This window comes from Mchenga conophoros, linkage group LG9 (genome assembly GCF_057382185.1).
Source record: "Mchenga conophoros isolate Kocher_MC1m ecotype Shallow Benthic linkage group LG9, M_conophoros_male_GT1.1, whole genome shotgun sequence".
In the NCBI taxonomy this organism is placed as follows: domain Eukaryota; kingdom Metazoa; phylum Chordata; class Actinopteri; order Cichliformes; family Cichlidae; genus Mchenga; species Mchenga conophoros.
The window spans coordinates 13,547,593-13,660,248 of NC_140534.1; the positions used below are offsets into that span (position 1 = coordinate 13,547,593).

General features: G+C 40.9%; 3 protein-coding genes and 1 pseudogene across 7 annotated transcripts; 3 read left to right on the forward strand and 1 right to left on the reverse strand.

Annotated features, from left to right (window-relative positions):
• The first annotated feature begins 7,728 nt into the window (after positions 1-7,728).
• LOC146566974 (uncharacterized) lies at positions 7,729-45,783 on the forward strand. Of its 2 annotated transcripts, XM_085286662.1 has the most exons (6): positions 7,729-8,008; positions 9,454-9,559; positions 12,238-12,834; positions 26,990-27,586; positions 41,576-42,172; positions 43,027-45,783. In XM_085286662.1, the coding sequence occupies exons 2-6, from the start codon at positions 9,542-9,544 to the stop codon at positions 43,603-43,605; spliced, it is 2,388 nt and encodes a 795-aa protein (XP_085142788.1). In that variant the 5' UTR covers positions 7,729-8,008; positions 9,454-9,541; the 3' UTR covers positions 43,606-45,783. The 2 variants fall into 2 exon arrangements, with proteins under 2 accessions (XP_085142788.1, XP_085142789.1); XM_085286663.1 differs by lacking the exons at positions 7,729-8,008; positions 9,454-9,559; positions 12,238-12,834 and adding an exon at positions 25,216-25,317 and having other exon boundaries at positions 43,027-45,780.
• Positions 45,784-53,916: 8,133 nt separating this feature from the next.
• LOC146566975 (uncharacterized) lies at positions 53,917-83,654 on the forward strand. 2 transcript variants are annotated; one of them, XM_085286622.1, is made up of 4 exons: positions 53,917-54,177; positions 59,179-59,284; positions 64,003-64,599; positions 81,294-83,654. In XM_085286622.1, exons 2-4 carry the CDS (start codon positions 59,267-59,269, stop codon positions 81,867-81,869), a joined length of 1,191 nt encoding a protein of 396 aa, XP_085142748.1. In that variant the 5' UTR covers positions 53,917-54,177; positions 59,179-59,266; the 3' UTR covers positions 81,870-83,654. The 2 variants fall into 2 exon arrangements, with proteins under 2 accessions (XP_085142748.1, XP_085142747.1); XM_085286621.1 differs by having other exon boundaries at positions 81,291-83,653.
• Positions 60,344-62,563, reverse strand: LOC146566976 (E3 SUMO-protein ligase ZBED1-like; annotated as a pseudogene).
• Positions 83,655-85,102: 1,448 nt separating the features above from the next.
• Positions 85,103-108,395, forward strand: LOC146566977 (uncharacterized). Of its 3 annotated transcripts, none has more exons than XM_085286623.1 (4): positions 85,103-85,368; positions 87,551-87,656; positions 96,849-97,445; positions 106,252-108,395. In XM_085286623.1, exons 2-4 carry the CDS (start codon positions 87,639-87,641, stop codon positions 106,828-106,830), a joined length of 1,194 nt encoding a protein of 397 aa, XP_085142749.1. In that variant the 5' UTR covers positions 85,103-85,368; positions 87,551-87,638; the 3' UTR covers positions 106,831-108,395. The 3 variants fall into 3 exon arrangements, with proteins under 3 accessions (XP_085142749.1, XP_085142751.1, XP_085142750.1); XM_085286625.1 differs by having other exon boundaries at positions 106,255-108,395; XM_085286624.1 differs by lacking the exon at positions 85,103-85,368 and adding an exon at positions 86,562-86,904.
• The last annotated feature ends 4,261 nt before the right edge of the window (positions 108,396-112,656 follow it).

Here is a 112,656-nt window from a genome sequence, read left to right on the forward strand (position 1 = left end):
GGAAAGTAACTGATCAAGCCAAAGAATAAAGTGATTGAAAGATCTTGCTTTTTTCACAAACACCAATAGTTTTTATAGCTTTTGGGTTAGTGGAGTTCTTAATTGAGTTAAGATTCTGTACAAGTTCAAAGGAGAATACATAAAAAGAGGGATGTCTTCCTAAACATTTGGACTTGTGAATATGAAATTTAGCCATTAAAAGTAACAAGTTAATCATATATCTGTTATCAAAGTGTAATTGTCTTTGGTTTTTGTGTAGACCAAACAAAACATATTTCCAAAACAGTACAAATCCTTTAAATATATTTTCTGAAATAAAAACACATAAACTCTGCTAAAAATCTTGTACAAGGTTACAAAACCAAAAAAGATGTATAGTAGATTCCTTGGAAGTTTTACAAAAGCTACAGCTTGTATCAATGTCTAATTTGAATTTGCTTTGAAGATAATCTTTAGAAGGATAAATTCTGTGTATTAATTTATAAGAAATATCTTTAATTTTGTTGGTAATTAAAAACTGATTAGGGAGTTTCCAAACTTCGTTCCACATAATACCATCTGACAGCTGGTTCAAGAAAAAAATGACATATGGTAGCGTGGTTATGGTACTCTGAAATAAAGCTCTAATCGATTTATTGCTGTTTTTAGATTGCTTAGAAAAGCAAATCTTGCCAACAAAAGTTTGTATGGGAGATGCCAACGGCCTGTGGAATGAAGTGATATTAGGTTGATTCTTAAACAGCATACAAACCCCTGATGGTATTGAGCCAAATACTTTGGTATAATCGTGACAATTTATAGCTAAATTGAAATGTAAACAAAATTCTTCATAGGAGAAAATCGTACCATTTGAATCAAATAATTGGTTGACTAAAATAATGTTATTCCTAAACCAACTATCTAAGAAGAGAGATTTTCTTTTAAATAAAACATCCTTGTTATTCCAGATATAATGACTGTGTGGACTAAAGTTATGCTTGTAAATAAGAGTCCATGCTAAAAAAGCTTGACGATGAAAAGCAGAGATTTTTAAAGGGATTTTATCAATATCAAAATTACAAGTAAGGAAAAATTCAGTGCCACCTAACTTAGAAAACATGAACACAGGTATAGTATTCCAAATGGAAGTAGGATTAGTAATTAGATTCTTCAACCAATTTATTTTGAATGTGCTATTTAAAGTGTTAAAATCTAACACATTAAGTCCTCCATTGACATAGGAGTTCATAAGAACTGTTTTTCTAATGTAGTGTGTCCTATTTTTCCAGATAAAGTTGAAAAGTAACTTATCAACCTCTTTTATAAGTTTTTTTATCAAGGTGCAATGCCAATGCAGCGTATGTAAGACGAGAGATGCCTTCTGCTTTAGTTATTAATATTCTGCCTTTTAACGACAAATCTCTTAAGAGCCACTGATTAAATCTGTGTTTGAGTTTCTCTAGAATAGGATAAAAATTTTGAGTGATTCTACTTTCCTGATTTTGGTTATTATGATACCTAAATAATCCTTTCTGTCATCGTTGTATTTTTACTCAGTTGTATATAGTATTTGTATTTGTATTCTATTTTTATCTTATTGTATATTTATTTTATTTTATTCTACTGTATATAGTATTTTATTCTATTCTGTACAGTTGTGTACTGTATTTATTCTTATTGTATTCTAATTTTTGCCTCATAACTTTTGCACTGTCCACTTCCTGCTGTGACAAAACAAATTTCCCACGTGTGGGACTAATAAAGGTTATCTTATCTTATCTTATCTTATCTTATCTTATCTTATCTTATCTTATCTTAAAGCCCCTACAACCCACTTCTATGGGCTCATAGAAAGTCTTCCAGCCCCTTCCCCTGCACTCCTGCACTAGTTCCTGGTACTTTCCTCGTTTCCTTTCATTGGCCTCCTCAATCCGCTCTTCCCAGGGCACTGTGAGTTCCAGCATGATCAGCTGTTTTGAGGCCTCAGAAATAATTATCATGTCTGGCCGGAGTGATGTTTTTGCAATGTTCTGAGGGAACTTTAGTTGTTTACCCAGGTCAGCCTGTAGCTGCCAATCAGAGGCTGTGTTGAGGAGGCCAGTTGTCAAATGTGGGCGCACCAGCCTTAATAAAAGAGATTGCCTTCCTCGGAGCATGATGATGCTTGCTGGTGCTGATTGCTGAGGCAATCTTTTCAGCAACTACTCTGAGCACCTGGTCGTGCCGCCAACGATACCGACCATCGGCCAGGGCCCTTGGGCAGCTGCTAAGGAGGTGTTCTAGGGTCCCTCTTCCAAAGCACAGGGGACAGGCAGGTGTCTCGCTCTTTCCCCACAGATGGAGGTCTGCCTTCTCAGTTATTGCAGCCCAGTAAACTGAGTGTGTTAACTGAAACAGTAAAATGTAATTGGACGTCTGCAGAGATGCTCTTTATTTCAGGCGACGTTCAGGATAAAAATGTTGAAGGACTGACTTACACTGTCTTTGTGTCTTTGTTTAGAAGCAGAGCGACACAGATGGATCCAGTTCTCAACCCTGTCCTCACTGTGGTGGTGGGAAAGACTTTCGTTGTGACCTTTGTGGGAAAGCTTTCAGTCACCAATACACCTTAAAAGTACATCGACGTAGACACACTGGAGACAAACTGAAATACTGTAAAGAATGTGGGAAAAGTTTCACCACATCAAGTAGATTAAAACGCCATGAACTGATTCACAGTGGGGTTAAAAAGCACCTCTGTGATCAGTGTGGGTCATCCTTCATTACTGCAGGTCAGCTTAAAACACACAAACAAGTCCACACAGGAGAGAAACCATACAAGTGCAGACACTGTGACAAAAGCTTCTCACAATCAGGTAATCGTATTTTTCATGAATGGGCACACATGGAAGGAAACTACAGCTGTGACCAGTGTGACAAGAGCTTCAGGAATTTCAGTTCATACTCCGAACACAAACGATCCCACGTTACTAATAAACTGTTTCACTGTTACCAATGTGCCCAAACATTCACCTCATTGTCTGCTCTGTGCAAACATCAGCGTGATCACTCAGGGCTGAAATCACTCCCATCACTGGATCACAGTGAATCTGAAGAGAAGGAAAGATTCTCTTGAGGTTTGAGGGTTAAACTTAATGTCAATGCTGACATCACGATTACGTGATTAAAAATTTTACACAGTTAATCCGTTCTGGAGCGCAGAAATCAGAAATCCCTGAAATGTCTCTGTCAATGTATTTCGGACAGTTTGTCCAAAGTTCGTGCATTCTGCGCTCCAGATGGGTTAAAAATTGTAATTGTGTCAATTGTGTCAATCTTGATGACAGCGTTAACGTGTGTCAGGGCCCTCGGTGCGCCTGCTTGATGCTGTGCTGAAGTCTCACACACAACCTGTCGAAAGGGGAGGGGGCGGGCTGCTTGATTATGATTCATATCTTCACTCCAAGCCTATTATGTATTAATTATTTTTCCTGGGTTGTGTAAAATCCCACAAAAGTAAACGACACATCTGCTTACCTGGTATTGTCCTGAAACGATAACACTCAGTAGGAATTGAGAAAACTGCTGTTTACCTTTTTTAGCTTCTTGGCTATTATAGTAAACAGTAGACAGACAGTAGAGACTGATGTGACTTGTTGAATCTTTTGGACTGTGTTCAGCATAATATTAACGAGCAGCTAATTGGAAGAGCTGTATTGTTGATTTGTCTGATATTTCAATGTGTGATTAATTATAACGACTGTTTGTTATCCCTTTGCAAATTTGTTATGTTTGTGCTTAAAGGCTCTTCACCATGGGGTTCGCTTCACTTTGCTTTCTGCTAACTGTCTCGCTATATTCTGTGTGTAATTTCTTACTGTCCTTATAATTCTGTGTGTTAAACTCTGTTTCAAGAATATTACTCTTTTCCAGAGGATCTTTTCGAGTGCCTTGATTTTAACTGAATCTAAAAAAAGCCAGATCTCCACAGACATCCATGATGGCTTTGCGACCAAAGCAGACAGCGGTATAAACGCTCAGGCGGACGCACCTGAGCGGAGAGGTTCTGCTCCTGAACCTCTGCGCACAGCATCTGGAAATCGGGGCTGTACCAAGTCCCTTTCATCTTTACACAGGACTGTAAGCTGTCATCTGTGAGGCGTGAACGGTGTTTGTTTTTAACGTAGTTCACAGTTGAGAACAGCTGCTGACATAATGTTGATCCGAAGATCCATAATTGGCCTACCTGGGGTTGAGTCTTGATAAATTGCACACCGTTTCAACTGGTTTACCGGCCTCCTGTGAGTGTGACGCTTATTTTGAGCAATGAAAAAGCTGTTGAGAAATGCTAGGAGCTAACTGGGCGCTAACCGTATCATTCAAATATATCTATATATATCTATATCTATATATATCTATATATATCTATATCTATATCTATAGATATAGATATAGATATATTTGAATGATACGGTTAGCGCCCAGTTAGCTCCTAGCATTTCTCAACAGCTTGATATAGATATCTATATAGATATCTATATCTATATAGATATATATAGATATCTATAGATCTATATATCTATATCTATCTAGATCTATATATCTCATCTTACCGTTCAGAGCTGAATGGTAAGAACAAGATCCGGGCCATCAACACGTACGCCCTGCCCGTGATCAGGTACCCTGCTGGGGTAATAGGCTGGCCAAAGGAGGAGATAGAAGCCACTGACATAAAGACAGGCCCCTGCACGGTATGTACCACCGGCAGATAGAGGAGGTGGCTGATATCCAGAAATCCTACCAGTGGCTGGACTGAAAGACAGCACAGAGGCACTAATCATGGCAGCACAAAAACAAGCTCTGAGCACAAGATCCATAGAGGCTGGGGTCTATCACACCAGGCAAGACCTCAGGTGCAGGCTGTGTAAAGATGCCCCAGAGACAATCCAGCACATAACAGCAGGGTGCAAGATGCTAGCAGGCAAGGCATACATGGAACGCCATAACCAAGTGGCCGGCATAGTGTACAGGAACATCTGTGCCGAGTATAACCTGGAAGTCCCGAGGTCAAAATGGGAGATGCCCCCAAGGGTGGTGGAGAATGACCGAGCTAAGATCCTGTGGGACTTCCAGATACAGACGGACAAAATGGTGGTGGCTAACCAACCGGACATAGTGGTGGTAGACAAACAGAAGAAGGCGGCCGCAGTGATCGATGTAGCGGTTCCGAATGACAGCAATATCAGGAAGAAGGAACACGAGAAGCTGGAGAAATACCAAGGGCTCAGAGAAGAGCTCGAGAGGATGTGGAGGGTGAAGGTAACGGTGGTCCCCGTGGTAATCGGAACACTAGGTGCGGTGACTCCCAAGCTAGGCGAGTGGCTCCAGCAGATCCCGGGAAAAACATCGGAGATCTCTGTCCAGAAGAGCGCAGTCCTGGGAACAGCTAAGATACTGCACAGGACCCTCAAGCTCCCAGGCCTCTGGTAGAGGACCCGAGCTTGAAGGATAAACCGCCCGCAGGGGCGTGCTGGGTGTTTTTTTTTTTTTTATATATATATATTTTTTTTTTTTCTCAAACCTTTATTTAAACATCAGTACAATACAAAACGGAATTAAACAGTACTACAATAATGGTGTTGTACTTACAAAAGAATTGTATGCATAGATAAACAAATACACGAACAGTATTCAGAAACAACAATATAAATATGCTAGGGGGAAAGTAACTGATCAAGCCAAAGAATAAAGTGATTGAAAGATCTTGCTTTTTTCACAAACACCAATAGTTTTTATAGCTTTTGGGTTAGTGGAGTTCTTAATTGAGTTAAGATTCTGTACAAGTTCAAAGGAGAATACATAAAAAGAGGGATGTCTTCCTAAACATTTGGACTTGTGAATATGAAATTTAGCCATTAAAAGTAACAAGTTAATCATATATCTGTTATCAAAGTGTAATTGTCTTTGGTTTTTGTGTAGACCAAACAAAACATATTTCCAAAACAGTACAAATCCTTTAAATATATTTTCTGAAATAAAAACACATAAACTCTGCTAAAAATCTTGTACAAGGTTACAAAACCAAAAAAGATGTATAGTAGATTCCTTGGAAGTTTTACAAAAGCTACAGCTTGTATCAATGTCTAATTTGAATTTGCTTTGAAGATAATCTTTAGAAGGATAAATTCTGTGTATTAATTTATAAGAAATATCTTTAATTTTGTTGGTAATTAAAAACTGATTAGGGAGTTTCCAAACTTCGTTCCACATAATACCATCTGACAGCTGGTTCAAGAAAAAAATGACATATGGTAGCGTGGTTATGGTACTCTGAAATAAAGCTCTAATCGATTTATTGCTGTTTTTAGATTGCTTAGAAAAGCAAATCTTGCCAACAAAAGTTTGTATGGGAGATGCCAACGGCCTGTGGAATGAAGTGATATTAGGTTGATTCTTAAACAGCATACAAACCCCTGATGGTATTGAGCCAAATACTTTGGTATAATCGTGACAATTTATAGCTAAATTGAAATGTAAACAAAATTCTTCATAGGAGAAAATCGTACCATTTGAATCAAATAATTGGTTGACTAAAATAATGTTATTCCTAAACCAACTATCTAAGAAGAGAGATTTTCTTTTAAATAAAACATCCTTGTTATTCCAGATATAATGACTGTGTGGACTAAAGTTATGCTTGTAAATAAGAGTCCATGCTAAAAAAGCTTGACGATGAAAAGCAGAGATTTTTAAAGGGATTTTATCAATATCAAAATTACAAGTAAGGAAAAATTCAGTGCCACCTAACTTAGAAAACATGAACACAGGTATAGTATTCCAAATGGAAGTAGGATTAGTAATTAGATTCTTCAACCAATTTATTTTGAATGTGCTATTTAAAGTGTTAAAATCTAACACATTAAGTCCTCCATTGACATAGGAGTTCATAAGAACTGTTTTTCTAATGTAGTGTGTCCTATTTTTCCAGATAAAGTTGAAAAGTAACTTATCAACCTCTTTTATAAGTTTTTTTATCAAGGTGCAATGCCAATGCAGCGTATGTAAGACGAGAGATGCCTTCTGCTTTAGTTATTAATATTCTGCCTTTTAACGACAAATCTCTTAAGAGCCACTGATTAAATCTGTGTTTGAGTTTCTCTAGAATAGGATAAAAATTTTGAGTGATTCTACTTTCCTGATTTTGGTTATTATGATACCTAAATAATCCTTTCTGTCATCGTTGTATTTTTACTCAGTTGTATATAGTATTTGTATTTGTATTCTATTTTTATCTTATTGTATATTTATTTTATTTTATTCTACTGTATATAGTATTTTATTCTATTCTGTACAGTTGTGTACTGTATTTATTCTTATTGTATTCTAATTTTTGCCTCATAACTTTTGCACTGTCCACTTCCTGCTGTGACAAAACAAATTTCCCACGTGTGGGACTAATAAAGGTTATCTTATCTTATCTTATCTTATCTTATCTTATCTTATCTTATCTTATCTTAAATAACAAACTTCTTGTTTTGTTGGAATGTTACACAAAGCTGTTTTCGAACATTCTTTTATCGCCATAAGTTCACATTTAGGAATATTCAAGTACAATCCAGAAACTTTGGAAAATGTGGAGATTGTTTCAATAGCAATAGAGATTTGATTTTCATCTTTTAGGAATAATGTAGTGTCATCCGATCATTCAAATATATTGAATGTTGGCAAAGAGAGGAAGTGACGTAAGACTTGCGCATGCGGGGTACCGATCGGGTTTCCGGTACGGATCGGGTAGTGACAAGCGGGACAAAGTAAGGACGCTCCACGAGAAGAGGTGTTTGCAGAGAGAGCTGCTTTTTCATTCAAAGAGACTAAAGTAGTACCACCGTTTGGATCGATATCTGCATCGATCTGCCCACCCTTGTCTCCTGGATCGTAGCTGAGATCAGCGTGAACCACGTGGGTCTCTGCTCCCTGATCTGTTTCCTGTGTTTGGAAAGAGTTGCAGCTTCATCGCGGAGTTTCTCTCGGTTTGTGGGCTCATCTAAAGGTAAGCACCGAGCTAACTTTACTGTGAGTTCAGTTCATGTTGAGTTTAGCTCCTGAATGAGGTCTTCTGCTGCTCTCCTCTGTGTCTGTTCACAGTTTATTGTGAACACGTTGAGAGAAGAGTGAGAGAGTGTTTGGAGAAAAACACCAACTAATCATTAGCTCAGCATGCTGGGAGAAGTTGGAGCAGAAAAGTCTTTTCATTGTCCCTGCAGCTGTTTTTCTGCCTGCACCAAACCTCTACAGCCTCATTTCTATTTGAAGTGATAACAGGAAATGGATGAGAGCGATCTGCTGCAGTATCAGGGTCACAATAAACGTTATTGTCCAGCTGCTGTGGATGAACACATGAGAGGAAGTGAACTCCTACAAAGTCTCATTTTAATGAGTGTGGCTGCTGTAAAGTGATGCACAGGAAGATGTTAACAAAAACTAATGAAACAGAGATGAAAGTAAACAGTGTTCATATTTGAAAGCACAGAGAATAAAATATATTGTGCTGGTTAATGTGCAGCTCCTGGTGATTTGGAGAAATCATGTTTTTAATCACGTTGTGGATTGAATTTTTTTTTTTTTTTTTTTTTTTTTTTTATCTACAGAAGTTTTTCCCACCTGTGATCGTTCAGATTGATTTGTTGGGTTGACTTGAATCATATGAAGGTTTAAAGCTGCACTTCCCCCAAAAAGAATAAAGTATAATCGTGACAAATGTAATAATGTCTTCCTGTGTCAAACACAGCTGCAGTCAAAGCAGGAAGGAAAGCACTGAAACCACTGATCAAAGCTCATTAATCAAAGGCCGCTGATCAATGGCAATGAGTACCATTCAGAGAGAGTTGGGGAGTCGCTGCAATCACAGCATTTGATCAATGAGCTTTGATCAGTGGTCGTTGGGGAATGGTGGAGGTGGTGGGACTGGGGGGCTGAAGGAGTTGAAAGTGTGGGGTGGGGGAGTAACAGGTCTGTCCCTGTTTGTGGAAACCACAGGAGGAGCTGTTCAGGCTGTTGCTGGGTGTGAATTGTTGATGGAGTCTTTAAACTTGTAGTTGCTGTTTTCCAGACTGAAGCAGAGTCGTTAGCTGAAAACTGGTTTTAGAGGTTTATTCAGGACACCTTCTCAGGCTCTTACAGCCTTACCTGTATCATAACAAAGTGTATAAACCCCAATCCACCTTTAACATGGTCCTTCTCCCAAACCTTCAAATAGGACTTTCTGGCCCTGTCATAGTAAAGGGCTGCTTAGAATATTAGAGCCAATGTCACAAAGTTCCTCCTGAAGTATAAGTGAGTGAGAGAGTTTCCTCACTTTGCAGCACAACACGTCTCACAAGATTTCTACAAGCAATCAGAGTGAAATTTGTACTTTGTGTTGTCAGATGAACATATGAGACACTTTGACTCTTCAGTGCAGTGTGGAGCCTAACAAAGATCTGTTTTGTGTCCCAGCTGATCAGCAGGAGGAGAAGAGTCTGACGGAGCAGCAGAGGAACATTTTCAGCCATCTGGACTCAGCTGAGTCACTACAGAGGAAACAATGAGCTCAACACAGGAGGTGAGGAAAATATCACAGTTTCACCAAATAATCAGTCACGTCTAAAACTCTCATCCTCCCAACCTGTTATATCACTGTGTTGTATATTATTATATATACAATCACTTCACTAAATATTCTGCGTCAGATTGTTTTGCAGCATCTTTCAGTTTACGAAAAAACATAATGTCACATGTACAGACCCAATATCTGATTTCAAGACATGAAGACTTACATGTAAGCTTTACATTTCCAGTTTATTAACCCTTTAAAGCCGGTCAGAGCGGGCACGCTCCGTTTTGTGTAACTGTTTTTAAATCCCGGTAGCACTGCAACCACGTAAGCTAGCGCACTACTTTTTGAAAACCGGAGGAGTTGTACTTACATCTTATGCCATCAGCTTGTCCTAACTCCCAGTTTCCTTCCACATAAAGCTTTGCAAAAACTGCATAGAAAGCACTTGCAGCAACAAAGACATAATATTCCAGAAACACGCTTTGCCGATCCGATCAGCTGTTCGTAACACTTCATACTCCATCAGCGCGAACTATCGCATGTCCTCCATGTCCTGCCCGAAACCGGAAGTGATGTCGTTTTGCGGAAATGTAGCCTTTTACCATCAGGGCCTTGTGAGCCTATACTGCTGTTTTTAAAAGTTATATTTGACTTCATGACTTTCTGTGTCGTTTCTGGGATGCTTCGGACTCATATTGCACTGCTGGAAATAGTTTGTTTTAATTTTTGCAATTTGCATTATAATATTTATTTATTTTTTCCTGCAGTATATAAAAATTGGTGTATTTCAAAAATAAAACTATGAAGACACTTTTCTGGCACTGGGCTGTAATTCGTGGCTGTGGCATGCTGGCTAACGTGGTTTTAACTTGGCTGTGTGAACAAATGGAGAAACTATGATTCCCCTTTTAACCATACGATTCAGCATCTGGAATTTGTACCATCTGGTGCTGTCACACATTCATTCTCAGATTCTTCACCACTTAAATTGGCATTAGTCAATGCAAGGTCCGTGGTGAACAAGACTTTCATATACCGTGACTTGGTTGTTTCTCATGGCTTGGACTTTCTCTTTATTACTCGAACTTGGCTACCTACTGATGATCTAGCTGCTTTTGTGGAACTGACTCCTGAAAACTGTAACTTCCTCAACACACCTAGGACCTGCTGGTCGTGGAGGCAGCCTGGCAACAGTTTTCAGAGATCACTTTAAATGTAGAATGCTACCCAGAAGTGTCTACACCAGTTTTGAACTGCAACTGCTGGATCTGTCCTCTCCTGTACTCTGTGCTCTAGCTTATAGGCCTCCTCACCTTAACAAAGACTTCATTAAGGAATTTTCGGATTTTCTATCCAACCACTGATAGGCTTCTAATCCTTGGCGACTTCAATATCCATATGTGTTGCCCCTCTAAACCTTTGGTTAGGGAGTTTTTACAACTCTTGGACTCATTTAACCTGACCCAGTCTGTCAACGGCCCTACACACAAGCAGGGCCACACTCTTGACCTCATCTTGTCATCTGGGCTCTCAGTGATTGGCGTTGAAGTGATTGATGTGTGTCCGTCTGACCATAATTTCATTTTGTTTAATATTCCAATTCCTCACTCATCCCCCAAACAAACTCAGGCCCCCTCTCTTATACTCCCTATAACACCTGAAACTGCTCCCCAATTCTCAGCTGCCTTCGCTGCATCTCCTTTAGCCACCTTTGATGAAAGTTCTCCTCATAGCAATAATCCTGATGAGCTTCTTGCATGTTTTAATTGTGCTTGTACCAACATAATGGACTCAATTGCTCCTTTAAAAAGTAGACGGCAAAAATTTTAAACTCAGCCTTGGCTAAATAAGGTCACTCGTGCCGTCAGGCAGGAATGCAGGAAAGCAGAACGAAAATGGAAGAAAGATAAGCTCCACGTTTCTTATCAAGTGTTTAGAGATTGCTTAAATAACTATCAGCGCACCATCAAGGTAGAAAGAGCAAATTATTTCTCCATGATCATTAACAAGAAGTCTGGTAATCCTAAAGTTCTATTCAATACAATCAACTCTGTCTTGCATCCCACCACATCAATCATATCTGAGACTGCCCCACACACGTCTGAGGATTTTCAAAAATTCTTTACTGAAAAAATTAATGATATCTGAGCACATATCCCGCTCCCATCCCAAGACCCCTCTGAACCACATACATGTTCATTCCTTTTTTCAGAATTTAAACCGGTTTCATTATCCCATCTCACTGATATAATAATGCACATGAAACCAACTACGTGCCCCTTGGATATGTTACCTACACCATTTCTCAGAGATGTGCTGAAGACAGTCGGCTCAGTTTGTTCCACGACTGCATTTCAATTATTTGATGGTCTCATTGGTCTTTTCTATCTATTTTGATGAATAAAAGCTTGCCTTGTGGCTTGCCTCCACCAGTGTGTGAATGTGAGAGTGAATGAATAGGGCATTGTAAAGAACTTTGGGTGCCTCAAAAAGCGCTATATAAATCCAATCCATAAAAATAATACAGTAAAATAATATAATAAAATAATACGATAAGCCTTTTTTATATCCCTTATATTTTCAAATATAAAGGAAATAAAGGAAATTATAATGATTGTTCAGGTTCAGTTTGTTCCACGACTGCATTTCACTCACTGCCTCTGTTTGTATCTCTGTCACTGCAGGACCAACATGGAGCGAGAAGTCAGCGCTCTCAGGAGGCCGACAAACCTCACAGAAGAAAGGGAGAGAAAACATACACTTGTGACGAGTGTGGGATGGGTTTTGCTGTGAAGGGTTCACTAAAACGTCATCAGGTCATCCACACTGGAGAGAGACCGTTCAGCTGTGAGTTGTGTGGAAAGACTTTTTCTTGGAAGGATGTTCTAAAAAAACACCAACTCATCCACAGTGGAGTTAAAGCGTACAGCTGTGATCAGTGTGGCAGAGCTTTTACTCAAAGTAGCCAACTACAGAAGCATCTAGTTACCCACTCTGGAATTAAGGCATACAGCTGTGACATTTGTGGAAAAACTTTTCGCCACATAGACAGCCGGAATACACACCTACACATTCACACCAGACATGTTGTGTACTGCTGTGATCAGTGTGATAAACAGTTTATAACAGGCACAGATTTACAACAACACATGTTTACCCACACTGAGGAGAGACCTTATAAATGTGACCTGTGTGAGAAGACTTTTAAATCTCCACGTTACCTGAGACGACACCAACAGATCCACACCAGAAAGAGACTCTACAAGTGCAGTTACTGTGAGGTATGTATTTATATTGTTATCTTGTCATTTTAGCCTGACTGTTTGGAACAACTCTGCTCATTAAACTGCGTTAGCGGCACGGTGGTTAGCACTGTTGCCGCACAGCAAGAAGGTCCTAAGTTCAATTCCACCATCAGTCTTTCTGTGTGGAGTTGGCATGTTCTCCCCGTGTTTGCGTGGGTTCCCTCCGGGTACTCCGGCTTCCTCCCACCGTCCAAAGACATGCAGTTTGTGGGGATAGGTTAATTGGAAAATCCAAATTGTCACTAGGTGTGAATGAATGGTTGTCTGTCCTTGTGTGTTGGCCCTGTGACAGACTGGCGACCTGTCCAGGGTGTACCCTGCCTTTCGCCCTACGACAGCTGGGATTGGCTCCAGCGCCCCCCGCGACCCTGAAAAGGAAAAGCGGTAGTGAATGAATGGATGGATGGATGGATGGAAAAGCAGCTCTGAGTGATTCAGATTTTCATTTCAGTTATGGTTTTTGTTTACACGATCATGAAAAACTAAAAGTGGTGAAAATTGATATGATGGTGTTATTTAATGTTCAGGCAGTTTCCTGGTATATCATGATATTGTTATTATTTCAGCATAAATGGCCTTTTGGGCATTTTGGGCAGGGATAGCTCAGTAGGTAGAGTGGTGGCCCCATGATCGGAAGGTCGGGGGTTCGATTCCCCTGAACAGCTACCCTGAGGTACCCCTGAGCAAGGTACCGTCCCTACACACTGCTCCCCGGGCGCCCAATGGCTGCCCACTGCTTCACTGAGTGAATGGGTTAAATGCAGAGAGGGATTTTCCCCACGGGGACTAAATAAAGTACACTTTCTTTCTTTCTTTTCTTTCTTCTTTCTTTACAGCGGCTCGTTCCTCTGTCAGGTGTACATGGAATAAAATAAAACACAAATGAAAATAAGCACAAAACCAAACATTCTGTAATCTTCTCTTATGGTTAACAAAGTTGTATCATTACGTAATGGTATTGTATTATTGTAGCAGTAGTATCATTGCTTATTTATAGCTTTAGTGCTTTTAGACATTAGTGTTAAAATACTTATTTAATATTATAATTGCAGTGTCATGGGGGTAGCAGTGTTTGTCTTGTGTCCCAGTCAGCTGAGTGTTATAACTGCACAGTTACAGTGTTATTAATGCAGTATTAAATTAGTATTACTGCAGTTAGTAGTTTAGCACTGCGTTGGTACCCTGCAAATATTAGCAAAGTAGTACTTTAGTGTAACTCAGATGTTACTGTAACATGAAATAAGTATTACTGTAGTATTATGATGGTAGTATTGTAGTTATTGCAGCCCAGTAAACTGAGTGTGTTAACTGAAACAGTCAAATGTAATTGGACGTCTGCAGAGATGCTCTTTATTTCAGGCGACGTTCAGGATAAAAATGTTGAAGGACTGACTTACACTGTCTTTGTGTCTTTGTTTAGAAGCAGAGCGACACAGATGGATCCAGTTCTCAACCCTGTCATCACTGTGGTGGTGGGGAAGAGTTTCGTTGTGATCTTTGTGGAATAACTTTCAGTCGAAAACACACCCTAAAAGTACATCAACGTAAACACACTGGAGACAAACTGAAATATTGCAAAGAATGTGGGAAAAGCTTCACCACATCAGGTAGATTAAAAGAACATGAACTCATTCACAGTGAGGTTACAAAGCACCTCTGTGATCAGTGTGGGTCATCCTTCACCACTGCAATCAACCTTAAAAGACATGAACGAGTCCACACAGGAGAGAAACCATACAAGTGCAGACACTGTGACAAAAGCTTTTTACAATCAGGTAATCGTAACAATCATGAACATACACACTTGGAAGGAAACTACAGCTGTGACCAGTGTGACAAGAGCTTCAGGAATCTCAGTTCATACTCCAAACACAAACGATCCCACGTTACTAATAAACTGTTTCACTGTTACCAATGTGCCAAAACATTCACCTCATTGTCTGCTCTGTGCAAACATCAGCGTGATCACTCAGGGCTGAAATCACTCCCATCACTGGATCACAGTGAATCTAAAGAGACAGAAAGATCCTCTTCCGGTTTCAGGGTCAGACATAAAACCCTTGAGATCAGGCTCCACAGAGTTCAGCTGTGAATGAACATGTTCCTCTTGTGTACTGAGAAAAATTAAACAGGTGATGAGCAGTGTTGGGACTAACGCGTTATTAAGTAACGCGTTACAGTAACTACGTTATTATTGTGGTAACGAGCACAGTAACTAGTTATTATGCCAAAACCAGGAACGCGTTACTCGTTACTGGGATTTAGATAGGGTCGTTATTCGTTACTTCGTGTGGTGGCTATCGCGGAGCTTCTACAGATTCAATAACATTAGCAAGTGGTGGAAGCCAGCAGGTGGATGAAGGAAAAGGGAGGCAAGAGGAGAGACCCGAAGCGGCCGCTGGTCCGAGAGTGTCAGGTGAACTGAACTTCAGGTAAGAAGTTATGACCTGCAGTCCATCTGGGTCAGATATGAACCAAGTTTAGTTGGAGTTTATTTTCGTTATGCTGACTTTTTCGTACTGCGTGCTAGCTAGCATGACGGAGTTTCTATACAGCTGGGTGGGTGCTATGTTACTGATGTTGAACTTTATTTTGTTCATAAGGTTAATTATTAGAGTTGCCAACCGTCCCGTAAAAAACGGAATCGTCTCGTATTCAGAGAAAATATTACGCGTTTCGTATTTAGGTGAAAAGAAACACAGTTTGTCCCGGACTTCAGCTACAATGAAAAAGACACAAAGCTGGAGTTACTGTGTGTTTGCTGCACAGCTGCCTCTTCTTCTCTCCTGTTTCTGCTTCAATCGTGAAAGTGATGATCAGCTGATCGGCTTTTCTCTCTTGTTTGTTTATCGCCCACTTTGCGCCAGAAAGAGGAAACCAGCGGATGTCGCGCTAAACAACAGCAGCACGTTCAAGCTTGATCAGCTGTTGTTAGAATTTATTTAATATTAATTTCTAGTATCAGCTGATGTTTGCTGGAGCCACAGCTGTAAATCTGCTGGTCATGATATCGGTTTGGTTATGTGGTGAGAGGGAAACATGAAGATGAAACAAGGAGATGTCCTTACTGAATCAGAGCTGAACAGGTGATGGAGAAACAGGTTTGCCTTTTAGGTGACATAAATGAGTTGAAGGGAAGTTATGAACTGTTTCTGAGAGACAAATAACACCAGGATCCTTTTCTAAGTAGCTGACAGCTTGTAACTGTGCAGGGGCGGGTCTAGCAAAGTGTTGCCAGGGGTCCATGTAGGGCATTAAAAGGGAGAGGGGGGCACAAGGAAATACTTTCTTATTCTCATTTAAAATGTCTCACTTTTAAAAAAATAATTATCTGAGTCTTACAACAAACAATTGATAGATTGATACATATATACCATCAGAACAGTGTACATCACTGTCACAACAGCATTTATTTTCATTCAAAGGCTTTATGGTTTTTCCTATAATGGTGGGCCGGTCTCTAGTCAAAATGCCCGGGACGATTTTTTTGTCCCAGTCCAGCTCTGTATGCAGCTCATCTGCAGTCTGTTGTTACCTACATCTTCCTATTCAGAAGGCAGAATTTCCGAGTTCTGAGTACAATCGAAAGCACCACGACTGCAGTTTTTGTGTTGGATGTAAAAAGCGAGGATAGAATGGCTAGGATAGAATCAGGCGTGGGATTTCTCTCGTGGAAATGTGCACATTATTTTTTCCTTTCTACAGGGAGTGCAGAATTATTAGGCAAATGAGTATTTTGCCCACATCATCCTCTTCATGCATGTTGTCTTACTCCAAGCTGTATAGGCTCGAAAGCCTACTACCAATTAAGCATATTAGGTGATGTGCATCTCTTTAATGAGAAGGGGTGTGGTCTAATGACATCAACACCCTATATCAGGTGTGCATAATTATTAGGCAACGTCCTTTCCTTTGGCAAAATGGGTCAAAAGAAGGACTTGAAAGGCTCAGAAAAGTCAAAAATAGTGAGATATCTTGCAGAGGGATGCAGCAGTCTCAAAATTGCAAAGCTTCTGAAGCGTGATCATCGAACAATCAAGTGTTTCATTCAAAATAGTCAACAGCGTCGCAAGAAGCGTGTGGAAAAACCAAGGCGCAAAATAACTGCCCATGAACTGAGAAAAGTCAAGCGTGCAGCTGCCAAGATGCCACTTACCACCAGTTTGGCCATATTTCAGAGCTGCAACATCACTGGAGTGCCCAAAAGCACAAGGTGTGCAATACTCAGAGACATGGCCAAGGTAAGAAAGGCTGAAAGACGACCACCACTGAACAAGACACACAAGCTGAAACGTCAAGACTGGGCCAAGAAATATCTCAAGACTGATTTTTCTAAGGTTTTATGGACGGATGAAATGAGAGTGAGTCTTGATGGGCCAGATGGATGGGCGCGTGGCTGGATTGGTAAAGGGCAGAGAGCTCCAGTCCGACTCAGACGCCAGCAAGGTGGAGGTGGAGTACTGGTTTGGGCTGGTATCATCAAAGATGAGCTTGTGAGGCCTTTTCGGGTTGAGGATGGAGTCAAGCTCAACTCCCAGTCCTACTGCCAGTTTCTGGAAGACACCTTCTTCAAGCAGTGGTACAGGAAGAAGTCTGCATCCTTCAAGAAAAACATGATTTTCATGCAGGACAATGCTCCATCACACGCGTCCAAGTACCCCACAGCGTGGCTGGCAAGAAAGGGTATAAAAGAAGAAAAACTAATGACATGGCCACCTTGTTCACCTGATCTGAACCCCATTGAGAACCTGTGGTCCATCATCAAATGTGAGATTTACAAGGAGGGAAAACAGTACACCTCTCTGAACAGTGTCTGGGAGGCTGTGGTTGCTGCTGCACGCAATGTTGATGGTGAACAGCTCAAAACACTGACAGAATCCATGGATGGCAGGCTTTTGAGTGTCCTTGCAAAGAAAGGTGGCTATATTGGTCGCTGATTTGTTTTTGTTTTGTTTTTGAATGTCAGAAATGTATATTTGTGAATGTGGAGATGTTATATTGGTGTCACTGGTAAAAATAAATAATTGAAATAGGTATATATTTGATTTTTGTTAAGTTGCCTAATAATTATGCACAGTAATAGTCACCTGCACACACAGATATCCCCCTAAAATAGCTAAAACTAAAAACAAACTAAAAACTACTTCCAAAAACATTCAGCTTTGATATTAATGAGTTTTTTGGGTTCATTGAGAACATGGTTGTTGTTCAATAATAAAATTATTCCTCAAAAATTGCCTAATAATTCTGCACTCCCTGTATTGGTAGGTGGCACAGTGCACTTGTGGCAAGTAAGCAAGACTAGCACTCTTGCTGGGTATCCAGTTACGGAAGCAACACATTAACAAGAGAATTCTGAGTAAAACCAAAGTTACTTTCCCTAGTAACTAGTTACTCTGAAAGTAACGAGTAACTTGAAGTAACTGAGTTACTTTTGATAGAAGTAACTAGTAATGTAACTAAGTTACTAATTTAAAGTAACTTACCAAGCACTGGTGATGAGTAAGATAAACATGTTAAACTGTGTTATAGACAGGGATGCACCTAGCTGCTAGTCAGGTGTGCATGTGCATGTGCCTTTGCGTACTTGACCATCTCATTCAACCTGACAGGTGTTCCTACAGCTTCGGAGCCAGAGCTCAAGAAAAAACTTCTTTCGAAAAGGTGGCTTGAAGCTAACAATGAGTGCACTGAAATGTGGTGCAAGTCATTGCTAATAAACAAGCTAGCTGAGAAGAAATGTCCACATTTATATTCTGAGGATATTATTATTGTGGTGGCTAGGAGTAAATGTCAGACATGCATATCATTCACGTGAAGGGGGCACAGATTGTGCAGAGCATCACACCATCAGCGGGGAGTTAGGAGCCAAATTGCAGTCTGCCGAATTTTGGGGGATGCTTTCCGATGGATCTGTGGACATCATTTACATTGTGTCTGTGTCCAGCAATGGAGAGTTTACCTCTGACTCTCTTGGACTGATTGAACTGGGTGCTGACCGCACCGCACAGGGATGGACTTGTGAGACTTCTTGAGGACACAGGCTTGGATGACTGGACAACAAAGTTGGTCGCTGCGTGCACAAACGAGGCTGCTGTCAACGTGGGTGTGTCCAATGCGTTGTGCCAAAACTCCGGCAACTTGCTACAGTTGGAGACTTGAAAAATAAAAAAATAAAGCTTTTTGTTTGCTATCGACATTAGTTTACTATCCGCCCTGTTGCGGTATCAGACGGTCCATCTCACTGTGTTCCTGCGAGTGTTTATCTTCCAGCCTTCTGAAGATAAACCAGTCCTTCAGCATTAGGGGCATAGTGTCTTATAACGACCATATAAATCCTCAGATACAGTGGTGTAAAGTTTTAGGTATTTGTGCCACATCCCAAGCCATTTGCATTTCATGTGATAGGTTTTTTTGTTTTTTTAAGAGGTAGTCCGATTTCAGTTCAGAACTTATTTTGTTACTGTTGGGTTCATCAACACAGTTTGCACTACTGGAGGTATGGATATTTCTGTGTTGCTGTAGATCTTGTATGAGCAGCCGCTTCTGTGAAGAGCCGGAGGATTTTCAGCCGAGTCCGCTGGAGGATTCATGGGACGGCTCGTCTCCTCCCTCTTCCAGGAGAAAGCAGCATTCACACCGCTGTCGCTCCACGGCAGCTGAGCAGACAACTTTTGTGAGTGAAAATGACTGTTTGCCACATTCTTCACATTCTGGTACCAGACCAACTACCATTTCATCTATGGTTAGTCACGCTCCTTCTATGAACACTTTGGTTTTTCAACTGACTCCTCTGAACCTCGATAATCCTGCTCCTGTGTCTGAGACTCCCAGTGTTGCTCCACCAGTACCTCACTGTATTTTTTCTGTGCCTCAGATGGAAAATGTGACTAGCAACAGAGTGCCATCTGCCATATTAAAACTGGCTAGGAAGCTTGGACTCAGTGCCGCGAAACTATTGAATCAAGTTGAGTTTTGTGTTTCAGAACCATTTAACCTCGACCCAGCTCACCATGCTTTTGTGTCCATCCCATTAACACTGTTCAGGCAGCATCTCATGAGACTGTTAGTATGGCTTTATCCCTGGAGTGTGCTACTCACCAGCCCATTTACACAGAAACTGTCAGTGAAAATGTTCCTGAGCTCCACTCTCTGCCCCTGCCCCTGCACTCAGGGCAGCTCGGGCCCAGCTTTCTCCTGCACCTGTACCAGTCCCTCGGGTGAGGGAGGTTGAGGTCCAGCTGGTCCCTGCTTTGGTTTCCAGACCGGCTGAGAGCCCCACCAGCAACCTTCCTTGTCAGCTGCTCCACCACCTGCGGCTTCCACGCCTTCACCTGCAGCGCTACCACCACCAGTAGCTTCCTCGCCTGGTCCTGCCTGGCCTAGTCCTGCTAAACTTCGTCCCTGCCTGGTTTGGCTTCAGTGGCCACCTTCCAGGCCGCTGACTGGACTTCTTGGCCGGTGGCTCCGTGGCCGGCCTCCTGACCTGATTCGTTGCCACCGCTGGCTCCGTGGTCAGCCCCCTGAGCTGTTCAGTCATGGACTGTTGAGCCTTCGGCCCCCCTGAACTGGATAGTCTCGTGTGCGGCCGTCCTCCGGGTCGTCCTCCTGAGTGGTGCTTTTGGACTGTTTCCTGAGCATCAGTGCTTTTCGTAGACTTTTGTTTTGCACTATTTCATGAGCTCCATGTTTTTGTTTTTGTTTTTTTTTTGGTTTTGGACATTTGCTCTGGCTTTGGTCAGTCTGGGTCCTTCTCCTGCCAGGACACAGCCGAAACATAACACACTGGCTCCATGTTAAATCTAGAATTGAATATAAAGTCCTGAATAATCAGGCCCCATCATTTCTTAAAGACCTTATACTGTAGTACTGTATGATCCCAACAGAGCACGTCGCTCTCAGACTGCAGTTGTACTTTTGGAGGAGAGCAGAGCCTTCAGATATCAGGCCTCTCTCCTGTTGAACTAGCTTACAGTTTGGATTTGGGAAACAGACTCTTTTCTCTGCTTTTCCTTCCCACCATCACAAAGTGTTTGCTCATAGGGGGTCGTCTGCTTGTTGAGGTTTTTATCTAATACTGCAGTGATGCAAACTCAAATAGCTTATAATGAAGAGAGAAAATACTGATGCAGGCAATACCAACAAGTGTGGCGTCAGATGGATTTTTTTTTCCTCAAAGGAAAACTGGCCTCAGTGATTCCTTGAAAGTCAGTGTTTGTGTTAAAAGACTCTTGAAAACAGTCACATACTGTGTATTTATTATAAAGCACAACTTCTACAGCTTGTTGACTTTCTATAACATCCTTAAATCAGTTTACTGTTTTATATGGATGGGGAGGAATTCACATGAGCAGGAAGGAATAATTTATTCAGTTATCAAAGTAAAGAACAGCAAGTCTACAAGATGATCGAGGAAAACTAGACTCATTGTACAGAGCAGGTTGTTACACCAGGGATGTCAAACTTATGGCCCGCAGACCATATCTGGCCCACGATGCAATTACATCCGACCTGCAAGATAAATTCATACGTCAGTTATTAATGGCACATCGGTAAATGGGAGCCGCATCTTCAGCCATGCTGAGAATCCATGCCCATAGACTTTATTTTGATAGAAACACCGTACGGCCATACAAAGGCAAAGACAAACTGGGATCATATCATTATGAGAAAGAAAGAAGGGGGGGCAGACGCTCCAAAGAACGCAAGTGCAGTGTTACAGGCCAAGTACACGGAGAGAAGAGGAGCCCGATTTAAATGCAAGCATGTCGGGAAAAAGTGAAGAAACAATTAACAGCATCTGGTTACATTTCGTTGATATTGGAGTGTGAGCGTGTGTTTTCCAAAGCTGGGGAAATGGTCTCAACTAAACGCAATAGACTGAATGCAAAAACATTGGATAAAATTATTTTTCTGAATAAAAGTTTAGAATAAACTCTGAGTCAATTACATTAAAATGGGTAATATTACATTCACAATACTTTTATACTACTAATACTAACCCTACTTTAAAAAAAAAATTTAATTAATGTCTTTCACACTATATTTTAAATATGTCTACAATATGTGAAATCTAAAAGATATAAAATGATTGCATGGAAAGTACAATACCTACAGTGTATACACGTATGACTACGTCATTGAATCAGCGTCTTTTGTGAGTCTCAAGTCAGTTGCCTGCAATGATATTTAAGACCCAGCAGGTGTCAGTATGGAGCAAAACAGCAACACTGTGTCGACACAGTATCGATACAGTTTGGGGAATGTGCTGAAACGCTTCACAAGGCCTTATCTACCCATCAGAGGTGGAGCCAGACATTTGAAACACCCAGGGCTTAGCCCTAAAGGGTAGTATGCATGTGGGATTTTTTTTTTTTTTTTTGGGGGGGGGGGGGGGGGGTAGAAATGACTGAAAGATTAATAGGCTCTGTTTTGAGTTTTGTTCCAAAAAGAATGACTTCATATAGGGAAAAATATATCACATATGCAGGACACCTTAAACTAGTTTTTTAAAACAAAGTCGGGGCTGCATCAAGACACAAGGACTAAACCCCAATTCAACCAGACCCAGAACTGATCCGGATTTAAAACAGGACTACAACAGTAACCAAGACAGAACCAGAATCAGAACTAGATGATAGTAGCACTAAAAATCATCATAGACCTGCACTACACTTATTTTTTAAATTCTACCAAAGTACAATATTCAGATTGAGAAAAATGTATATAATTATTTAGCCTTGTTGTGCAAAAAAGCCTGCATAACTTAATAAATGTAGAATTTTAAAAATAGCAAACCTAAAAAGAAACACTAGGTACGAGATACATGAGTACCTATGATACGGTGATACTTTTGGTAAACAACCATTTGACTAACATGTGTGTCTCACCTGCTCTTGTTCCATCTCTGTTCTGTCCTCATTCTCCATCTCCCTCTCTGTTCCTCTCTCTCCCTCTTTGTGCTGACAATCATCAAATATACAGTTGAAATCAGATATTTACAAACTCTTCAGATCAAAACACAAACACTTTTTTAATTGTAACATCAAATCAGACTAAATGTTTATTTTTTTAGATTGATAAATATAAAAAAACATTTGTTAACTTTATTTAATCTGTATTTCTTAATTGTAAATGGCACCAAATTGTATTCAAAATTGAGCCACACTTATGGAACTCCACAGTTCTTTTCCTGGTGTTTTGGTTGACGTCTCTTGATTTTCCCATGGCAAAGAAACACGCTCTGTGTTTTGCCTTATATGCATCCACAGCTGTGCCACCAATTTACTCACATGGACTCTACTAACCAATCAGAAGCTTCTTCAGCTCAGAATGGAATCGTCTGGAGTTTTCTTATTAATTAACAATAAACTTAGTGTATATGTACTCCTAAATTTGATGAAAGTGATTAACATAGACAGCTCCCTCTTTTTATTCTGACATTTAACTAATTCAAAAGATATTTCAATATTCAACAAGAGGTGAAAGTTATCAGGCCTTATTCCAGTTTTTAAAAGGGAGTAAATTGTTTGTGTGCATTTGAGGGTTGACGTGCCAGTTCACACTCCACACCAGTTGGTGGCGGTAAAGCACCATTTTGTTGTTTGACAACCGCCAATAAACGATGTAAAGAAGACGAAGCGCCTTCCGGGATGACAGACGGAGCTATTTTTTCATCCAAAGCGAAGAAAATAGTGAATTTGGATGCTAAAACAAACTAAACCAACGTTTGGATCGATATCTGCATCGATCTGCCCACCCTTGTCTCCTGGATCGTAGCTGAGATCAGCGTGAACCACGTGGGTCTCTGCTCCCTGATCTGTTTCCTGTGTTTGGAAAGAGTTGCAGCTTCATCGCGGAGTTTCTCTCGGTTTGTGGGCTCATCTAAAGGTAAGCACCGAGCTAACTTTACTGTGAGTTCAGTTCATGTTGAGTTTAGCTCCTGAATGAGGTCTTCTGCTGCTCTCCTCGGTGTCTGTTCACAGTTTATTGTGAACACGTTGAGAGAAGAGTGAGAGAGTGTTTGGAGAAAAACACCAACTAATCATTAGCTCAGCATGCTGGGAGAAGTTGGAGCAGAAAAGTCTTTTCATTGTCCCTGCAGCTGTTTTTCTGCCTGCACCAAACCTCTACAGCCTCATTTCTATTTGAAGTGATAACAGGAAATGGATGAGAGCGATCTGCTGCAGTATCAGGGTCACAATAAACTTTATTGTCCAGCTGCTGTGGATGAACACATGAGAGGAAGTGAACTCCTACAAAGTCTCATTTTAATGAGTGTGGCTGCTGTAAAGTGATGCACAGGAAGATGTTAACAAAAACTAATGAAACAGAGATGAAAGTAAACAGTGTTCATATTTGAAAGCACAGAGAATAAAAATATATTGTGGTGGTTAATGTGCAGGAGAGTGTGAAGAATGTAATAATGTCTTCCTGTGTCAAACACGGCTGCAGTCAAAGCAGGAAGGAAAGCACTGAAACCACTGATCAAAGCTCATTAATCAAAGACCGCTGATCAATGGCCATGAGTACCATTCAGAGAGTTGGGGAGTCGCTGCAATCACAGCATTTGATCAGTGGTTGTTGATCAATAATCATGAGAATTTGCATATTAATGCTCAATAACTGACCTCCCAGCCCATTGTTCCTTCAGTGGTGCTCGTTTCAGTCATTATGCAAATGCACTGTTGAAGATTGGGGAAAGCTGCAGTCAGCTGAAACTGAAGAAGTCACGTAGATGAGGGCCGAAACGTTTTTCCTACTGCAAAAGCTATGTCAAGATGAACAGAATCAAAGTTTGGGGAATGGTGGAGGTGGTGGGACTGGGGGGCTGAAGGTGTGGAAAGTGTGGGGTGGGGGAGTAACAGGTCTGTCCCTGTTTGTGGAAACCACAGGAGGAGCTGTTCAGGCTGTTGCTGGGTGTGAATTGTTGATGGAGTCTTTAAACTTGTAGTTGCTGTTTTCCAGACTGAAGCAGAGTCGTTAGCTGAAAACTGGTTTTAGAGGTTTATTCAGGACACCTTCTCAGGCTCTTACAGCCTTACCTGTATCATAACAAAGTGTATAAACCCCAATCCACCTTTAACATGGTCCTTCTCCCAAACCTTCAAATAGGACTTTCTGGCCCTGTCATAGTAAAGGGCTGCTTAGAATATTAGAGCCAATGTCACAAAGTTCCTCCTGAAGTATAAGTGAGTGAGAGAGTTTCCTCACTTTGCAGCACAACACGTCTCACAAGATTTCTACAAGCAATCAGAGTGAAATTTGTACTTTGTGTTGTCAGATGAACATATGAGACACTTTGACTCTTCAGTGCAGTGTGGAGCCTAACAAAGATCTGTTTTGTGTCCCAGCTGATCAGCAGGAGGAGAAGAGTCTGACGGAGCAGCAGAGGAACATTTTCAGCCATCTGGACTCAGCTGAGTCACTACAGAGGAAACAATGAGCTCAACACAGGAGGTGAGGAAAATATCACAGTTTCACCAAATAATCAGTCACGTCTAAAACTCTCATCCTCCCAACCTGTTATATCACTGTGTTGTATATTATGTTGTTTTTTAGAGACCACAGCACATGTTAAAATAAGGAAGGTTTATTCATCAACATTATTAATAATCAAATGGACATTTGTCAGAGTTTTACCCCTGATACTGCTGGATAAACAGAAACTCACTCAGGAACGAGGTCACACAGAGCTCAAGTTTTCACTCGCGAGGGGGAAGCAATTGTCTCCAACCCACTTCAACTTGCTTTCCCCCTGCAGGTTGTTTTTATTGGTTACACACATGAATATTCATAAAGCTTGTTGCTGTATTACCTATGAGAAACTACTATAACTGGTTATAAAGTGATTGGACTGTGCAAGTGTGATTATACATTGTGTCAGCATCATGAGCTTCAGTTTAAATGAATCTCTGCTACACTTGATGTAATCTAACTGTGACATGAGCACCACAGTCACTGTGCACCAGTCACACACTGTTCTTTACTTTAAATCCATCACAGTTCAGCAAACGAACCTGTTTATCCTGCACTAACCTGCAGACAATCTTCATGCAGTCTTTAAATAACACAGTTAATCTGCCTCAGATTGTTTTGCAGCATCTTTCACTATCTGAAAAAACACAATGTCACATGTACAGACCCAATATCTGATTTCAACACGTGAGGACTTACATGTAAACTTTAATCTCCAGTTGATCAAATCCCACTGAGCAGTCCTTCCCTTTAAATCTAACCTCTCTTCTTCCTCTCCTGTCCTGTGTGTCTTATCTTTCTCCATCTCTGAGTGAAGTTAGCTCTCTTTCTTTTCTCTCCCTGTGATGTACAGCAGCTGGACCTTTAGCCAGCAACACACTGTGAGACAAACTGCACACAAACAGTTTGTGTGTTTGCTGATGTTTGTTGATAGAAACGCTGCATTTGAAATTACCTGTTTGTTCAGGTGCTGTGCAAAAAAGAAAGAAGAACAACGTCTCACTTTAACTCCTGACTATGACTCACAGTTTTGCCTCTTTCATCTCTTTTTATGTTTCATACCCTGGTGATTAGTACACGATCAGGATTGTCTTTCATGTCTTACTTTTCCCGTTTCTCAAGTTGGTTTGATGTTTGATGCCTGCAGTGATGAAATAAACCCCTCAGATGCCTTAAAAGTAACACATGTTTTGTAAATGTAAGGAGTACAAAATACAATTTTCTTTTTCTAATGTAGGGAGCAAAAGTAAAATATTTTCCTTCACTGAATCAACTTTTAAATGTTACATTGTAATTATTAATATTGAAAAATGACAAAATGATAGAAATATATAATAGGAAACATAAAAGTATAGACTTGGTAAACATTTATACTTTTCTGAGTGTGTTAGCATGCTAGCATTAATAACTGTGTACAGCAGGAGGGATGGGCATGATTTTAGTGTTTTTAAAAAGTCATGAATTATTTTTAACAGCAGGTTGGATGTAATGTGTTAGAACTACCAGCAGGTGGGGATAAGAGACCTTTAAGGTGTTTGGTGCCACACTCCACCTTCAGGTTTAAAACTAGTGTTAATGGAGGGAGTTTGAAGGTTGAGTTTGTTCCACGACTGCATTTCACTCACTGCCTCTGTTTGTATCTCTGTCACTGCAGGACCAACATGGAGCGAGAAGTCAGCGCTCTCAGGAGGCCGACAAACCTCACAGAAGAAAGGGAGAGAAAAAACACACCTGTGACGAGTGTGGGATGGGTTTTACTGTGAAGGAGTCACTAAAACGTCATCAGGTCATCCACACTGGAGAGAGACTGTTCAGCTGTGACTTGTGTGGAAAGTCTTTTTCCTGGAAGAGTTCCCTAAAACAACACCAACTCATCCACAGTGGAGTTAAAGCGTACAGCTGTGATCAGTGTGGCAGAGCTTTTACTCACAGTAGGAGCTTACAGAGGCATCTAGTTACCCACTCTGGAATTAAGGCATACAGCTGTGACTTTTGTGGAAAAACTTTCAGCCACATAGAGACCCGAAATACACACATACGCATTCACACCAGACATGTTGTGTACTGCTGTGAACAGTGTGGCAGACAGTTTATAACCAACAGGCAGTTACAACAACACATGTTGACCCACACTGAGGGACGACCTTATAAATGTGACCTGTGTGAGAAGACTTTTAAAGCTCCACATCACCTGAGGCAACACCAACAGATCCACACCAGAAAGAGACTCTACAAGTGCAGTTACTGTGAGGTATGTATTTATATTGTTATCTTGTCATTTTAGCCTGACTGTTTGGAACAACTCTGCTCATTAAACTGTGTTAGCATGTTAGCAATTCTACTGCATGGAAAAGCAGCTCTGAGTGATTATTCAGATTTTCATTTCAGTTGTGATTTTTGTTTACACGATCATGAAAAACTAAAAGTGCTGAAAATTAATATGATGGTGTTATTTAATGTTCAGGCAGTTTCCTGGTATATCATGATATTGTTATTATTTCAGCATAAAAGGCCTTTTGTTTACAGAGCCTGATTCCTCTGTTAGGAGCACATGTAATAAAATAAAACACAAATGAAAATAAGCACAAAACCAAAACATTCTGTAATCTTCTCTTATGGTTAACAAAGTTGTATCGTTACGTAATGGTATTGTAATATTGTAGCAGTAGTATCATTGCTTGTTTTTAACTTTAGTACTTTTAGACATTAGTGTTAAAATACTAATTTAATGTTATAATTGCAGTGTCATGGGGGTAGTAGTGTTTGTCTTGTGTCCCATTGAGCTGAGTGTTATAACTGCACAGTTACAGTGTTATTAATGCAGTATTAAATTAGTATTACTGCAGTTAGTAGTTTAGCACTGCGTTGGTACCCTGCAAATATTAGCAAAGTAGTACTTTAGTGTAACTCAGATGTTACTGTAACATGAAATAAGTATTACTGTAGTATTATGGTGGTAGTATTGTAGTTATTGCAGCCCAGTAAACTGAGTGTGTTAACTGAAACAGTCAAATGTAATTGGACGTCTGCAGAGATGCTCTTTATTTCAGGCGACGTTCAGGATAAAAATGTTGAAGGACTGACTTACACTGTCTTTGTGTCTTTGTTTAGAAGCAGAGCGACACAGATGGATCCAGTTCTCAACCCTGTCATTACTGTGGTGGTGGGAAAGAGTTTGTCTGTGACCTTTGTGGAATAACTTTCAGTGATCAATACACCCTAAAAAGACATCAACGTAAACACACTGGAGACAAACTGAAATACTGCAAAGAATGTGGGAGAAGCTTCACCACATCACATCACTTAAAATGTCATGAACTGATTCACAGTGGGGTTAAAAAGCACCTCTGTGATCAGTGTGGGTCATCCTTCAGCACTGCAGTCAACCTTAAAACACACAAACGAGTCCACACAGGAGAGAAACCATACAAGTGCAGACACTGTGACAAAAGCTTCTCACATTCAGGTAGTCGTAACAATCATGAACATACACACATGGAAGGAAACTACAGCTGTGACCAGTGTGACAAGAGCTTCAGGAATCTCAGTTCATACTCCAAACACAAACGATCCCACATTACTAATAAACTGTTTCACTGTTACCAATGTGCCAAAACATTCACTTCATTATGGGCTCTGTGCAAACATCAGTGTGATCACTCAGGGCTGAAATCACTCCCATCACAGTGAATCTGCAGAGACAGAAAGATCCTCTACTGGTTTCAGGGTCAGACTTAAAACCCTTGAGATCAGGCTCCACAGAGTTCAGATGTAAAAATGTGATGAGGCAGCTGTGAATGAACATGTTCGTCTTGTATACTGAGAAAAATTAAACAGCTGATGAGTAGATAAACATGTTAAACTGTGTTATAGACAGGATGCACCTAGCTGCTACTCAGGTGCGTATGTGTGTCAAAAATTACGAATGCGTAGTGACATTTATGTTACCAAGCGCCTTTGCGTACTTGACCATCTCATTCAACCTGACACGTGTTGCTGCAGCTTCTTTGGTGTTTCGCCACCACCTAAGAAACACCAACCAGAGCCAGAGCCGAAGAAAAGACTTTTTTCGAATAAGTGACTTTGGGGATGCTTTCCGATGGATCTGTGGACATCACAAAAGTCGAGCAGGAAATCATTTACATTGTGTCTGTGTCCAGCAAAGGAGAGTTTAACCCTGACTTTCTTGGACTGATTGAACTGGGTGCTGACCGCACCGCGTAGGGATGGACTTGTGAGACTTCTTGAGGACACAGGCTTGGATGACTGGACAACAACGTTGGTCGCTGCGTGCACAAACGAGGCTGCTATCAACGTGGGTATCTTCAATGGCGTTGTGCCAAAACACCGGCAACTTGCTACAGTTGGAGACTCTCTTGTGCACATTCTGTGCACAGCACACACACTGGAGAATTGCTTAAAATCAGTTGATCGCAAGGTTCCTAACTGTGAGACGTTTAATCGCTGTGTGGTCAAGCTGATGCAGTTTTATTTGCAAAAAAAAGTGGAGCAAAAAAAAAAATGCTACACTGAAGAAGCTGTGTGAAGAAAATGGGATCCCCTTTGTAAAACTGGGTATGTTTCATAATACCAGGTGGTCTTCATGGAGGTCATTTGTTTCGTACCAATTCGCGAGAGTTGAGGCTCGAGTATGAAATGTATGGTTTTTAGGGTTTTTATCATTAACTCTGTTTCCCTGGGACTTCTCCCATGTGTTATGAATAAATTTCAAATATTTACATGTTACCATAGTGACCAGAGAGCATTAAGGGGCAGAGAGGAGGATGTTACTCTCAGTGTTGTTGGCGCATTTCAGGAGGAGCCTGCTAATAAAGTTAGTGAATACAGGTTTATTATTATTACATTTACAAAATACCGCAGTTTTTGTCTTGGTCATATCATTTTATTCTGTTGTATTTATCTTCAACACCTTAAATGCCGGTCCGGGAAAATATGTGACTGTTGGAAAACAGTTCACACAATACACATCACAGCAAAGCACCTCCCACATGGTTCTAAGACAAGGCACTATGTGTGTGTATGTTGTGATATTATTCTGTTATCATATGTTACCTTATATATGTAATCAAAGTAGTTGAATTATGATAACAGCTGTAGGACATATATTATCCTTTAGTTTAGATGGTGTGCTGTGTATGTAGTTTAGTCCTCATTATACTTTTGGGTTAAAAGAACATAATCATTTTTGTAGTTCATCAGATAAGTGTGCATCACTCTGTATCCTTGATCTGCTGTGACTGTCTTGCACTGTTTTCTTGACATGCTTTATTGTTGAATCATAAAAAGAAGGTTGTAAGAAGGAGACTTTGTGTCTAGGGCAGAAAAGACAGACCACATTCCATACCCCCACCTTACAGAGAGCAGAAAGACAGGGAGCCGAGGTCATAATTTAGGCGCCGTAAGAGAGAAAGAATGTGAATGTTTAGGCTTTTACGACTATGTCGGGGCCGCTAGGAGCTATAAGAGGCTGTGTAACCCGTCACCATTTTGAGATTTGCTGTGACCCTCTTCATGCATGTCTCCCCATCATGATGGTTCTAATGCTCATGAGTGTTGAATTGTATGGAAATAAATGATTGTTGATTGAGCATTTATACACCGAGTACTGTCTTTCCTTCAGCCCAAAGATTAAAAGAATTGGGAGATTTTGCAACAATGTGTAAACATCTGTATGCATGTGAGAATGTGTGTGTGTGTGTGTGTGTGTCTCTGTGTGCGTGTCTTCCAACTGTTTCTAACAACATCCTTAGTCATAATCTCCCCCACACCCAATATATGGTTCAATTCCTTTACTGGTTCACCATACACAACACAGTGAAGCCATACAAAGGGCAGGAAGCTTACCAAACATCAAACAACCCCCCCCTCCGGAACCTCGAGAGGCTGGGGAGGGGGACAAAGGAATTCCTTTTATCACAGAGTTGAAACAATGTAGAGATGGCAAGCATAAAAATGACAACATTTAACAATTCACTTTAACAAGACAAACTGGGATCATGTCATTATGAGAAAGGAGGAAGGGGGGCAGACGCTCCAAAGACAGCAAGTGCGGTGGTACAGGCCAGGTACACAGAGAGAAGACGGGACCGATTTAAATGCAAGCATGTTGGGAAAATGTGAAGAAACAAGCAGCATTTCAGTGATATTGGAGGCAGCAAAGCTGAGTAGAGAATTTATAAAATTAGGATCTGAATACCTGTTTTTATTTTTTAGCCATTTTCCATTGTAGACAACAACGTTTCAAATTTATCCAGGCCTTAAAGTTCATGTGTGTTCTGCTTAGCAGTAGGAAATCAACAAAAATAAGGCTTTTATGGTGTAAAAAAGAAAAAATTGCTTTCTTGAAAAGACTAAATTTACAGGTTAGTAGAGGTGCAACGGATCACGGTTGATGTGAAATCCAATCCCACGCCACGATTCGGTACGCACGTGATCTGAAGATTCAAAAAAGAAAAAAAAGGTATGTGTATGGTGCACGTGGTCAGTCTGTCAAGCAATCCGGTTGTTCAGTGATGACGCGACGAATCCTACTTCTGGGCCTAAAGTAGTGTGCGTTTAATATGGCTTTTGTGTTGTTAACATGTTTAATGTTATGTATTTTCTTCTATTTGATCTCAAAAAGCTCCTAAAACAGTCAGTGATCCCTGTTGACCTCCCTCGGCTTTTATTACCGCTAATCATTCATTTAAGCTCAGTTTTTAAAACCTTAGGATGTAACTACAGCCCAGCCCATGCAGCAGTATATGAATGACTAACCTCATATTGTGGATGGATTATCTCAGTTGTTCTCCTGGCTGAAGTTTGGTCCTTTTACAGCATCCTGCCATGCGATTACATTTGTTCCTGACCACCGAGAACACTCACGTTAACTTTTATCGAGTGGAAAAAAAAAGTTAGCTTGTTTACATTATGCTAACATATCTGTGTCGCTAGCAGTCATGTAGCACATCATTATATACCAGCTAGCCCAACTTCATTAACCCTAAAAACGTCACTGCTGTTTAGTTTTCTGTCTTCATTTATGTTGGAAGTGATAACAGAGCTGTACGTTTTAATTTGTTTCCAAAACCCCGCAGTTAGGACATGCTATATTGTATTTAGATAGAAGCTAGCGAGCTAACTCCCTGCTAACTTCTAACTCCGTTAAATGTCATAAATTCCGTTTTCATGGATGCCTGGATGTTAAACTCAATTGTTACACCTGGTAGAGCAGAACGCTGATCATTTTATTAAAGATGAAAGATTTTAGACAGTTTTTCAACTCTCAGTAATGCCATAGTGATCGTTTGATATATGGACCTGCAGCGGCGTTTAGACCCAGACACGGCTAGTGACGTCAGACTGAACAACCGGATAGTTATGGTCAGCGCTAGCAGTCCAAGTGCCGGAGCAGAGGAAGTTGCGGCATTTAAGCAGCCCTTTGCTGCCCAATCCAACCGGGCTAAAGCTATTACAAAAGACAAGAGGCCGTATTCCGTTGTGCAAAACAAGGGGTTTAAACTATGATGAACATGCTTGAGCCACGCTAATTCCCAACTACAAATGGGTGGACCTCCAGGGCAACGGCCCGTACTGCCCTATAGATTACATTAGATTAAATGAAACTTTATTTATCCCTCGGGTGGGTTCCGCCGGGAAATTCAGTTTCCTGTAACACAGCACCGACAGAAGTTGCAGAATGTGAGCAGAAATATACCACATATATAAATACAGAGAATACATAATGGATAAATAGAATAAATAGGAATAAGAAAACAAGGGGTGGCTGTAGCTCAGGTGGTAGAGCAGGTCATCTACTGATCGGAAGGTTGGTGGTTCAATTCCTGGCTTCCCTGGCTGCATGCCAAATATCCTTGGGCAAGATACTAACCCCAAATTGCTCTCTGATGCATTCATCGGAGTATGAATGTGTGTGAATGTTACTTAGAAAGCACCTAGAACAATGTGCTTGTGCAAATGGGTGTGAATGCACAAGTTGTGTAAAGCGCTTTGAGTGCTCAGAAGAGTAGAAAAGCGCTATATAAGAACCAGTCCAAGGGAACGGCACATTTCAAATATTGTGAGTCTATTACACTGTTGGTTATTAACAAAAACTATTGCACAGTGAAAAGGCACTACAGCTTACTTGTTCCCCCCTCCTCTGTCCCCGTTTCCCCTCCAGCGAGGAGTTAAACAGTTTGATGGCGTGTGGGACAAAGGACTTTTTAAGTCTGCTGGTCCTTGACTTTGGGAGAACCAACCTCTCACTGAACAGACTCCTATGGTTGTTTATGGCCGTGTACAGAGGATGCCCAGCATGGTCCATAATGTCCATATTGCACCTTAATTTGTTTTTATATAAGTGCGTGGAATGAGTCTTCAGTTGAATGTTTTTTAATAGGCAAAAATACTTGAATTTTTCTTTTTTTTCTACTTTTGCTGATCCGAAAATTGATCCCATCCGTGACTTAAAACCATGATCCAATCCGAACCGTGAGATTTTTGATCACTGATGTAATTAATTAATAATCCGCTCAAAACGTTGTTTTCCATATTGTTAGTAAAAAATATTGTCAAGTAAGGGGGCACAATGTGGTTTAATTCTGCTAGGCCTGGTTGTTTTAGGATGTAAACTCAAACTGTACATAGTGTTTAGAAATTCGTTGGTCATTTTATGTTTGTTTGTTTTTTTATTCAACAGGTCAATATTAAAATCACCACAGATAAACATAAATTTTTGATTTGTTTTAGAGAATATTTCTTCTATGAAGTCATTAAATAGAGAAAGGTGTTCTATATATACAGCTAGTTTTTTCTAGATTTTTCTCTCTTTCCTTATAAATTTCAATTGTTATACCATCTAATAAATTATCAATCGCAGTTGTCATACTTTCCATCACCTTGTAATTTAGGTTTTTATCCACATGCACAGCTACTCCCCCTCCACTTTTGTTCCTTCTATTTACAAAATTCACATCAAATCCCACCAGTTCAAAGTCCAGTCCTTTCTCAGCATTGGTCCATGTTTCAGAAATGGCAATAATTCCAAATGGATTTGTCAACTCATTTAGATATTCCTTTATATTGTTGAAGTTGGCACACAGACTTCTGCTATTAAAATGGATTATTGATCATTTATTTTCCATGTTGATGGTGTGTTTAAACTGTTCATCAGTGAAGTAGCAGCAGTTATTGCTGATGTTATAGAAGAAATTATTTTCCGGGTCTATATCCTTTTCTAAGTCTAGAACATTATGGTCTGTGTATCGAAATGTTCTCAGTTCCAGATTATCATAAAGAGAATTCCAATGAGTTATATTGATATTGTTGCCAGATGCAGATGAAGCTCTTTTAGACTGTGCCATGTGTTGTGTTGTGTGTCACGTCACATGTGTATTCATACCTCCAGTGTAAGTTGAACCTCAGTATTTGTCCAGCTCCTCCATATTTCTGTTGACCAACACTTTGGCTTGTTCCGGTGTTCCATTGAGTTTAATGAATACTTTACAGTTGGTGGTCCATGTACTCTGAATTTTTCCCTGTTTCTTCAAGTAACGTGCTTTCCTGGCAATGTCCGCATTTCTTTTTATCAGATGTTCATTCATGAAGACATCGGCTCCTTTCAGTTTCTTTCCTTGTTTTAACAGTGCTGTTTTGTGTTTTGTGTTAGCAAATCTCACAATGATGGCTGGTTTGTCACCGTCATTTTTTCGGGGTAGAGGGTGGCAAGCCTCAATGTTGTTATAATTCACTTCCACACATTTGGACCGTAGACAGGTAACCACTTGAAGCTCCGTGGAGTTGACATCTTTCTCTCCTGGCCCTCCTATATTGTCAGCTGTGACCCCCCCAGGCGTTTGACCAGGGTTTGATGTGAAGCCCCATAATGATGACATTGTTCATCTGGGTGTACTGCTCCAAATCCACCACTCTGTTCTCCGGGTACGCCAGCCGCCGATCCTTCTCTGCGTTCTGTACGCGGAGAGCCTTAACTTCCTCGACCAGGTCCAGGATGGCTTTCTGCTGCAGTTTGACAGTAGAAATCTCCTCTGTCATAAACTCCAGCAGCTTCTTAATATCGTCGCCTTCCTCAGCTGACAGAACTTTTTTCAGGCCCATGCTGAGAGACGCTCTTCAAGCGTCTTTGCTCCATCAAAGCCATCAGAGGCAGATTCCAGTGTAAACGCTGTTCCCACATGAAAAACTGGACTGATCCACCTCCTGCTGTCAGACCTGCAGGGTTTAGGCCTGTGGTGTTCTCTTCTGTCTTATACTGAACACAAACTATTTTTTTGGACTGGCACAAATAATTTGTGTGCCTTCTTATTTGATGCAGAACACCTATTTGTTCTGTAAATACATTTAAATTGTTATATAAAAACACCTGAGGGATTGGCTGCATTTTTAAGCGAATAGTACCAGATAACTGTTGTTTCCAAAACATGTGCAGAATTTTTAGAAATGTACAATTTTGTATTTGCATTTCAAGTTATGAAAATGATTCTTCAAACATTTTTATGGGTTTCACAGTAAAAAAATTTTAAACTTTTTTCTACTCTGAGTTTGAATTTTTGCTTGAACTTAGATAACTTGTGCTAATATAGTATGCCGAAATGTAAAAAATAACTCAAATTTCAGATATTTGATGTTGTGCTGAAAAGATTATACCAAACAAGGCGAGATAAACTGTTTTTATAATAATAATAATAATAATAATAATAATAATAATAATAATAATAATATTAATAATAATATTGTAGAGGTAAAATCAAAAGTAGTCAAAAATGGCAAATTATACTTGGACCCAGGAGGGTTTAGCAGTTACTTTGGTGTTCCTCCACAGAAATGTCAGAAGTAGTCTGAACTGCAAAAGAAGCACGTATTCTGGTTGCAGGAGGTGAGCTGGCTTCAAACAAATGATTTTCATGGCATATTCTGCACCACATCTCTGGGCGATCAAAGAGAAGAGGAAACTACATTACACTGCCAGTGGCAGACTCCCTCAGACATCAGTGCGTTGGTGCTCACAGGTGTACACACGGGTGATCACACCCACAAACTACACCCTTTTTGGCTTCTACCTCAAAGCACACTGTGTTCTGTTGATCTTATGTGCTGCACAATAATGTTTAACATTTAGTATTTACTGTCATATTCCCATATATCATTGTGATGTTGTTTATTCTATTACTCTTGTTCTCTTCTGCTTGTTTTCTTTTTTCTTTCTCAACAGGTGATCCAGATGATTGATATATGCATTTTTTTTTCTTTCTCTGCTCATTCTGTTGGTTTTTGTTTTTTGCCCTTCTCCCCTGTCCCTCTTCTCAGCTGTTTCTCTTTCTTTCTCCCCTTCTTTCCCCCAGCCAAGTCTGTCCCGTATTCAGTAAGTGAAAATAAAATAAACAATAAAAGGTGAATCAAATGGACCATTATGGCAAGGCTGGGATGGTCAATTTGGTAAAGTAAATCCGTTGGGCATCTTTCTTTGCCTTTAGACAATAATTCTGATGGCAAAAGAGCCAAACGGGACAGGGAAAAAAAAGAAAAGAAAAAGGAAACTATATTACACTGTGAGAGGGCGACTGATCCAAAACATAAACACAAAACTGAAACTGGATCTTATTGTAAGGTTATCGGGCCTTATTCCAGTTTGAGGGTCGACGTGCCAGTTCACACTCCACACCAGTTGGTGGCAGTAAAGGACAATTTTGTTGTTTGACAACCGCCAATAAACAATGTAAAGAAGACGAAGCGCCTTCCGGGATGACGGAGCTATTTTTTAATCTAAAGCGAGTAAAAGGTTGAATTTGGATGATAAAACAAACTAAACCAACGTTTGGATCGATATCTGCATCGATCTGCCCACCCTTGTCTCCTGGATCGTAGCTGAGATCAGCGTGAACCACGTGGGTCTCTGCTCCCTGATCTGTTTCCTGTGTTTGGAAAGAGTTGCAGCTTCATCGCGGAGTTTCTCTCGGTTTGTGGGCTCATCTAAAGGTAAGCACCGAGCTAACTTTACTGTGAGTTCAGTTCATGTTGAGTTTAGCTCCTGAATGAGGTCTTCTGCTGCTCTCCTCGGTGTCTGTTCACAGTTTATTGTGAACACGTTGAGAGAAGAGTGAGAGAGTGTTTGGAGAAAAACACCAACTAATCATTAGCTCAGCATGCTGGGAGAAGTTGGAGCAGAAAAGTCTTTTCATTGTCCCTGCAGCTGTTTTTCTGCCTGCACCAAACCTCTACAGCCTCATTTCTATTTGAAGTGATAACAGGAAATGGATGAGAGCGATCTGCTGCAGTATCAGGGTCACAGTCAAAGGAGCTTGCAAAGAAAAGCGTCTGGACTTCTTTAAGTTACTTGAAGACATTGCTGAAAACGTTGAAATGTATTCACTCACTTTTTATTATTATTTGTAAATATGTGTGCAAATGGTTGGTTTTTTTGTACTGTTTTCATCAACAAATCTCAGCAACAAAGGACATACACCCATGTGTGTTGATTTCTCCCTAAGATGGCAAACTGAAACACTCCAAGTTGGTGACTTTTGGAGATTTATTTCCCTGGATGATTGAGAATGCTTCAAGATGAAACACAAAAGGAAGTAAGTTCACAGCTTTTAGCAGCTCCCCCACCCCCTCAGTCACACACCCCCACTCCCCTCCCTCCAGAATTCCCAGGTAACAACCTAATATACATATAAATGACTAGCCAATTTAGCTTCCACTTGGCTGAAGCTAAAGCTTAGCTAAAAGCCTACCAGCCATTTGGCTGCTCTCCGGCTTTTAAAGGTTGAAAGGTAGAAGCCTGGCAGTGTTAAGTACATCTACCCTGTTGAACTTATTATGGGAAATAAATATTTAAATAAAAACAAGCTGCTGATTATTTCACATTTTACTTGTGAGCAACGGCACATTTAAATCTTACAAATATAGTTATTTGGCTTATATCGTGATAGATATCGTTATCGCCTGAAATGAAAAAAACATATCGTGATATGAAAAAATCTTATATCGCCCAGCTCTACCTTCAGGCTTAGAGGGAACCTGTTCTGCCCGGTGGTGTAGGGTCCTAATTACTCCATGTTTGTGTTCCAGAGGGTGATGGGAGTCAAAGAGGAGGTACTGGTCCGTATGTGTGGGCTTCCGGTAAACTTCGATGTACTACGGACCAGTACCTCCTCTTTGACTCCCATCACCCTCTGGAACAGGAAGATGTTAACAAAAACTAATGAAACAGAGATGAAAGTAAACAGTGTTCATATTTGAAGCACAGAGAATAAAAATATATTGTGGTGGTTAATGTGCAGCTCCTGGTCATTTGGTGAAGTCGTGTTTTTAATCATGTGAATGTTGGGTTTTATTTTATCTACAGAAGTTTTTCCCACCTGTGATCGTCCAGATTGATTTGTTGGGTTGACTTGAATCATGTGAAGGTTTAAAGCTGCACTTCCCCCAAAAAGAATAAAGTATAATTGTGAAGAATGTAAAAATGTCTTCCTGTGTCAAACACAGCTGCAGTCAAAGCAGGAAGGAAAGCACTGAAACCACTGATCAAAGCTCATTAATCAAAGACCGCTGATCAATGGCAATGAGTACCATTCCCGCTGCAAGGGATCAGTGGTTGTTGATCAATGATCATGAGAATTTGCATATTAATGCTCAATAACTGACCTCCCAGCCCATTGTTCCTTCAGTGGTGCTCGTTTCAGTCATTATGCAAATGCACTGTTGAAGATTGAGGAAACCTGCAGTCGGCTGCACTTGGATGAGTGATGAAACGTTTCTCCCACAAAAAGCTACGTCCAGATGAACAGAATCAAACTTTGGAGAATGGTGGAGTTTGGAGAGCGGCACCATGGGGGCTGGAGAGACTTGTGAAGTGGTGATCAGGTGTGGGCCTCTGTTATTATGAATGGTGGGGGTGGGGGGGTGGAACTGGGGGGCTGAAGGAGTTGAAAGTGTGGGGTGGGGGAGTAACAGGTCTGTCCCTGTTTGTGGAAACCACAGGAGGAGCTGTTCAGGCTGTTGCTGGGTGTGAATTGTTGATGGAGTCTTTAAACTTGTAGTTGCTGTTTTCCAGACTGAAGCAGAGTCGTTAGCTGAAAACTGGTTTTAGAGGTTCATTCAGGACACCTTCTCAGGCTCTTACAGCCTTACCTGTATCATAACAAAGTGTATAAACCCCAATCCACCTTTAACATGGTCCTTCTCCCAAACCTTCAAATAGGACTTTCTGGCCCTGTCATAGTAAAGGGCTGCTTAGAATATTAGAGCCAATGTCACAAAGTTCCTCCTGAAGTATAAGTGAGTGAGAGAGTTTCCTCACTTTGCAGCACAACACGTCTCACAAGATTTCTACAAGCAATCAGAGTGAAATTTGTACTTTGTGTTGTCAGATGAACATATGAGACACTTTGACTCTTCAGTGCAGTGTGGAGCCTAACAAAGATCTGTTTTGTGTCCCAGCTGATCAGCAGGAGGAGAAGAGTCTGACGGAGCAGCAGAGGAACATTTTCAGCCATCTGGACTCAGCTGAGTCACTACAGAGGAAACAATGAGCTCAACACAGGAGGTGAGGAAAATATCACAGTTTCACCAAATAATCAGTCACGTCTAAAACTCTCATCCTCCCAACCTGTTATATCACTGTGTTGCATATTATGTTGTTTTTTAGAGACCACAGCACATGTTAAAATAAGGAAGGTTTATTCATCAACATTATTAATAATCAAATGGACATTTGTCAGAGTTTTACCCCTGATACTGCTGGATAAACAGAAACTCACTCAGGAACGAGGTCACACAGAGCTCAAGTTTTCACTCGCGAGGGGGAAGCAATTGTCTCCAACCCACTTCAACTTGCTTTCCCCCTGCAGGTTGTTTTATTGGTTACACACATGAATATTCATAAAGCTTGTTGCTGTATTACCTATGAGAAACTACTATAACTGGTTATAAAGTGATTGGACTGTGCAAGTGTGATTATACATTCTGTCAGCATCATGAGCTTCAGTTTAAATGAATCTCTGCTACACTTGATGTAATCTAACTGTGACATGAGCACCACAGTCACTGTGCACCAGTCACACACTGTTCTTTACTTTAAATCCATCACAGTTCAGCAAACGAACCTGTTTATCCTGCACTAACCTGCAGAGGATCTTCATGCAGTCTTTAAATAACACAGTTAATCTGCCTCAGATTGTTTTGCAGCATCTTTCACTATCTGAAAAAACATAATGTCACATGTACAGACCCAATATCTGATTTCAACACATGAGGACTTACATGTAAGCTTTAATCTCCAGTTGATCAAATCCCACTGAGCAGTCCTTCCCTTTAAATCTAACCTCTCTTCTTCCTCTCCTGTCCTGTGTGTCTAATCTTTCTCCATCTCTGAGTGAAGTTAGCTCTCTTTCTTTTCTCTCCCTGTGATGTACAGCAGCTGGACCTTTAGCCAGCAACACACTGTGAGACAAACCGCACACAAACAGTTTGTGTGTTTGCTGATGTTTGTTGATAGAAACGCTGCATTTGAAATTACCTGTTTGTTCAGGTGCTGTGCAAAAAAGAAAGAAGAACAACGTCTCACTTTAACTCCTGACTATGACTCACAGTTTTGCCTCTTTCATCTCTTTTTATGTTTCATACCCTGGTGATTAGTACACGATCAGGATTGTCTTTCATGTCTTACTTTTCCCGTTTCTCAAGTTGGTTTGATGTTTGATGCCTGCAGTGATGAAATAAACCCCTCAGATGCCTTAAAAGTAACACATCTGTTTTGTAAATGTAAGGAGTACAAAATACAATTTTCTTTTTCTAATGTAGGGAGCAAAAGTAAAATATTTTCCTTCACTGAATCAACTTTTAAATGTTACATTGTAATTATTAATATTGAAAAATGACAAAATGATAGAAATATATAATAGGAAACATAAAAGTATAGACTTGGTAAACATTTATACTTTTCTGAGTGTGTTAGCATGCTAGCATTAATAACTGTGTACAGCAGGAGGGATGGGCATGATTTTAGTGTTTGAACAGTCATGAATTATTTTTAACACCAGGTTGGATGTAATGTGTTAGAACTACCAGCAGGTGGGGATAAGAGACCTTTAAGGTGTTTGGTGCCACACTCCACCTTCAGGTTTAAAACTAGTGTTAATGGAGGGAGTTTGAAGGTTGCGTTTGTTCCACGACTGCATTTCACTCACTGCCTCTGTTTGTATCTCTGTCACTGCAGGACCAACATGGAGCGAGAAGTCAGCGCTCTCAGGAGGCCGACAAACCTCAACCAAGAAAGGGAGAGAAAAAACACACCTGTGACGAGTGTGGGATAGGTTTTATTTCCAAGTGTCACCTGAAACAGCATCAGGTCATCCACACTGGAGAGAGACTGTTCAGCTGTGACTTGTGTGGAAAGTCTTTTTCCTGGAAGGGTTCCCTAAAAAGACACCAACTCAGCCACAGTGGAGTTAAAGCGTACAGCTGTGATCAGTGTGGCACAGCTTTTACTCAAAGTGGCCACTTACAGAGGCATCTAGTTATCCACTCTGGAATTAAGGCATACAGCTGTGACTTTTGTGGAAAAACTTTCAGCCACATAGAGACCCGAAATACACACATACGCATTCACACCAGACATGTTGTGTACTGCTGTGAACAGTGTGGCAGACAGTTTATAACCAACAGGCAGTTACAACAACACATGTTTACCCACACTGAGGGACGACCTTATAAATGTGACCTGTGTGAGAAGACTTTTAAAGCTCCATGTTACCTGAGGCAACACCAACTGATCCACACCAGAAAGAGACTCTACAAGTGTAGTTACTGTGAGGTATGTATTTATATTGTTATCTTGTCATTTTAGCCTGACTGTTTGGAACAACTCTGCTCATTAAACTGTGTTAGCATGTTAGCAATTCTACTGCATGGAAAAGCAGCTCTGAGTGATTATTCAGATTTTCATGTCAGTTATGATTTTTGTTTACACGATCATGAAAAACTAAAAGTCCTGAAAATTAATATGATGGTGTTATTTAATGTTCAGGCAGTTTCCTGGTATATAATGATATTGTTATTATTTCAGCATAAAAGGCCTTTTGTTTACAGAGCCTGATTCCTCTGTTAGGAGCACATGTAATAAAATAAAACACAAATGAAAATAAGCACAAAACCAAAACATTCTGTAATCTTCTCTTATGGTTAACAAAGTTGTATCGTTACGTAATGGTATTGTAGTATTGTAGCAGTAGTATCATTGCTTGTTTTTAACTTTAGTACTTTTAGACATTAGTGTTAAAATACTAATTTAATGTTATAATTGCAGTGTCATGGGGGTAGTAGTGTTTGTCTTGTCCCATTGAGCTGAGTGTTATAACTGCACAGTTACAGTGTTATTAATGCAGTATTAAATGAGTATTACTGCAGTTAGTAGTTTAGCACTGTGTTGGTACCCTGCAAATATTAGCAAAGTAGTACTTTAGTGTAACTCAGATGTTACTGTAACATGAAATAAGTATTACTGTAGTATTATGGTGGTAGTATTGTAGTTATTGCAGCCCAGTAAACTGAGTGTGTTGAAACAGTAAAATGTAATTGGACGTCTGCAGAGATGCTCTTTATTTCAGGCGACGTTCAGGATAAAAATGTTGAAGGACTGACTTACACTGTGTTTGTGTCTTTGTTTAGAAGCAGAGCGACACAGATGGATCCAGTTCTCAACCCTGTCATTACTGTGGTGGTGGGAAAGAGTTTGTCTGTGACCTTTGTGGAATAACTTTCAGTGATCAATACACCCTAAAAAGACATCAACGTAAACACACTGGAGACAAACTGAAATACTGCAAAGAATGTGGGAGAAGCTTCACCACATCACATCACTTAAAATGTCATGAACTGATTCACAGTGGGGTTAAAAAGCACCTCTGTGATCAGTGTGGGTCATCCTTCACCACTGCAGTCAACCTTAAAACACACAAACGAGTCCACACAGGAGAGAAACCATACAAGTGCAGACACTGTGACAAAAGCTTCTCACATTCAAGTAGTCGTAACAATCATGAACATACACACATGGAAGGAAACTACAGCTGTGACCAGTGTGACAAGAGCTTCAGGAATCTCAGTTCATACTCCACACACAAACGATCCCACGTTACTAATAAACTGTTTCACTGTTACCAATGTGCCAAAACATTCACTTCATTATGGGCTCTGTGCAAACATCAGCGTGATCACTCAGGGCTGAAATCACTCCCATCACAGTGAATCTGCAGAGACAGAAAGATCCTCTACTGGTTTCAGGGTCAGACTTAAAACCCTTGAGATCAGGCTCCACAGAGTTCAGATGTAAAAATGTGATGAGGCAGCTGTGAATGAACATGTTCGTCTTGTGTACTGAGAAAAATTAAACAGCTGATGAGTAGATAAACATGTTAAACTGTGTTATAGACAGGGATGCACCTAGCTGCTACTCAGGTGCGTATGTGTGTCAAAAATTACGAATGCGTAGTGACATTTATGTTACCAAGCGCCTTTGCGTACTTGACCATCTCATTCAACCTGACACGTGTTGCTGCAGCTTCTTTGGTGTTTCGCCACCACCTAAGAAACACCAACCAGAGCCAGAGCCGAAGAAAATACTTTTTTCGAATAAGTGACTTTGGGGATGCTTTCCGATGGATCTGTGGACATCACAAAAGTCGAGCAGGAAATCATTTACATTGTGTCTGTGTCCAGCAAAGGAGAGTTTAACCCTGACTTTCTTGGACTGATTGAACTGGGTGCTGACCGCACCGCGTAGGGATGGACTTGTGAGACTTCTTGAGGACACAGGCTTGGATGACTGGACAACATTGGTCGCTGCGTGCACAAACGAGGCTGCTGTCAACGTGGGTATCTTCAGTGGCGTTGTGCCAAAACACCGGCAACTTGCTACAGTTGAAGACTCTCTTGTGCACATTCTGTGCACAGCACACACACTGAAGAATTGCTTAAAATCAGTTGATCGCAAGGTTCCTAACTGTGAGACTTTAATCGCTGTGTGGTCAAGCTGATGCAGTTTTATTTGCAAAAAAAAGTGGAGCAAAAAAAAAATGCTAAAATGGTGAAGAAAAGTGAAGAAAATGGGATCCCCTTTGTAAAACTGGGTATGCTTCATAATACCAGGTGGTCTTCATGGAGGTCTTTTGTTTCGTACCAATTCGCGAGAGTTGAGGCTCGAAGATGAAATGTATGGTTTTTAGGGTTTTTATCATTAACTCTGTTTCCCTGGGACTTCTCCCGTGTGTTATGAATAAATTTCAAATATTTACATGTTACCATAGTGACCAGAGAGCATTAAGGGGCAGAGAGGAGGATGTTACTCTGTGTTGTTGGCGCATTTCAGGAGGAGCCTTCTAATAAAGTTAGTGAATACAGGTTTATTATTATTACATTTACAAAATACCGCAGTTTTTGTCTTGGTCATATCATTTTATTCTGTTGTATTTATCTTCAACACCTTAAATGCCGGTCCGGGAAAATATGTGACTGTTGGAAAACAGTTCACACAATACACATCACAGCAAAGCACCTCCCACATGGTTCTAAGACAAGGCACTATGTGTGTGTATGTTGTGATATTATTCTGTTATCATATGTTACCTTATATATGTAATCAAAGTAGTTGAATTATGATAACAGCTGTAGGACATATATTATCCTTTAGTTTAGATGGTGTGCTGTGTATGTAGTTTAGTCCTCATTATACTTTTGGGTTAAAAGAACATAATCATTTTTGTAGTTCATCAGATAAGTGTGCATCACTCTGTATCCTTGATCTGCTGTGACTGTCTTGCACTGTTTTCTTGACATGCTTTATTGTTGAATCATAAAAAGAAGGTTGTAAGAAGGAGACTTTGTGTCTAGGGCAGAAGAGACAGACCACATTCCATACCCCCACCTTACAGAGAGCAGAAAGACAGGGAGCCGAGGTCATAATTTAGGCGCCGTAAGAGAGAAAGAATGTGAATGTTTAGGCTTTTACGACTACAGTGGGGCAAAAAAGTATTTAGTCAGCCACCGATTGTGCAAGTTCCCCCACTTAAAATGATGACAGAGGTCAGTAATTTGCACCAGAGGTACACTTCAACTGTGAGAGACAGAATGTGAAAAAAAATCCATGAATCCACATGATAGGATTTGTAAAGAATTTATTCGTAAATTAGGGTGGAAAATAAGTATTTGGTCATCTCAAACAAGGAAAATCTCTGGCTCTCACAGACCTGTAACGTCTTCTGTAAGAAGCTTTTCTGTCCCCCACTCGTTACCTGTATGAATGGCACCTGTTTGAACTCATCATCTGTATAAAAGACACCTGTCCACAGCCTCAAACAGTCAGACTCCAAACTCCGCCATGGCCAAGACCAAAGAGCTTTCGAAGGACACCAGGAAAAGTATTGTAGACCTGCACCAGACTGGGAAGAGTGAATCTACAATAGGCAAGCAGCTTGGTGTGAAAAAATCAACTGTGGGAGCAATCATCAGAAAATGGAAGACATACAAGACCACTGATAATCTCCCTCGATCTGGGGCTCCACGCAAGATCTCATCCCGTGGGGTCAAAATGATCATGAGAACGGTGAGCAAAGATCCCAGAACCACACGGGGGGACCTGGTGAATGACCTGCAGAGAGCTGGGACCAAAGTAACAAAGGTCACCATCAGTAACACACTACAACGGCAGGGAATCAAATCCCGCAGTGCCAGACGTGTTCCGCTGCTGAAGCCAGTGCATGTCCAGGCCCGTCTGAAGTTTGCCAGAGAGCACATGGATGATACAGCAGAGGATTGGGAGAATGTCATGTGGTCAGATGAAACCAAAGTAGAACTTTTTGGTATAAACTCAACTCGTCGTGTTTGGAGGAAGAAGAATACTGAGTTGCATCCCAAGAACACCATACCTACTGTGAAGCATGGGGGTGGAAACATCATGCTATGGGGCTGTTTTTCTGCCAAGGGGACAGGACGACTGATCCGTGTTAAGGACAGAATGAATGGGGCCATGTATCGTGAGATTTTGAGCCAAAACCTCCTTCCATCAGTGAGAACTTTGAAGATGAAACGAGGCTGGGTCTTCCAACATGACAATGATCCAAAACACACCGCCCGGGCAACAAAGGAGTGGCTCCGTAAGAAGCATTTGAAAGTCCTGGAGTGGCCTAGCCAGTCTCCAGACCTCAACCCCATAGAAAATCTGTGGCGGGAGTTGAAAGTCCGGCGACAGCCCCAAAACATCACTGCTCTCGAGAAGATCTGCATGGAGGAATGGGCCAAAATACCAGCTACTGTGTGTGCAAACCTGGTAAAGACCTATAGTAAACGTTTGACCTCTGTTATTGCCAACAAAGGTTATGTTACAAAGTATTGAGTTGTATTTTTGTTATTGACCAAATACTTATTTTCCACCCTGATTTACGAATAAATTCTTTACAAATCCTACCATGTGGATTCATGGATTTTTTTTTCACATTCTGTCTCTCACAGTTGAAGTGTACCTCTGGTGCAAATTACTGACCTCTGTCATCATTTTAGGTGGGGGAACTTGCACAATCGGTGGCTGACTAAATACTTTTTTGCCCCACTGTATGTCGGGGCCGCTAGGAGCTATAAGAGGCTGTGTAACCCGTCACTATTTTGAGATTTGCTGTGACCCTCTTCATGCATGTCTCCCCATCATGATGGTTCTAATGCTCATGAGTGTTGAATTGTATGGAAATAAATGATTGTTGATTGAGCATAAATACACCGAGTACTGTCCTTCCTTCAGCCCAAAGATTAAAAGAATTGGGAGATTTTGCAACAATGTGTAAACATCTGTATGCGTGTGCGCGTGTGTGTCTTCCAACTTTCTAACAACATCCTTAGTCATAATCTTCCCCCACACCCAATATATGGTTCAATTCCTTTACTGGTTCACCATACACAACACAGTGAAGCCATACAAAGGGCAGGAAGCTTACCAAACATCAAACAAACCTTCACAAGGATGTGCCTGTGATAAAACACTACAGCCCCCCCCCCCCCGCACCTTGAGAGGCTGGGGAGGGGGACAAAGGAATTCCTTTTATCACAGAGTTGAAACAATGTAGAGATGGCAAGCATAAAAATGACAACATTTAACAATTCACTTTAACAAGACAAACTGGGATCATGTCATTATGAGAAAGGAGGAAGGGGGGCAGACGCTCCAAAGACAGCAAGTGCGGTGATACAGGCCAGGTACACAGAGAGAAGACGGGACCGATTTAAATGCAAGCATGTTGGGAAAATGTGAAGAAACAAGCAGCATTTCAGTGATATTGGAGGCAGCAAAGCTGAGTAGAGAATTTATAAAATTAGGATCTGAATACCTGTTTTTATTTTTTAGCCATTTTCCATTGTAGACAACAACGTTTCAAATTTATCCAGGCCTTAAAGTTCATGTGTGTTCTGCTTAGCAGTAGGAAATCAACAAAAATAAGGCTTTTATGGTGTAAAAAAGAAAAAATTGCTTTCTTGAAAAGACTAAATTTACAGGTTAGTAGAGGTGCAACGGATCACGGTTGATGTGAAATCCAATCCCACGCCACGATTCGGTACGCACGTGATCTGAAGATTCGAAAAAGAAAAAGGTATGTGTATGGTGCACGTGGTCAGTCTGTCAAGCAATCCAGTTGTTCAGTGATGACGTGACGAATCCTACTTCTGGGCCTAAAGTAGTCTGCGTTTAATATGGCTTTTGTGTTGTTAACATGTTTAATGTTATGTATTTTCTTCTATTTGATCTCAAAAAGCTCCTAAAACAGTCAGTGATCCCTGTTGACCTCCCTCGGCTTTTATTACCGCTAATCATTTATTTAAGCTCAGTTTTTAAAACCTTAGGATGTAACTACAGCCCAGCCCATGCAGCAGTATATGAATGACCTCACATTGTGGATGGATTATCTCAGTTGTTCTCCTGGCTGAAGTTTGGTCCTTTTACAGCATCCTGCCATGCGATTACATTTGTTCCTGACCACCGAGAACACTCACGTTAACTTTTATCGAGTGGGAAAAAAAGTTAGCTTGTTTACATTATGCTAACATAGCTGTGTCGCTAGCGGTCATGTAGCACATCATTATATACCCGCTAGCCCAACTTCAGTAACCCTACAAACGTCACTGCTGGTTAGTTTTCTGTCTTCATTTATGCTGGAAGTGATAACAGAGCTGTACGTTTTAATTTGTTTCCAAAACCCCGCAGTCAGGACATGCTATATTGTATTTAGATAGCAGGGAGTTAGCTCGCTAGCTTCTAACTTCTAACTCCGTTAAATGTCATAAATTCCGTTTTCATGGATGCCTGGATGTTAAACTCAATTGTTACACCTGGTAGAGCAGAACGCTGATCATTTTATTAAAGATGAAAGACTTTAGACAGTTTTTCAACTCTCAGTAATGCCATGTGATCGTTTGATATATGGACCTGCAGCGGAGTTTAGACCCAGACACGGCTAGTGACGTCAGACTGAACAACCGGATAGTTATGGTCAGCGCTAGCAGTCCAAGTGCCGGAGCAGAGGAGGTTGCGGCATTTAAGCAGCCCTTTGCTGCCCAATCCAACCGGGCTAAAGCTATTACAAAAGACAGGAGGCCGTATTCTGTTGTGCAAAACAAGGGATTTAAACTATGATGAACATGCTTGAGCCACGCTACTTCCCAACTACAAATGGGTGGACCTCCAGGGCAATGGCCTGTACTGCCCTATAGATTACATTAGATTAGATGAAACTTTATTTATCCCTCGGGTGGGTTCTGCCGGGAAATTCAGTTTCCTGTAACACAGCACCGACAGAAGTTGCAGAATGTGAGCAGAAATATACCACATATATAAATACAGAGAATACAAAATGGATAAATAGAATAAATAGGAATAAGAATACAAGGGAACGGCACATTTCAAATATTGTGAGTCTATTACACTGTTGGTTATTAACAAAAACTATTGCACAGTGAAAAGGCACTACAGCTTACTTGTTCCCCCCTCCTCTGTCCCCGTTTCCCCTCCAGCGAGGAGTTAAACAGTTTGATGGCGTGTGGGACAAAGGACTTTTTAAGTCTGCTGGTCCTTGACTTTGGGAGAACCAACCTCTCACTGAACAGACTCCTATGGTTGTTTATGGCCGTGTACAGAGGATGCCCAGCATGGTCCATAATGTCCATATTGCACCTTAATTTGTTTTTATATAAGTGCGTGGAATGAGTCTTCAGTTGAATGTTTTTTAATAGGCAAAAATACTTGAATTTCTCTTTTTTTTTTCTACTTTTGCTGATCCGAAAATTGATCCCATCCATGACTTAAAACCATGATCCAATCTGAACCGTGAGATTTTTGATCACTGATGTAATTAATTAATAATCCGCTCAAAACGTTGTTTTCCATATTGTTAGTAAAAAATATTGTCAAGTAAGGGGGCACAATGTGGTTTAATTCTGCTAGGCCTGGTTGTTTTAGGATGTAAACTCAAACTGTACATAGTGTTTAGAAATTCGTTGGTCATTTTATGTTTGTTTGTTTTTTTATTCAACAGGTCAATATTAAAATCACCACAGATAAACATAAATTTTTGATTTGTTTTAGAGAATATTTCTTCTATGAAGTCATTAAATAGAGAAAGGTGTTCTATATATACAGCTAGTTTTTTCTAGATTTTTCTCTCTTTCCTTATAAATTTCAATTGTTATACCATCTAATAAATTATCAATCGCAGTTGTCATACTTTCCATCACCTTGTAATTTAGGTTTTTATCCACATGCACAGCTACTCCCCCTCCACTTTTGTTCCTTCTATTTACAAAATTCACATCAAATCCCACCAGTTCAAAGTCCAGTCCTTTCTCAGCATTGGTCCATGTTTCAGAAATGGCAATAATTCCAAATGGATTTGTCAACTCATTTAGATATTCCTTTATATTGTTGAAGTTGGCACACAGACTTCTGCTATTAAAATGGATTATTGATCATTTATTTTCCATGTTGATGGTGTGTTTAAACGGTTCATCAGTGAAGTAGCAGCAGTTATTGCTGATGTTATAGAAGAAATTATTTTCCGGGTCTATATCCTTTTCTAAGTCTAGAACATTATGGTCTGTGTATCGAAATGTTCTCAGTTCCAGATTATCATAAAGAGAATTCCAATGAGTTATATTGATATTGTTGCCAGATGCAGATGAAGCTCTTTTAGACTGTGCCATGTGTTGTGTTGTGTGTCACGTCACATGTGTATTCATACCTCCAGTGTAAGTTGAACCTCAGTATTTGTCCAGCTCCTCCATATTTCTGTTGACCAACACTTTGGCTTGTTCCGGTGTTCCATTGAGTTGAATACTTTACAGTTGGTGTTGCGGCTCTTCCAACCAATGGCCGCGGCAGACTAAACACGAGGACCCTGATGACGCGCAACAATTAATGCACAAAACACTTCTGTATCATTTGCTTCTTTATTTCCACATGCAACTGTCCAAACCACAAATCAGCACATGGGAAAAACTATCAAACAAACGCACAGACTGCACAAGCAAATAACTGCAACTTACGAATAAATGCACTAGCTACTATGTCAAAATTACAAACTGGTCTATGGCAGCAATTAGTGCATGGCTATACAAACACCATCAAGTTACAGTCAAATATATCAAATCATTCAAATTGTGCTCAAGTTGCGATATGTTGCGCTATGTTGCGGTCAACAGAAAGTTTTGCCTCGTGCTCACCCTACCTTCTGCTCATCACATCAGGTGCTGTGAACAGGTGAGTGCAACCACAATTATTGGCTACCACACCCATGAGACACGCCCAACACCCATACACCAATATAGTGAGTCCATTTAAACCAACCCACTTCAGACGGGAACCACTCATATGGCTCCTACAGTTGGTGGTCCATGTACTCTGAATTTTTCCCTGTTTCTTCAAGTAACGTGCTTTCCTGGCAATGTCCGCATTTCTTTTTATCAGATGTTCATTCATGAAGACATCGGCTCCTTTCAGTTTCTTTCCTTGTTTTAACAGTGCTGTTTTGTGTTTTCTGTTAGCAAATCTCACAATGATGGCTGGTTTGTCACCGTCATTTTTTCGGGGTAGAGGGTGGCAAGCCTCAATGTTGTTATAATTCACTTCCACACATTTGGACCGTAGACAGGTAACCACTTGAAGCTCCGTGGAGTTGACATCTTTCTCTCCTGGCCCTCCTATATTGTCAGCTGCGACCCCCCCAGGCGTTTGACCAGGGTTTGATGTGAAGCCCCATAATGATGACATTGTTCATCTGGGTGTACTGCTCCAAATCCACCACTCTGTTCTCCGGGTACGCCAGCCGCCGATCCTTCTCTGCGTTCTGTACGCGGAGAGCCTTAACTTCCTCGACCAGGTCCAGGATGGCTTTCTGCTGCAGTTTGACAGTAGAAATCTCCTCTGTCATAAACTCCAGCAGCTTCTTAATATCGTCGCCTTCCTCAGCTGACAGAACTTTTTTCGGGCCCATGCTGAGAGACGCTCTTCAAGCGTCTTTGCTCCATCAAAGCCATCAGAGGCAGATTCCAGTGTAAACGCTGTTCCCACATGAAAAACTGGACTGATCCACCTCCTGCTGTCAGACCTGCAGGGTTTAGGCCTGTGGTGTTCTCTTCTGTCTTATACTGAACACAAACTATTTTTTTGGACTGGCACAAATAATTTGTGTGCCTTCTTATTTGATGCAGAACACCTATTTGTTCTTTAAATACATTTAAATTGTTATATAAAAACACCTGAGGCATTGGCTGCATTTTTAAGCGAATAGTACCAGATAACTGTTGTTTGCAAAACGTGCAGAATTTTTAGAAATGTACAATTTTGTATTTGCATTTCAAGTTATGAAAATGATTCTTCAAACATTTTTATGGGTTTCACAGGAAAAAATGTAACTTTTTTCTACTCTGAGTTTGAATTTTTGCTTGAACTTAGATAACTTGTGCTAATATAGTATGCCGAAATGTAAAAAATAACTCAAATTTCAGATATTTGAGGTTGTGCTGAAAAGATTATACCAAACAAGGCGAGATAAACTGTTTTTATAATAATAATAATAATAATAATAATAATATTGTAGAGGTAAAATCAAAAGTAGTCAAAAATGGCAAATTATACTTGGACCCCGGAGGGTTCAGCAGTTACTTTGGTGTTCCTCCACAGAAATGTCAGAAGTAGCCTGAACTGCAAAAGAAGCACGTATTCTGGTTGCAGGTGGTGAGCTGGCTTCAAACAAATGATTTTCATGGCATATTCTGCACCACATCTCTGGGCGATCAAAGAGAAGAGGAAACTATATTACACTGCCAGTGGCGGACTCCCTCAGACATCGGTGCGTTGGTGGTTCGTTGTGTCTGGGGATGGGCTTCCAGGTACACACCGGCTCACTTCTTGGCGGCCGCTTATCGGGGCCTGGATCCTGGGGCTCGCTCGGGCCACCTCGGAGGTGGGGTGCCCCCGGCCTCTCGACCTGGGGCTCGGTCACTCAGGCACAGCTGGCTGCCAGCGGAGCTCACGGGCGCGTCACTGCAACTCCCCCTGGCTTCTGCTCCGCGGCTGCTGAGTGAGCCCTCATCTGGGACTCTCCTCAGCTCTTTCTGGGACAGTGGCGCGGCTGCCCCTCTGTTGGTCTTCCTTGGTCTCTTGTGTTCTGGGGGCCTCTGGATGTCTGGAGTTTTGATCTCCTCCATACCTGCTTCATACCCTGGAGGACGGGGCTGTGGCCCCCCCACACCCTCTAGCAGATCATTACATGAAGGAACCTTTTAAAAAAACAAGCGCGTCCATGCTCACAGGTGTACACACGGGTGATCACACCCACAAACTACACCCTTTTTGGCTCCTACCTCAAAGCACACTGTGTTCTGTTGATCTTATGTGCTGCACAATAATGTTTAATATTTAGTATTTACTGTCATATTCCCATATATCATTGTGATGTTGTTTATTCTATTACTCTTGTTCTCTTCTGCTTGTTTTCTTTTTTCTTTCTCAACAGGTGATCCAGATGATCGATATATGCATTTTCTTTTTCTTTTTTTTTCTGCCCATTGTGTTGGTTTTTGTTTTTTGCCCTTCTCCCCTGTCCCTCTTCTCAGCTGTTTCTCTTTCTTTCTCCCCTTCTTTCCCCCAGTCAAGTCCGTCCCGTATTCAGCAAGTGAAAATAAAATAAACAATAAAAGGTGAATCAAATGGACCATTATGGCAAGGCTGGGATGGTCAATTTGGTAAAGTAAATCCGTTGGGCATCTTTCTTTGCCTTTAGACAATAATTCTGATGGCAAAAGAGCCAAACGGGACAGCAAAAAAAAAAAAGAAAAGAAAAAGGAAACTATATTACACTGTGAGAGGGCGACTGATCCAAAACATAAACACAAAACTGAAACTGGATCTTATTGTAAGGTTATCGGGCCTTATTCCAGTTTGAGGGTCGACGTGCCAGTTCACACTCCACACCAGTTGGTGGCAGTAAAGGACAATTTTGTTGTTTGACAACCGCCAATCAACAATGCAAAGAAGACGAAGCGCCTGCCGAGATGACGGAGCTATTTTTTAATCTAAAGCAAGTAAAAGGTTGAATTTGGATGATAAAACAAACTAAACCAACGTTTGGATCGATATCTGCATCGATCTGCCCACCCTTGTCTCCTGGATCGTAGCTGAGATCAGCGTGAACCACGTGGGTCTCTGCTCCCTGATCTGTTTCCTGTGTTTGGAAAGAGTTGCAGCTTCATCGCGGAGTTTCTCTCGGTTTGTGGGCTCATCTAAAGGTAAGCACCGAGCTAACTTTACTGTGAGTTCAGTTCATGTTGAGTTTAGCTCCTGAATGAGGTCTTCTGCTGCTCTCCTCGGTGTCTGTTCACAGTTTATTGTGAACACGTTGAGAGTAGGGCTGGGCAAAACGATTATTTTCCTAATCGATGAATCTAGCGATTAATTTTTCGATGCATCGATTAATCTAACGATTCGTTTTTCAATCCGATTCGATTTCGATTCGATTAACGATTTTTTCCCCCATTATTTGACTTGTATAGCAATTTCACATTTACTAATTTATGTATATAAATGAAAAACACAAATTAATTCATTTGAAGACGTTTTAATAAAAAAAATTTGCAAAATAAAGTTGTAGAGGTCGTACAATCAATACAATAGAGATAGCATTTAACAAGAAATTAAATGTGCAAACATATATAAAATTACGGAAAAGTTAACAAAACATTTCAAATAAATAGCAACACTGGTGTCTTTAAACAAACAAAATGTAACATTCACTTTGCTTTCTGCCAAAAAGTGCTCTTCATTCACAAAACAAAATCCACAATAACATTGTACTACAATCCTCTGTTTTTAACAAAAAAGTAAATGTTTTGCAAAACAAATATAACAAAGGAAATCATAGCAAAAAATTTATAATATACAAACAGCAGTAATGGCGTCTTTGAACAAATAATGAAATGACAAGTTACCCCTAAGTAGGACTCTGTGTCCAAGCATCAGTGGTAAGGGAGATTTTGCATGTGCCTTTTTTTTAGTTCTTTCCTTAGTTTCTCCACTGAAGTTTCATACTTTCTCTCCATCATGCTTGTAAAATGACGCTTAGACGGCAGAGTGTAACCTGGTTGGAAAGTGGTCAGCATTTCTTTGAATCCCTCACCCACAGCAAGTGGTCTCTTGTCTTTTAAAATTATAGATAAGACGCTCTCAGTAAGTACAGCCACCTCCTGCGGGTTGCATGGCGTACTTCTTCTCTGACAGTAGTCCTCCAGACTTTTCTGTTTATTCCTGAAATCATAAATCACACACAGCGCACAGATGAATTCAAATAATTACAAAATAATTATATGGAAAGCATAATATCAAAATAATTTGATATGGATCTGGTTGAGAGAGAGAGAGAGAGAGAGAGAGAGAGAGAGAGATAGATAGATAGATATACACACACATACTGTTATGCCATGTTCTTTCATAGCATAACAGTAAGAGGTTAATAATAATCCCCAATGTTGAACATATGATATGCAGTAATCATGATGGCTGGAAAAGATAACGTTTAAACAGCCATAGCTGATGGCACCTTTACTGGTGCACTGCTTTCTAGTCATTAGATGGCATAACTTTGACCTATAAGATCAAGCTGGAGAAGCATTATGTATAAAAACAGCGTTCAAATAGGATGAAACACATTAAATTTGACAAATCAAGAGTTCATTGTCATTTTGCTTTTGCAAGCACTTTAACAATGTTGTAATAGTGTCCACGACGGCTACGTTTAGCAGGTGGTGCATTATCCTTGTTAACATTTCTCCTGCGGCCAATTCGCTGTCTCACATTTTTGTCTTTCGCCGATTCTGATAATCAGCCTGCGTGCATTCCGACTCATTTTGCCAGCATGGGCCACAAACAAAAAAACAATAACAACTAAACAGCAGCTGCTATATGTTACTGCTAAGGAGCTTAAATGAGTTTTGCATTTACGGAGGTTGGGTGTTTATCTCTGTGTCTATGAGTGAGTGTACGTCTATGTGGGGGGGTCTGGATGAAGTAACGGGTAAAAACTATCCATCCATCCATCCATCCATCCATCCATTCATTCGCTTCCGCTTATCCTTTTTCAGGGTCGCGGGGGGCGCTGGAGCCTATCCCAGCTGTCATAGGGCGAAAGGCGGGGTACACACTGGACAGGTCGCCAGTCTGTCGCAGGGCTAACACATAGGGACAGACAACCATTCACACTCACATTCACTCGCACATTCACACCTAGTGGCAATTTGGATTATCCAATTAACCTATCCCCACAAGCTGCATGTCTTTGGACGGTGGGAGGAAGCCGGAGTACCCGGAGAGAACCCACGCAAACACGGGGAGAACATGCAAACTCCACACCTGATGGTGGAATTGAACTCAGGACCTTCTTGCTGTGAGGCAACAGTGCTAACCACCGTGCCACCGTGCTGCCCCTATTGGTAAAAACTAGCGTTAGTAAAAAAGTTGAAAACTTACGGTGGTTTGTCCTTTGCAGAAGCTGCTCCTGGATGCAGTCATTTGAGGTGCTGGTGCATAGCCGTCGTGCTTTTATGATAGGCCATTTCCACCTCACAAAGCCGGCAAACGACTGAATCACTTCCTTTTCTGTTAAAATATCCCCTACTGTAGAACTGCGTGTTCGGGTGGAGTGATTTAAGTTGACTGCAACTGCCTCGTTCATGATTCCGCTACTCGCTGCCGCCATGTCTTTTTTTGAAAGTGACGACGCATCGACGCAGATTTTTTTACGTCGACGTATTTTTTGCGTCGACGTAATCGATTACGTCGACGCGTTGTCCCAGCCCTAGTTGAGAGAAGAGTGAGAGAGTGTTTGGAGAAAAACACCAACTAATCATTAGCTCAGCATGCGTTTGCACCTTTCGTCCACACGTAAACGGCGTTTTTGGTCACTGAAAACGAAGATTTTTAAAAACTCCGGCCACTTTCACTTCGGTGAAATGAATTTCTACAATACTGTTACTGTTAATTCTACTCTCTGCAGTGTTTAAATGCTTACATATACACACAGTTACTGTCCCTCCACACATACGACTCGGTTCTGCTTCTATGCCCCAGCTTTGTTTACTTTTTCCCACCGAGGCTTCTAGACTTCTGATTGGCCAACATTTCTGCACGGTTAGGAATCTAGCGCTACCTGCTGCTTTGGCATGTTCATAGCAGCGTTTTCCTTCATTTCTCCCTTTATGTGTGGACGGGATTATTTTTTAAAACGAAAACGGAAAATCTCAGTTTTCAAAAATACCCGTGTACGTGTGGACGTAGCCTCAGTCTCTGACTGGAAGCGCTAATTCGTCATTCGGCTTTTGTCAGACTAAAGTAACTGTTAAAACTGTTTGAAAAGCTAAGCTATACAACAAGGAGAGATTGAGAATTTCCTTTTAGTTCTCAGTTTATTTGATATTGACAAAAGTTAGTCAGTTTTGTCTGTTCTTCTGTAAAACAAACTAAGATTTATTTTTAGAATTAATATTTTGTTTCTAAGTGGAATTGACCATTTAGTCGTCTGTTTCGTTTGTTCTATTTTGAAACTTAAACGCTTTAGCGGATGCCTTTTGTGTAGTTTTCAATATTTGCCTTTATTTATCTGAAAAAGTCTCATGTTCCTTAAGTACATCTACCCTGTTGAACTTATTATGGGAAATAAATTTTTAAATAAAAACAAGCTGCTGATTATTTCACATTTTACTTGTGAGCAACGGCACATTTAAATCTTACAAATAGTTATTTGGCTTATATCGTGATAGATATCGTTATCGCCTGAAATGAAAAAAACATATTGTGATATGAAAAAATCTTATATCGCCCAGCTCTACCTTCAGGCTTAGAGGGAACCTGTTCTGCCCGGTGGTGTAGGGTCCTAATTACTCCAAGTTTGTGTTCCAGAGGGTGATGGGAGTCAAAGAGGAGGTACTGGTCCGTATGTGTGCGCTTCCGGTAAACTTCGATGTACTACGGACCAGTACCTCCTCTTTGACTCCCATCACCCTCTGGAACAGGAAGATGTTAACAAAAACTAATGAAACAGAGATGAAAGTAAACAATGTTCATATTTGAAAGCACAGAGAATAAAAATATATTGTGGTGGTTAATGTGCAGCTCTTGGTGATTTGGGAGAATCATGTTTTTAATCATGTTGTGGATTGAATGTTGGGTTTTATTTTATCTACAGAAGTTTTTCCCACCTGTGATCGTTCAGATTGATTTGTTGGTTTGACTTGAATCATGTGAAGGTTTAAAGCTACACTTCCCCCAAAAAGAATAAAGTGTAATTGTGAAGAATGTAAAAATGTCTTCCTGTGTCAAACACAGCTGCAGTCAAAGCAGGAAGGAAAGCACTGAAACCACTGATCAAAGCTCAATAATCAAAGACCGCTGATCAATGGCCATGAGTACCATTCAGAGAGTTGGGGAGTCGCTGCAATCACAGCATTTGATCAATGAGCTTTGATCAGTGGTTGTTGATCAATGATCATGAGAATTTGCATATTAATGCTCAATAACTGACCTCCCAGCCCATTGTTCCTTCAGTGGTGCTCGTTTCAGTCATTATGCAAATGCACTGTTGAAAATTGAGGAGAGCTGCAGTCAGCTGAGAGTGAAGAAGTCACTTGGATGAGTGACGAAATGTTTCTCCCACAAAAAGCTACGTCCAGATGAACAGAATCAAAGTTTGGGGAATGGTGGAGGTGGTGGGACTGGGGGGCTGAAGGAGTTGAAAGTGTGGGGTGGGGGAGTAACAGGTCTGTCCCTGTTTGTGGAAACCACAGGAGGAGCTGTTCAGGCTGTTGCTGGGTGTGAATTGTTGGAGTCTTTAAACTTGTAGTTGCTGTTTTCCAGACTGAAGCAGAGTCGTTAGCTGAAAACTGGTTTTAGAGGTTCATTCAGGACACCTTCTCAGGCTCTTACAGCCTTACCTGTATCATAACAAAGTGTATAAACCCCAATCCACCTTTAACATGGTCCTTCTCCCAAACCTTCAAATAGGACTTTCTGGCCCTGTCATAGTAAAGGGCTGCTTAGAATATTAGAGCCAATGTCACAAAGTTCCTCCTGAAGTATAAGTGAGTGAGAGAGTTTCCTCACTTTGCAGCACAACACGTCTCACAAGATTTCTACAAGCAATCAGAGTGAAATTTGTACATTGTGTTGTCAGATGAACATATGAGACACTTTGACTCTTCAGTGCAGTGTGGAGCCTAACAAAGATCTGTTTTGTGTCCCAGCTGATCAGCAGGAGGAGAAGAGTCTGACGGAGCAGCAGAGGAACATTTTCAGCCATCTGGACTCAGCTGAGTCACTACAGAGGAAACAATGAGCTCAACACAGAAGGTGAGGAAAATATCACAGTTTCACCAAATAATCAGTCACGTCTAAAACTCTCATCCTCCCAACCTGTTATATCACTGTGTTGCATATTATGTTGTTTTTTAGAGACCACAGCACATGTTAAAATAAGGAAGGTTTATTCATCAACATTATTAATAATCAAATGGACATTTGTCAGAGTTTTAGCCCTGATACTGCTGGATAAACAGAAACTCACTCAGGAACGAGGTCACACAGAGCTCAAGTTTTCACTCGCGAGGGGGAAGCAGTTGTCTCCAACCCACTTCAACTTGCTTTCCCCCTGCAGGTTGTTTTTATTGGTTACACACATGAATATTCATGAAGCTTGTTGCTGTATTACCTATGAGAAACTACTATAACTGGTTATAAAGTGATTGGACTGTGCAAGCGTGATTATACATTGTGTCAGCATCATGAGCTTCAGTTTAAATGAATCTCTGCTACACTTGATGTAATCTAACTCTGACATGAGCACCACAGTCACCGTGCACTAGGGGTGTGTATTGGCAAGAATCTGGCGATACAATATGTATCATAATACAGGGTAGACGATACGATATATTGCAATACTAAAAGCCAGACGATATTTGTGTTTAGTAGGACTAAATTTAATTAGGAAAACTCACAGTAAACAGTCCAAACTGTTTAATGCTTGACATGAAACATCTGAAACAAAAACACTCTAAGTTCAAAATGAATGGAGAAATTAACATCTGCCTTATTAGAAGTCATGTCAAATAAACAAACAAAAACTACTGTACTGAAATATCAAGTATTTTTTAACATGAAAAAAGTAAACATGTAACACTGAAGTCTTTCTAAGTACTATGATTGTAAAATACTTATCCAAAAACTGCTCTATGGAGCATCAAAACAAAGCACTTTTTATGTGACCTTAATAACATAAACAAATATAAATCAAAAATGAAATTGCTTGAAGAATCCATCCAAGTAAACATTAACAAAAAATGTAAAGTGCTATTACAATTAAGTGTTAATAAAATAAAGTACAGCTCTGCAGTGTCCATCAATGGAACACTTTTAGTACAACCTGAAAAAAGGAATTTACTCATCTAAATAAGTGCTTATGAGACTCAACCAAAATGTCAAACATTCTCATATCAGAGATTTTACATGTGTAGTGTTTTCTCAGTGTTTATTTTTCAATTTCCAGATTTTTGTGCAGGAATACAAGCTGATCGACATGGTCAGCTCTCAGGACACTTCTCTGTGCATTTACTATGTCTCCTGCAGAGGAGAAAACTCTCTCTGCAGAGACACTTGTTCCAGGAATGCATAGGAAACTCCTTGCTACTTTGGATAGCTGAGGGTATTCCTGTTCATGGTCCTTCCACCAACTGAGAGGATTTCCTGTGAGAGGCAAAGGGGTCTCATCTCTATACCTCTTGATCTCAGCTGCAGCAACATCATGTTCTGATTTTGGTGCAGTATTGTCAGTAGTAGAGGCAAACGTAGCTCCGAGCAAGTCCACCAGTGCACATGAGGTCCTCTGTCTCTTTAGGGGTGGCCGAGGGATGGAGTCAAAGTTGTCTTTGATATGTGGGTGATGAGCCTCCTCTGTGGCATTCTCTTCCTCCACTTGTTTGTCAGTCTCCTCATTCTTTTGCTGCTGAAAAACATTAAATTCAAATAGTATTAATGTCAGAAAGTCAAAATTCAAATCCAAGATTCACCCTGTTTTTCACTAATATTTGATGATAAATGTCATCAATATGCTTTTTTTTTTTGCTTTTTACTTTATTCACTTGCTTATAACTTCAGTTGAGTTTTTCCAAATAAATTAATTTATTTACTTACATTTTCTTCCTTCTTTATCACAGTCACCACAGTGTCCAAAAGTCTGGAATAGGTCTCACTGGTCTCTGCTTCAGACAGGAAGGGCAGGTCCTTAAACCGAGGATCAACAGTTGATGCCATCCATAGTGTCTCCCTCTCATTTACATATCTCTTTCCCAGATCTTCTGCTCTGGCAGTCTTAATGTTCCTTACTGTCGGTGTATCATCAACACTTTCTTGTGCACCCATCACAAGCTTGGAATGAAGAGGAGCAATGATGGACAGGGTTGGCATACTCTCCTCTGACATCACCAGGGTGGCGTCCTTCATAGGCTTGAGTGCCCTGACAACTTCTTCTGCACATGTGATGTCAGATTCACTTAATGTGAAAATTTCTTTTTCACTCCTACTAACTTCTGCAGAAAGCAGAGCTGCACAGATGGCTGGTTGCTGTTCTAAAAATCGTTCTATCATATCATAGGAGCTGTTCCATCTTGTAATTATGTCCGTGATCAATCTGTGAGCTGGTAGCTGAAGGAGGCACTGTTTCTGCTTCAACTGGTTGCTGGCTGTGGTGCTGCGCCTGAAAAAGGCTGATACACGTCGGATCCTCCCGAGAAGTCGCACCACGGATTGTATTTTCAGTGCTTTCTGTGAGGCGAGATTCAGACTGTGTGCAAAACATTGTATGTGCGTCATGCCTGCAAGTCTAGCCGCGAGAGCCATGTTTGGTGCATTATCGGTAACAACAACAAGGTCCTTTGCGTTCAATCCCCATTCAGCCACAGCGTCAGTTAGTAACGCTGCAATGTGCTCACCTGTGTGACTGTCATGCATGGCTCGGGTTTGTAGTACATGAGACTGAAGGTTCCACTGGTCCGTTATGTGATGTGCTGTAACAGTTACGTACGATTCAGTGGCTCTCGAAGTCCAAGCATCACATGTCAGAGCAACTGTCTCAGCCGAGCTGAGAGAGTCCAGCACTGTCGCTTTGACTTCTTGGTACAACTTTGGCAGAGCGATGTCCGTGATGTGTTGTCGAGAAGGAACAGCGTAACGGGGCTCCAGCGTTTTAATCATATTACGAAATCATTTATTCTCCACAACACTCAGAGGGCGCATGTCTTTGCAAATAAAAACAAGTACTGACTGCGTTATTTTTGTTGCACGAGTTGAAGTTGCTGGTAGTTTCGAAAAGTTAACTTCTTCAATTGTCCGTTGAGAGGGATCACCTCGTTTCGTTTTAAAATTAGCATTTGACGCTACGTCGCTATGGTGTCTAGACACGTGTGTTCGTAAATTTGTTGTGTTACCAGAATATTTGACTCTGGCGGTGCAGATTTTACAGACTGCATAGCTCTTGTCATAGTCTTTACTGCCTTCTTTTGTCCTAAAGCCAAAATAAGTCCACACATCAGCTTTGAAAGCTGCGGGGGACGGCTGTATCCTCTCCTCTTCAGTCATCAGTTAGCTAGCATCACACACGTCCACTGACTGTTCTACTTCGTTCTTTTGGCAAACTAGACGCTTCTACAGTTATCGCGAGACCTCGTTTTTACGTTATAGTAAAGGCGGTGAAAACTGCAAACCAGTGGCCGGAGTTTGAATTCCAACATACAAAAGAAATAAACAGTAAATGCATGTCATTTTTCAATTAAAAAAATCGATAACACTGATTTTAAATATCAATTCAGTATCATTGCGCGAAATATCGCGATATTTCGTTGTATCGATATTTTCTTACATCCCTACTGTGCACCAGTCACACACCGTTCTTTACTTTAAATCCATCGCAGTTCAGCAAACGAACCTGTTTATCCTGCATTAACCTGCAGAGGATCTTCATGCAGTCTTTAAATAACACAGTTAATCTGCCTCAGATTGTTTTGCAGCATCTTTCACTATGATGATTCTGTGTTCTGATTTCAACACGTGAGGACTTACATGTAAGCTTTAATTTCCAGTTGATCAAATCCCACTGAGCAGTCCTTCCCTTTAAATCTAACCTCTCTTCTTCCTCTCCTGTCCTGTGTGTCTTATCTTTCTCTGTCTCTGAGTGAAGTTAGCTCTCTTTCTTTTCTCTCCCTGTGATGTGCAGCAGCTGGACCTTTAGCGAGCAACACACTGTCAGACAAAACTGCACACAAACAGTTTGTGTGTTTGCTGATGTTTGTTGATAGAAACGCTGCATTTGAAATTACCTGTTTGTTCAGGTGCTGTGCAAAAAAGAAAGAAGAACAACGTCTCACTTTAACTCCTGACTATGACTCACAGTTTTGCCTCTTTCATCTCTTTTTATGTTTCATACCCTGGTGATTAGTACACGATCAGGATTGTCTTTCATGTGTTTCTTTTCCCGTTTCTCAAGTTGGTTTGATGTTTGATGCCTGCAGTGATGAAATAAACCCCTCACATGCCTTAAAAGTAACACATCTGTTTTGCAAATGTAAGGAGTACAAAATACAATTTTCTTTTTCTAATGTAGGGAGCAAAAGTAAAATATTTTCCTTCACTGAATCAACTTTTAAATGTTACATTGTAATTATTAATATTGAAAAATGACAAAATGATAGAAATATGTAATAGGAAACAGGAAACATAAAAGTATAGACTTGGTAAACATTTATACTTTTCTGAGTGTGTTAGCATGCTAGCATTAATAACTGTGTACAGCAGGAGGGATGGGCATGATCTTAGAGTTTGAACAGTCATGAATTATTTTTAACACCAGGTTGGATGTAATGTGTTAGAACTACCAGCAGGTGGGGATAAGAGACCTTTAAGGTGTTTGGTGCCACACTCCACCTTCAGGTTTAAAACTAGTGTTAATGGAGTTTGAAGGTTGAGTTTGTTCCACGACTGCATTTCACTCACTGCCTCTGTTTGTATCTCTGTCACTGCAGGACCAACATGGAGCGAGAAGTCAGCGCTCTCAGGAGGCCGACAAACCTCACAGAAGAAAGAGAGAGAAAACACACACCTGTGACGAGTGTGGGATGGGTTTTACTGTGAAGGAGTCACTAAAACGTCATCAGGTCATCCACACTGGAGTTAAAGCGTTCAGCTGTGACTTGTGTGGAAAGTCTTTTTCCTGGAAGAGTGGTCTAAAAACACACCAAGTCATCCACAGTGGAGTTAAAGCGTACAGCTGTGATCAGTGTGGCAGAGCTTTTACTCACAGTAGCAGCTTACAGAATCATCAAGTCATCCACTCTGGAATTAAGGCATACAGCTGTGACATTTGTGGAAAAACTTTCAGCCAGATAGGGAGCAGAAATACACACCTACGCATTCACACCAGACATGATGTGTACTGCTGTGAACAGTGTGGCAGACAGTTTATAACCAACAGGCAGTTACAACAACACATGTTTACCCACACTGAGGGACGACCTTATAAATGTGACCTGTGTGAGAAGACTTTTAAAGCTCCACGTCACCTGAGGCAGCACCAACAGATCCACACCAGAAAGAGACTCTACAAGTGTAGTTACTGTGAGGTATGTATTTATATTGTTATCTTGTCATTTTAGCCTGACTGTTTGGAACAACTCTGCTCATTAAACTGTGTTAGCATGTTAGCAATTCTACTGCATGGAAAAGCAGCTCTGAGTGATTATTCAGATTTTCATTTCAGTTATTCAATTCAATTCAATTTTATTTATATAGCGCCAAATCACAACAAAAGTCGCCTCAAGGCGCTTCATAGATACAGAGAAAAACCCAACAATCATATGACCCCCTATGAGCAAGCACTTTGGCGACAGTGGGAAGGAAAAACTCCCTTTTAACAGGAAGAAACCTCCGGCAGAACCAGGCTCAGGGAGGGGCGGCCATCTGCTGCGACCGGTTGGGGTGAGAGAACGAAGACAGGATAAAGACATGCTGTGGAAGAGAGACAGAGGTTAATAACAGATATTATTCAATGCAGAGAGGTCTATTAACACATAGTGAGTGAGAAAGGTTACTGGAAAGGAAAAACTCAATGCATCATGGGAATCCCCCGGCAGCCTACGTCTATTGCAGCATAACTAAGGGAGGATTCAGGGTCACCTGGTCCAGCCCTAACTATATGCTTTAGCAAAAAGGAAAGTTTGAAGCCTAATCTTAAAAGTAGAGATAGTGTCTGTCTCCCGAATCCAAACTGGAAGCTGGTTCCACTGAAGAGGGGCCTGAAAACTGAAGGCTCTCCCTCACATTCTACTTTTAAATACTCTAGGAACAACAAGTAGGTCTGCAGTGCGAGAGCGAAGTGCTCTAATAGGGTGATATGGTACTACAAGGTCATTAAGATAAAATGGGGCCTGATTATTTAAGACCTTGTATGTGAGGAGCAGGATTTTGAATTCAATTCTGGATTTAACAGGAAGCCAATGAAGGGAAGCCAAAACAGGAGAAATATGCTCTCTCTTTCTAGTCCCTGTCAGTACTCTTGCTGTAGCATTTTGGATTAGCTGAAGGCTTTTCAGTGAGTTTTTTGGACATCCTGATAATAATGAATTGCAGTCGTCCAGCCTGGAAGTAATAAATGCATGAACTAGTTTTTCAGCGTCACTCTGAGACAGGATATTTCTAATTTTAGAGATGTTGCGCAAATGGAAGGAAGCAGTCTTACATATTTGTTTAATATGTGCGTTGAAGGACATGTCCTGGTCAAAAATGACTCCAAGGTTCCTCACAGCGTTACTGGAGGCCAAGGTAATGCCATCCAGAGTAAAAATCTGGTTAGATACCATATTTCTAGGCTTTTCAGGGCCGAGCACAATAACCTCAGTTTGATCTGATTTAAGAAGCAGAAAGTTAGCGGCCATCCAGGTCTTTATGTCTTTAAGACATTCCTGCAGTTTAACTAATTGGTGTGTGTTATCTGGCTTCATGGATAGATAGAGCTGTGTGTCATGAGCATAGCAGTGAAAATGTATGCTATGTCTTCTAATGATACTGTCTAAGGGAAGCATGTATAATGTAAACAGAATTGGTCCTAGCACTGAACCCTGTGGAACTCCATAATTAACCTCAGTGTGTGAAGAGGACTCTCCATTTACATGTACAAATTGGAGTCTATTAGATAGATATGATACAAACCACTGCAGTGCAGTACCTGTAATACCTACAGCATGTTCTAATCGCTCTAATAGGATATTATCATCATCATCATCATCATCATCATCATCATCATCATCATTTATTTATTTATATAGCACTTTAAAAACACACCTGGTAGACCAAAGTGCTGTACAATACTAATATGCACATAGTAATAGACATAGCAATAAAGTTAAAAAACAATAAAAAAAAAAAAAATAAAATAAAATAAAATAAAAATGTCAGATATTATGGTCAATAGTATCGAACGCTGCACTGAGGTCTAGCAGGACAAGCACAGAGATGAGTCCACTGTCAGAGGCCATAAGAAGATCATTTGTAACCTTCACTAAAACTGTTTCTGTGCTGTGATGAGCTCTGAAACCTGACTGAAACTCTTCAAATAAACCATTCCTCTGCAGATGATCCGTTAGCTGTTTGTTAGTAGTTATGATTTTTGTTTACACGATCATGAAAAACTAAAAGGGCTGAAAATTAATATGACGGTGTTATTTAATGTTCAGGCAGTTTCCTGGTATATAATGATATTGTTATTACAGGGAGTGCAGAATTATTAGGCAAGTTGTATTTTTGAGGAATAATTTTATTATTGAACAACAACCATGTTCTCAATGAACCCAAAAAACTCATTAATATCAAAGCTGAATGTTTTTGGAAGTAGTTTTTAGTTTGTTTTTAGTTTTAGCTATTTTAGGGGGATATCTGTGTGTGCAGGTGACTATTACTGTGCATAATTATTAGGCAACTTAACAAAAAACAAATACCGTATTTCCCGGACTACAAAGCGCACCTGAATATTAGCCACACAAGCTAAAATCAGGGGAAAATCCTGTTTTGTACATACATTAGCCGCACCTGACTAAAAGCCGCAGGTGTTTCAATGTTTTTTTTTTGGGTTTTTTTCGCCTGTCCCATTTGGTTCTTTAGCCATCAGAATTGTTGTCTGAAGACCAACAAAGATACCCAATGGATTTACTTTGCCAAACGGATCATCATGGCCTTGCCGTATTGGTCCATTTGGTCGATCTTTGTTTTTATTATTTATTATATTTTATTTTCAGATGTTACAGACGGGACAGACATGAGTGAGAGATAGGAAAGGGAGAAAGAAAGAGGAAGGAAAGGAAAAACAGAAGGGGAGAGGGACAGTGAGAAAGGGGGGGAGAAAAAAAAAATCTCCTGGATCACCTGTTGAGAGAAGAATAGAAAACAAGCAAAAAAAGACAAAAAAAAAAGAAACAAAGCAACATACTAAACACAACACCATCGCATTAATCTAGCTAAGTGTAAACAGCAGTAAATACTAAATATTCAATGTTGTTGTGCAGCACGCAGGACAGATGTGCTTCGAGGTAGCAGCCAAGAAAGGTGTAATTTGGGTCTACGAGCAGTGAACACCCGTGTGCATACCTGTGTGGATCAGCGCGCTTGTATTCCAAAGGTTTCTCCATGTAACGATCTGTTAGGGAGTGTGGGGGGGCCACAGCCCCGTCCTCCAGGGTGTGAAGCAGGTCATCAGAATCATCAGAATCAGAATACTTTATTGATCCCTGGGGGAAATTATTTTTTGTTACAGTGCTCCATTTTAAACCAACATTAAGACAAGACAGACAATACGCTAACTAAGAATAGTACAATATATACATATATATACGTATATAGGTATGGAGGAGATCAAAACTCCAGACATCCAGAGGCCCCCAGAACACAAGAAACCAAGGAGGACCAACAGAGGGGCAGCCGCGCCACTGTTCCAGTAAGAGCTGAGGAGAGTCCCAGATGAGGGTTCACTCAGCAGCCGCGGAGCAGAAGCCAGGGGGAGTTGCAGTGACGCGCCCGTGAGCTCCGCCGGCCGCCAGCTGTGCCTGAGTGACCGAGCCCCAGGCCGAGAGGCCGGGGGCACCCCACCCCCGAAGGGGCCCGAGCGAGCCCCAGGCTCCAGGCCCCGATAAGCGGCCGCCAAGGAGTGAGCCGGTGTGTACCTGGACGCCCACCCCCAGACACAAAGAACCACCAACGCACCGACACCTGAGGGAGTCCGCCACCGGCAGGGGAAGTGGTGGTAGGTGGAGATAGGCCTCCAAACCTTGGAGGGCCTGAGGTGTCCCCAGAGAGGTGGCGTCTGATACCCAACCTGACATATAGACACAGACATACAGGCACATACAGACACAAACATCCATTCCCCCCCCCCTCATGCTCTCATATGCACTTACTCCACACTCAACCAACGTGGAGACAGACATAAAGAGACGCTGTACACACGATCACACTCCCCAAGCATACTCTACAAACCGGGTCTAGGTACCCTTGCCCCTGGAGGGGGGAACTGCACCCAGACCCAGGTGGTGTTACCCTTTTCCCTGCGGTGGGGAGAGGCAGACCACCCCGACTCCGTAGCAGCAGGGAGGCCCCACACTCCAGACCGCAGTCGGACGGCCAACTCCACCTAGCCCTCCCGCTCCAGCAGGCCGCAGAGAATGAGGGTGGGAGAAGACTCCAAACCTCCCTCCACCCGCTCATTGTAGTGTTGATGCATGTGTGTTCTAAGGTGCAATTAAAACCCAGGAGGGCATGGAGCTACCTGCCAAGGAGCAGCAGGTAAGCACATAGTCCCTCCTGATAGCCCTCAATGTCTAAGTGTATTTAAAATTGAGAGGTGGGCAACGACGCCAGGGGTGAGGTGTACACCCTGATGGTAATTTGGACTCCGTGATTGTGCCCACCCCCAAGATCCTATATGTATGTGTAATGAGAGTGTGAATAATGTGAATGTCTAAGTTGTGGGATAAAATTGAGGCAGAGGCAGCCAGAAGGGGACAGAGGGGGGGGGGTTAGCCTCCTCTGCACCCTGGTGACATACCCCTACTCCAAGGCCCTGCATGTGTGGGTGGTTGTGGTGGAGCGGGAAGAGAGAGGCAGCTGGAGATGGGGAGGGAAGGAAGGGAGGGGCAGGTAACCCCTCCCTGGGGCCAGCTCCCCCGCTGACCCCAGTAGGCACTCCCACACTCCGCGACCCGCCAGGGAAAGGGGGCCCAGGCCCATCCAGACCGGGGCCCAGTGCAGCAGCGCCTCCCGGCCCCACAGAGCCCGGGACAGTCCACCCGACCCCACCACAGAGAAAACTGCACCCACCCCACCATCCGCTCATCTTCCAGACTACATAAGACAGTAAACGCCCAGGCTGAGATCTTCCTCCACCTCTCCTGTATCTCCCCCTCCTGCAGAGAGAGTTCCTGAAGAGAGGAAAGCTCCTGCAAGATGTGACCATCTCCCCCACCAGTTGAAGAGCCCCCCAGCCGGTTCAACGCACCGGCGGCACCCTGCTCCAGGGCCGGGCCCCCATGCACCCACCCGCCCACAACCCCGGCAACACACCAACCAGGATCCAAGCCCCCGAGGCCCGGCCCGGGCCCCAGCCCAGAGACGGAGCGCCCCCAGAACCTCACGCCCATCCCGGACCCACCCAGGGCCAGCCAGGCTACCAGGTCAGTAACCCACGTCCGTCAGCACAGACCCTCCCCTAGCCCCGCTGCACGCAGCCGCGAGGAAACAGTCACCTGAGAGCCAACAGAGCCCCCAACCGGACATGACCGCTACCCCGGGTTGAGCCCCCCAAGGAAGATGCCTCCGGGGAACCCCCCGACGCCCTAAGCCTGTCCCTACCCCCACACCAATCACAACAGTGAAGGTGGGACCAAATTATGACCCCCCACCCCCACTAGGTGATGGAGCTGATAAAAGGAGTCCAGAGCAATTGATCTGATGTGGTGGCAGAGGCTGTATCAAGACTAATGTAATCTAATAGATAATTTCTATATTGGTTAGAATTAAGATTATTTTTATTTTTCCAGTTCATGAGGACTGTTTTCTTGGCTATGCATAGGGCAGTGAAAATCATATGGGCTATATTCTTTTCTGAAGTGACATTATCTAAGCTGCCCAGTAAACACACTAAGGGGGAGGTTGGAATGTTACATTTCAGACACTTTGATAAGTCTTCACATATCTCGCGCCAAAACTTTTGCACTGGTGGACAGAACCAAAGAGCGTGGATGTAATTGTCTGGTGTATTGCCTTGACAGTGTGAGCAGTTGTTGGAAGATGTAAAGCCCATCTTGAACATCCGATGACCTGTATAGTGCACTCTATGTAGTATTTTGTATTGTATTAATTGCAGACTGGGATTTTTAATTAATTTAAAGGTTTTTAAGCAAATCTGAGACCAGAAGTTTTGGTCTAAGCTGACTGATAAATCTGCTTCCCATTTTGCAATAGGAAGGGATATTGATTCATCTAATTTAGAAAGTGTTCTGTATATTTTAGATAATAATTTGGGGGATTTAAGAGTAAGAAAATGTGCCGCACTTAGTGGTGTTTGTAATTCAACTTGACTGAGGTTAAATTTCTTTTTTACTATGGATTTAATTTGTTGATATTCTAAAAACCTTGTCTTGTTGATCCCATATTGTGCAACTAGTCTGTCAAATGGAATAAATTCTGTTCCCTCTAATATATGTTCTAAGTATTTAATTCCTTTACAACTCCATTCTGGGAAATTAATCATATTATTGTTTTGTAATATGTCAGGGTTATTCCAGATAGGTGTACGTTTGCATGGGATTAATGAAGACTCCGTTATTTTTAGAAACTCCCACCATGCTGTCAGAGAAAAGCTGATGTTGATACTTTTAAAGCATTCATGTCTTTTGATGTTTGAGCTAATAAATGGTAGGTCTGAAATCTCTAGATCCTTGCATAGTGCCTGTTCAACATCTAGCCAGGGCTCAACTAAGAAGGTATGTTTTAACCATTCTGAGATGAACTGAAGCCTGTTGGCTAAGAAGTATTGGTGAAAATTAGGCAGATCTAATCCTCCTCTATCCTTGGTTCTTTGTAGCGTTTTTAAGCTGATACGCGGGGGTTTATCTTTCCAAAGGAATTTGGAAATATATGAATCCAGAGATCTGAACCAATCTTGTGATGGTTTGTTAGGGATCATCAAAAATAAGTAATTTATTTTTGGCAAGATCATCATTTTTATAGTGGCGACCCTTCCCATGAGTGATATGGGTAAAGATTTCCATCTAGTCAGATCGCCTTCTACTTTCTTTAGAAGTGGGATGTGGTTTAATTTAGTTAAGTCTGAAAGCTTAGGAGAGACATTAATACCTAAATATTTAATATTTCCGGATTGCAGTGGGGCAGAGGAAGAATTATGGAAGGAGCAGTTAATGGGGAGAACTGTAGATTTTGGCCAGTTAATTGAATAATCTGAAACTCTTGAAAACCAGTTTATTAAAGTAATTACCTCAGAGAGGTTGGTTTGTGTGTTTTGCAGAAAAAGCAACACATCATCCGCATAGAGACTGATTTTATGTTCTATGTTCTTACATTTTATGCCCTTAATTGTTGTAGCCTGTCTAAATACTGCTGCTAGAGGTTCGATAAAAATTGCAAAAAGTGAAGGGGAGAGTGGGCATCCCTGTCTGGTGCCCCTCAGGAGATAGAAGCTGGAGGATGTCTGGTCATTTGTTCTGATACGAGCTGTTGGGGAATTGTATAATATTCTTATCCAGTTTATGAAAGAGTTTCCAAAACCAAATTTGTGTAAAGTTGCGAATAAAAATTTCCAGTTAACTCTGTCAAATGCTTTTTCTGCATCTAGAGATAATATTATGGTTTCGATGTTTTTATCGTATGAGTAGTCTATTAAATTAAGTAATCTACGAGTGTTTGTTGAGGAGTGCCGACCTTTTATGAAACCAGTTTGGTCAGGATGAATTAAGAGGGGGGTCATTTTCTCTAATCTCTTTGAGAGAGCTTTGCAGATTATTTTAAGGTCTACATTTAAAAGAGAAATTGGACGATAGCTTGAGGGAAATAAAGGGTCTTTGCCTGGTTTTAGCAGGAGACTAATGTTGGCAGAATTCATATTTGGTGGTAGTCTGCCATTTTCCTCGATTTCCTGCAACATGCCGTGGAATACTGGTGCCAAAATTATCCAAAATTCTTTGTAGAATTCTGCAGGGAAGCCGTCTGGACCTGGAGCCTTATTATTGGGCATACTTATCAGGGCTTCCTGGAGTTCACTTGGCGTCAGTGGCGAATCCAGTTCCATTGCTTGACTATCTAGTAATTTTGGAAGAGTTACGTTGTCAAGAAACTGATCAATTTCATTTTTAGATGGGTTTATTTGTGGTGAGTATAAAGTTTCATAGAAATCCCTAAAAATGTTGTTTATTCTTCCAGGATCATATATTATGTTCCCCGATAAATCTTTAGCAGCACATATAGTTGTTTTTTCTTTATTTATTTTTAGCTGGTTAGCTAGAAATCGACCTGATTTGTTACTGTGTTCAAAATTCTGCAAGCGAAGTCTTTGTATAAGGAATTGTGTTTTTTTATTAATAATTTCATTTAATTCTAGTTTTGTTTTGCATATTTTGTTCAATGTTTCCTGATCTTGGTCGCACGCGTAGGCTTCTTCTAGTGATTTGATGTTTTTTTTCTAATTCCTGAATATTTTTGTTTTCTTCTTTCTTTTTGTGTGATGAGAAAGAAATTATTTTACCTCTCATCACAGCTTTCCCTGCTTCCCATAGAACAGAAGCAGATATTCCGGGAGTGTCATTAAAGTCTAAATATGAAGTCCATTCCTTTTTAAAATATTTAATAAAGTCTTCATCTTTAAGTAGTGATATATTAAATCTCCAGTTTTTTCTTGGCGTAGTGTTATTCTTGTGCATTAGTGTTAAAGATACAGGAGCATGATCGCTGACAGCTATAGGATGAATCTCAGTGTCTGAAATGTCACACAGCAGTGAGCTGCTGACCAAAAAATAATCCAGACGAGAGTAAGAGTGATGAACATGCGAGAAAAAAGTATATTCCTTACTGGTGGGGTGAAGAGAGCGCCATGCATCGCAAAGACCAAAGTCGCTCATATACTGTTTGATTATATTTGTGGATTGCCAATTGCGCTGAGTTCCTGTTGTGTTGAGCCTATCCATGTCTTCATTTAGTCCAAGGTTGAGGTCACCGCCAAGAATGAGTGTGCAATCAAGGTGTTCAGAGAGTGCACTAAAAAATCCGTGGAAGAATGAGGGTTCATCAACATTTGGACCGTATATACTTACAATACATAGTTTTTTGTTCAATATTGATAGTTTAATAATTAGAAATCTACCCTCTGGATCTATAACTGTATCGAGTACTGTAAAATTAACATTTTTATGTATTAAAATTGCTACTCCCCGTTGTCTAGAATTATAACAGGCTGCAAACACGTTAGGAAACTCAGGTGTTTTAAGTTCGTTTAAACCTGTGACAGGTCTGTGAGTTTCTTGTAATAAAACAACATCTGCCTGTAGTTTTTTAAGCTGGTTAAATATCTTTAACCTCTTTCCTCTGGAGCCAGCTCCATTTACATTCCATGTGACAAACCTCAGCATGCCCATAATTGTGTGTGTATGTCTAATGAAGTATGCTGGGTGTTTCGTTTAGACAGGTGGAGAGAATGTGGAAACATCCCTTGTTTGTAAATAGAAAGAGAAAAAGAAGTGTGGTGAGAGGCTCCATAAGTCTGACTATGTGTGTGAATATTCACTAATATGAACAAGCGTGGCTTGCTTATGTGTCCTGCAAGTCTGTGCGTGCTGTGAGGCTGTTGTGAATGTGCTGCCGTTGAGCTGATGTGTTTGCGTGATCGTGGTGTGAAAATATGGAGAAATAGAGGGTGTTGTTTGTAGGTGAGTGGGGAAGTAGGTGATCACAGCAGTGAAAGACAAGAGAAAGAAAGAAACCACATGAACTGTGAGCAACAACAACAAAAAAGAAACGAAACGGAAACATTCCAATTAAAGCAATGACGGAGGGTGACGGTGTTATATCTGCTATGACATCATATTGATATTACTAGGTTAAACCCATGTTAAAAGAGAAAGTGTGAATGAATAAGAAAAGAGTGTAGCGGGTTCTTATCTGGAGTGCAGTCAATATAACCACGGTGTGGTGCCGGGGTCGCGGTAGAGCTGTCCGTCCACGTAGAGCCGGTCCACGGCGATGACAGCACGGGAGCCTTTCTGGATGAAGCTACGTCGAACTGGGAACAGGATCTTGCGTCGTTCCAGGATCTCTTTGGGGAACTGGTCGTTCACGCTGAAGTCCGTTCCTTTCAGCTCTCTGCCGCGACTCTTCACCTGTTCCTTCTGTTTGAATTGACCGAATTTGGCCACAATAGGCCGTGGTCTCCCGGTCCGCGACCCCACGCCCCCCAAGCGATGTACTCTATCGAAGTTGATGTTCTTTACGGTGTCCTCCGGCAGCTTCAGGTGGATTTTAATGAAGCTTTTCACCGTTGCCTCTGCGTCCTCTCCGGCAGTTTCTGTTTTCCAGAAAACACAAGATTATCTCTCATGCTACGGGCTTGTAGATCGATAACGGACTCTTTTATTTTTTTATTTTCAATGTTTAGCTGGGTCACGTTATCGGTGAGAGATTTGACCGACTCCCGTAGCGTGGCATTTTCAGCGGCAAGCGTTTCCACCTGCTGCTGGCTGAATTCCAGGGATTCTCTCAGAGATTTAAATTCCCGGTGTAAAATCTCCACCAGGGACAGCCTCGCATCGAAACTGGACAATCGCTTGTCGATTGACTCCAGGATGTCTGCGATGTCTTTGCCGGCAGGCGATGTTGTACCGGGGGAGTCTGCCGGGCGACATCTCTTCGATGACGGCGTCTCAATTTTGGTCGGGGAAGATGCACTCTGGGCCTTATTCATTACTAAATCTTGAAAACAGCGGTCGATGTAATCTTGGAGAGCGTCTAAACTCTCCCCGTTGTCCTCCAGGGTGTTAGAGATGATAAAACAGATGTTGTTAGTTATATGACAGTTGATTAGTATATTTGGTAATACTGAAGCTTGAAAAACCTTTGTTAAACTCTATGCTACCATTTGCTTTTTCTCCGCCAAAATCTCCGGCGTCTGACGTCACCTACAACATGGGTCGCTTACCTTGTCCGTCACTTCCGTCACTTACCTGGCTCTGTATTCCTTTCAATGTTGACTTATCATATGTAAGAGAATATGCACAAAGGGAATTGTCAGGAAAGAGATGGCTGTTTGGAGACATACCCCTTTTATTAATATTTTGAAAAACAAGTTATAATAATAATAATAATACATTTTATTTGAGGGCGCCTTTCAGAAACCCAAGGTCACCTTACAAAAAACATAATTAATAAAAGGAACAATAGTCATAAAATACATAAAATAAGTTAAAATTACAAAACAGAGCGTGACAACAGATAAAATCAGCATTAAAGCGAATAAGCCAGTTTAAACAGATGTGTTTTGAGCTGTGTCTTAAATACGGAGAGGGAGTCAATATTTCTTAGTGCAGGACGAAGAGAGTTCCAGAGCCGAGGAGCAGAGCGACTGAAAGCTCTGTTCCCCATAGTGATAAGGTGTGAGGACGGAACAGTAAGATGAATAGCAGATGATGATCTGAGAGGGCGGGAAACAGTGGTGATATGGAGCAGGTCACAAATATGAAGGAGCAGATTTATGGATACACTTGTATGTAAGAAGTAAGATTTTAAAATTTATCCTGGCTTCTATGGGCAACCAGTGAAGCTGCTGAAGAACTGGGGTAATATGAGCACTTAACGGAGTGCAAGTTATGACCCGAGCTGCAGAATTTTGAAGAAGTGTGAGTTTATGAAGGGACCTTTTAGGGAGACCAAATAGGAGGGAATTACAGTAATCAATACGGGACGTAATAAGACTATGGACAAGGATGGCAGCAGCATGGGGAGTAAGGAAGGGACGGAGTCGGTGAATATTACGTAAATGGAAGTAAGCAGACCGTGTTATGTAATTAATGTGAGACTGGAATGAAAGAGTATTATCAAGTATGATACCCAAACTCTTAACCTGAGGGGAGGGAAGGGTGGGAGAATTTTCAATGTTAATGGAAAAGCTGTGGGATTTGGTTAAGATAGATGGTGTACCAACAAGTAAAACTTCAGTTTTATTACTGGGTTATGGGTACATATTTGCACATGTAGTACATAACAGTAACCTATAGCACACCAGAAAAATAGATTCGGACTACCTTTTAGGCTCAGGTGCAGTGTAGGGCTGAACGATATATCGCATTTGCGATAATATCGCGACATGATCAAGTGCAATTTTCTAACCGCAAAGGCTGCGATTATACTCTGGACATGTCCAAATTCATGGGCTGCATCCTCCTGAGGCCGCATTTGTAGATCGATTACGTCACAGCGACGCGCCGAAGGCTGTCCAAATTACTACCATATCCCAGAATTCATAGCGCGGCCGAGCCAAACTCCAGTTTCCAGCAATGGCGGCTGCTACTAAGTTTTAAAATTACTCATACTAATCTTTCTGGGTCACAAAATAAACTTTTAACATATTTTCAGGCGAGAAAGTAGTTGTGTAAACATCAAATATCTGCTCGGTTTATCAAGATATCCCATATTTGCAAAAGTGCTTCGACGTTTTCAGAGGCGTCTGCTACCCACCAGCTCGACAGCTAGCCGGGAGCTCGAGGGTTACTGATGCGGCCGAGAACGGCACAACTTCCGGCACATCATTTTCAGATCACCGCGGAGTTTCGCTGCTCGGGTTAAACGTAATATCTAAGTCACTTAGACAACCTAAAAATGTTATTGTTGGGCTTTTTTCAGTGTTTTGTTTGTTCGTGAGTAAATCGGTTTGGCTGAGATTAAAGTTATTAGATTAGATAAAATAAAACTTTATTAATCCCCCGGGTGGGTTCCTCCTTGGTTTTCACACAGCTGACTAAACGTCAAACAGAAAACTTATTAAACAGAAGTATGAGACAGTCGAGAATTTACGCCAGTGTCTGGTTATATTTTAGATAGTGTTAAGATTCAAAGTTGAGGAAGGAGAGTACACACCACCCATGGTTCCAGAAGGTCTTTGGTCAAACAATGATTTTAATGAATACACGCGTGGGAAGACACTCTGTACGCAGACAGCCAGTAGTCCTCGACTTAATCAGAGCATACACAGATTTTTATAGCATCAGGGTTTGAATTACTGACGCCCCTTCATACGTCACAGACAGGATATATACATACGTCAAATCAAAACCACAATAACCTTTTAACACAGTTTAAAAGAACATCGTCTTCCATCTTCATAACAGGTGCATCCTGTCACTGCCGGATGCTCGCTTGTCATCTTGACACCTCAGCAGCAGTTCTGCGACAAACTGCTCTTTGCAACATCAGCAAAACATAATTAAACTTTCCCCCATAAATGAATCTAACTAAAAGTGTGTGTGTGTCTGCGTCTGTGTGCTAACCACAATTGCACCCTGTTTCACCTCGCGACTAGCTCCTGACCCCTCACCAGACAGAGAGACAGAAACCACTCTCGTATATGTAATAATCGAACTGAAACTATGGATATGACTTTTACTAAATAAATGTTTTAATCAAGAACCTCTACTAAACATAATAACTGTGTGCATAAGCATCTTAAGGCCTTCTTAAAGCTATCTGTTACTTTGTTAAAGCAATGATCATACTGCTGCTCAAAATAACTTCCTGCTTGTGCAAACTCTCTGCAAGCCTGTTTCCTGTCAGCCTGTGACTTTTAGCCTTTCTGAAAGACACACACTGTTCAACCCCTGAATGCAATATAAACTCCAGATTATATTATTAATGCAATGGTAATAATGACAATTATTTAACAATAGCAGTAAAATAATTTCCCTTCTCCACAATAGCAAGAAGCAGACGGCCGAGTTTATTAAACTCCACCGAGACAGCGGTGACGCTAATCAGAAGGCTAGACCGTCCAATTTCACGCCTTTAAATTTTAAAGGCGTGTTTGTGTGTGTGTTTATACAATTGCTATTATGTTTGCACTTTATGTGTAATGTTACTGACTGCAGAGATCAGTAAGATGTGTGTATTTTTTATTTATTAGTTTTATTTATTTAATATTATTTTTTAATTGAATGACTGTCTAGTAGTTCACAGATGTCGAAAAACTGAGTGTGGTAAAGCCACTGATTTTTTTTAATGTATATTTCTGCAATCTGCACATTGTACTGACTTTCATTTTAATGTTTACACCAGGGTTCCTTGTCAGCACTTTATGCTCAGATGTTTGTAAGCTAAAAATAAACTATTGTGTATGTTCAAATATACTGTTGTGACTGAAGAAGTTAAATAAAAATGTCAGTCATCAATTCATGCATCACCTCATGTCATCATAACAGAGGTCTGTCTTCCAGGAAAGAACAGTTTAAAATTAATGTAATATAGTATTGGCCATACTATATGATGTATTGCTTGTCTTTGTTTAATAATACAGAAGACAAAGACCTTAAAAAATAATCGCATATCGCATCGCAATCGCAATATTGGGGCAAAAAATCGCAATTAGATTCTTTTCCATAATCGTTCAGCCCTAGTGCAGTGACACAGCTTTAACAAGAAGAAAAGTCAGTCATTCACCACCATCTTCCTGCGCACTAAAACCACCAAAGTCCTCTCCTCCAGTGTCGGAAACGAACAGGCTCAGGGTGGCTTCATCATCCACTCTCCGCTTCTCTCCTTCATTGTCACTTTCAAAACCAAACAAATCCTCGTTGTCAGTGTCAGAGTCGAACACCCTCAGAAGGGCCGTGGCGGTGTCCTCCTCTCCATCATGCAGCAGTCCAGCCCTTCAAAATCCGTTGGTGATCGTGGATGTTTTCACACTTTTCCACGCTGTCAGAATCCACCGGTGGAGTTGGGCATAACTTGCTTTTCGCAAGTTTATCGCCGCTCGTCATCCACGCCTCCCGCTGAACGCGTAGCGCTACTTTGAAGTTTGTTTTTTGCGCTACTTCGTATGGCACTACGTTGCCTGGCGGACGGACATGTGACTAACATACTACTCTTGAACCCCGATCCTTCCGCCAGGCAACGTAGTGCCGTACAACAGCGGAACAAACAAAACAAATAGTCTTACGATATGACAAAAATCATGGACAATCCATAGAAAAGCCGCACCTGACTAAAAGCCGCAGGGTTCAAAGCTTGTGCAAAAAGTAGCGGCTTATAGCCCGACAATTACGGTATATACCCATTTCAATTATTTATTTTTACCAGTGACACCAATATAACATCTCCACATTCACAAATATACATTTCTGACATTCAAAAACAAAACAAAAACAAATCAGCGACCAATATAGCCACCTTTCTTTGCAAGGACACTCAAAAGCCTGCCATCCATGGATTCTGTCAGTGTTTTGATCTGTTCACCATCAACATTGCGTGCAGCAGCAACCACAGCCTCCCAGACACTGTTCAGAGAGGTGTACTGTTTTCCCTCCTTGTAAATCTCACATTTGATGATGGACCACAGGTTCTCAATGGGGTTCAGATCAGGTGAACAAGGTGGCCATGTCATTAATTTTACTTCTTTTATACCCTTTCTTGCCAGCCACGCTGTGGAGTACTTGGACGTGTGTGATGGAGCATTGTCCTGCATGAAAATCATGTTTTTCTTGAAGGATGCAGACTTCTTCCTGTACCACTGCTTGAAGAAGGTGTCTTCCAGAAACTGGCAGTAGGACTGGGAGTTGAGCTTGACTCCATCCTCAACCCGAAAAGGCCCCACAAGCTCATCTTTGATGATACCAGCCCAAACCAGTACTCCACCTCCACCTTGCTGGCGTCTGAGTCGGACTGGAGCTCTCTGCCCTTTACCAATCCAGCCATGGGCCCATCCATCAGGCCCATCAAGACTCACTCTCATTTCATCAGTCCATAAAACCTTAGAAAAACCAGTCTTGAGATATTTCTTGGCCCAGTCTTGACGTTTCAGCTTGTGTGTCTTGTTCAGTGGTGGTCGTCTTTCAGCCTTTCTTACCTTGGCCATGTCTCTGAGTATTGCACACCTTGTGCTTTTGGGCACTCCAGTGATGTTGCAGCTCTGAAATATGGCCAAACTGGTGGCAAGTGGCATCTTGGCAGCTGCACGCTTGACTTTTCTCAGTTCATGGGCAGTTATTTTGCGCCTTGGTTTTTCCACACACTTCTTGCGACCCTGTTGACTATTTTGAATGAAACGCTTGATTGTTCGATGATCACGCTTCAGAAGCTTTGCAATTTTGAGACTGCTGCATCCCTCTGCAAGATATCTCACTATTTTTGACTTTTCTGAGCCTGTCAAGTCCTTCTTTTGACCCATTTTGCCAAAGGAAAGGAAGTTGCCTAATAATTATGCACACCTGATATAGGGTGTTGATGTCATTAGACCACACCCCTTCTCATTACAGAGATTCACATCACCTAATATGCTTAATTGGTAGTAGGCTTTCAAGCCTATACAGCTTGGAGTAAGACAACATGCATGAAGAGGATGATGTGGACAAAATACTCATTTGCCTAATAATTCTGCACTCCCTGTATTTCAGCATAAATGGCCTTTTGTTTACAGAGCCTGATTCCGCTTTCAGGAGCACATGTAATAAAATAAAACACAAATGAAAATAAGCACAAAACCAAAACATTCTGTAATCTTCTCTTATGGTTAACAAAGTTGTATCGTTACGTAATGGTATTGTAATATTGTAGCAGTAGTATCATTGCTTGTTTTTAACTTTAGTACTTTTAGACATTAATGTTAAAATACTAAGTTAATGTTATAATTGCAGTGTCATGGGGGTAGTAGTGTTTTTCTTGTGTCCCATTCAGTTGAGTGTTTTAACTGCACAGTTACAGTGTTATTAATGCAGTATTAAATTAGTATTACTGCAGTGTTACATTAGTAGTTTAGCACTGTGTTGGTACCCTGCAAATATTAGCATAGTAGTACTTTAGTGTAACTCAGATGTTACTGTAACATGAAATAAGTATTACTGTAGTATTATGATGGTAGTATTGTAGTTATTGCAGCCCAGTAAACTGAGTGTGTTGAAACAGTAAAATGTAATTGGACGTCTGCAGAGATGCTCTTTCCTTCAGGCGACGTTCAGGATAAAAATGATGAAGGACTGACTTACACTGTCTTTGTGTCTTTGTTTAGAAGCAGAGCGACACAGATGGATCCAGTTCTCAACCCTGTCATCACTGTGGTGGTGGGAAAGACTTTCGTTGTCATCTTTGTGGAAAAACTTTCAGTCGGCAGGACACCCTAAAAGTACATCAACGTAAACACACTGGAGACAAACTGAAATACTGCAAAGAATGTGGGAGAAGCTTCCCCACATCAGGTGACTTAAAATGTCATGAACTGATTCACAGTGGGGTTAAAAAGCACCTCTGTGATCAGTGTGGGTCATCTTTCATCACTGCAGTCAACCTTAAAAGACATAAACGAGTCCACACAGGAGAGAAACCATACAAGTGCAGACACTGTGACAAAAGCTTCTCACATTCAAGTAGTCGTATCTATCATGAACGTGCACACATGGAAGGAAACTACAGCTGTGACCAGTGTGACAAGAGCTTCAGGAATCTCAGTTCATACTCCACACACAAACGATCCCACGTTACTAAAAAACTGTTTCACTGTTTCCAATGTGCCAAAACATTCACCTCATTGTCTGCTCTGTGCAAACATCAGCGTGATCACTCAGGGCTGAACTCACTCCCATCACAGTGAATCTGAAGAGACAGAAAGATCCTCTTCTGGTTTCAGGGTCAGACTTAAAACCCTTGAGATCAGGCTCCACAGAGTTCAGATGTAAAAATGTGATGAGGCAGCTGTGAATGAACATGTTCGTCTTGTATACTGAGAAAAATTAAACAGGTGATGAATAAGATAAACATGTTAAACTGTGTTATAGACAGGATGCACCTAGATGCTACTCAGGTGCGTATGTGTGACAAAAATTACGAATGCGTAGTGACATTTATGTTACCAAGCGCCTTTGCGTACTTGACCATCTCATTTAACCTTAAACATGTTGCTGCAGCTTCTTTGGTGTTTCGCCACCACCTAAGAAACACCAACCTGAGCCAGAGCCGAAGAAAATACTTTGGGGGATGCTTTTTCATTGATCTGTGGACATCACAAAAGTCGAGCAGGAAATCATTTACATTGTGTCTGTGTCCAGCAAAGGAGAGTTTACCTCTGACTTTCTTGGACTGATTGAACTGGGTGCTGACCGGCTGCTACTTGCTACAGTTGGAGACTCTCTTGTGCACATTCTGTGCACAGCACACACACTGGAGAATTGCTTAAAATCAGTTGATCGCAAGGTTCCTAACTGTGAGACGTTTAATCGCTGTGTGGTCAAGCTGATGCAGTTTTATTTGCAAAAAAAAGTGGAGCAAAAAAAAAAAAATGCTACACTGAAGAAGCTGTGTGAAGAAAATGGGATCCCCTTTGTAAAACTGGGTATGTTTCATAATACCAGGTGGTCTTCATGGAGGTCATTTGTTTCGTACCAATTCGCGAGAGTTGAGGCTCGAAGATGAAATGTATGGTTTTTAGGGTTTTTATCGTTAACTCTGTTTCCCTCGGACTTCTCCCATGTGTTATGAATAAATTTTAATTATTTACATGTTACCATAGTGACCAGAGAGCATTAAGGGGCAGAGAGTGTTGTTGGCGCATTTCAGGAGGAGCCTGCTAATAAAGTTAGTGAATACAGGTTTATTATTATATTTACAAAATACCGCAGTTTTTGTCTTGGTCATATCATTTTATTCTGTTGTATTTATCTGCAACACCTTAAATGCCGGTCCGGGAAAATATGTGACTGTTGGAAAACAATTCACACAATACACATCACAGCAAAGCACCTCCCACATGGTTCTAAGACAAGGCACTATGCGTGTGTATGTGTAAACATCTGTATGCATGTGAGAATGTGTGTGTGTGTGTGTGTGTGTGTGTGTGTGTGTGTGTCTCTGTGTGCGTGTCTAAATGTTTCTAACAACATCCTTAGTCATAATCTCCCCCACACCCAATATATGGTTCAATTCCTCTACTGGTTCACCATACACAACACAGTGAAGTCATACAAAGGGCAGGAAGCTTACCAAACATCAAACAAACCTTCACAAGGGTGTGCTTGTGATAAAACACTACGCCGAGACTGTGCCATGTGTTGTGTTGTGTGTCACGTCACATGTGTATTCATACCTCCAGTGTAAGTTGAACCTCAGTATTTGTCCAGCTCCTCCATATTTCTGTTGACCAACACTTTGGCTTGTTCCGGTGTTCCATTGAGTTTAATGAATACTTTACAGTTGCTGGTCCATGTACTCTGAATTTTTCCCTGTTTCTTCAAGTAACGTGCTTTCCTGGCAATGTCCGCATTTCTTTTTATCAGATGTTCATTCATGAAGACATCGGCTCCTTTCAGTTTCTTTCCTTGTTTTAACAGTGCTGTTTTGTGTTTTCTGTTAGCAAATCTCACAATGATGGCTGGTTTGTCACCGTCATTTTTTCAGGGTAGAGGGTGGCAAGCCTCAATTATTGTTATAATCCACTTCCACACATTTGGACCGTAGACAGGTAACCACTTGAAGCTCCGTGGAGTTGACATCTTTCTCTCCTGGCTCTCCTACATTGTCAGCTGTGACCCCCCCCCCCCCCGGGCGTTTGACCGGGGTTTGATGTGAAGCCCCGTAATGATGACATCGTTCATCCGGGTGTACTGCTCCAAATCCACCACTCTGTTCTCTGGGTACGCCAGCCGCCGATCCTTCTCTGCGTTCTGTATGCGGAGAGCCTTAACTTCCTCGACCAGGTCCAGGATGGCTTTCTGCTGCAGTTTGACAGCAGAAATCTCCTCTGTCATAAACTCCAGCAGCTTCTTAATATCGTCGCCTTCCTCAGCTGACAGAACTTTTTTCGGGCCCATGCTGAGAGACGCTCTTCAAGCGTCTTTGCTCCATCAAAGCCATCAGAGGCAGATTCCAGTGTAAACGCTGTTCCCACATGAAAAACTGGACTGATCCACCTCCTGCTGTCAGACCTGCAGGGTTTAGGCCTGTGGTGTTCTCTTCTGTCTTATACTGAACACAAACTATTTTTTTGGACTGGCACAAATAATTTGTGTGCCTTCTTATTTGATGCAGAACACCTATTTGTTCTGTAAATACATTTAAATTGTTATATAAAAACACCTGAGGCATTGGCTGCATTTTTAAGCGAATAGTACCAGATAACTGTTGTTTGCAAAACGTGCAGAATTTTTAGAAATGTACAATTTTGTATTTGCATTTCAAGTTATGAAAATGATTCTTCAAACATTTTTATGGGTTTCACAGGAAAAAATGTAACTTTTTTCTACTCTGAGTTTGAATTTTTGCTTGAACTTAGATAACTTGTGCTAATATAGTATGCCGAAATGTAAAAAATAACTCAAATTTCAGATATTTGAGGTTGTGCTGAAAAGATTATACCAAACAAGGCGAGATAAACTGTTTTTATAATAATAATAATAATAATAATAATAATATAGAGGAAAAATCAAAAGCAGTCAAAAATGGCAAATTATACTTGGACCCAGGAGGGTTTAGCAGTTACTTTGGTGTTCCTCCACAGAAATTTCAGAAGTAGTCTGAACTGCAAAAGAAGCACGTATTCTGGTTGCAGGAGGTGAGCTGGCTTCAAACAAATGATTTTCATGGCATATTCTGCACCACGTCTTTGGGCGATCAAAGAGAAGAGGAAATATTACACTGTGAGAGGGCGACTGATCCAAAACATAAACATTAAACTGAAACTGGATCTTATTGTAAGGTTATCGGGCCTTATTCCAGTTTTTATAACACAGTAAATTGTTTGTGTGCATTTGAGGGTCGACGTGCCAGTTCAAACTCCACACCAGTAGGTGGCGGAAAAGCACAATTTTGTTGTTTGACAACCGCCAATAAACGATGTAAAGAAGACGAAGCGCCTTCCGGGATGACAGACGGAGCTATTTTTTCATCCAAAGCAAGTAAAAGAGTGAATTTAGATGATAAAACAAACTAAACGACCGTTTGGATCGATATCTGCATCGATCTGCCCACCCTTGTCTCCTGGATCGTAGCTGAGATCAGCGTGAACCACGTGGGTCTCTGCTCCCTGATCTGTTTCCTGTGTTTGGAAAGAGTTCCAGCTTCATCGCGGAGTTTCTCTCGGTTTGTGGGCTCATCTAAAGGTAAGCACCGAGCTAACTTTACTGTGAGTTCAGTTCATGTTGAGTTTAGCTCCTGAATGAGGTCTTCTGCTGCTCTCCTCGGTGTCTGTTCACAGTTTATTGTGAACACGTTGAGAGAAGAGTGAGAGAGTGTTTGGAGAAAAACACCAACTAATCATTAGCTCAGCATGCTGGGAGAAGTTGGAGCAGAAAAGTCTTTTCATTGTCCCTGCAGCTGTTTTTCTGCCTGCACCAAACCTCTACAGCCTCGTTTCTATTTGAAGTGATAACAGGAAATGGATGAGAGCGATCTGCTGCAGTATCAGGGTCACAATAAACTTTATTGTCCAGCTGCTGTGGATGAACAGATGAAAGGAAGTGAACTCCTACAAAGTCTCATTTTAATGAGTGTGGCTGCTGTAAAGTGATGCACAGGAAGATGTTAACAAAAACTAATGAAACAGAGATGAAAGTAAACAGTGTTCATATTTGAAAGCACAGAGAATAAAATATATTGTGGTGGTTAATGTGCAGGAGAGTGTGAAGAATGTAATAATGTCTTCCTGTGTCAAACACAGCTGCAGTCAAAGCAGGAAGGAAAGCACTGAAACCACTGATCAATGACCATGATTACCGTTCACAGTGAGTGAGTCGCTGCAATCACAGCATTTGATCAGTGGTTGTTGATCAATGATCATGAGAATTTGCATATTAATGCTCAATAACTGACCTCCCAGCCCATTGTTCCTTCAGTGGTGCTCGTTTCAGTCATTATGCAAATGCACTGTTGAAAATTGAGGAGAGCTGCAGTCAGCTGAAACTGAAGAAGTCACTTGGATGAGTGACGAAATGTTTCTCCCACAAAAAACTACGTCTAGATGAAAATAATCAAAGTTTGGGGAATGGTGGAGGTGGTGGGACTGGGGGGCTGAAGGTAGGGCTGCACGATTTTGCATAAAATGAGAATCACGATTTTTTTTGACTTAGAATTGAGATCACGATTCTCTCACGATTTTCTTTTCCAGTATAAATTTTTATTGCGCTTATTAACTGCACATCAACTTCGTAACAGTTGAGACTGAACATAAAAACAACAAATGGAATTCCGTCTCCACCGTTGCTCGACACTGCGTGTATAGAGCAGGTAGTGCAACAATAGAAAAATGGTTGCGGGACGGCACCGTGTAGCGTTTGTCTAGGGTGTTGATCATTTTCCTAAATCCCTCGTTTTGCACAGTGTTGATGGGAGCCATATCTTTGGTCAGGTGATAAGTAATAGCCTCCGTAATTTCTTTGTGCCTGCGGGAGTTTGACGGGTATAGGGAAGCGCTGTATAAGGTTCCCGTTATTGATGTTTGGGTGGTTGACCGGGACAGATTTTCTCCTGTCACTTTCTCGTCATCCCTTACGTGCTCTCCGTTGTTTTGTCCCTGCTAATTTTAGCATCACACGGCACAGCTTCTGTATCACGTGGTATAAGGCTCCGCCCTTGTCATTTGTTGAGCAGGAAGAGTGAGCGCTTGTTTTCATGCAGAGTACGTCCCGGATCAAAATGCGGTACAATCGTCGTCCTTTTTTCTTTCTTTTTTTTTTTTTTTAATCTTTGTCGTTTGGAAATTAGATCGCACATAAGTATGAATCGAGATCGCGATTTTCTAACGATTAATCGTGCAGCCCTAGCTGAAGGTGTGGAAAGTGTGGGGTGGGGGAGTAACATGTCTGTCCCTGTTTGTGGAAACCACAGGAGGAGCTGTTCAGGCTGTTGCTGGGTGTGAATTGTTGATGGAGTCTTTAAACTTGTAGTTGCTGTTTTCCAGACTGAAGCAGAGTCGTTAGCTGAAAACTGGTTTTAGAGGTTTATTCAGGACACCTTCTCAGGCTCTTACAGCCTTACCTGTATCATAACAAAGTGTATAAACCCCAATCCACCTTTAACATGGTCCTTCTCCCAAACCTTCAAATAGGACTTTCTGGCCCTGTCATAGTAAAGGGCTGCTTAGAATATTAGAGCCAATGTCACAAAGTTCCTCCTGAAGTATAAGTGAGTGAGAGAGTTTCCTCACTTTGCAGCACAACACGTCTCACAAGATTTCTACAAGCAATCAGAGTGAAATTTGTACTTTGTGTTGTCAGATGAACATATGAGACACTTTGACTCTTCAGTGCAGTGTGGAGCCTAACAAAGATCTGTTTTGTGTCCCAGCTGATCAGCAGGAGGAGAAGAGTCTGACGGAGCAGCAGAGGAACATTTTCAGCCATCTGGACTCAGCTGAGTCACTACAGAGGAAACAATGAGCTCAACACAGGAGGTGAGGAAAATATCACAGTTTCACCAAATAATCAGTCACGTCTAAAACTCTCATCCTCCCAACCGGTTATATCACTGTGTTGTATATTATTATATATACAATCACTTCACTAAATAATCTGCCTCAGATTGTTTTGCAGCATCTTTCAGTTTATGAAAAAACATAATGTCACATGTACAGACCCAATATCTGATTTCAACACATGAGGACTTACATGTAAGCTTTAATCTCCAGTTGACCGAATCCCACTGAGCAGTCCTTCCCTTTAAATCTAACCTCTCTTCTTCCTCTCCTGTCCTGTGTGTCTTATCTTTCTCCATCTCTGAGTGAAGTTAGCTCTCTTTCTTTTCTCTCCCTGTGATGTACAGCAGCTGGACCTTTAGCCAGCAACACACTGTGAGACAAACTGCACACAAACAGTTTGTGTGTTTGCTGATGTTTGTTGATAGAAACGCTGCATTTGAAATTACCTGTTTGTTCAGGTGCTGTGCAAAAAAGAAAGAAGAACAACGTCTCACTTTAACTCCTGACTATGACTCACAGTTTTGCCTCTTTCATCTCTTTTTATGTTTCATACCCTGGTGATTAGTACACGATCAGGATTGTCTTTCATGTGTTTCTTTTCCCGTTTCTCAAGTTGGTTTGATGTTTGATGCCTGCAGTGATGAAATAAACCCCTCAGATGCCTTAAAAGTAACACATCTGTTTTGCAAATGTAAGGAGTACAAAATACAATTTTCTTGTTCTGAGCCACAATTTTCTTAGGGCAATCGTGGCTCAAGAGTTGGGAGTTCGCCTTGTAATTGGAAGGTTGCCAGTTCGAGCCCCGGCTTGGACAGTCTCGGTCGTTGTGTCCTTGGGCAAGACACTTCACCCGTTGCCTACTGGTGGTGGTCAGAGGGCCCGGTGGCGCCAGTGTCCGGCAGCCTCGCCTCTGTCAGTGCGCCCCAGGGTGGCTGTGGCTACAATGTAGCTTGCCATCACCAGTGTGTGAATGTGTGTGTGAATGGGTGGATGACTGGATATGTAAAGCGCTTTGGGGTCCTTAGGGACTAGTAAAGCGCTATATAAATACAGGCCATTTACCATTTATCATTTTCTCATGTAGGGAGCAAAAGTAAAATATTTTCCTTCACTGAATCAACTTTTAAATGTTACATTGTAATTATTAATATTGAAAAATGACAAAATGATAGAAATATATAATAGGAAACAGGAAACATAAAAAAGTATAGACTTGGTAAACATTTATTACTTTTCTGAGTGTGTTAGCATGCTAGCATTAATAACTGTGTACAGCAGGAGTTAGAGCAGGGCGATATGGCCAAAAATATTTATCACGATATATATTTGAAAATTTGCGATAAGGATATAACTGACGATATAATTGATGCGAGACAAAATACAACTCCACAACATTACTAGCGCAAAAAGACAACCTTCCATTTATTTTCACTTAAACAAGAAGCTGGTTTTTATGTACATTAAAGCTTTATAAAAATGTAACAGTGCAAATGCTTATTCCTTGCTGAAAGTTTAACCAAAAGTCATTTCCAGTAGAAATTGGCTGACATATCCTGAGCATAACCATGTATAATATCCACTGAAGTTAAAAAGAGGTGCTTTGCAACATTAAACTGCAGTGTGCAGTACGTATTTTTCGGACCATAAGGTGCACGGGATTATAAGGCACATTAAGCAAAACAAAGCAGTCAGATAAATCAAACTTTATTAAACTCATTCTTCTTGCTTCCTTCAGTTCAGTTCATTTTTATTTCAAACATGTGCCTTCACAATCATTACAAACTATTATTCCATTATTTGTTTGAAAAAGGAGTAGGTAGAAGTATTTACTTATTTGTCCCTACCCCCTTAAGTTTTACCTCTCATTCATTTAATTGTTTTTTTTGTTTTAAATTAAACAAACAACATATGCAACAAAAATAAAGCAAAAAAAAAAAACATACATCAATCAAAAACAAGAAATTAGCATGCCCCTCCACAGTATAGTTTCTTTCATATGATAAATACAGAATGTGTATATTTGCCGATACACAAGTTATGGAAAAACAAACAAACCAAAACCAAAAAACCCAAAAAAGAACCACAACACCATTACCAGCAACATTACCGTCCTGGGTTAACCCCGTTTTCTTCATTCTTATACTTATTTAAAATTAGGTTTTTATATTTTACTTTAAACTGTTTTATGTTTTGACTGTCTTTTATTTCTTCTGTTAGACTGTTCCATAATTTAACTCCTGCAATTGAGATAGACATTGTTTTTAAAGTTGTTCTAGCACTTTGAATTTTTAAATTCCATTTCCCTCTTAAGTTATACCCACCTTCTCTTTCTATGAACAATTTACAGATTTCTTTTGGAAGCAATTTATTTCTTACTTTATACATTATTTGCGCTGTTTTAAGCTTCACCAAGTCTTGGAATTTAATAGCTTGCATTTTGACAAAGAGTGCATTTGTATGGTCCCTGTACCCCACATTATTCATTAATCTAATGGCCCTTTTCTGTATTATAGTTATTGTTTGTGTGTTACTTTTGTATGTGTTTCCCCAGACCTCTACACAGTAGCTCATATATGGCAGTAGTAAAGCACAGTATAAAATGTGCAGTGCTTTCTGATCCAACATATGCTTTGCTTTCCCCAGGACGGCAATGCCCCGTGCCAATTTCCCCCGAACATAAGTAATGTGTGGCTTCCAACAGAGCTTGTGGTCAATGATCACCCCAAGAAATTTTATTTCATTTACTCTTTCTAAATATACATTGTCAACACATATTTCTACTTTGATGTTTTTCTTTTCGTTTCCAAACAACATAAATTTTGTTTTATCTAGATTAATGATAATTTATTTATATCAAACCACTTCTTTAATATCGTTAATTCCTGTGTGATCATCCCCAAAACCTGTGGCAATTCCCCACCTGCACACAGTATATTTGTGTCATCTGCAAATATTATAAACTTTAAAATCTCCGATACTCTGCAGACATCATTTAAGTACATAATAAACATTTTTGGACCCAGTACTGAACCTTGAGGTACTCCACAAGCTATATCCATCAAATTGGATTTATATTCATTTATTTGTACATATTGTTGCCTATTCCCTACATAGCTTTTTAACCATTCCAAAACAACTCCCCTAAACCTGTACTTTTCCAGTTTTTTAAATAGAATTTCATGATTAACAGTACGGTATCAAACACCTTCTTTAGATCTAAGAAAACGCAGAGCGCATACCTCTTATTATCCATACATTCGGTTATCTTTTCCATTAAATCTATCAGTGCCAAAGCTGTTGATCTGTTGCTTCTGAACCCATACTGACTATCTGTCATTAATTCATATTTTTCCACAAAACTGTCAAATCTTTTTATGAAGAGTTTTTCCAGTATCTTAGAGAACTGGGAGAGTATTGACACTGGTCTATAGTTTGTAAAATGATGCCTTTCACCGGTTTTGTAAATGGGAATAACTTTAGCAACTTTCATTTTTTGTGGAAAAACTCCTTTTTGAAACGACAAGTTGAATATATATTTTAATGGTTTTACAATACCATCAATAACTGTCTTTACTGTTACCATATCAATATCATTCCAGTCTGTACTGGTTTTGTTCTTAAGTCCTCTAACCATGTCATAAATCTCTTTCTCTTCCACTGCTCTTAAAAACATTGAGCTACTATTCCTTTCAATATTTTCACCAGTGTCCCTTTCTATTCCATCAACCTGTATTTCTTCTGCCAGTTTTGGCCCTATGTTTACGAAGAATTCATTAAAGCCATTTACTATCTCCTCCATGTTATTAATACTTCTTGTCCCTTCTATAAAGTACCCAGGGTAATCATTATTCCTTGATTCATTTTTGATTATACTGTTTAATACATTCCATATATCTCTTGTGTTATCTTTATTGTGTTCTAACCTTTTAATGTAATACTCTCTTTTACAGGATCTCATTATATTAGTTAATTAATTTTTGTAAGTTTTATACTTACTTTCAGTTTCTATTGTTCTCTTTTTTATGAATTCTCGATATAGGGTATTCTTTTTTTTTGCAGGCATTTTGTAGTCCTTTAGTCATCCATGGTCTTCCTGCATAGATGAGTTTCCTATTGATTTCAATTACTGGGCAGTTTTTATCAAGTAATGTGTTAAATGTTCTTAAGAATCCTTCGTAAGCTTTATTAACTTCTGTTTGTTCATATACAATATTACAATCTTGCTTTAAAAGTTCATTTCTAAGACAATTTAATGTCTCCTCTGTTCTTATTCTTTTGTAAATAATCTTATGTCCATCGTTGTTCACTTTATAATAGCAATTATACGATGCAAAGACTGGTAAATGGTCACTTATATCATTGATTAACAGTCCACTTTTTATATTTCCTTCTATTATATTTGTAAATATATTATCTAATAGAGTTGCACAATGAGATGTTATTCTGGTCGGTCTTGTTATCAGTGGAAATAAACCCATGCTGTACATGGAATCAATAAATTCTTCTGTACTCTTATTATGATTTGGATTCAATAAGTCAATATTAAAGTCCCCACAAATAAACATTCTTTTCTGATTTATATTTGTAAATAAGTCCTCCATATTATCCTTAAATATCTCAATCTTAGATCCTGGTGTTCTATATATACAACTGACAATTAGGTTTTTCCTTTTTTCCATACTTATTTCCACTGATAAACATTCCATCACTCCATCAATAACAGTTGTCATTCTTCCCATTCTTTCGTACTTTAGGTTTTTATCAATGTAAAGTGCCACCCCACCTACTTTCTTGTTGATCCTGTCTACATGAAGGAATTCATATCCATTTATTTTAAAGTCTTCTTCTTTTCCAGGAGTTATCCAGGTCTCCGATATGGCTATCACATTGAATGGCTGTTCAAACTGTGTTATGTAGTCTTTGATGGATTGAAAGTTTGCATATAAGCTTCGACTATTAAAGTGAACCATTGTTATACCCTGTTCTACCTTGAATTCCTTTTTAAGTTGCTCATTTTTATAATAATTGCATTCATTTGTCTTATTGTTAAAGAAATTACAATCAGGATCTATGTTGCTGTCATACATCAATGTCTTATTTTCAATATCTATATGAGTTGTTAGTTGAAAATTGTCAGACATCTGCGTTGGTTGTGCACTTGGACGGTCCCATCATATTTAGCACTGCTTAGCATTTTTCAGTTATATTTTTCTAGTTCCGTCATCTCTTTGATGACTAGAACCTTAGCCTGCTCTAGTGTTCCATTTAACTTAATGAATATTTTACAGTCTGACGTCCAAGTTTCTTAATATTCTTGCTTGTCTTGCAATGTCTGCATTTTTCTTGATTAGGTGTTCATTTAAATAAACATTTGTACCTTTTTAGCTTTCTTCCTTGCTTGAGCAGTTCTTTTTTCTGTTTTCTATTAACAAAACGAATGATAATGGCAGGTATTTGATTTTTGTTTTTCCTCGGAAGAGGATGGCATCCCTCAATATTTTTACTGTCCATTTCGATACCTTTGCTTTTAAAGAAGGCCATTACCTGCTCTTCCAAAGAGCGTAGCTCTTGCTCGGGTGGCTCCCCTCTCTCTGATGCTGCTACCTGTGCATATGTCTGATGCTTGGTTTCCAGTCCTGTCACTATCACATCATTTACTCTTGAATATTGTTCCAGATCTGACACCCGTCCTTCCAGCATAGCAATCTTCTTGTCCTTTTCCTCGCTCTGCCTTCTTAGTTCTTTAATATCATCCATTAAATTGAGTATCAGTTTTTGTTGTTTTGATATTGTTGTTATTTCTTCAGACATAAAGTTTAGGGATTTCTTTATGTCCTCCAGTTCCTCCTCATTAACGTTAACATTGCCCCTCTTAGGCGGCATCTTAACGGCGTTAAGGCCCGCTGGTTGCGAAGCAGCCTTGAGGGTTGCCGAAGCCCGGCTTGTCCTGGCAATTACCTCACTGGCTGTTTGTTGGTACCAGGCGTGGCCTGGCAGCTAGCCTCGTTAGCTGGTGATGGAGCCTGGTGTGGCCTGGCTGCTAGCCTCGTTAGCTGTGATGCAGAGTCCTTGAAGGTAACAGAAGCTGTGGTGCAGTAGAAGCCTATCTTACATTTCTTCTATCTTTCTTTCCTTCATTGTTTCTTTCTATCCAGAATCTGCAAGCGAGCATAGACAAAGCAGTGGGCTACCTAGCCATCACTGCCGGAGCAAACGTGAAACTTCTGTAGCACTGATTCATTAATGTTGAATTCTCTGGCAGCTGCTCTATTCCCATGTTGTTGCAGTATATTAATGACTAACCTTGTATTGTGGATGGATTATCTCAGTTCTCCTGACTGAAGTTTGGTCCGTTTACAGCATCCTGCCATGCGATTGCATTTGTCTCTAACCATGAGGAACTTTCACGTTAACTTTTATAAGTGGAAAAGTGTTAGTGTTCGTCCTCCAGCTTCACTGTTTATGTTATGCTAACATAGCTGTGTCGCTAGCGATCACGTAGCACATCATTATATACCAGCTAGCCCAACTTCAGTAACCCTACAAACGTCACTGCTGTTTAGTTTCCTGTCTTCATTTATGTTGGAAGTGATAGCAGAGCTGTACGTTTGAATTTTTTCAGAACATGCTGTATCATGCTTAGGTAACTAGCGAAACTAGCGAGCTTCCTGCTAACTTCTAACTCCGTTAAATGTAATAACTTTTGTTTTCATCGATACCTGGAAGTTAAACTTTATAGTTACACCTGGTAAAGCAGCAATGCTGATCGTTTTATTAAAGATGAAAGAATTAAGACAGTTTTTAACTCTCAGTGATGCTGCAGTGTTCGTTTGACTTGAAGCATATGGAGTTTAGGACCCACATTACTCCCAGATTTAAGAGCATCTTAGTCCGACAAATACGACGGCCGCTTGCATGTTCTGCAAAAAAATGTGCTTTGTTGTGTATCTGACGGACAAACACCAAATCAGTTCCACATCACGGAAGTTGCACCATTTTACAAACCAATTCTGGTTCATCTGTTTCACTCAACAATCGGCCATGTGCGTATGAAAACAAAGGCACTGCGCATGCGCGTTTTACTCCCATTCTATTGCGATGTTTCATTTTCCTATCGTTGCCTAACATTATACCGGTATTACCGTGAACGGTATACCGTATTTTCACGACCATAAGACGCACTGTACTAAAAGGCGCAGTCTCAGTTATGTGTGCCATTACTGTATTTAACACACACATAAGGCGCACTGGATTATAGGGCGCATACAAGTACCGTATGCGTATTTAAAAATAAAGCGGGAGCAAACCTGAGTTCGGTACCTTACTCAGATTTCTATTACCGGTAATCGTCATCATCAACAACACACAAGCATACAAGTGTGCGTATTTAAAAATAAAGCAGGAGCAAAACAAAGTTTGGTACTCACATTTTTATCATTAATCAAACCCATCGAAGTCCTCATCCTCTGTGTCTGAATTGAACAGCTGCGCTAAATCTCCATCAAACATGCCAGGTTCACTTTCTTCACTGTCAGAGTCACTTTCCGTGCCATGCGGCTCCTCGGAAATGATGCCGGCTTTTGCGAAAGCTCGAACAACAGTGCCAGCAGACATGTTAGCCCAAGCATCTACAATCCATTGGCAAATTGTGGCGTAACTCGCCCGGAGCTGCCTTCCACTCTTAGTGAAACTGTGGTCTCCACCGGTCATCCATCGCTCCCAGGCCGCTCGCAGCCTTACTTTGAACGGGCGGTTCACACCGATGTCCAGCGGTTGGAGTTCCTTTGTCAGGCCTCCCGGAATGACAGCAAGCTCACAGTTCATTTGTTTCACTTGTTTTTTCACATCGGCTGTGAGATGGGCACACAGAGTCACAGATCAACAGCGATGGTGATGCGTGGAAAAAACCACCTGGTCTCCTTACATACACCTCCCTCAGCCACTCTTTCATCATTTCCTCATCCATCCAGCCCTTTTCATTTGCCTTAATGATGATTCCTGCTGGAAACTTCTCTTTAGGCAAAGTCTTTTGCTTAAAAATCACCATAGGCGGCAGTTTCTGTCCATTAGCATGGCAGCCAAGCACAACAGTGAAAGAAGACTTTTCGTGCCCCGTTGTGCGTATCGCCACCGTGTTGGTCCCCTTCTTCTCCACAGTGTGAATCACCAGGATGTCAAAAGTGAGCGGGACCTGGTCCATGTTTGTAATGTGGCTGGGCTGGATGTTTTTGTCGCCGATGTGTTTGCTGCAGTAAGAGCGGAAGATGGCCAGCTTTTCCTTATAATCCGCTGGAAGTTGCTGCGCTACCGTAGTCCTGGTCCGGATGGAAAAATGGCACCGTTTCATAAAACGAAAGCACCAAGATGGACCTCCTTGTTCAATGTTCATCTCTTCAGCTAGTGAAACTGCTTTTAGCCGAATGGTGACCGTCGAAACACTTCTCCCGCTCGTTCTTTGCTCGATGATCCACCGCTCGAGTCTTTCCTCCAACTCGGGCCACCTCGCCTTATGTCCACGGAAACTCAGCTGCGTTTTCTTGACCTGCCAGAGCTTGTTTTCTAGCTTCCTCCATTTGCGAACCATCGATTCGTTAATCTTAAATTCTCTCGCCGCTGCTCGATTTCCATGTTCCTCCGCATAGCTGATGGCCTTCAGTTTAAACTGTGCTTCGTAAGCGTGTCTCTTTGCCATTTTCAGGGTTGTTAAAAAAAACGATGTTCCACATAATGCACATACCTGTTCTTTTATACAGGTATGTGCGATAAAGTCAACGCACGCACTTGACCCTTTAGCGTTCTCATGGCGTTCTCTACTACGTCCTCATTACAACACACAGGGCGCACTGCGCTATAGGGCGCGCCGTACTTTTTGAAGTAAATCTAAGACTTTTAAGTGCGCCTTATGGTTGTGAAAATACGGTAATATGGCTCAGCCCTAGCAGGAGGGCATGATCTTAGAGTTTGAACAGTCATGAATTATTTTTAACAGCAGGTTGGATGTAATGTGTTAGAACTACCAGCAGGTGGGGATAAGAGACCTTTAAGGTGTTTGGTGCCACACTCCACCTTCAGGTTTAAAACTAGTGTTAATGGAGGGAGTTTGAAGGTTGAGTTTGTTCCACGACTGCATTTCACTCACTGCCTCTGTTTGTATCTCTGTCACTGCAGGACCAACATGGAGCGAGAAGTCAGCGCTCTCAGGAGGCCGACAAACCTCACAGAAGAAAGAGAGAGAAAACACACACCTGTGACGAGTGTGGGAAAAAGTTTACTGTGAAGGAGTCACTAAAACGTCATCAGGTCATCCACACTGGAGTTAAAGCGTTTAGCTGTGATCAGTGTGGAAAGTCTTTTACCTGGAAGAGTGCCCTAAAATCACACCAACTCATCCACAGTGGAGTTAAAGCGTACAGCTGTGATCAGTGTGGCAGAGCTTTTACTCACAGTAGGAGCTTACAGAATCATCTAGTTACCCACTCTGGAATTAAGGCATACAGCTGTGACGAGTGTGGAAAAACTTTCAGCCACATAGAGAGTCGAAATGCACACCTACGCATTCACACCAGACATTATGTGTACAGCTGTGAACAGTGTGCCAAACAGTTTATAACCAACAGGCAGTTACAACAACACATGTTTACCCACAATGTGGAGAGACCTTATAAATGTGACCTGTGTGAGAAGACTTTTAAAGCTCCACGTTACCTGAGACAACACCAACAGATCCACACCAGAAAGGGACTCTACAAGTGCAGTTACTGTGAGGTATGTATTTAGATTTGTATCTTGTCATTTTAGCCTGACTGTTTGGAACAACTCTGCTTGTAGAGGCTAAGCCTACGCTTGAAGCCACTGAGGTGGTCGTTAACGGGGGTGACGCGATGTCACTGGTATGCATGAATGTTCACAGTCCAATAAATCCAGCAGTATGTATCTTGTCCTTTTTGGTCTTTATTCCGTATCGACATAGCATAACAGCGCAACGGTCACAAACTGTTTGCCTTCTCAATGACACACCTGACGCCGATTACGTGCGTCTACCTTAAATACCTTTACATTACATAATCAAAACAGAAAAAGGTGACCTCTAGTGACCACATAAGGTATTAACCCAAGAATGGCGCCTACACCCCGGCCCCTAATTGAAATGGCTATCAGACATGGCAATTCTAATCACAAAGAAAATAAGGAGCCACTAATACAGTCTACTTTAGACCTATACATTCACATAAATAAACATAAGTAACACACTTTTAGATTACAGTCTCATGTAACAAGCAAAGTTTAGTTACAGGTCTTTCCAGAATATTAGTCTTTGTTTTTAAACGTGCAGATCGCACAAGTCCTTTTTTGTCACGAATGGCTTCCAGAACTCTTCCAAGTGGCCAGGAACCACGTGGTGCAGAAGAATCCATTATAATGACTATATCTCCAGGTTTTAGATTCTTCTTCTTTTGGTTCCATTTTTGTCTCTCCTGTAACAAAGGCAGGTATTCGCGTATCCATCGTTTCCAAAAAAGATCTGAGATGTACTGAGCCTGTTTCCATCTTCTCTTCAGATACATATCCTGAGGGTCAAATAGTCCGGGTGGTAAAGATGGTTTTCCTTTCATCAGGAGGATGTGATTTGGTGTAAGTGGCTCTAGGTCTTTTGGATCATCAGAAAGCTTTGTGATGGGTCTGTCATTTAAAATTGCTTCAATTTCACATAGAACCGTATTTAATCCATCGTCGTCCAACTGTTGTTGCTGAAGAACGGATCTCAGAATCTTTCTGATCATACGAATTATCCGTTCCCAAATTCCACCATGATGTGATGCTCCAGGCGGATTAAAACTCCATCTTATTCCAATGTGTTGCAAAGCATCCGCTATTTGGGTATGTTTCAGCGATTCAAGAGCCTCCCTTAACTCTCTGTCTGCTCCGACAAAGTTGGTTCCATTGTCCGATTGGATGTGAGCGACTTGACCTCTTCGACTCACGAAACGGCACAAAGCATTAATGCAGGCATCTGTGTTTAGAGAGCTAGCCACTTCCAAGTGCACTGCTCGGCTGGCTAAACAGGTGAAAATGACTCCATAGCGTTTAGCTGTACCTCGTCCTCTTTTCACTTCAATAGGTCCGAAGTAATCAACTCCGACATTGGTGAATGGTGGGTTATCTGGCAAAATTCTTTCCTTGGGTAAATCTGCCATCTTTTGCTCCAAGGCTTTTCCATGATATTTCCTGCAAAAATTACATTCTGCGATAACCTTCCTTACAGCTGAGTTGGCCTTTGTGATCCAGTATCTTCTCCTTAGTGTGGATAAGGTGTGGTTACGACCGCTATGACCAAGCTGTTGATGAATGTGCTTTAGGATGAGATTTGCTACATGTTGATCTTTTGCAAGAACAAGGGGATGCTTCGTTTCTTCTGGTAAGGAGCCCTTTGTCAGTCGTCCCCCAACTCTTAAGAGGCCTTCATCGTCAAGATAAGGATCTAATCTATAAATTGAGCTGTGCCTGCTCACAGAACTTTCCCCACTTGACAACGTAGCAATCTCCTCTCCAAATCGTTGTTGCTGGCAAAATCTAATAATGGCAAGCTCAGCTTTCAGAAGATCCTTTGAAGATAGTCTGTACAGCTGCGGTTTCTTTACTTTCTCCTTTGTAGTACTTTTACAAATTGGGTTATCTGAGTAAGGTTGCGGTCCTTTTTTCTTATCCCTCATTGAACGAAGGATTGCCTTTAGTCTAAGGAACCAAGCAACAGCAACCTTGAGTCTTCTCCAGTCTGAGAAGTACACCATCAATTGACATGTAGCATCAAGCAAGTCTTTTACCTGAGTAACATTTACTGTGGCCTCACCTTTGACTTCAGGGTCCTCTGGTTCTAAGGAGCATTCCATTAAATTGGTTGGCCAATCACTTTCTGGCTTCTGCAGAAAGCTTGGTCCTTCGAACCAGCGGCTGCTATGAACAACGTTCCCAGCCTTGAGCCCTCTTGTAGCATCATCTGCTGGATTTTCCTTTGAGCTTACATATCTCCATTGTGATTGTTTAGTTGCAGTTGTAATGAATGAGACTCTGTTTGCCACAAAGGTAAGGAATCGTTTATCCTCATTCATTATATATTTGAGTACAGATGTACTATCTGTCCAAAATATAGATTGCTCGAGTTTCACTCTCAACTGAGCCCTTAACATGAGATCCACTCGGACAGCAACTACAGCAGCTGTTAGTTTCAGACGTGGAATAGTGACAGGTTTTAGAGGTGTTACTCTTGCCTTGCCCATCAAGAATGCGACGTGGATGGATTTCCTATTATCTTGCATGCGCAGATATGACACGGTTCCATATCCAGATTCACCAGCATCTGAAAAATGGTGTAGCTGTGCATGTGAGAGAGGTCCAAACTCTCTTGGTTGTATACACCTTTTAACCTTGAAATGGGAAAGCCTTTGCAAATCACTGAGCCAACCTTTCCACCTTTGCAACATGGTTTGGGGTATTGGTTCATCCCATCCCAGTTTCCTTTTGCAAAGCTCCTGCTGCATTCCTTTGGCAGGCAGCAGGACTGGTGCAAGAAATCCCAATGGATCGTAAATGGAACTTGATATTGATAACATTCCACGCCTAGTACAGGATTTTTGAGGGATATCCATTTTGAAGTTGAATGTATCAGTTTCCACACACCACTGCAAGCCCAGAGCTCTTTCTACCGGAAGTTTGTCTCTGTCAAGATTTAATTCTTTCAAGTCTTTAGCCCTTTGCTCCTCAGAGATACTTTGCAACAGGGTGCGATTGTTACTGACCCACTTGGTCAGTGTAAATCCTCCCCTTTGACAGAGTGCTGAAAGATCTTTGACCAAATCAACAGCATCTGAGGTGGAGGCCACACTCTTTAAACAGTCGTCCACATAGAAGTTCTCTTTCAGCGTTTCACATACCTTGTCTAGGAATTCAGTTTGATTGTCCTCAGCTGTTTTTCTCAAAGCGAAACTGGCGCAGCTCGGGGAAGATACTGCACCGAACAGATGAACAGTCATGCGAAACTCATTTATGTCCTTGCTCAGATCTCCATCTGGCCACCCTAAAAAACGCAGAAAGTCTCTGTCCTCTTTGGCAACTTTAACTTGATAAAACATTGCCTTTATGTCACCCATAAATGCGACTGGATCCTGTCGAAATCTAAGCAAAACCCCAAGCAATGTGCTTGTGAGATTAGGACCTTGTAAGAGCTGCTTGTTTAATGATGTCCCCTGGAATGATGCCCCACAGTCAAATACAATTCTTATAGATCGTTTTCTGGGATGGTAAACTGCGTGATGAGGGATGTACCACTTCTTTCCATTTTCGCAAGACAGATGCTGTGAAGGTATTTGCTCTGCATATCCATTACTTATCATCTCGTCCATAAAGTTTTTATATTCTTTATGCAACTGTTCATTGTTGAGAAGTTTTCGTTGTAGACTTTGCAATCTTTGTTTAACTATGGAGAAATTGTTTGGCTTCTTTATGTTGTCCCTTTTAAAAGGTAACTTCAAACAGTAGTGTCCGTCTTCCATTGTTGCAGATTTTTCCATGATCTTCATGAACTTAAGGTCCTCCCTTGACAAACCCTTTTCCTCTGTAACCCTTTCATTAAAGTCATAGTTATATTGACTTTTCAACATCTCCTCCAGCTTACAAACAGATATCCTATTTACAACTGTTGGTGGGTGCTCGCTGTCCAAGTTGCCCTCTCCTGTACTCACTCTACACCTACGACTGCACAGCCACTAACAGCTCCAACATCATTGTGAAGTTTGCGGACGACACTACAGTGGTGGGTCTTATCACCAACGGTGATGAGACGGCTTACAGGGAGGAGGTCAGCGCCCTGACCCACTGGTGTCAAGACAACCATTTCACCCTCAACGTCGCAAAGACAAAGGAGTTAATAGTGGACTTCCGGAGGTGCAGAGAAGTACACACCCCCATCACCATCAACGGCGCTGCTGTGGAGAGAGTGAGCAGCTTCCGGTTCCTTGGAGTACATCTGGCTGAGGATCTTACGTGGTCAGTACACACAAACAAAACAGTGAAGAAGGCGCAGCAGCGCCTCTTCTTTCTCAGGAGACTGAAAAGATTCGGCATGAGCCCCCGCATCCTCAGGACCTTCTATCGCTGTGCCATTGAGAGCATCCTCACTGGATGCATCACCACCTGGTATGGCAACAGCACCGCCTACAACTGCAAAGCTCTCCAGCGAGTAGTACGGTGCTCTGAACGGATAATTGGAGGTGAGCTTCCCTCCCTCCAAGACATCTACAGGAAGCGGTGCCTGAGGAAAGCGGGGAGGATCATCAAGGACTCCAGTCACCCCAGCCATAAACTGTTCAGACTGCTTCCATCAGGAAGGAGGTTCTGCAGCATCCGGTCCCGTACCAGCAGACTGAGAGACAGCTTCTTCCATCAGGCCATCAGACTGCTGAACACGTCATAGACACCTCAGCTTCACTACTGGAACTTCAACATTATGCACTCAACACTGTATATAAATGCCACTTGTTCTGCACATATTCAACTCTGTATATTTTATTATTATTATTATTATATATATATATATATATATATATATATATATATATATATATATATATATATATATATTTTTTTTTTTTTTTTTTTTTTTTTTACTATTTAATTTGTAAAAATGTGTACACACACACACACACACACGTAGGAAAATATTTAGTATACACATCCAGAAATGCATACACTATTATATATTGTACATATATTTATTAGTTTCAGGTTGGCCATTCTTGTATTTTGCTCGTTTGTGTTGTTGTGTTTGCATCTCTGTTGCTTGTGGGGCTCGCACACAAGAATTTCACTCGCATGTGCTGTGCCAGTGTGCCTGCACATGTGATGTGACAATAAAAGTGATTTGATTTGATTTGATTTGATTTTACCATCTTCCATGGGCCCATTTATGACCCAACCCAATGCTGTTCTTATAGCATATGGGCCATTCCCCTGGCTATGAATGACCTCCCATGGTTCCAATAACTTGGGAGCGTTGTTCCCCATTATGTGGGGAATTTGAACCTTTGACAGATATGGCCACAGATATGGCCACCTGATCAGATCTTCTTCCTTTACGAAGTTATCCGTGGTGACAGGCATCCTTTCCTGTGTTAGGATTTCTGGAAGTTCATAGAAGGCATTGCTGCCTAAACCAGAAACTTCAAGACCAGTAAGTGAGTGGGCAGAGACTACCTTTTCTTGACCCATCGTTTGTAACAGGAATTGAGTTCTTTTGCCCACAAGATTTATCTTTTGCATGAGGTGCTCTGAACAGAAGCTAGCTGAACTGCCAGGATCTAAAAAAGCATATGTCTGTATGACATGACTACCTTTAACAGACTTTATTTGAACTGGCAGAATGGAAAGCAAACCGCTTTCTCTTCCGGCCCCTGTATGACCACAAGTTTTTACATTCTTTGAAGAGGAGGGCTCTCCATAGCATTCAGGGATTACACCATTGTTATCAATATGGAGGACAGTGGGATGACCTTTACCACACGTTCTACATATCAAACGCTTAGCACAGTCCTTGCTTATGTGCCCAGCACCTAAGCAACCAAAACACAGCCCTTTCTCCTTTAGAAAAAGCATTTTGTCTCTGTGCTTCTTCCGCCGAAACTGTTGACACTCCTCCAGTGTGTGTTGTTGAGTACAGCAGACACAAGATGGCTTTACTGTAAAGTCATGGCTTGTTGTAGTAATCAGCCTTTCCGTGCTGTAGGTTTTATTCATGTTCATGGGTGTGGCTGTAGCAGCAAAGCTGTTCCCTTTAATTTGTTTGATTGGTTGTGACTTCAGTCTGTTGTCAACCTTTGAGACAGGGATTGTTGACGTTACATTCTGAATGTCCCCAAACAAAGGATCCGAAAGAATTTTCACCTGCCTTTCAATAAATGCAACCAAATCTTGAAACCGAGCTCTGTGTTTAGAGGTTTCCAATATATCATATGCAAACGCTCGCCATTTCTCTCTCATTTTATATGGCAACTTGCACAAAATGATTTTCATGTTCACTGGCATGTCCAGTTCCTGCATATGTTGCAATGTTTTCATGACATTACAACTCCCACATAAGAAAAGGGAATATTCTTGCAATGATTTCACATCTTCATTTTTAATTGCAGGCCAAGATAACGCCTTGTCAATATAAGCAGTTGCAATTTTATATTCATTTCCAAAGTGTTCTTTGAGCAGTTGCTTTGCTTGTATATAGCCTTGTCCTGCAGCCATATGTTGACAACTGCGTACCAGCTCTCTCGGCTGTCCTGTTGTAAACTGCTCCAAATAATACAAGCAGTCCCTCTTATTGGCCTTTTCTTCCACTCCTTGTTCAAACGCATTAATGAAAGAGATGTACTGAAGAGGATCACCATCGAATACAGGTATTTTCCTGGATGGTAATGACGATGCACGCTGATGCTGAACAAGGGTTGCAGTTATTTCATTTTGTCTTTGTAAAATGGTACAAATGTCCTCCAACCGTCCTTCTGCCGCTGTAGGAATTGACCTGGGCGATGGAGGATCCACATTGTGAAATTGTGTTGTGATGACCGTTTGAGCTTGTGGCTCACTTTCGATTTCCGTTCCTGGCAGGATCATTGCAGATATTTTGCTTTCAGTCTGTACTATTTGCACTGCAGGTTTATCTTCATTGACTGGTGTACTAGGCTTGACTGTGGCTGAAGCAGCTGTTTTCTTGATTTCCTTTTCATAATATGAATTCATAGCATTGGATGATATGTTAGATATACTTTGAACTTCAGCAGCTTGGAGAACAGCTAACTTTGCAGAAGAGGCAGAAAGCAACGCTTCAAGCTCAAGCTGTTCACGTTTCCTCCTTAGCTTTAGCTCTTGCTCCTCCAAAGCATGCTTCTCTTTTAGGACTGCCATACGAGCGAGTAATGCTGCTTTTTCTGCTTTTGCTTTGATTTTGGCAGAAGAAGTTGTGCTCACTTTACCACTAGATGAGCTTTTAGTGACTGAAGATTTACCAACAACATTTGAAACACTGTCCTCTGGCTTAACACCATCATCAACACCATGATCACCCTTTAAATGTAAATGTTCGCAACCTGACAACCATTCTTTCACTTCATAAGTGAACTCATCATAATGCATTGTTTTTGCTTTAAACCATGTTTCATGCTTTTCTTTTTCATCATCTGGTAACAAACACATCAATGAACCATGAATTGTTTTTGCTTCATTACACAAACCAACAAAATCACTGAATGATGCTTTAACCATAGAAGTTTCATTTTTTTCCATTGAGACCCTTATACTCTCTTTTAAATTATTAGCTTTATTTAATTTAGCTTTTCTATCACGTTGCAGTCTGTCTAGTCTCTCTGCAAGTGCCTTAGCAGTCAATTTCACCACTCGTTTTTCCTTTTCTGGATGTGTCCCAGCCTTGCTGGCGTTGCTACTTTGCACAGCTGATTCTGGGGCAGGCTCCGGGGGCCTGTCAGCAGCTTTATTTGTGTCCATAGTTCAAATGTTCCAAAACTCAAATATTTATCAAGTATTGAGGGTTTATGCGCACATGCGAAAGTTTGTTTATAAATCAGTTTTATTTGGGTTGACCACCAATGCATTGGAATTACTTCTTCTTAAATAAGTGTGCACACTTTTATAAATGGCCATTTATTAGTAGCGCTACTCATACCTTGCGTTGGGCGCCGTACTGATTCCGATGAAGAATTCTGAGTCCTCTCCAACATCCACGGAACAATCGCCAAGCATTCCACGTCGTCAGCTGACAGACCGCTAGTCCAGCTGTCCGCTCCTCGTGAAATCTCCACGGTAACCTTTCCAAACGGCATTCAGCTCTCCGCGGCGATCGATCACTCAGACTTTAATTTTCCTGCTTGCGCCGAGTCTCCAAAACACCGCGGCGAAGTTGGCACAAACTTTTCCCCAAAGAAAAGGAGTTTGTGACTCCTAATGTAGAGGCTAAGCCTACGCTTGAAGCCACTGAGGTGGTCGTTAATGGGGGTGACGCGATGTCACTGGTATGCATGAATGTTCACAGTCCAATAAATCCAGCAGTATGTATCTTGTCCTTTTTGGTCTTTATTCCGTATCGACATAGCATAACAGCGCAACGGTCACAAACTGTTTGCCTTCTCAATGACACACCTGACGCCGATTACGTGCGTCTACCTTAAATACCTTTACATAATCAAAACAGAAAAAGGTGACCTCTAGTGACCACATAAGGTATTAACCCAAGAATGGCTCCTACACTGCTCATTAAACTGTGTTAGCATGTTAGCAATTCTACTGCATGGAAAAGCAGCTCTGAGTGATTATTCAGATTTTCATGTCAGTTATGATTTTAGTATTACTGTAGTATTATGTTGGTAGTATTGTAGTTATTGCAGCCCAGTAAACTGAGTGTGTTAACTGAAACAGCCAAATGTAATTGTACGTCTGCAGAGATGCTCTTTATTTCAGGCGACGTTCAGGATAAAAATGTTGAAGGACTGACTTACACTGTCTTTGTGCCTTTGTTTAGAAGCAGAGCGACACAGATGGATCCAGTTCTCAACCCTGTCATCACCGTGGTGGTGGGAAAGACTTTCGTTGTGACCTTTGTGGAAAAACTTTCAGTCGACAAGACACCCTAAAAAGACATCAACGTAAACACACTGGAGACAAACTGAAATACTGCAAAGAATGTGGGAGAAGCTTCCCCACAATAGCTGACTTAAAGCGACATGAACTGATTCACATTGGGGTTAAAAAGCACCTCTGTGACCAGTGTGGGTCATCTTTCATCTCTGCATTGGAGCTTAAAACACACAAACGAGTCCACACAGGAGAGAAACCATACAAGTGCAGACACTGTGACAAAAGCTTCTCACATCCAGGTAGTCGTAACAATCATGAACATACACACATGGAAGGAAACTACAGCTGTGACCAGTGTGACAAGAGCTTCAGGAATCTCAGTTCATACTCCAAACACAAACGATCCCACGTTACTAATAAACTGTTTCACTGTTACCAATGTGCCAAAACATTCACCTCATTGTCTGCTCTGTGCAAACATCAGCGTGATCACACAGGGCTGAAATCGCTCCCATCACAGTGAATCTGAAGAGACAGAAAGATCCTCTACTGGTTTCAGTGTCAGACTTAAAACCCTTGAGATCAGGCTCCACAGAGTTCAGATGTAATCTCCTGTAAAGATCTGATGAAAATGTTCCACTAGCTGGATGGATGGATTTAATATTTCTTTTTCTGAAGGTTGCTCTCTTCCTGTTTCTGCCAGTGCTGACTGCACAGATGTAATATAGATCCATGTCACTGTTTGGAAGTATCGGAGAAGTGCTGATGCTGTAAAGCTGCTGGTCAATCTGATGGGCTGTTGTGTTGCTGTTGGTGATGCTGGATGAAGGGCTGGTGGACCAGGTGAGCTCAGGTTGAGGGTAGATCCCGTCTTAGCTGCAGGTGATCCTTTGTCCTACTTGTTGGAGATTAACTTTACGGACTGGAGCTGGAAAAATATATATTTCTAAAGAAGTCAGAAAGAGATTTTGTTGTCACAATTTTCCTTTTCTGTTTATTTCATGTTAACATGATTTAATTTAACAAAAAACATGTAAACACGGTGAATGGACTGCTGAGGATTGGGGCAAAGTCATATTCTCAGATGAAGCATCTTTCCGATTGTTTTGGGGCATCTGGGAAAAAGGCTTCAGCGGAGAAGAAAAGGTGAGCGCTACCATCAGTCCTGCGTCATGCCAACAGTAAAGCGAGTGGGCTCACTCATAATTTTGCCCCCAAACACAGCCATGAATAAAGAATGGTACCAAAACACCCTGGAACAGAGAGCTACAGATTAAAAATGCCCAAGGCGAAGCACTCAAAGGTCTGGCTGTACTTCACAGCATCTGATGAAGCACCTGGTGATGCATAGCGTTTTTGTAAAAGCTAGAAAAAGCACCGTATTTGATAGCTTGCTACAAGACCTCACACCGAGCACATCTACTGCAGATGTGGTGCCTGTTATCGGACCCGGAGTTAGTAATATCCCCCAAGAACCCGAAGAGTGGAGTCCTGGTCTCTAGCCCTGCCAGTGTAGCACCGGTTCCAACCAAAGGAGGTATGTTGTATCAACAGAAAAGGCTAACTTGGTTATCATTTTGCAGAAAAAGACTGCTAAAAATAAAAACACAACAGGTTTTTGTATAAAGTTTGTGTTTTCCATTCTTTAACCTCCGGTTCGAGCACCGGCACGGTTTCAAAATTTCCAGTTTGACACCGGTATCGGATAAAACTTAAAGGATTCCCATCCCTATTTGTTACCATGTTTCCATTGTGTAGTGTAGTCGATAGGTTAGTTTTCTTTGTCAGAACAATGAGGCCACTGCAACTGTATGACATATATACCTGTATACACTTGACTTATACTGACATGTATACACTATACATACACTGGAGTGGTTACATAATGGAATCACTGTGATAAGCATCTAACCTACATGTTTAAAATCACAAGACCCGCATATTTAGGTCAAATATTATCTACAATTATATTAATGAAGTTTTTGCAACCTGGGATTGTTTTTTTCTCGCCTCAGCTGCCAGAAGGCAAGAAAAACTGTATTTTCTTCCTGTTGATATAATTCTGTGTATTAAACTCTGTTCCAAGAATTTTAATCTTTTCCAGAGGATCTTTTTGAGTGCCTTGATTTTGCTGAATCTAAAACAGCTCGATCTCCACATCGTTGGCGGAATAAGTGCAACCTGTGGGAGGTACCTATTGAAATAGGGTGGAGCCGTAGGCACATTCAGTTAACAAGGGTTCCATGTTAAATCAAAATAGAATCAAACACGTAACAGTAGCACCTAAAACAATTTAAAAACTTGATTTTATTAAGTCCTGGATCCGTTGACACAGCGCTCTGTTTTCTTTTGTTTATAGTTTGTCCTTTTGGCATTAGATCCTAGGTTCCTTAGCTGTAGTTACTGGTCATTGTTTAGTAGGTCTCCTTTGTGTCATCTTCCCCTGTATTAAAGTTCACCATGTTGTTGATTGTGTCTAATCTGTCATGTTTCTGGTCTGCCTGGTTAATGTCAAGTTCGTGTCATGCCTGCATCTTTTCATGTTTTCCTGCTGGTTTGCAAACCAGCTCCTTCGTCCAGTGTCTGCTTTTGGGTCTGCTCTAACAAACACACCGGTGCTCCCCGCCGTGAAATACGGTTAAAACTGTATGACTGTAAGCAGTGTTGGTCAAGTTACTTGAAAAAAGTAATCAGTAACTAATTACTGATTACTTCCCCCAAAAAGTAATCCCGTTACTTTACTGATTACTTATATTCAAAAGCTATTAATTATTTAGTTACTTTTAAAAAACACAATTTACAATCTGAAGAGGTGATAAAGCGATAGATCTTTCAGCCTAAATCTACTTTTTCTACATAATCCATCATACAAAATGTAATGAAATGGAAACGTTTATTTTTTAAACTTGTTTTATTAGTTTTAATCTTTTAACTTTATGCATCAAGCAAAAATTTAATTATATGCAACATTCTCTGACTGGAAGAAATTAGTTTAACATTTAAACCTATTTTCTGCACATTCCAGCACATAAAATAAAATATTTTTTGTGTTTACACTCACTCTTTCAAATAGATGCAAGTAAAACGAAAGCAGAAAATAAATAAAGTCAAAGACTCAGCGGTCCTGTTGCTCTATTTTCACCTGTAAAGCAGGAGTGAGGTAGGCGGAGGTTTACCCTGGTGCAGGTGTGCCGCAGTGGTCAGTGAAAGAATCTGTGAATTTCCAATAACGTGGTAGCACACTCGGTGCTTGCTTGGAAGTTCAGGGGAGGGTTTTCCGCTGTAAAAAGAAGTTTTCTTCCCATGCACAACGGACACAAATGTTTTTGTCACTTTTTATGGAATCAAACTCAAAGTAAGGTCAGTACTTCCACGCTTTAAACGCTGCACGCTCATACTCTCTCCCGCACTCGATATATGATCCATTGTTGATCTCCACACAGCTGTTGTCACGAACGTCGCTGTTGTCACGAACGTCGCACTTGCTTACGTCACTGTCATGAGACATTCTCGCAAAAAATCACGGCTTTAGTAACGCAGTAACGCAGCGTTCCTACGTTAAAGTAACAGTAATCTAATTACCATTTTTGCAATAGTAATCCCTTACTGTACTCGTTACTTGAAAAAAGTAATCAGATTACGCGTTACTTCCTATCTCTGATTGTAAGTGGGAGACAGGATCGGCGCGACAGGGAACCTGTTAAAAACTAATCAACATTTATTACACGTTGGCGGGGGGGACTCCAATACACACTTTACCCCAACTGGGAAACACAAAATAAAACGGAAAATCTTTAGTGTCGTCTCCACTAAAACTCGCTGCGTTGAATGCAAAAACTGCAAGAAAAATTTTTGTTTCTGCGCAGCGCCTTGAATGTCTGCAACAATGTAAAAAGTAAATCACTCTAAAATACAATCAATACATGCGTTTCTGCCTCCTTATACAGTGGAATAAAACATATAAACAAAACAACATTGGCAGCCGCAGCCGTCACAAAAATCTTCAGCTCTTCACTGTTGACTTAAACCAGCCTATAACAAATAAAAATAAACACGTGTGTATCGGACCTCGGCCCTGCAGCCAGAAATCCATCCAGGCAAAGCAGCAGCTTGGCAATCTATAAATGAAAACAGGACATCCCCTACACTGAACAACTGACCGCAGCAGGAATATTCCTCCCATATGGCTTCATATGTATTGTTCAGTTACCTGTTTACAAGTTGGCGACACCCCTTAAGAAATATCAGCAAACAGTGGCCTTGTCCACCACACGTTTCTTCACAGGAACAAAACAAACAAACCTCCACCAAATTAACAAAATGTAAGTGGATCACTTTCAGTGACCAACCACTCCAGTAGATAGTTTGCTGAGATTTTGTTGTCACAACTCCTTTCTGTTTATTTCATGTAAACATGATTTATTTAACAGAAATCCTGTAATTCTTGAATCTTATGGAACGCCAGGACTGCCATAACGAATTAATTAAAAACACCCTTAAATAATTAATTAAATGTGGCAATAATTAATTACATAAATATTTATGACACATGTAATTAATTAATTATTGAAAATGTTCTGTTATCACTAAAAGTTGTAAAGTGTATCACTAAAATATCATTCTCAGTCAGTTGTTATTTGTTATGTGTTTACAACATCCTCTGTGGTTGCTCCAAGTAATGCACTTTAGAAACGCCTTTATTGAACAGGAAGTCCGCTCAGTCGAGCAAAGCAAGTGAGCAATAGTGATGGTAAATTTGATTCTTTTTACTGAATCGAGTTTTAATGAGTCACTCACCAAAGTGAATCGGGTCTTTTGAGGCATTTGATTCACTAAGTCAGTTGACCATAGAGACCACAGGAGAAAACAGTGCAAGGGAAAACAATAAGGCAGCTCACCCCTTCTGTTCCAGTGCTATTTACAATGAAAACTAATGTACACACTATATACAGAACTCAGAAAGTCGCAAAAGTCACAGGCACAAAGTCATGGGTTTTGGAAGCCAGGGTCAGGTCTGTTTATATATATATATATATATATATATATATATATATATATATATATATATATATATATATATATATATATACACACACATATACATATATATATATATATATATATATATATATATATATATATATATATATATATATATATATATATATATATATATACACATATACATATATATATATATACATATATATGTATATATATGTATATATGTATAAAAATTCAAAAACACAAACTGGGGGAGGACATGGGTAGGTATAGAAAACACTAAACACAAAAACCCCAAGAACAAGAAAACAAGAATTAACCCAAAACACAAGATGATACCAATATTAAACACAAAACTCTGGGTCTAAGGACCCAGGACCATGACAATAACCGTTAAGAAAAAATTACCTCCTATTAAGAGTTTCATTTTAGTTCAGTGATGGTGGATTATAACCTCCATTCAAATCATTCAAAAAAGAGAAAACTGTAGAACATGTTATATTACACGGTGAGAAGGTAACTGATTCAAAACATCAGTAACATGAAAATGAAACTGAATCTTATTGATTTACTGCAAAAGGACTCAAGAAGTGAAAGTTATCAGGCCTTATTCCAGTTTTTAAAAGAGAGTAAATTGTTGCTGGTCGACGTTCCAGTTCACACTCCACACTCCACACTCCACACCAGCTGGTGGCGGTAATTCACCATTTTGTTGTTTGACAACCACAAATACAATTTCTAAGAAGAAGAAGAAGAAGAAGGGGCGGAACAAAGTAAGAATGCTCCACAAGAGGAGGTGTTTGCACAGAGAGCTGCTTTTCCATTCAAAGAGAATAAAGTAGTACCAACGTTTGGATCGATATCTGCATCGATCTGCCCACCCTTGTCTCCTGGATCGTAGCTGAGATCAGCGTGAACCACGTGGGTCTCTGCTCCCTGATCTGTTTCCTGTGTTTGGAAAGAGTTGCAGCTTCATCGCGGAGTTTCTCTCGGTTTGTGGGCTCATCTAAAGGTAAGCACCGAGCTAACTTTACTGTGAGTTCAGTTCATGTTGAGTTTAGCTCCTGAATGAGGTCTTCTGCTGCTCTCCTCGGTGTCTGTTCACAGTTTATTGTGAACACGTTGAGAGAAGAGTGAGAGAGTGTTTGGAGAAAAACACCAACTAATCATTAGCTCAGCATGCTGGGAGAAGTTGAGTGTTTGCTGTGATGCACAGGAAGATGTTAACAAAAACTAATGAAACAGAGATGAAAGTAAACAGTGTTCATATTTGAAAGCACAGAGAATAAAATATATTGTGGTGGTTAATGTGCAGCTCTTGGTGATTTGGAGAAATCATGTTTTT

Excerpts from the sequence above, each read along its gene's own strand:
- LOC146566977 (XM_085286623.1), top strand. Across the intron at positions 97,446-106,251 it reads ACAAGTGCAGTTACTGTGAG|AAGCAGAGCGACACAGATGG; the intron begins GTATGTATTTAG and ends GCCTTTGTTTAG.
- LOC146566974 (XM_085286662.1), top strand. Across the intron at positions 12,835-26,989 it reads ACAAGTGCAGTTACTGTGAG|GACCAACATGGAGCGAGAAG; the intron begins GTATGTATTTAT and ends CTGTCACTGCAG. Across the intron at positions 42,173-43,026 it reads ACAAGTGTAGTTACTGTGAG|AAGCAGAGCGACACAGATGG; the intron begins GTATGTATTTAT and ends GTCTTTGTTTAG.
- LOC146566975 (XM_085286621.1), top strand. Across the intron at positions 64,600-81,290 it reads ACAAGTGTAGTTACTGTGAG|AAGCAGAGCGACACAGATGG; the intron begins GTATGTATTTAT and ends GTCTTTGTTTAG.